At 45.1% G+C, this 144,179-nt stretch overlaps 2 protein-coding genes, 1 long non-coding RNA gene and 1 pseudogene across 4 annotated transcripts; 2 read left to right on the top strand and 2 right to left on the bottom strand.

Annotated features, from left to right (window-relative positions):
• Positions 1-19,930: 19,930 nt before the first annotated feature.
• LOC136657330 (uncharacterized) lies at positions 19,931-44,168 on the top strand. Its single transcript, XR_010794753.1, has 3 exons — positions 19,931-20,379; positions 23,207-23,253; positions 42,523-44,168. It is a non-coding gene; the product is annotated as an uncharacterized lncRNA (long non-coding RNA).
• On the top strand, positions 28,957-29,074 carry LOC136657857 (5S ribosomal RNA; annotated as a pseudogene).
• Positions 44,169-68,819: 24,651 nt separating the features above from the next.
• Positions 68,820-75,423, bottom strand: PHLDA1 (pleckstrin homology like domain family A member 1). Its single transcript, XM_066633896.1, has 2 exons — positions 74,933-75,423; positions 68,820-72,691 (listed from the first exon to the last, which is right to left on the bottom strand). The coding sequence occupies exon 1, from the start codon at positions 75,363-75,365 to the stop codon at positions 74,940-74,942; it is 426 nt and encodes a 141-aa protein (XP_066489993.1). The 5' UTR covers positions 75,366-75,423; the 3' UTR covers positions 68,820-72,691; positions 74,933-74,939.
• A 7,319-nt stretch (positions 75,424-82,742) lies between these two features.
• Positions 82,743-117,110, bottom strand: LOC136656821 (nucleosome assembly protein 1-like 1). 2 transcript variants are annotated; one of them, XM_066633155.1, is made up of 16 exons: positions 116,986-117,110; positions 116,169-116,252; positions 107,011-107,047; positions 102,889-102,977; positions 102,187-102,289; positions 92,559-92,700; positions 92,248-92,328; positions 91,670-91,795; positions 89,044-89,115; positions 87,272-87,411; positions 86,206-86,351; positions 86,092-86,111; positions 84,651-84,773; positions 83,794-83,826; positions 83,562-83,612; positions 82,743-83,442 (listed from the first exon to the last, which is right to left on the bottom strand). In XM_066633155.1, the coding sequence occupies exons 3-16, from the start codon at positions 107,025-107,027 to the stop codon at positions 83,407-83,409; spliced, it is 1,179 nt and encodes a 392-aa protein (XP_066489252.1). In that variant the 5' UTR covers positions 107,028-107,047; positions 116,169-116,252; positions 116,986-117,110; the 3' UTR covers positions 82,743-83,406. The 2 variants fall into 2 exon arrangements, with proteins under 2 accessions (XP_066489252.1, XP_066489251.1); XM_066633154.1 differs by having other exon boundaries at positions 91,670-91,798; positions 116,986-117,109.
• Positions 117,111-144,179: the final 27,069 nt, after the last annotated feature.

Genomic DNA, 144,179 nt, shown 5'->3' with positions numbered 1-144,179 from the left:
AGATCATTAACAAGGTTATTCCTTAGTTAGTATTCCTTTCAGGAGTCTGAAGCAGAAGTTTTTAATGGTTCTTTCATTTGCAGAGGTAGTATTTTTGACATTTTCCTTAACCTTGTCAGTGTTCTCTCTTGAAATACAAACTTGTATTCCTATTTAAAGAAAGTTGCAATGCAAATTCCAAAATTTCAGAAACAGAAGACCGATAAGGAGATTATTTAGAATTCAGCACTCTTCCTTCTGACGTTCTGGAGTTAATTTACCCAACGCCACAATTTCTAAACAGTTACTTATCCTATAGGGCCAATCTGCTGGCAGAACAGGTGCTCTGCAGGTGATGGACAGAGTGGATAGGGAGATGCTCTTTACACTCTCACATAACACCAGAACCAGGGGACATCCACTAAAATTGAGTGTTGGGAGAGTTAGAACAGACAAAAGAAAATATTTCTTTACTCAGCGTGTGGTTGGTCTGTGGAACTCCTTGCCACAGGATGTGGTGATGGCGACTGGCCTGGACGCCTTTAAAAAGGGATTGGACAAGTTTCTGGAGGAAAAATCCATTACGGGGTACAAGCCATGATGCGTATGTGCAACCTCCTGATTCTAGAAATGGGCTATGTCAGAATGCCAGATGCAAGGGAGGGCACCAGGATGAGGTCTCTTGTTATCTGGTGTGCTCCCTGGGGCATTTGGTGGGCCGCTGTGAGATACAGGAAGCTGGACTAGATGGGCCTAGGGCCTGATCCAGTGGGGCTGTTCTTATGTTCTTATGGGACAGGCCAACTGACCCAGATAAGTTAGCAGGGGAGGTGGAGCAGGGGAGGATGGAATGGGGCAGTCAGTGGCATAGCTAATGATCATGTAGCCTGGTGCTAAGCTCAAAATATTGCCACGGAAGTGATGTCACAACCGGAAGTGATGTCACATCTGGGTGTTTTTTTTTAAAGAAGAAAATTGGGAGGAACCCACCTCCCCCCCTCCCAGCAGCTCACCACCCACTCGCTCTGCTGCCTACCCCCAGTCAGGGGGTCAAAGAAGATTTTGTAGCTCCCCTCCATGATAAAATCAAGTTTAATTAAGTAAATAAATAAAAAAAATATTGGTTCCATGCTGTATCATCATAACATTTCATTGGCACTCAGAACAATCAGCCTCTTAGGTCAGGTTTGAGTTAAGCAAATCCACTTTTTGTTCCATAAAGGCAATTGTGTTTTCATTTTCTGGTTAATTGGCCATAACATTTGATAGAATACAGCTATTCCAATGCTGTTTGTTTCATTGCATTCTGCAATAAATTACCTTTCCAATGATATATAGCATGATTGTATTATTCATACATACTAAGATTTTCACAATTTTGGTCAATAGTGTCAAGCTCAGCTTGTTGCCCCCCTACAGCTTGATGCCCGGTGCAACTGCTACCCCTTGCACTCCCTTAGCTACGCCACTAGGGGCGGTAATGGGGGTGCAGTTGAGGGTGAATTGGGTCTGGAAAGGGGGCAGGTTTGAGAGTAGCAACAGCCACTGAATCCAAAACACCTCTCTGGACCCAATTCCATGACCCAAAATTGCTGGCACAGGTCCGAACAGACCCCTCCGAGCCTCAGAGGCTTATCCCCAGAGAAGGCCTCCGGAACTCCACCCCCACCCCCACCCCCATGCATGATGCAGCACAAGCCTTTTTGGCGCTGCTGCATTGGTGGAGGAGGAGAATCATAGGATTGGGCTGTTAACCAGTCTTTCATTTCCGTTTCAGTGGGTCTTTTCCAGAGTCTTGCTAAGGTGATTTTGTCAGCCACTGTTAAGCTAACACTGAGCAATCCTATGCATGTCTATTCAGAAGTAAGTCTCATTGTGTTCAATGGGGCTAACTCCCAGGAAACTGTATAAGACTGCAGCCTTGGAACACAATCCTAAAATTGCGCTAGGCCAGCATAAATCCCTTAAGCCGGCTCAGGAGTGTCACAGACATACCGTAAATCACGTTTGTGCCTCCTGCAGGGTCAGCCAGGTGAGTGCACCTGCCCACAGAGGCCAGATCCAGCCTCTGCGCCAAAGCGGATGGGTAAGTTTGTGCTGGTGATGGGCCACTGGTGTGGGGATTTAGGGAGGGCAGGGGTGTTCTGGGGGCATTCTGAGATAGGGGGATGTTAGGCAGTGGGCAGGCCAATGAGTGGGCCAGACCTGGGAGGGGGTGGTGCCAGGATCCAGCACTTTGGCCAGTTCCTAACCCCCCCCCTTCCTGAGCAGCTTGGCCTAATGCTGGGCTGCTTGTATCTGCAGCACCAATTTAGGTAGCACAGATCCAAGTAGCCCTGTTTAGCCTTCTGCTGCATTACTCAGGGCAAGGGGAATTAATTCCCCTTGCCCCGAGCTGCGCCACAGCTGGCCCCAGCCCTGCTCTGGATGTAGCACAGGCCTGTCAGCCTGCCTGCTCCAGGGCAGACTAGGTTTGGGCTGTTAATCAATTAGATCAATCAATAAAAACATTTTGATCAACTTAAAGGTTCATCCAAAGAAATCGGACAGTAGATTTTTTTTCTCTTTTTAAAAAGCCTATTTTTAACTCCAGTGCTCCTAAAAACTGCAGACGGCCAGCACCATCTTAATTGCTAGTCCAAGGAGACCCATTGCAGAGAGGAAGACTTACGCTGAATTTAAATCCCTGTTTGCCTCTGAAGCCTTCTGTTCCCCCCTCCCTCTGGAAAGAGTGCACCCAAATTTGGCCCAGCTGCACCAGTGGGGGAGGGGGGAGCTAGACTTTGGCTCTCAAAGTGCAGAAAGTATGGCGAGATGGGAGGAGGTTGGAGAACTTCCCCATCACTGCTTTTCGCCCTATATTCTTTTCCGACCTTGCAGTTTCAGGATAAAAAGTTTAGATGGGAGAGCATTAACTCTCGCCCTGCCCGTGCTGTGCTGTCTGTCACTCTCCACCCAGCTTCACATAGATTCAGCAGGGCACCCAAGTTGAGCTTGCCCTTGTCGCACAGCTAGTTTGACCTTGCCTCGGAATGAGCCGGAGACCGTTTTTTGGAGGAAGAGAAATGCTTTGTCTCATACATGTCAGACAGGCCATTAAAATAATGTTTCCACCCCATGAATGCAGCCGCAAAAATACAAGGTCACTTGGGTGCCAGCCTGCTTCTCCTCCCATTTTTAGCACTGCCAAATGGGAACTCGTGGAAGGGTCCTTTTCTGTGCCTTGGAAAGGCTCCATTCCCACCAAGTCTTTTCGAGCTCCATCATGTTGGAGTCGGCCTCTGCCAGCTTCCCACCGCTTTTATGTGATTGCCTACCAGGCAGTTGTCAGGGGTGTCCTTTTTGAATAAGCTGAAACTCTTGCCTGTATAAATCTAAGAGTAATTTGGTGACCTGCTAAGACTTAAGCACTCTGAATTGTGTTCTTGATTTGGAGCCATCTGCATAACAAGGCTTCCCAAGTCATTTCTCTCCCTCTTCCTTTCCCTCCTGTTGCTGGTTTTATTTGTCCTCTATTGAAAGAGGAACTATCCCCTGAACAATATGTGTCAGGCTTGAGAAGGGCCTTTTGTAACCACCAGAAGGGCAACCTGGTTTCTACTGCTTGTAGAATGAGGGTGCTGTTTCTACAACTCCTCAGGGGCTGAAGGAGAATCGCAGCCAAACTAAGAGTTCCAACAGTGGAAAAAGAATTTCACTGTCATACGTGACCATACAGCAGTGTGCCGTCGGTGGCCATATTGGAACCATTGTCACAAGCAGCAGTAGTGTCTGGCTACTAGTGTAGTGTTGTGTACTAGTGTAGTGTCTGGCTAGTAGTGTCTGGCAGGAGGTCTGGCTCAGTTGGTAGAGCTGCCCCCTTGTATGCCTGAAGATCTGAGGCTTCAGATCTGGTTCAAAACAACCAGAAGTACCAAAGAACTGACGACAGGCTGATATACTGAGGAGCAGACCCTCGGTGGCAGAGAGGAGTTGCCGTCAAGTGGAGCGTGGGAGGCGAAGGGCCAGAGAGAGGCCGGTCCAGGAAGGAATCCAGCTGGAAGGAGGAGTTCTATGAAAGACTAGAACTATTCAATTGTAAAAATCCCTACAGGGGTTTAGAACAGCCTGCCTATGCAAACCGCCTTGGATTAAAGTCTGCGGAGAAATCTGACGACCAAAGAAAGGCGGTATATAAATACCTGTATAAATATAAATAAATAGTGTTGCTTTGGGGTGTCTGTGGTAGCAGCAAGAGCACATCCTTCCGGGCCACTTGTACGTGGAAAGGCTGTGATCTGAAACCACCAGCGAACTTCACATTATAACCCCCTCGAGTTCAATTCCCCAAAATGTCAAGTTTAAATCTCTGATTGTTCTGCCTTCACATGTGGTTAGTGAGTGTAAACAGCTGTGGCCTGGCTGCCTGTTCCCTCCCATTTATGGCCAAACTGCAGAGAAACAGCGATACAACCAGAGAGGAGCATGGTTTTCCAGCGTTCACGCTTGTGATGAGTTGTAGACCATTACACATGACCACCCACTGCAGCTGACATATTATATGCTCAACTATGTGTTGAACATTTATAGCTAATTTTGCCCTCATCTGCACTGTAATTTTGTTTCATATCGTAAACATGAAATGAGCTTTATTGCTTTTCAATATGACTCTGCTTTACCGCATTTACATTAAGCCCTCCAGCATTTATGGGGATTTTTTTTTTTAAGCAACTTTATTAAATGAACTTGTTTAACGGCCGGGGAGATGCTGTTGTCATGGTAACAAGGTTATTTCCCAAAGTCGGTTCTCCGGCATCTTTGGTCTCGGCAAAGTAGCAGATTTCTCATTAAATCCCACAGTATACGGAATGTTTAAGATAATGGGCTAGCTACCTTTTGGCAGGAGCATCGCTGTGGAAAGGGGCTGGGATCGTACGCAATCGAAACCATTTCCCGTAAAAGCCTTTGGAGCTTTGGTGCAGCTCATCTCCGGTGCAGAGCAGAGAGAAAAATTACCCTAGAACCTCCGTTTGTCTTCTGGGGAAAAACTTATTTATTGAAAGTGGCTGCAGACAGACCTAAATAGATGCATTCTCTCCCTTCCCTTCCCCCCACTCTTCCTGCCATCCTTCGCCTTCTGAATCTCTTCCACTCAAGCCAGATGCTTTTGTCAGAAACTTTTTCTGCTCTGCTGATTTAACTTGCATCCCAGCCCTTGGGGTCCTGTTGATCTTCCTGCATGTCACAAACAATGTCATCAGAGCTGTTCTAGTGCCGCCAAAATTCTGGGTTTAGACTCGCCAAATGGCTGCCCAAAGCTCACCATCCCTCTGTTAACACAAAATGGCAAATTCCAGAGTGGCGACAGAGCCCAGAGAGTTTGAAGATGCAACACACTTTTAAGAGGGGAGACTGTGGAGCCAATTCACTTGAGATCCCGCCTATATACTATTTTTTTTCCCCACAGAGAGCTCTGAAACTAAGTTATGAATATGGAGAAGAAGCGCCATCCTTATTTTATTAACGGACACCCAGGAATTAACACTGAGAACATAAGAAGGTCCCTGCTGGACCAGGTCAAAGGCCCATCTAGTCCAACTTCCTGTATCTCACAATGGCCCACTAGACACTTCCGGGAGCACACAAGAGACCTGCATCCTGGTGCAACTCCCTTGCACAAGACATTCTGAGGTATCCTACTTCTTAAACCAGGATGCTACACATACCCATCAGGGCTTGTAACTTATGATGGACCTTTCTTTTAGAAATCTATCCAATCTCCCTTTAAAGGCATCTAGGCTAGATGTCATCACCACATCCTGTAGCAAGAAGTTCCACAGACTAATTACATGGAACATGGAGAGCCAGGCAGGCAAAGAACCCAAGGCTGGTCCCAAGGCTACTTTGCACAATTCATGTTGGGAAGTGATCAGAGGATGGATGTGGATGCAGGTCTCTTGTCAGACTAAAGTCTGAGTCGTACATTGGCTTTGCAAATCTGTATCTTTTCATGTGCCTTGTGACCAATTTAGACTTTATGGGGCATTTTTTTTTCCTTCCTGCGTGTACATTGGTGTCTGTAGCATTAAGTACAGTATTGTTAAATCTGATGAGGAGCTGAGTGCCTTCAGACAGTCAAGGGTATGCAACAGACACTCCCAAGAAGATGTGTAATGTCAACAGAGGAACAGTGTAAACAGAGTAAGACCCAATAAACAATGGAACAACAAATAAAGTAGAGCTAAAAGCAAAGAAAAAATGTTTCATAGTCCAACAAAAGCCCAGGAGACCTAAAATGCCTTCACCCAATGACATAAAAAATAGCAGAGTTGGTACCAGTTGAGCATCCCTGGAGAGAACATTCCACAAACTGGCATCACCAGGCCTCGAACCAGGGCCAGCCCAGAGAAGAAGCCAACAACATGGCATGACACTTCCTGTTTTATTTAAAGGGAATAGGCAAGGAAGTTGGCAGGGAAGCAGATTGCTGTCTTCTGTATTTTTTACAGAATACAGTGGCCACATTCACCACTACTACCACTACCCTACTTGGAAGTAAGGGGGGTAGGTAGTGGAGCATCAGTGGCGGAGAACAGCAGCAGCAAACCTTCTACCCCAGTGTTTCTCAAACCATGGGTCAGGATCCCCATTCATTTCAATATTTAATTTGTAATATATTAGAGTGATGCTACCGTAATATGTGACTGTACTTTTAACAGGCTGCTCTGTATATGCTTTTAACAATGATAACAAATGGGACTTACTCCTGGGTGAGTGTGGGTAGGATTGTAGCCTAAGATTTTTAAAAATTTTCCTGCAAATTTAAAAGCGAAAGCATATAGTACATCAAACCTCTGATAACTGAGTTTTTGTAATACAGCATTATCTCCAGTGCAGACCCGCTGTTTATGTTACTTTAGATTTGATTTTAACTGACAACATTGCCAATGACCTTAAGCGTGGTAACAGACCAGGTCGTGCTTATTTACAGGGATGTCCAATTGGAGGTGACTGTGGCCAACTTTGGGCCGTGAAGCAATTTATACTGCCTTTCTGGCTGCCTTACAAAAATATAATCAAGGTGCTTTACTAGCAAAGAACATACCGTTGTTTTCAAAGTGTGAGCCTGGCCATCCGTGTCTGTGAAGCTGTGCTTTGCAGGAAGACATTCACATTTCTGGCTTCTGAAGCACTCCTTGGAGATCGGAATGGCACAGGAGAATATATCAGGGATTCACATCTGGTTTATTGTAGAAAGCACCTGGGGACAGAGACTGACTTTGCAACAGGCAAACTCTTTCCCAACCTGAAGGCCCAGGCTGTGACTATGTTAGGCTAATCATGTAGCGGACTCCATGTCTCTCAAAAGCAAATGCTTTCAGACATCTCGAAATCAATCCAGGGCATGTCTGTGTTTAGAGAACAGGAAATTAAACATGATGAACTTAACTCAGAGCACCGCCTGAAGGGACATGAAGCTAAGCAGACCTCCATCTGGTCAATGCATGTATAGGAGACCACTTGGGAACCTGCTGTATGTGGACTTGAGTTCCTTAGAAGAAAGTTGGGATATATGTGTCATATATTATGTAAACTAGTGTGAAATGATTTAGTAATGGCTGAAAATATATCAAGAAACACCCTTCAATCCATTTACAACCATTTTTGTATATCACATCAGTTTACAAGTCCAATGTTTCTGGGGAGACTATCCCTTCTATTTATTTAGATTAGCCCAGTGAATTAATCACCCTTTGTTTATAGTCTAAATCCAGACTATTATTCTTTCACATTAATCTTTCCAGCTGCCCGTAAACATACTATTTATTACACTTGAAATTCTCCTTAAATAACATTCAATCATCTTTCGAGCAAATTCAGATGAGGAATGTTCCCATGGACTCTTTTACAGCATCTACTACTTTTTCACAGAGGAAAATGTATGCAGAGATAGATGGATAGCTCAGGCATGGTTAAATTTTTTTTTTTTTTCATTTATATGGTTTGTGCCATCATTGGTGGAAAAATAACCATAGTGTTTCTATTGGTCTGAAGCGTGCAGCTTTTAAGAAGTTGTTTGATAGGATCCTAATGCATTACAGAAGCCCTAACAGAACACCACCACCACCCAGCCCATTTTGGTGGGGAAAGGGATACGATTGGGCCGTTAATCATCTTCAGTGTGTACAGTGTCTTATGGGAATGTAGTTTCAACTTTGACACTGAAATAGGTGGAAAATCACCCTTTGGCAGCGGTTCCCAAACTGTTGTCTACAGTGCTTTAGGGTGTTGCAAAGTACTCAAAGGGGTGATACGGAATGTCCCTAGTGGCCAATCCAACCTGTTCTCCGAGGTGCCTCCATCTTGGATCTCGCAAATTTTTGCATGATTTGGGTGCTACCATCTTATGAGATTTTGAGGGATCCAAGATGGCAGCATCCAGCTGAGGTGGGAAGAAGAGGTTATTTGGCCACTGTGACCCTGGTAAGTTTGGGAATCACTTGTCCGTTGGAATTAACAGCCCATTCCTAACGTCTTCTGTGGTGATGTAGTGGTGCCAACTATATCTTATGGGACAGTTTCAGTCTCCGGAGGCCTCCTCAGTGTAAGGGAACATTTGTTCCCTTCCCCCAGGTAAGCCCCAGCTGGACTGTAGGGTCTACTTAGACCTGTGTGAGCTCCATAGCTTGCACAGATCTGCATGGACCCATGAAGATTGAGGCCAGAAAGGGGTTTGGATTCAGCAGATATCACTGCCACAAGCCTGTCCTCCTCCCGGTCCAGATCCGTCCTCTCCCCCACTCCCATGACCACCCTGTTACACTCACCCCTGCTTCATTTTGCCCACCTCTGCACCCTTCCACCCACCAAGCATACTTACCTGGGCCAGCAGCTCACTGCTTATGGCAGCAGCCAGCCCACACACTCCAGCTTGTTGCCTTTTGCAACAACCAGAAAGAGCCATACACTGCTGCTACACTTGGCAATAGGACTAGGCCCCAAATCTTCTCAGACCAATGAAAATTCATCACTCACCTATTAGTACATACTGTAACTAAAACAGTGCCTTTCTTTTGTAAAGCCAAACAGTTTTTAAGAGGTCAGCTTGGAGAGAGAGAGACTAAGACCTGGGTACGCTGGGGAGAGCAGGGACCCTGTCCTCCCTGATGCATTGTGATCTTCTATTCTTCCTCTTTGCTGTGCAGCAGTGGCATAGCTAGAGGGGGTGCAAAGCACTAAGTTTTGCAGGGAGCCTCACTGCAGCATGCAAGCGGCCCCCTCCCCTTCGGAACCTCCATTTTGCTCACCTCCATTTTGCCCCCAGAATGGCTCCAACGGGGAAGCAGAGGGACGGTTTGCATGCTGCAGTGAGGCTCCCTGCAAAACTTGGTGCTTTGCACCCCCTCTAGCTATGCCACCGCTGTGCAGAGTTGGCATCTATGCCTGAAACCTTACCTTCCAGAGCTCTTTTACATTGACAGAGGTGTGGCACCAACTCTTCCTCAGAAAAACCAAATCCTGGGGCAGGGGTAAGGCATGGCCACACAGGTGTCTACAGGTATGGTCCTTCCTTCCTTCCTTCTCTCTATGTTTACTGAATACAGAGGATTTTGTTAGAAGAGGACTTCAGAGGAAGAGACACCCAGAGAAGATGGCATGATATCTTTTCCCCCTATAGGTGGGAAAGCATTTGCAGAAGAAAAAAGGGTCTGCAAGAAAAGGGCTACCCTCCCTCCCCCATGACACAGTCACAATGCTAAATGTGATGTCTGTCACTGCTCTGTAAAAGAAAAAGAAAACCCTGGGGGAAGCAATCATGAAATTATGTCTCCTTTTCCATCTCTCCTCTCTTTATTGTGACAGCGTTTCTACTCAGTTGACTGTTGAGCTCCAGTGTCCAGCAATACCAATGGATAGCTCAAGTAATTCCCACTCACCGCCATAAAAGTCTTCTGAAGGTATCCCAGGGGAGAATCTGATTCCTTGTAGTTGAGATTAGCAGAACACAAAGCACCTCAATTAGAAAGAGAGCATCCAGTCAGAGAACAGGAATGTGAGATTATTTAGCGTTTATTTGCTGAGCCTTCACAATAACTGGAAGCAACAGATCATTGTTTAGACGTTCCGAGTTTTGATAAACATTATGTGTCATTAAACTAATGGGAACTAATGCATTTTGGAGACAAGAAGTCTTAGTCCATGGAGATGGGTGGATGCACACGCAACCCTTTCCAGTTTTTGAAGGCCAGACACGGCTCTCCGTTGCATTGTTCAGTTACATGCCCTTTATGAACTTTGCAGGCAAGTCACTCCCTTTGAATGCTTCCATAACCCCTGCAGCACATGGATGAATTTATTACTCTTGTGGGGTCTGCCTTATGTCGAGAGATTTGATGAGCATTTTACTTTGTATAGATCAGGCAGCTCATCTGAGAGAAGGAAAACTCTGATCCCAAATCTCCACTGCCTTGTGGCTACATCCAGTTATGGAAAAGGCTTTAGGAGGCAAAATCCAGAGCCCCTGAGGCAGTTCATGGCTGAACACAGTCACGTTCTGGCAACTCCTGCGACGCCGCTGGAACCAACCGTATTAATAATAATAATAATAATAATAATAATAATAATAATAATAATAATAATAATAATAATAATAATAATAATAAATACAGGTATTTCTATACCGCCTTTCTTGGTCCTCAGATTTCTCCTTAGACTTTATTCAAGGTGGTTTACATAGGCAGGCAAATTTAAATCCCCGTAGGGATTTTTACAATTTGAAAGAAGGTTTCTATCTTTCAAGAAACCACAACATTCAGATGTTTCTTTCTTGATCTGGTTGCACATTCTGGCCTCCATCCTCCCACGCTCAGAGCAGATGGAATAGCTCGGCTCAGCTTGTCAGCTGCTTCAAGGTCGCACGGTGCCGGTGGCCTCAAACTGGCGACCTTCAGATGTTATCTTCAGGCAAATGGAGGCTCAACCCTCTAGACCAGACCTCCTGTATTGGCTTCTGCCTTTCCATTGGACAATTTCAGCGACGTGGAGAGGGGGGGATTTGCTGCATGGGTAACAGCCTATCCTCCATATCTACTCTACCCAGGCTTTGTGCACTGGAGAGGACAATCTGTTCCGGAACCACCATTCAGAGCGCAATACCATAGTCTTCTGAGACTGAAGAATGCCAACATGAACATGAGATCAGTGGTGTAGCTAGAGGGGGTGCACAGTACTAAGTTCTGCAGGGAGCCTCACCGGAGCATCCAAGCAGCCCTTTACCTCTGTTTTGCTCCCCCTGCCCAGAATGGCTCCAAAGAGGAGGGGAAGGGGCTGCTTGGACTGCGTGGTGAGTCGCCCTGCAAAACTTAGTGCTTTGCACCTCCCCTAGCTATGCCACTAGGTCAGAATGTACACAGGTTTCTTGTTGGCATCCTTCAGTCTCGGAAGACCATGGTGTCATGCTCTGAATGGTGGTTCTGGAACAGAGTGTCCTCTCCAGTGCGTGAAGCCTGCGTAAAGTAGATATGGAGAATAGACTGTTTCCCATGCAGCAAATCCCCCCTCTCTACATTGCTGAAATGGTCCAATGGAAAGGCAGAGGCCAATACAGTTGGTTCCAGCGGTGTCGCAGGAGTTGCCAGAACGTGACTGTGTTCAGCCATGAACTGCCTCAGGGACTCCAGCTCTGGATTTTGCCTCGAGGTTGATTCCTGAAGCCTTTTCCATAACTGGATGTAGCCACAAGGCAGTGGAGGTTTGGGATCATAGTTTTCCTTCTCTCAGATGAGCTGCCTTCCCAGGCTGACGAGTCCCATCTACCCGGTGGCTGTTTAGTCGCCTCTTACGACAAGTACAGCCAAACTGAGGGCCTATACACAGGTAAGCTTGCTATAATTGCATGAACGTTAAAGAAACTCGCGGATCTATCCTCAAGTTCCAAATGTAGTTCCATGACCAGTGAGAATGTTTTTAAAAAGAAATTATTTCCTTGCTGTGATGCAGAAAATGAAATTTGACTTTTTCCCTACACCTAGGGAAGTACACGGACACGTGCACATAAGAGCAGTCATTGTAAACATACGCTGTAAACTAGTAAAGATTAATGAAGAACATAAGTACAAGGTCCCAATAAAATCAGAGAAGAATGGATCCTGTTTTGCCAAGATGCTCTGGAATACAAAACAGGCATGTCTAATGAAGATATAGCAGATAAACAAAGGTGACTCCCCGTGCAGTAATGAGATTCATAATTATGCTTAAGCAGCATTGTTTCTTGCCTAATTAATCTTCCTTAAAAACCCTATTACTAACCTGCTATATCAGCAACTTGATAATGATATTTTTTTATAAAAATGTAATGGCCATCTGGAAAGTTGTTGAGATAAACCCAGTGTCAGAACTACACCTATTCATTAGAAAGGTGCAATTACAAATTACTATATCATGGAACAGTGAACTCCGCCTTAACATTGAAGTTTCAATTCTCTTTCATTAAATGTTGTTAGAGGATTGTCACTTAACAGCACCATTCACGTTTACTCAAAATTCAATCACCCTGAGTTCAGTGGGGCTTACTCTTCCTTGAATGTGCATAGAATTGCAGCTGTGGTCATGCTAAGACAGAATCCAGGCAAGAAGGAGTTAATGCTGATCAGTGAGAGAGATGACTTTTGGATTATATACTCTGACCATCATGTGAGAAGGAGCATGTGTTCTGCATGTCTTCCACTGACCTGATATTTCATTCTCACATAGTCACGTGTGTGCGGGGAATGCAGCATCTGAGCTGCCTGTAAATATCTGATTTAAATAGTACTTTCAAATCAAGGGCACATTTAGGAATGGATGTTTGCCCCCATGTGACCATGTGGGGCTGGAACAGCACTTTGGGTAGGGAGACATGTACATGTTCCTCCTCACACAATAGCCAATGCCTGTTGTCTGAATGGGCTCACAATGATGTACTATTTTTTTTTTCACAAGTGTGAAATTTCACTGACCCCAGAATTTAGGATGAGATTCACATACCTGACTGGTTGTTTAATGCAACTGGGTTATATCATGTTGGCAACCTTCTGTCTCGAAAGACTATGGTATCGCGCTCTGAATGCTGGTTCTGGAACAGTGTCTAGTGTGGCTGAAAAGGCCGATTCGGGAGTGACAATCCCTTCCACAACGGGAGCAAGTGCAGTCTGTCCCTGGTCTGTCTCCCTGGCTGTGGGCCTTCCTTCTTTGCCTCTTTGCCTCAGACTGTTGGCCAAGTGTCTCTTCAAACTGGGAAAGGCCAAGCTGCACAGCCTGCCTCCAAGCGGGCCGCTCATAGGCCAGGGTTTCCCACTTGTTGAGGTCCACTCCTAAGGCCTTCAGATCCCTCTTGCAGATGTCCTTGTATCGCAGCTGTGGTCTACCTGTAGGGCGCTTTCCCTGCACGAGTTCTCCATAGAGGAGATCCTTTGGGATCCGGCCATCATCCATTCTCACAACATGACCGAGCCAACGCAGGCGTCTCTGTTTCAGCAGTGCATACATGCTAGGGATTCTAGCTCGTTTCAGGACTGTGTTGTTTGGAAGTTTGTCCTGCCAGGTGATGCCGAGGATGCATCGGAGGCAGCGCATGTGGGTTATACTGTAATAAGGAAATAGCTTCAAGCATAATTACAACAGCTTCTTTTACAAACATATTTTTCCCCATCTGTATTTAGGGGGCTTTAAAGGCTTTCAGCCAACCGTGATGAAATGAACCACAAAAACTTTTTACTTCATAGTATGTCCTCTTGCAAGCCCCAACACACACATATAGACAAAATAATAGTTTCTCAGCCAGGAGCGATTCTCATGTGATGCTCTCTAAGTGGTGCAGATGAAGGCCTAGATGGAATATTCAACGGTAGCCATAGTTACCATCCATTCTGTGAAGCTACAGTGAATACGATTCTCCTTCCTGAAAGCACGTACAGGAATCGCTGAGATCAAACCTCAGGCATTTTCCATTAGTGGTGATATTTTCCTTAAGTAGCAGTGCTATACAGTAATTTACGGTCTGGTCTCATCTGTACGTTGGTTCAGATGAGAAGTCTTCATCACCCAGCCCCGTGGGACAAATGATGGATGTCTCAGCCCCCTCCCTTCCTTTCTAGGACAGATTCGGACACTTTTGTGTCATCACTTTCCTCTGCATGTGCTGGAGGGGCCATGACATGCGTGTATCACGAATGAACACATCTTTTCTCCCATAAAGCAAGGCTGGGTGAAGAAATATCTTTCAAACTAACCCGGTTAAATCTGTAAATTAGAGAATTGCTTCCTGTGTTGTATATTACGAGATATTCTTAAAGCTGCAAGTTGTCTTCGGGAGCCGGGGCAGGAAAGATCTGTGTCCTTGAAGCCCTCAAACTTTAAGATAGCCTTCTTCTAGTAGCAAATTACAGATTTCACTAAGCATTAGTCACTTTCCAGTAACCGCTGCCAATCAAGGCATTGTTGATTAAGTAGTAGGACTAGAATGTCTGTGACAGCCAAATTATGCTTATCAGTTAGGCTTCCTCCCTTCCACCTGCCACCACTTCAAGGAGACTTCACCATGTTCCAACTTCCTTAAAGGAAATTAATTCCTTCTTCCTAACCAATGACACTTGGAAGGCTTTTGGGCAGGAAAATTGGTGGGAAAGTAAAGAGTTAAATAACCCCCTACCTCTGCACTGAGGTCCCAATCCAAATTGCAGACCTGAGCAGCTGTTTCTCACAAGGCATTCACCTCCATTTTGCTCCCCCCCCCACCCAGAATGCCTCCAAAGGAGAAAAGGAGGGGCCACTTGCATGCTGAGATGAGGCTCCCTGCAAAACTTTGTGCTTTGCACCCCCTCTAGCTACGCCACTGTCACCCATCCCACTGCATGGCACCATTGCACCCATGAAGCTAACCAATCCGTGTGTGTGTGTGTGTGTGTGTGTGTGTGTGTCTTTCTGTCTGTCCTTTCAGTAAACTGCAGGCAGTCTGATTACGTCTTTATTTTATAGATTTCTTTACTGATTTTGAGTAATGTCTCCAGGCAGTATCCCCATCACTTCAACTTACTGCTCCCCCCTTCCCCCCCACCCCGGTGCATGTGCTGGGCATCCAAAGTAGCAGATCCCTCCACCACAGACCGTTTTTTTCCTGCCACCCATAGCTCACCAGGCAGGAGAAAAGACAAAACAAACCACGGTAGAAGCGTTGTGATCCGTAAGCAAACCTCTGCAAAAGGTCGGAAGAACCCATTGAGGGAAGGTTCTGGTTATTCATTCTTGGGTCTGCAGTAAATGGGTTGGATTGGCCATCGGACTTCAGAGGTACGGTATTTCTCTACACTGCACACACCTGGACACAGGGTCACGATGCTCAATCAGGTCTGGTTTTCGAAAGGAGATCTGTGCTTTTCATGAGAACACTCAGAGCATCTGGGAAGCAAGCCAAGAGATGGCTCATTTTACGTCCCTGTGTGTGAAAACATAGGTCTTCAATGACTGCCTCACCCTCCCCAGCAAGATACTATTGTTTCTGTTTCGCTTTATTTGAATGGTTTGGAAGCTGGCTTGCGTAGTGTCCTAAAGACAGTTGCTCATGTCACCTCCAGGAGAAGCAGATGGTGGTTGGAGCTGCCAGCCTTAGTTTTGCTCGACATGGACGTGGCGGCCAAACAATTGCAATTGCGGCTCATGAATGGACAAGCCCACATATTCACAGGGCCAATCGGAAATCAGCCCTTATTCATAACTTTTCTCCTTCCATGGAGGGGAAACGCCCATTTCTGTCCATTTTCATTAGACAACACCAGGCGCCATCATCCCAAACTGGCAATCGTTCTCCCAGAGATAGTAATTATCTCCCGAGTCAGCAGACAAATTATATGAATAATTCAGTGTGCTACAATTTGTTTGATTTTCTGCTTCACCAGCTAATGCTTCCTTTAGCAGTGCAGCAAACGTGTCAGATCCATTTGCCATTGATATCTAAATAAATAACATAGAGCAGGCACAATGCTGAAAGTATACACTTTTAAATAGCTTCATCAACCAAAGCAGTTCGGCATTCCTCTGTTGACAAAGATCAATAGGGTTTTCTCCACTCCAAAAGAACAGTCATTCTGGGTTATACCAAGGAGGCATCATCAGTAAAGCAGATCTGATCAGTGATTATATCAGAAATCCCATGTTTTCTTTAAAATTTACCTCTATATTCGACTGATATTCTAGGGGAAAAAAAACAACCCAGATAGTATGGGCAAAGGATGTTGTCCTGTAGGCCTTGCCGAGACAAACAGCATGACTGTGAAGTGCCCATTCAAACTACAGTACATTTGATCCAGGAAAGAACAAGGTTTTCCACGAATTGATCCATCTCCATGAATCCAAGGGAGCACCATAAGAACATAAGATAAGCCTGGTTGGAACAGGCCAAAGGCCCATTTGGTCCAGCTTCCTGTATCCTGTCCTGGTGGACAGTGGTCCACCAGATGCTGCAGGGAGCACACAAGACAGCAAGGGACCTGCATCCTGGTGCCCTCCCTTGCAACTGGCATTCTAAGGTAGCCTATTCTAAGACAAAAGAAAATATTTCTTTACTCAGCGTGTGGTTGGTCTGTGGAACTCCTTGCCACAGGATGTGGTGATGGCATCTGGCCTGGATGCCTTTAAAAGGGGATCGGACAAGTTTCTGGAGGAAAAATCCATTACAGGGTACAAGCCATGATGTGTATGCGCAACCTCCTGATTTTAGAAATGGGCTATGACAGAATGCCAGATGCAAGGGAGGGCACCAGGATGAGGTCTCTTGTTATCTGGTGTGCTCCCTGGGGCATTTGGTGGGCCGCTGTGAGATACCGGAAGCTGGAATAGATGGGCCTATAGCCTGATCCAGTGGGGCTGTTCTTATGTTCTTATGTTCTTAAAACCAGGAGGTTGCACATACTCATCATGGCTTGTAACCTGTGATGGACTTTTCCTCCAGAAATCTGTCTGATCCTTTTTGAAAGGCATCTAGGTCAGACACCATCACCAAATCCAGTGGCAAGGAGTTCCACAGTCTATTAACACACTGGATAAAGAAATATTTTCTTTTGTCTGTCCCAACCACACAATCTGTTCAGTTGCAGCTTAGGCTCAGAGACCATCTCAATATCATTTCAACAGAAAATAAGTCATACAGACAAGATACACACCTGGCACACTGATAAAAGACAGAGCAAAATGTCACTACAGGGAAATTGCACCACTCCTCAGTATTCCTCAGTTACGATTATGGTCTGAAGATGTTGCTACAACTCTTTCCGGCTGCTCCAGCAAATAGTGCCTTGTTGTACATAATAAACATACATGCAATGAGAGGATAACCCAGATTATTCTATAAGCCAGTCATTTTCAATGCTTTTCTTACTGCACATTGACCTCTATGGTCTTCACTGCTTGTGATGTCACTTCCAGGAGGCTCGTCTGGGTTCTGCAGCTCTGTTTCTAGGGCAGACAACTGTAGTATCAAATTGTCTGTTCTTGCCAGTGGAGGAAGAGGGACAGTCAATCTGTTACTACAAACAGTTGCCCTTGAAACAGAGCTGCAGAACCTGGAAGAGTTTTTCAACGCCAGGGGTGTCAAACTCGTTTCATACCTAGGGCCAAACAGCATTCATGGTGCCTACTGAGGGCCAGAAGTGATGTCATTAGACAAGAAATGATGTAATTAAACAGGTCATAACCAAAAATAAGCACTTTTTCTCACTTAGGAACTCATTAGCTGCAAATGGTTGGTTGGCAACCTTCAGTCTCGAAAGACTATGGTATAAGCCTACAGCACCCGATATTCCCATCCAAGTACTAACCCATCCAAGTACTAACCAGGCCTGACCCTGCTTAGCTTCCAAGATCAGACAAGATCAGACATGTGCAGGGCAACAGAAGAGAAAATACACAAATCTTGATCATACGTCAAGATATGGGAGAGCCCAATTTTCATGTGGGCTGCCCTTACATCAGTAACACCTCAGCACTGCTCAGCAGCTGAGAGCCTGAAGGACAGATAAAGAGCTTCCGAGGGCTGCATCCAGCCCCCAGGCCTTATGTCTGACACTCCTGTTGAACGCTGTGCTCCAAAATCCTGTGGCGCACCTGCGAACCTTTCACACCTTGAAAATCGTTGCTATAAGCAACTCTGCCTCAACAGGGAACCAGACAGCCAACACTGAGCTCATGTGAGCTCATGTGGTGCGCTCACTTGACAAAGGGTTTGGGCTGATTGATGGCAAAACCAAGATCAAGCCATGAAATGCACACATGGCTTTGAGCAAGTCACTGACCCTCAGTCTTTCACAGTGTGTTACAGCAGGTGTCTTATGTAGCAAATATCTAATGCAGAAAAGTCTGTTCCTGGGTGCTATCACACTCTGGTAGAACCAGGAAATTGAGCCTAGGGTAAAACTATGAAGGGAGGTGGAATAGGTACTAGCAATTCTCAAACATTTTGGACTTTGGATCCTCCCATCGGTCACTTATAGTGTAGCATGGTTTGCCAACGCTGCCAGAACTATTCGTGCCAACTACTTGGGGGAAATAGCGGTAGATTGTAAAGGAGATTCCTAATATGATGGGTGTAGGTGCCTTTGTGCTTGATTTTGACCTAATTTTATTATTTTATCAATGTTTGTATTTAATGCATACCTGGATCCATATACTTTATCTTATCCTATTGTGATGGCTTTTAGCTAATACAATAAACAATTTTGACTTTGACTTGACTTTGGATCCCTTTACAGTCTTAAAAGGAGTCTTGGGGAGCCCCAGAGTGTTGGTGCAAACTGGGCAGGGGGCAGATGGTAGTCACTTATGTTGTTTCTGTTGAGCTCCTGAAGGGGTCCCAGGGAGCCCCAGGGCTCCTAGGAGCACACTGTGAGAAACTTTGAGAGAGTGTTGGACTATTAGGGTGACTTATAGTCCAATTCTATGTAACTCTCTCTGTGGCAAACAGTGGCACCAATGTGCTTCCACTGTATCCCATAGGGGGGTTTTGGCATGTAGAGTCCTCCTCAGGGCAAGCTCCAGCAGACCCAGCCACTCGCTGCTTACAGTGGTGGCCAAGTCATGTGCATGGACACTGTCATGGTTGTGACAGCCATAAAGGGGTTTATGCTGCTGGAACACTCATTCCAGCAGCATCACAGCCCCTTAGGATTGGGCTGTCATGCTCCAACCACCAGGAAGCTAACTGACCATAATCACTCACCTAATTTCCGCCTATCCTACCCCAAAGGGTGGTTGTGAGAAAAGAGATGTGGGGTGGAGAGAATTATATACATGCAACTTAGTGCAATAAATAAAGATAAGAACAGGCTTGGTTCTCATAGGTTTCAATGAAATTCTGTAGGACAACATCAATGGAATTGCTCATCGTAACCAGTGGCATTTTGTAGTGAACAGTAATTGAGAGCTATAGAGTTGCATTTTTGTCCAACTCTAACTTCAGATTTTCTTGAAATCAGCAGCTGGGCAGCGGCTCAAGCCACCTGCCTAATCTCTGTTTGCAAAGCTTTATCACTGGATAGCTTTGGTTTTAAGCCGCACTCCCATTCAATCCTCCATCATTTTATCTCCAGAGCCGAGAAATGTGTGTGACACAGTCCACTGCCAAAGAGGGCCTATCGAGGACCGACATGCCGCAAACCTGTATTTTGTGATGTGCTATCACCAAGGAAATGAGATCATACGTTGGACTGAGTTCCCTCTCAGGCAACGATTAGACAAACTCTGTTCCAAGAAAAACAGCTCTTTATCTGTTTTTTCCCTGGTGTTTTCTCCAACCTTCATGTCTGTTCACTCCTCTTCTATTGCGTCCTTGTGAATCACACTCCGCTTACCAAACAGCTGATGTTAGTCACATCTTAATGAGTCAGCTGATAGTACAGTTACCCCAAACAGCATATGTCTGTAGCTGAGAATGCAACAGCTCTGAAGTCAGGTCTATTTTTCCTCCGGCAGGAATTGTGTGAGAATTTCAAGTACTACATTTATTTATTTATTTATTCAGAGTTCTATACTGCCTCTCCTCCAAGAAGCTCAGGATGGTGTACGTAGTTCCTCCCCTCCCCCCTCACAACAATCCTGTGAGGTAGGCAAGGCTGAAAGAGAGTGACTGGTCCAAGGTCACCCAAGAAGATTCATGACTGAGCGGGGATTTGAACCTGGATCTTCCAGGTCTAAGTCCAGCTCCCAAACAGCTACACCATCCTGTTTTTCATCAGACAAGGTGAATATTGGCTCGCCGATGTGTGCAAGCATATCTTGTTCCTCGTGTCATTCTTTTAAAAAACTAGCGGTCTTCAACCTGTCCAGGTGTGGAAGCCACCTCAAACGCCAATTTCAACCTGCCTTCAGGAGTCCAGTAGACAAGAGGGTGAGCAGGTGAGCAGCTACAGTTCCTCTTCTGTTTCCCAACCAGTGGCTGTCAACCAGCATGTGCTTCTACCACATCATTTTGCCCCTTCTTTCCTTCCGGACCATATGCTTCCATTTTCCTCCCCTCTGCCCGGAATGGCTCCGAAGGGGAGAGGGAGGGTCCGGTTGCATACTGCAGCAAGGCTCCCTGCAAAACATAGTGCTTGGTACCCCCTCTAACTATGCCACTTGACAAATGTTCTAAGCTTCTGCTATTGTATTGTATTGGCAACCTTCAGTCTCGAAAGACTATGGTATCGCGCTCTGAAAGGTGGTTCTGGCACAGCGTCTAGTGTGGCTGAAAAGGCCAATCCGGGAGTGACAATCCCTTCCACACCGGGAGCAAGTGCAGTCTGTCCCTGGTCTGTCTCCCTGGCTATGGGCCTTCCTTCTTTGCCTCTTAGCCTCAGACTGTTGGCAAAGTGTCTCTTCAAACTGGGAAAGGCCATGCTGCACAGCCTGCCTCCAAGCGGGCCGCTCAGAGGCCAGGGTTTCCCACTTGTTGAGGTCCATCCCTAAGGCCTTCAGATCCCTCTTGCAGATGTCCTTGTATCGCAGCTGTGGTCTACCTGTAGGGCGCTTTCCTTGCACAAGTTCTCCATAGAGGAGATCCTTTGGGATCCGGCCATCATCCATTCTCACGACATGACCAAGCCAACGCAGGCGTCTCTGTTTCAGCAGTGAATACATGCTAGGGATTCCAGCACGTTCCAGGACTGTGTTGTTTGGAACTTTGTCCTGCCAGGTGATGCCGAGGATGCGTCGGAGGCAGCGCATGTGGAAAGCGCTCAGTTTCCTCTCCTGTTGTGGGCGAAGAGTCCATGACTCGCTGCAGTACAGAAGTGTACTCAGGACGCAAGCTCTGTAGACCTGGATCTTGGTATGTTCCGTCAGCTTCTTGTTGGACCAGACTCTCTTTGTGAGTCTGGAAAACGTGGTAGCTGCTTTACCGATGCGCCTGTTTAGCTCGGCATCGAGAGAATGAGTGTCGGAGATCGTTGAGCCAAGGTACACAAAGTCATGGACAACCTCCAGTTCATGCTCAGAGATTGTAATGCAGGGAGGTGAGTCCACATCCTGAACCATGACCTGTGTTTTCTTCAGGCTGATTGTCAGTCCAAAATCTTGGCAGGCCTTGCTAAAACGATCCATGAGCTGCTGGAGATCTTTGGCAGAGTGGGTAGTGACAGCTGCATCGTCGGCAAAGAGGAAGTCACGCAGACATTTCAGCTGGACCTTGGATTTTGCTCTCAGTCTGGAGAGGTTGAAGAGCTTTCCGTCTGATCTGGTCCGGAGATAGATGCCTTCTGTTGCAGTTCCAAAGGCCTGCTTCAGCAGGACAGCGAAGAAAATCCCAAACAAGGTTGGTGCAAGAACACAGCCCTGCTTCACTCCGCTTCGGATGTCAAAAGATGCTTCTGCTAAGATGCTACAGATTGTCCATTTCCTCTGTCTGCAACAAACTCCATTCTTGTGGTGCTTATTAGATCATTTCCCCCAGACTGAACACTTGGTCATTTCACTAAGGAAAGGTTCTAAAGACTTAATCTGGAATCAATTGCAACCATTTGCTTAGTAATCCTGGATATTTCTTGAAAAATCAGATGCCAAAATGAAGCAGCAACATTGCATGTCTAGCACATACTAGATATTGGTGATTAGTCTCTCCAGCACTCATTAGGCAGAGTATTTTGTACTTGGTGAATTCTAATGGCTGTGAAGTGCTATTGATGTAGTAAAAACAACCCATTTTAGCCAGCGTTGACCCATATTTGCTTCCAGCTATTTGATGGAGTCAGTAAGCCATTGTATGGTTCAAAGGAAACACAAAGACCTTATGTCTTTTCTCAGAAAAGAGGTATTAAAGTGTATTTTTATTTTTATTTATTATTAAGCGTATAGTAGAATGAGCCTTGCTGAAGGCAAATTTTTCAATTTTTTTTTTGCAAAAGTAAGTCCTACCTCACTTATGTTCTACAGCAGTCTTTCCCAGCTATGGGTCATGACCCACTGGTGGGTTGTGAGCCTCATGAGAGGTGGGTCGCGGGCTGGGTCCTCCTGCCTGCCCTTGCATCCAAATGGCTCCAAATAGGACCCATTCTGGAAGCATTGGGAAGTCCTGGAGGCTTCTTGTGGGTCTGGGTTCTAATCCATCATTATTGATAGTCTGCCTGTGCAATTAGGGTGTTGTGGGGCCTTTATAAAAAGAGCATTGCCATCAGAGGACAAATTAATGTTGTGAACATTATTTATGGTGACCCACTTAATTGAAAGACTTGTTCAAATTGCATTGGCAAGAGAGTCAATAGTACTGATAAACAAAAGCTGGGACAGGAAATATCCATGTTTGGTTTCTCTGGAAACAAAAAATAAAGAGTAAATGTAGAGCATTTTCAGAAAGAAATGCCTTCTTGGCATAGTACCGTTGTCCAGTTATAATTCTGGACAACTGGACACCACATATAAACTGGAGAGATTAATGTGCACATGTCCAGTTTAAATTCTAAAGTTTGCAAAAAGGACCATTCAAGGCAACTGAGCATCAAGGGCTATTACGAGCAGTGACACTTGGTTGCTATGGTGCAGGGTCGTCAAAAATGGCCAGAGATTTATCAAGAAGACATAAATCCAGTTTGTATCTCCATCAACATACTGTCCACGATTTGATTTAGCTAAGCAGCGGGGCTTGCTGTAAATATTTCAGCATCTTGATTCAATAAGGCCATAGACCCCAATGCCAAAACATGCATTCTTTTGAGGCTTGGATTTTGCAAGAATATGTTCTTGTTTTCAGGAATCAGGAACAGCACTTCCATCTATCATTATATGGCTTCAAATGGGGTAAGTAAAGTATCCTTAAAAAGTCTGAACAATTCCCCTGTGTATCCATCTAAGTCTGAAGGTTTAGTGTTTTCATCTCTGCTGGCTTGCATGATACTTTGGTGGTCTGCCAGCACTCGTGGTGCATTTGTGTTCCAAGCATTCTGTAAACACTAAAACCCACCCACTCTACCCACTTCCTGGCACAGTGGGGCTTGTTAGCTTATGGGGGGGGAGGGCATTTTGTCCAAACTGGTTGTACTTTTCCTACTTTAACTGCACAAGCCTCTTTCACTCAGAAGTAAATCCCCCACGTGCAATGGGACTTACTAACAGGTAAGTATGTATGGGATTGCAACCGAATAGCTCAATCCCACCGGGCATGTGCACACCCTGCACCTGTTCTTACCTTGCCGTAAAGCACCTGGAGACAGCATAGCAGTTACCAGCACTGACGCAAAGGCCCACGGTGGTCTGCACACACCGGCAAAAGGGGCAGTGTGTGCCGGAGAAGGTGAGTGCCATGCTGAGCAGCACAGAGATAGAAAAGGGTGAGGGGAGGGTGAGGAAGGGGCAAAAATGGGAGAGGGGTGGGGGATGGGTGTACTGCATCCTATTTCCCTTCGCAAGCCTGATTTGCTGACACGGGGCAACACAGACTTGCATGTAGTATTATCATTGTGCATGGAGGACCAGTTTGGATGAACCCTCTCCCCCCACCCAGTGTGGTTAAATTAAATGTTTCTGGTGTATCAGGATGTAGGTGGAAGAGGTGCGCTCAAGGTGCGCTACTATCACCTGAACCGGTCCAGAGTTTTGTCTACTGTTACTTTAAAAAAGGCCAGTTCGGATGAGACTTTAAACTCAAGCCATGGTGGGGGAGCTGTTGATGTGGGGAGAGGCTGTTCATCCAAACCAGGGATGCCCAAACCCAGGCCCTGGGGTCACTTGCGGCCCTCAAGGCCTCTCAATGCGGCCCTCAGGGAGCCCCCAATCTCCAATGAGCCTCTGGCCCTCTGGAGATTTGTTGGAGCCCGCACTGGCCCGATGCAACTGCTCTCAGCATGAGGGTGACTGTTTGGTCTCTCGCATGAGCTGTGGGACGAGGGCTCCCTCCACTGCTTGCTGTTTCACATCTGTGATGCAGCAGTGGCAGCAAAGGAAAGGCCGACATTGCTTTGTGCAAGGCCTTTTATAGACCTTGAGCTATTGCACGACCTTTAAAGCCCTATACTGGTCTGGGCCAGGTTATCTTAGAGATTGCCTATTCCCGTACAATCCGGCTCGTCCTCTCAGGTCATCAGAGAAGGCCTTTTTACAAGTGCCGCCGCCTAAGGAGGTACGTGGGGCGGCGGCAAGAAATAGGGCCTTCTCAGTAGTGGCACCAACGTTGTGGAACTCCCTTCCCCTTGACTTGAGAATGGCTCCCTCTCTTGAGACCTTTCGGCGAGGCCTGAAGACCTTGTTGTTTAACCAAGCCTTCTGACGTTATGGCCTTTTTAACATCTTTTATATATCTTTTAGTTGCTTTTTTACAGGCCCGATTCCTAAGAACTGCTGTTTTATGCTCTTTTATTCTGACTCTTCTGACTACTGTTTTTATGGGTTCTGCTAATGTGTTTTTTAATATATTTTTATCTGTTTGTGAAATTATGTTTTAATCTGTTTTATATGTTGTTAGCCGCCCTGGGTCCCTTTTTGGGAGAAGGGCGGGATAAAAATAAAGTTTTATTATTATTATTATTATTATTATTATTATTATTATTATTATTATTAAATGTAAATTAATTCTTTTTTTCCCCGGCCCCCAACACTGTCAGGGCGATGATGTGGCCCTCCTGCCAAAAACTTTGGACACCCCTGATCCAAACTGTACCTCTACACGTATTGATAAATAGATTTATCAGCGCATGCAAAGGAGTAATTCAGATTATCTGAATCTGCCCCGTGTGTGCAATTTAGGGAACTGCCCCAAATTCACCCAGATATCAGGTATTCCAGGATAAACCATGAGCATGCATGTCTTTTATGGTGTTGGACCAGTTTGGAATTCAAAGCGCTGACATAAGGGGTTAGGATTGCGCCCTTAGTTGTACAGCTGTTGGTACAATTCTTCAAAGAGGCTTTTAATTTCACCAGAAAGATTTGTGCTTTTTTTAATCTCTTATTTCTCAAATCCTATTTTGTGTCATTTTGTACGTTGGATGTTGGACTGACGTGACACGGTCGCTGCATGGATGACAGAACTGTGTCAGGGTTCCCATGGACAAGGGGAGCTATACTGGGAAGGTCTGTGCCAATGGAGTGTTGCCTGGACAGGCTGAGGACACGGCGGTCATTGCACATGTCCAAAAAGAATTGGGTTGTTCATGTAGGAATGCAATCAAATCCCAAGTACCTGCCTTGAGAGACAGAAGAGAAAGTGAACTCTTTAACATCTGAATTAGAAACTTTCCCAATGTCAATAAGATTTATGGAACTGGGAACCCGGCAGGAGCTGAAGGTATAGATTGCAATTTAGGAGACTCACCAGTTTGATTTAATTTTGGATTAACTACAACATTCAGGTGGCTTCCCAACAGAGCCTGTCTCTCTTTGAAATCCAAATATTTTGCTGAGTGTTAACTTAGGGCCCAATCCTCCGTCAGCGCCGCTGGCCCAGGGTGTGGCAAAAGTGCCTTATGTGCTAACAATGTGCCAGAAGTGCTAACAATGCACTACCAGCACTGAGGCCCGCGTCAGCTGATGCTGGGCCTCAGCGCCCAAAGATGGGCACCAAGAGCCCATCTCCTGGAGGTGAATATGGCTGCCAGTCTGTGGCAGGGTTTTTAGGGGCAGCGGAAGGAAGGGGGCAGAACTGGGTAGGGGGAAGGCGGAGGGAGGAGGGGGTGGAGGTGACAGCAGCCTTTGCTGCCATATCCTAACCCCTCTCTCATGCCAGGAAACCCAACACGGGAGCTCTGCACCTGCTTAATAGATCCATTGGGGTCGTCTGGATGTTACATGGAGTAAGGGAACTGCTGCGAGAGGCCTGGCGCTGCTTCCCTGCCCCCTAGGATACAGTGCTTTGCAATTTTGGTACTGCTGTAGCCCTGGGCACTAGGGGAAGCTTAGGATTGGGCAGTGAATAATTTGCCCAGAGAGGACAACAGATTGAAGTACCTAATATGACTATTACTTATCTGGTTGCCCCGTGCTTCCAGTTTAATAACAACAATTGGTGCTTATTATTTAAATCTCCTTTATACTGTAAAAGCCTTAAGTGCTTTGAGTGCCCGAAGACCACCTTCCTTTGTAGGTAAAATGCTTCCCCATATGATACTCAGATAATCATTTAAGCCGGCCTTGCTTTGGGTGCCCAGTGGCTTGTCAGAAGTGCTGGAACAGTGACAGCAACTACCCAGCAGATGTAGCCAGTGACTGTGGAGCTGTGGGCCTCCACCAGTAGAGGGGGTTCATTGCTTAGTCATTTAAAGCCTTGTGGGTTGCTTGCTCTCTCCTGTTGGTTCTCAGCTCTTGCTTGACTTCTTTTCCTGTTTTCTTGTTTTCTTCCAGTGTAACAATAACTGCAGTTCTTTCTCCATCTTAGTTCTTAATGTGGTTATTGTCTTTTGTCTTGTGAAAAGTCCATTTGTGCTTTACTTCTGAAAGAGAAGTAGTATATGTATCATTAAAGCTCCCATCCAAACCATATATCTGTGATGTTAGTAAGGGCTAAACTAGACATTACTTTAAATCAGTGATTTTCAACCTTTTTCATCTCTCGGCACACTGGCAAGGCACTAAAATGGTCAAGGCACACCATCAGCTTTTTGATCATTGACAAGGCACACTATGCTGTCAATGGGGGCTCATATCCCCCAATGGTCCTACTGATAAATGACCCCCTCCCAAATTCCCGCGACACACCTGGGGACCATTCACAGCACACCAGTGTGCCACGGCACAGTGGTTGAAAATGGCTGCTTTAAATCAAGCTAGCAAACTTGTTGACACAGGTCTTCATGGACCTGCACTGCAGAATCGGGTCCAGGAAGGGGGCTAGGATTTGGTAGCTGCAGCCATTGCTGAACCCACCCCCATTCTGGAACCTGATCCATTCTCCCCCACCCCCTTGCCATCCAGTTCCACTCTCCTCCTATCCTGTTACTGCCTCATTACACCATCCCACACCCCTGTTCCACCTTCTCTCCACCCCATCTCACCTCCCCCACCAACATACCTGCCTCGGTGGGTCCAGGGGATCCACTCGGGCCTTCCTGCCAGCACCGTGGCAGTACACACCTCCATGTGCTATTGGAGTGTGTTTTACAACTGCCATAAGGTGGTTAGCCCTCCTTGGCTAATTCATTCCACCAGTGGGACAGAATGCTTGTTCTGCCACTGGGGCAGCCCCATAGGACTGTGCTTCAATCTTACACACATTTACCTGGGAGTAAGTCCCAATGAACTCAGTGGGCCTTACTTCTGAGTATACAGGCATAGGATTGCACTGTTCAACTTTCCAGACATTCGCCTGGATTATTAATGAATGCCGTTGGTGCAATCTATCATTCTGTCTCCCAAGTAAATCTCCTGCAATGCTGGAAGTGAACCATCTTGCCAGGAAGGTGGTGCCAGTTTCGGTACAAAGCAAAGAAGAGCAAACACAGCTGTCTGAACATAAGGAAAACTCCCACATGAAAGGATGTGTCGTGCTTCACATCAACAGAACTTTTATATTACTTTGTATCACTGCCAAATCATCATCTATTCCTTTTCTTTTTCGCATATTCCACAAATGTGCGTAGGTCTACATTCCTGCAGTACGTAAAACCACTAGCATAAATAGGGCAGTTCAGTTATAAAAAATCAACAGCCCCAAATCCTGATTTTCCCTCTCACACAACACCAGAACCAGGGGACATCCACTAAAACTGAGTATTGCAAGAATTAGAAGGAACAAAAGAAAATATACCCAGTGTGTAATTAATCTGTGGAACTCTTTGCCACAGGGTGTAGTGCATCTGGCCTAGATGCCTTTAAAAGGGAATTGGACAGATTTCTGAAGGAAACGGCCATCCCAGGTTACAAGCCATGATGGGTATGTGCAACCTCCTCATTTTTGAAGTAGGCTACCTCACAATGCCAGATGCTTGCCTGGATGCCTTTAAGAGGGGATTGGACACATTTCTGGAGGAGAAGTTCTTTACAGGTTACAAGTCATAGTAGGTAAGTGCAAGCTCTTGGTTTTAGAGGCAGGCTACCTCTGATTGCCAGATGCAGGGGAGGGTACCAGGATGCAGGTTGCGCCTGTTGTCTTGTGTGCTCCCTGGGGCATTTGGTGGACCACTGTGAGATACAGGAAGCTGGACTAGATGGGCCTATGGCCTGATCCAGTGGGGCTGTTCTTAGGTTCAAGGGAGTGGCCACACAATGCAGATCTCTTGTTGCCTTGCCTGCTCCCTGAGGCATCTTGTGGGCCACTGTGAGATACAGGAACCTAGACTAGATGGGCCTTTGGCCTGATCCAGTGGCACTCTTGTTATGTTCTTGTGTTCAATTTCAGATAAATTGAGCAAGGGCTTAGTTACAGCATTAAAAAACTGCCTGGAGCAGTAGGGGGAGCTGTCTTCATTTTTGACTATTGTTGCCAATGAATAATGTTGTTTAAACCATTTTTGCCCAGCATTGTATATACGCAACGGGGATCAAATGCGTATACCTGTTGGCTGGGTAGAAATGGGTTAAAGCTTGTTACCCTGCACATGCCCGATCTCGTCTGATCTCGGAAGCTAAGCAGGGTCAGGCCTGGTTAGTACTTGGATGGGAGACTGCCCGGGAATACCAGGTGCTGTAGGCTTATACCATAGTCTTTCGCGACTGAAGGTTGCCAACCATTATCTATTTGGAAGCTGAAATGATTCATGGCCCTAATTGTTGGCGTAGGGTGTCACAAGCATGCAGTAAATCATATTAGCGGCACCCTGGGTTAAGCTGCCTGGGAAGTTTGGGTTGGCACTGAATCCTGGAATACCACCCAATGGAGCAGGTAAAATGCTAGCCAGGTCTGGGCACTTGTCTAGAAGTTAAACTGCAGGAACCTTCTTCCCCTACAAGCTCAATAGTTTCAAGCAAGGTTAACTTGAGTTGCATACACCCATAAGGGTCATAAAAACAAGAGGCAAATGGGATTTGTCCATGTCTTATGATGTTCTTATGCAATCACGGTTACGATGACCAGATGCTGGTCAACTTGGAATCATTGCACTGAAGTTGAAGTTGACTTCAACTTGGAATCATTGCACTGAAAATAGCACATCTCACTGGTTTCAGCACTGAGGCCAAACAAGGGTAAAAGCAAGGAATGTTTCAGTTAAAAAGTGTATGGACTGTTGCTTTTTTTTCTCCCAGTCCAATTACATTGCAATCAAAGCACCATAAAATTGAATGCTTCCGTGCTATGGGAACAGAAGTGACAAAGTAGGCGGAAAGGAAACAGACCTAGGGTTCAGGCTGCAGAAAGAAAGGGGAAGAATGGAGATGAAAATCCCAACTACACATCACAAGAGAAACATTGATTTTTCCCATATTACTGAGGTGGCTTTCTAGGGATAGCTCCTGCTTTTTGAGAATAACCCAGTCAGCAAGGCAAGAAGACTGAAAGAGATGAACACTAGTCAGAGGCATCACTACGGTTTGCGTCACCCCCCATGATGGACCTCCTCCCAAACCAGACCATACAGAACAAATCACAGTATCATATGCGCAGCCTAAATGCAGTGACATCACTAGGATTGGTATCACCCCAACCCCACATTAACATTTGTCCCCTTCCTCCACATTTGGGAGGAGGCCCAAAAATGGGGCTACCTGACTGTGTGCCAGCTATTTAGCCAGTGCCGAGTAAAACAGCTTCATGTTGGGCTGGGAGGCCCGACGTGGGGGGTCTGGATTTGGCAGAGCAGGGCTCTGCCTGTCCCACCCCCCTCCCACCCTGTTCCCTTCCTGCCACACCTTCCCCCTGTCCTCCCCCCATCCTGGAACTCCTCCCCCCGCCCCAACTCACCTTTCTGCCACCCAGATCAAAGGATGAGCTCCCAGTAGTGCATGAGAAGCCTCCAGCCGGCGCTGGCCCAGGACTTATGCTTTATGGCACATTTGCAATGCTCAGCACCAACACTGGGTTGGCGCCGACCACACAGGATCGGGCCCTTAGTAACTACATGCTACAATGTCGTTAGCCATCTTTAGCCCACCAGCGGTTTCCGTTTCCACATGGCGCTCAGAGGCAGACATCACTCCAACACAAACCCTCAAATATGCAGACAGTTTATCCTGCACAGTTTATCCTGCGAATGTATTCTGAGGAGAGTTTCACTTCTCCTGGGGTCTGGACCTAAAATTGTTTTAGGGGCAGACCATAGCACGTGATTTGGAAGCTCGACTACACTTGTGCTCCATTCACAGTGTCATTCCTGCTCCCCCAAATGTTGTTTCAGAGAGAGAGAGAGAGAATTAAAAGATCTGGCGATGGTGATAGCAATTTCTCCTTGCTGGCCATCCCTTAACTCATTGAAGGTTGCTGGCCCAACAATGAAACCTGAGTCCAGCAGTGGGGAGGTTGTTGCTTCACCTGTCCTCCACCTCCTTCACTTGTCTTGTGGTTCCTTTCCTTGGCTTGTCCCAGCCCCAGAGCAACCCCCAGGTAGCCTTCCAGAGACCTCTCATCATCATCAGCCTTTCATTATCATCAGGTTTGTGAAGGTTCAGCTGGAGTCCCCATGGTGGTGCCCGAGATAGAGGGGCAAGGCTGGAAGTGGATACAAATGTGTCTGACATTTCTCCATGGGCCAGTACCAACACCTGTTGATGCACCAGCACGGTATTAGCAGATAATGAGGTCACAGTTATTAAGAGTTAGGTGACAATTCTGCCCATCACAGATAGCAAATTCGCATATAAAGATATCTGACTGTGGACCCAATCCTATCCAACTTTCCAGCTCCAGTGTAGCCACAATGCAGCCCCATCATAAGGGAACACGTGTTCCCATACCTTAAGAAGACCCCAGTGACTGCCCCTCCATCACAGGATGCAGCCCAGACCCCACTGATACAACTGCACCAGCACTGGAAAATTCGATAGGATTGGACCCAGTACCACTTGGTCAACAAAAGTTCAAATAAGTTAAGATAGCAAAATAAATGAAAAGTTTCTTTCTCACCCCAAAGTCCTCACAATATAAAAAAAGATGCATAAGAGACACTAGCTAACAGTCACTGGGAGGGATGCTATACTGCTCTCTCCTTGCTGAATATAAGAGAACAGCCATTTAAAAGATTATTCTTAGCCCAGCTGGGAAAAGCCAGATCAGTTTTGGGGAAAACCCCTGAAAAATTGCCATGTCAGCCAAACCTTACACAAGCTCAATAAGAACTAGAATACATCCTAAATCATTTGTCACACTCGTCAGGGACTATCTACATCAAACTAGCAGGAAGCAAAACTACAGCCAAGCAAGTACAAACCAATGACTCTGTCTGAGCTCATACATCCCCTGGCTTTCAGAGTACACTGCAGATATGGCTCAGATTCAGACTGCCCAGTGGCGTACAAATGGGGACCAGGGGGCCATGGGCCCTAGGTGCCAAGCTGCGAGGGGGGGTGTGGCAAAGGCCACATCCCAATTTTTAAAACTTTGGTATTTTTGCATAATACGATCATTTTGTATATCATTTGACATGTAGCTTCATGCAGAATGCAATGAAACAAACCAGGTTGAAATATCTCTATTCTATCAAACATTATAGTCAAAAAACCAGAAAAGGAAAACACAACTGCCTCATGTAACAAAAAGTGGATTACACTGAGCCCTGAGTGCCAAATGACATTCACAAGCCACTGGAACTGCCTTTCTTTCCTGAGTGAAAAAGCCATGCTTTATTCATCATGCCGATTGTTTCCATTTACATAAAAGTGGTAGTCTGATATTTAAGAGGTCATTGACTTCTTAAATTAAAAGTACAACACCTGTGACATGCTCTACATCATGTCAAACGTAATAAAACAATTGCTCATACTGTGCGATCCCTTTTCCACTAAGCACCTCAATCTTTTCACCTCAGTGAAAACCCTCTCACGCTTCTGCTATCACAAAATGGCTACCATTTTAGGGACATAGTCATGCAAGGGGGCTCCAGGACTGTTGCCAAAGTTGCCTACACTCACCAGAGCAGGTAAAGCAGCAGCAACGGTGGGGAGGCAAAATTGCTAGAGCAGATTTGAAGTACCCATTGTGGTTTGGGAGGTTTTAAGGTTTTAACGCAGGGGTAAGGGGTTTTAAATTCCCTTTCCCCTCTGAAGCTTCCCTCCTCCCCACTGGATACTGCGTGCCTGTTTTCGGCACAGCTGCACCAGTGGGGGGGGGGAATCTATCAGTTCTCAAACTGTGGGTCCTGACCCAATTTTTGGTGGTTCGTGAAACTGAAAGGGAAGATTAGGCTATGTGCATCAAGACTATGTGCTACTTGGGGGGGAGGGGCACTGCTGTCCAATCACCATTATAGCCACACCCCTTGAGAAGGTCATAGTGAATCCCCCTTCTCACTAGCCATCATTTCAGAAATCGAACATTATATCCCACCTGGAGATCCATAACAAAACCCACTTGCTACCATTGCCATTCTTCTCCGTCCATGGGTGAAATCCTACACAGGCGCAAAGCCTGCTCAGATCTGACGGTACGAGCAAGGCCTGAGACGGTCTGCATTTTCAAAAACATCTGAAATCTGGAGTTCTGAGAACAGCATTAGTCATTGTGCCTCAGCACCGGTTTATCCCCAAATAGCTGCCGCTTCGTGAGAGCTCTGTCTAAACAGCCATCGGCGAAAGCAATTGTTTCATAACCAAATTTGTCAAGCATGTTCTGATGCTATCTCACCTACCACATCAAGCAGTCGCCCTCCTCCATTTCAGAAACGGAAAGGGCATCTTCTTTGAGGGCTTGGGGTCACCCACACTCACTGCTTGGGAAATGACAGGCGCACATCAATGGTTAAATGCGTGGGAAGGATTTCCCCGAAACTGACAATAACATTATTTGTACAAGTACGGGAAGCAAAAGATGATCATGAATGACGAAAGGCAGGAACTCACTGCATGCAAGGGATAATGTAGACTTTTTTTTTTTCTTTTTGAAAACAAAATATGATCGTGCATTTGTGTGCCATCTGCGAAAGAGTACTGGGCTTCTGTTTTTTTCAGGCATATAGATGATTCACTTTTAAAATCAAATCCTGAAGCTCTTCCCAGATTGGCAAACAGTACCCTGCAGAAAAAGCCTATAGTTTTGGAGCCTTTCCAAACCTCAGATACTGACAGCATTCAAGTCTTCCTATTTCGTTTGTTAACAGAGAATGCTCATGACACCAGATTGCAATGGAGAGGCTGATTTCAATCAAACCATGGTGGAAATAATGGAATCTGCTTCAAAACAAAATCTATTTATTTAATCTTTACATGGGCACTGTATTGAACTTTCGTTGGCCAGACCCCAGATGTTTAAAAATATTCATTCCCTCCAGCAATGTAAGCTGAAAACAAAAACACAGCCTTCTTTTGCTTTCCTTCCAGGACTTTTTGCGGCGCGCTGACATTTCAAGAGTTCTAACTTGGTATGCTTTGCTCAGTGCTGCACTAGCTATTGGTTTGCAAGTGTCTTTCTCACAGTTACTGAAACATGCCTGACCTGTAATGATTTGGAAAAACAACACACTGTTTGCCAAGAACCACACGAGCGAAGTCAACTTGTTGGTCTGCATTGGGCCACTTTATTGATTACATTTGTTCAAATAAATTCTGCAGCAGTTGCTGGTTAATAAAGCTCCTCCCCTTTTAGTATGAACAAAACTTTAGTAAAAACAATCTCAACTTTTTCAGAAGCTCATGTCAGAAACCTCTTCAAGTTGAAACATTGTTACAGCAGGAAGCAAGCGACAGCCAAAAATAGAACCTTTTCAGCTGGAGATACAACAGCAGTCAGGTGGTCCAGTGATACGGGCTAAGATGACATTTTAAAAAGGATCTTATGTATACTAAACAAGAGGTGGCCAACAAACCCTCAACCTGACACAGGAGGGTTTCAGAGACATTGGCACCAATCGTGCCTTCCCATACAGTTCTTCTCAAAGGACTGAATTAGTCCAGCAATGTAAGGAAATGCCCAGTGGATTAATCTCACTGCATCCACCTCTAGGAGCTGTCTGTCTCTATAGGGAAGTGGCAGCCCAATCCAAGGGGCCAGTTAATGGCAGCAGAAGTGTCCTTCCGCTGCTGTAAATGCAGTGGCATCGCCACAAATGTCAAGCCACTGCTAGGCAATTCAGAGCCACCAACATATAGGTTGGCAGCTCTGTGTGCCCGCCACCAAGGATCCAGGCTCCTGCCATCCCAGGGAAGTTGGTAGACAGGACAGTTTATGGGTGGGAGGGAGTTTTGGGGTGGGGGGCAGGGGTGAGAAGCAGGCTAGAGGGGGTGGTTGGTGGGAAAAGTGAGTGCCAGATCCTATCCCCCATTTTCCAACCCACTCTGCCCCCTTTATCTCCTCAGACACATAGCTGGCATTGATCCAAGGAGGCTTACAGGTGGCCAGAAAGCCTAACCAGAGGTAAGGTTTCTACTTACTTTGGTAAGAGAGGCATATGGGCTGCGGCACATGTCTCTCTTACATCAGGCACCATCTGCAATGTGTAGAGGTGTTTGTTTTTGGTGAGTAAGATAGGAATACAGCCTAAGTCTTAGTGAACACAATGGGCTTACTTCTAAGTAAGGTAAATAGCACCATTTTTAAACACCTCTAGAATGTGGATCAAACATGGAGTTCACCATCCACATCAACCATCTCTTCAAGAATTAGTTGTGGTAGATCTGTGGGGAAAATATGATAAATGCAAATGGATAGCTTTTGCTTTTCACCCTAAGCTGGCCCAATTTTCAACCAGAGTGTTGCAGCACATTGATGTGCCATGAATGGTCTGCAGATGCAACACAAGAGGGTCATATATTAATAGGGCTATTGGGGGATGTGAACCCCTGGCTGGCAGTGTGGTGTGCCTTGTCAACACTGCCTAACTCTTCAAGCCATTGTAAAGGAGTCTAGTGCAGTGGTTCCCAAACTTTTTAACACCGGTACCCACTTTTAAAAATGATTCTCTATTGGGACCCACCTAGGTTTACAAGACTTTAAAATAAGAAGATCTACTGTAGAAAGAAATAATATATTTTTTATTTACTTCCATGTAATAATAACCTGGAAAAAAAAATGCTCAGACATTTATCCTCCTATATTTACACATGCTTGCAAACTGGAGGAGCTGAGCTCTTTGCAGGGCAATTAGCAACTATCTGATTTTTGAATAGCCTCAAGGATTGAGGCATTTAGTTGTCTCATTGGAGGCTCTGCTTGGCTGCTACAAGACCCACCAAAAATCAGGTCGCAACCCACCAGTGGGTCCCGACATACACAGGTCTAGTGCTGTACTTGTGCGGGGGGTTGCTTTGTTTTAAACTTTGTAGTTGGCTGGAGCATCAGAAGGGAAGCAATTAGACTTAGACTAGGTTAACGGTCATATGGTAGTCAAAAGGGATTTTTTCTTTCCAACGTCTTGGCACGGCTGCTGTTGTGGATAATTGCTTCCCGTCTCACACCTGCACAAAACCCAGCGGTTGGCTCTGGCTGTTAGGCAAGAATGTAATTGCGGCACCTTCAATCAAAGGAGAATATTGATTTGGGCATAAATCAGAAAGCCTACCCATCCTACAGTTTTATTTACTGGAACTATACAGAGCACTATAAAAAAAAAATTAATGGAACCCAAATCCTAGATTTAAGAACACTCTGTCAGCGTGTCCTGACAAAGCCTTTTTTCCTTTGAACAAAACATAAATCAAAAGAAAACGCATGTGCACATAAATCTCTGACAGAGAGCACACTCAGCGCTACTTGCTTCCTAGAAGAGTCACTAACTGTAAAGCACTAAGTTTTGCAGGGAGCCTCACCGCAGCCTGCAAGCAGCCCCTCCTCCCCCCTTTGGAGCCATTCTGGGTGGGGGAGCAAAATGGAGGTGAATGCCTGCCAAGGTGGAGGGGCTACTTGCACACTGCAGTGAGGCTCCCTGCAAAACTTAGTGCTTTACACCCCCTCTAGCTATGCCACTGACTACTTTACCTCCCACCTGCCTGCCCTTAACTTTGCAGCTCTCAGCTATCCCACACATCTGCTTTTCTTACTAAGCATGCCCCTGCATTAATCATGCTTCTCCCAATACCAACGCAATGTGTGTGCTACTCATAGGACCAGGACCAGCCCAGACACGACACTAACCAAAGCAGTTGTCTCAGGCAGCAGATTGGGGGGGGGGGCACCCACATCCACCCACCTGCTCTGGCCCACTGTTGCTCCTCCTGCTCCCTGATTTGGAAAAGGAACATGCAATGTGGAGTAGAAGAAGTATGGGGAAGAGGAAAGTGATGGGCTACCGCATCTCCAGAGATTGCAAGAAGCAGACACTGGTGCATTAACAGGTAAGGGAGAGGCAGCATTTTACATAGCATCTCAAGCACCAGGAAGTCATGGGCCTGCACAGTACTCACCCTACCTCCCTCCCGATCCCTGTGCTGTCCTACCTGCTCCAGCATCTATCTTTGCTCAGACTCAGCCACCTGTTATCTGGTGTGCTCCCTGGGGCATTTGGTGGGCCGCTGTGAGATACAGGAAGCTGGACTAGATGGGCCTATGGCCTGATCCAGTGGGGCTGTTCTTATGTTCTTATGGACAGTAGCCAGGCAGCGCACACTGTCACTGTCACAGTTGTGGCAGCCATAAAGCTATTTTCACCCTTAGAATGCACGTTCCACTGACATAAATGGCCAATAGGATTGGGCCATTAAGATGGTTTGTGGTTAAATCATGATGCAAAATCTACAAAGTTTAGACTGCCCACTCTATTCCTTCTCCACATTGTGCAATGCACTTCATCAATGCACAAATGTGGCACAAATCGCACAAGAGAGACACTGCGGCCACTTTTTGTGTCAGTGTGAAAATTGTATTTGGTTGTGTTTTGAAATTACGTGCTCGCTTCCTGCTTTTTGCACCACAGGGGAAGCAAACAGTTGTAGGCCATCTCTCCCCCTCTCCAAATGCTAACTCTCTCTGAATAGCTTCCCCCCCCCCTTTGCATTTTCATGGCCCTGACCCCCTCTATGCATTCTGTATTCCAGGCAGCCCTGTCCTCATCACTGATTCTGAGTTAAGGCAGCCTGGTTGATGCAGATGATTTATGTCCAAATTACTGCACGTCAGTGAAATATCACGATTAAGAGGATCATTACAAAGCAGAACATTTTTAAAGTCAGGTTGCCATCGACATGACCGCAAAATTCTGTTTTCACACCCTCTTGTGTCCAGGGGAAACTGAGGGTTCATCCAAAATTAGTTTCCTGGATCCAGCATGCTCTCTTCTGATGACTGCTTCCTGTGGGATCTTTGACCTATCTCTTGACCTCCCAGCGGGAAGGCCATGTTCCCAAGTACCACCAGTGATGTGTATGCGACACCTTTAGGAATACTTCCAGCAGGGGATGCAACAATAAATTCATAATAATTACATCCTATTAGCATAATGATGACTTCAGACCACCCACCAGTTTTATGAAATGTTGGCCAGAGCAAGTACTTTAGAGTCAAATCCTGAGCTTGATGCACCAGCCTTACGCCAGTGCTGCGTGTTGCAAACATGCCGTTAAGGCACACCTGTGACATTCTGCACTGGGTCAGCGCTGGCACCAGCCCAGTGCCAGTGCACACAGAGCCCAGGGCCAACCACACACCCCTTGGGGCAAGGGAACAGCTCCCGGCAGGGAAGAAGTTTGTTGGGATTGGAGGGAGGCATTCCAGGGCAGGGGGAGGGGAGGGAGAGAGAGGATGAAACCAGCAAAGCTGTGCTCCACCGGATCCAGAATTCAGGGTCAGGCCTTCTGGGATCCTGTTCACTACTGAGTGTGGGAGCAAACAAGAAAACAGCAGCAGTCTTCACATTGCCACTGAAGAGGTAGTGAAGAATTTTGCTGCTGCGGATAAGACAGGAATAACAGTTGTTTGGAAAGGCAAATACAGTATGTGAACACATCGGTTTTCATTGGAGCACCAACTGTAGTGTGGTTATCTCTGTGCACTTCTGTGAGCATGGGACTATCTTGTTTTCTGTACTGGGCTCCTTCCAAGTTCTTCATGGAGAATGTGGCAGCTGCTTGGTTATCACCCGGCACACGAAATCAGTGGCCATGTGCCTAGCTGCCTGTGGGAAAGTTTGCAGAAATAGTGACACCCTGACAGACACAAAGTATGGAATGGCCAAGTCTGAGTTGTTTTAGGAAGCAGAATCTAAAGAGTGGAATAAGCTTGTCTTCCAGCATGAATAAGTGCGCGACTCATGAAAGATGAACAAGTCCTGCGTTATTCCTACTCAGAGAGATGTGGGTTCCCAGAACATGGTTCTGAGGGTGCCCTTGAGTTTTCACAACTTAAATGAACATCAATAGGATTCCAGATGCAAGGGAGGGCACCAGGATGCAGGGCTCTTGTTATCTGGTGTGCTCCCTGGGGCATTTGATGGGCCGCTGTGAGATACAGGAAGCTGGACTAGATGGGCCTATGGCCTGATGCAGTGGGGCTGTTCTTAACTACAATTCCCAGAAAGCCTTGCAGGTCTCTTGTTATCTGGTGTGCTCCCTGGGGCATTTGGTGGGCCGCTGTGAGATACAGGAAGCTGGACTAGGTGGGCCTATGGCCTGATCCAGTGGGGCTGTTCTTATGTTCTATGGCAAAGCAGATGGTGCTTTCTGACCATGTATAAAATGAGGGAAGATTAGGATCACACCTCAAGCACACTGCCTCCCCCCGCAACAGGCATTCAGTATAACTTCTGAAAAAGCCAACACTTACGCAAACTGTGCATTTAGTACCTGAAAAGAACAGGATCCTGATCATACATGTACTCTCTCAGAAGTTATCCTGTGCATAGGGAGCCAAGAAGACATTTTTATGAGAACTTTTATGAATACTTAGATTAGGAAAAAGAACCATCACCCTCAAAAACCACATACTCCAGTTGGCCTGTACAAATTCTTTCCTATCTTAAAAGCATATTAGAACTTACCACTAAAATGTCCTGAACTACCTATAGAAAGACCACGAGTATTCATCTTTATTCTCTGCACCAGGGGTGCGCAAACCCCAGCCCTGGGGCCACTTGCGGCCCTTGGGTTCTCTCAATGCGGCCCTCAGGGAGCCCCCAGTCTCCAATGAGCCTCTGGCCCTCCAGAGATTTGTTGGAGCACACACTGGCCCGACGCAACTGCTCTCAGCGTGAGGGTGACTGTTTGACGTCTCGCATGAGCTGTGGGATGAGGGCTCCCTCCACTGCTTGTTGTTTCATATCTGTGATGCAGTAGCGGCAGCAAAGGAAAGGCCTGCCTTGCTTTGTGCAAGGCCTTTTATAGGCCTTGAGCTATTGCAAGACCTTCATTCATTCATATGTCATCTTTAATATATTCATTTATGTAAACTTATATAAATTTATTCAAACTTTTAAATGTAAATTAATTCTTTTTTTCCTGGGCCCCCGACACACTGTCAGAGAGATGATGTGGCCCTCCTGCCAAAAGCTTTGGACACCCCTGCTCTACACTATAGTTTTAGTGGATTTCTGTCTTCCATTTAACATCCCTCCAACTTCCCTCATGAAACAGAGCCCGGTGGAAGAACTTCTGTTAAGTAAACAAATGCCTCTCTGAGTAATCCTTTTATACTTGCTGACTTGGCAGTACTTTACCTCACACTAAATGTATCTGAGCTCCTACACACTCTAAGGTTTATCTTCATCAGCCAACAGGGATGGTTATTGACGCTATTAAGATGGTCTGTTACACTCTGAAGGCTTATGCTTGACTTAAGTGATGTTACACATGCTTTCACAGAGAAGGTAGACTAGCATGTTGGCAGCCGCTCTTTAGATGGCGCAGATTCAAGTAGCCCCATTGGGGCTGCTTCTGTTTTATCCGGGAGAAGGGGAATAAATTCCGCTTGCCCCGGATTGAGCCGCAGGCAGCCCCAACTACACATTGGATACGGGGCAGGTCAGTTGGCCTGCCTGTTCCAGCACCGGTTAGGATTGGGCCGTAAGGTTTGAAATTGTTCTCTGTGCTATAAAATCACACAAACACAGCCCACCCTATTTAATCAGCTAATTCAGTTTGCTTCTCTCCAATCGTTCTTTTCTCAGAGTCACTGCTTTCTGAACCACGTGATCTGCGTGATGTGCTCTGCACCACAGGTCAGGTGTTGCCTTGGCTGTGAGTTTAATTTAGTCCCAGTCTCCGCCAGGTAGACTAGCATGTTGCCAGCTGCAAGGAGAAAGCAGTACTATCGCCCTTGGGTTACGTGGCATCCTAATATTCCATTCTTACTTTTTGCCAGGGTCTGTTGGGACAAGGCTGGATGGGCAATTGGTCGTGTCTAAAGCAAGGCACAGAATCCCCATTTCAAAATCTGAGCAACGGCTAGGCAGGAAGGCTTAATGGAGACTGGACTCAGCATGTGTAGCACAAGAACTGCCATTTCTAGAAAGGATGTTGCAAATCTTTCTTCCACATCAAAAGAGAGGTGCAGCAGATTCTATGTATAATTTACTCAGGCATAGCACTGAGCGAGTCCAGTAGGTGCTCTCAAATAAGTGTAGATAAGGTTGCTGTCCATACCTCAGAATAGTACCATCACAAAATTAAGCATACTTTCTCAGTGGTGGCTGAAAAGACAGTGTTCATATGGAGCGAGATGAGCCAAATCCCCCACATCAAAACTAACAGTGTTAATTTGCCAAGAAGTTAGTTGGGCTTGAACACAGAATTTTCACCAAGGAGCTAAAAGCAGGAACATCATTCTAATTTTATTTGTCCTATCTGATATAATACATGATTCCCAAAGATACAGTGCGCAGTTTGATGGGGGAAGAGAGAGGAGGGGCAACCAGAAGACAAAACTGGCACTGAGCCTAGTGGTTGGCAATTGCCCTTCTCCCTTGCTCTCTGTTCTACTCTTCCTTCTGGTTAGACTGGGCTTTACTGGGGGGAAAGATTGCTTTCACTGCCACCATGAAGGCTGGGGAGCCTAAACAGAAAGAGATTGCTTGGGGGGGGGGCCTTCCTCTGATGACCAAAGAGTTCCAAAATCCAAGGGGGGTGTAGTTGTGGTCCCTTTTCTTCTTGAAATTACGCAGTATGGGAATGTGACAGTCAGAGAGAAATGGCAAACCTGCTGTCTCCTGAATGAACTTGGTCCAACAGGTTAATTCATGAAAAAATAAGGGTTATTTAAAGCGCTGAAGAGTATTCGGTTTCACAGATATATTGCAAGGGAGGGGCGGATCACAAAGAATTGGCACAGGGATTAAAAAGCAAACAACACAATAAAATCAATTCGGCAGCCACTGAATCAGGTTGATCAGGCTGGGAGGCCGCATTTGGGACGTCACCTCAGGAATCAGGAGGCCTTGGACTGGGCTGCCGAACACCTCTGTTTTGCTCCCACTGCCCGGAATGCTTCCGTAGGGGGCGGAAGGGGGTGCTTGCGTGCTGTGGTGAAGCTCCCTGCAAAATCTAGTGCTTTGCACCCCCTCCAGCTACACCACTGGTTACATTATTGAAATTAAATAGCTGTAGGGCTGAACAGTGGCTTGATGGGAAAATGTGGGGAATATCTTGCATTGTTAGCCAACTGCTGTGTGTTTTCCAAGGAACAGCAAGTTCTAAGCATGGTTCAGGGTAAACCCTACTATCCCAGAGTGAACTCAGTGGGAGCAGGTGCTTTTCAGTGCAAGGCCCGCTTCAGTGCAACCTTGAATAGGGACAGGCTTATTGATTTCTGTAATAAGTGCCAGGGGATGTTTTCTCTTTGGGAAAATGCTAAAAGCAATCAACAGAGGAGCCCTGACCCGGTGAAGACTCATGAGAGATGTTGTAAGAGCTCCAGCCTGGTTGCTGATAAATGCTGCAGCAATTTGGAAGTGCCCTTGAAACGCCTCTGGCAATAAACTGCTGGCAACAATATTGAACCGGACAGATGATTTTTGTTGTGCTCAGAGTGTTTGCAGCTTGTCATCCTCAAAGAATTTGGGTAGGAAAAGGCCGTTTGCTGACTCACCCATAAAAAGGCTGTCTGTCCCTGACCTTAGGGTTTTGTTTTTTTTCCAGGCCTGAATTCATAACAGTACAAAAAGAAAAGAAGTCAGGAGACAACCATAACACGGAGAGACGTCGGGAGAATTTCTTAGGAGGGCAGGCAAAGCATAAGAGTGACTCCCATTCATTCCAATGCTGTGTGTGCAGGAGTTGATCCTAGTTAACTGTAGACCTATCTAAATGTGTCATCTTCCCGCATACCACCCCAACCTCCAAAAAAATAGTTCCTGTATTTTTACACCATTAAATTTTTCTAAATCAAAAAGGTTCCTGGGGGAGGGAGAGAGAGAGAATTCTGACAGGTGAGGGCATGCAAATCATTAAGTCACTCTGGCTCCTGTTAAAATTACTGAAATATATTTAACTTTGCTGGGGCAGCATCAGGGATTGACCAGGCTAGATACTAGCCAAGAGCCATACCCATCAAAGGGCCCACCCAGCCAGGCTGACCTGGGATACCTAGAGATACAAATCCTCACCCTTTAATTCTGCAGATAATTCCACTTTCCTGCTCCGTGGTCCTGGATCAGTTGCATAGCTAGAAAGGGTGCAAAGCACCAAGTTTTGTACGGAGCCTCACCACACAATGCGAACGACCCCTCCCCTTTGGAACCATTCCGGGCCACTAGACCAAAACAGAGGTGAGTACCTCTGTTTAGCTCTAGCGGCCTAGAATGGCTCTGAAGGGGAGAGGGAGGGGCTGTTTGCACACCACAAGGAGGCTCCCTGCAAAACTCAGTGCTTTGCACCCTCTCTAGATATGCCACTGTTTCTCAGGCTCAATTCCTGTACTGTTACAAAAAGACAGCTTCTAAGTAGCTGGAGCTCTTCCCTTCTCCTGTCATATGCAACATATACAACCTGCAGCTGTTTGAGTGACCCAGGTTGCCTGCTTAATTTCAGCACCAGTGTCCTCCAATGGAAGCGCATGGTGGTGTGAGAATGAACCACCGAATCCAGGCAGCAAACATGCCTGCTGCTGGGTGGTGTAGTGGTTTGGGAGGTGGACTTAGACCTGGATGATCCAGGTTCAAATCCCCCCTCAGCCACAAAGCTTCCTGGGTGACCTTGGGCCAGTCACTTTCTCTCAGCCTCACCTACCTCACAGGGTTGTTGTGAGGATAAGAAAGAGGGGAGGAGCAGCTGTGTAAACCGCCCTGAGCTCTTTGGAGGAAGGGCGGTATAAAAATGCGAAGAAAAATAAATAAATAAATTTTACAACCAAGATACAGGGCAGAGTTCTGACCTATTTATTTATTTAAAATAAATTTTTATACTGCTTTTTTCCAACGCTCAAAGCGGTGTATAACTATAAAATTACAACACCACAAAGTTGATAAAAACATGGAACAAAACCAATTAAAAAATTAAGCAAAACCAGATGGAAGTCGCCTTTAGAAGTGGTCTGTAACATCACTGTAGTAGAGGAAATAGACCAATGATGCACAATATTTTGCAATGTTCTGCCTTAATGGTCCACACACAGTATTACTGACCTCATTCTCAATGCAAGCAGCACACTGACATCAATAAGCGTGCTCTGTGATGAAATCCAAAAACATTACTCAATGGTTAGTAAAGAAATTACTACAGCATTGAATGTGAATCACAGTTTTAAAATCTAGACATAAATCATTACAACTATTTTGGGTTTGCTGCTTGACAGATAATATTTTAAATATGAGTGTTGAAATTACTATCAAAACTCAGGTCATTTCCTTGACTTCTTTCTTGTTCCCTTCTTATACTGTTATCCCCACCAGTCCCAAATTTCAGTTCTGCAATATTTTTCCTCAAAGCCATACCACTCAAGTATGTCTTACAGGAAGAATTGAGATCAGCATTTCCCAAACTGTGGGTTGTGACCCAATGTGCGGTAGGTCACAACCATCCATGCTCAATGCTCCACTGCCAAACCTTAATAGGAGTCCACAGAGACCATTTCCAGGTCACACTGGGCCTGTGACCCACTCTGCAGGCCCTAAAATGCCTCCCTGAGCCAGAAGTCATGAAGCAACCAGAAGTCATGGAAGCAACCCAGAAGTACCGTATTTTTTGCTCCACAAGACGCACTTTCCCCCCCAAAAAGTGTGTGGGGGGGGAAGTGTGTGCGTCTTATGGAGCGAATACTGCAAAAAAGAGTGCACGTTATGTTATGCTTCATGCCAGTTTATGCTCACATTCACCCTAAGAAGGGGGAGGATCTGCCAGTTTATGCTCAAATTCACCCTAAGAAGGGGGAGGGGGATCTTCATGCCAGGATGGATGGATGAAAATGGAATGAGAATATGGGTTGAAAAGGTGTGGTCCAAACGTCCTGGAGGACTTCTGAAAAAATGGGTGAAAACATCATGGGACTCAGTAAAGGAGGAGATCCTTGTACAGTCATTCAAAAAATGTGGCATTAGCAATGCCTTAGATGGAAGTGAAGATGGTATCTTATATGAAGACAGCGAAGAAAGTGATGTCAGTGATTGTGAGCAAATGAGCTTCATGAATTCTGACTCTAGCGATGATGAGTTCTTGGGGTTTCCAGAAAACTAGAGTACTCAAACCTTTAAGTCTCTCCATTTGTTAATGACAGTGATAATGGTTCTTAATGCCACTGTTGACTGATGTTCACTTTACATGGTTCAAATGTTATTCTGTTATAGTTTATTAAATATTTTATTACACTATTTGGTTCAGAATATTTTTTTCCTGTTTTCCTCCTCTAAAAAATAGGTGCGTCTTATGGTCAGGTGCGTCTTATGGAGCGAAAAATACGGTAAACTGGATGTCACTCCCATAAACTGGAAGTCGCTTCTGGCCACTTTCCCAAGGCACTCTGTGTCCCACATAGGCCAACAAAGTGGGTCGTGGGCCCCGGGGCAACCTGGAAGTGGCCTCTGGGAGTTCCCAGAAAAGTTCTGTGGTGGAGTATTGAGCAGCAAAATGGAGGCGAACACCTTCTAGGTTTCCTGGGAGGCCTTCTGGGCATACATGTTCGTTTTGCTCCCACTGAGGGAGGGGCTGTTTGCGCACTGCGGAGGGGCTCCCTGCAAAACTTAATGCTTTGCACCTCCTCCAGCTATGCAACTGGTCAAAGCTGGTCATCGGCCGGATCTGCCAATGTTCCTGGGCTTCTGTGGAGGGGGCAGTCTCGAAGATGTGTAGGTTTCAGACCATGAAGAGCACCATGCACGTAAGAGATGCTGAATCTGTGCCACTTTTGAAACTCCAGGAAGCAGAACCAAAACAAAGCATTGTCATTTGATACCTACTTGAGCGCCAGAAGAGTTACCCATGGGGCTTGACAAATACACCTCACAAATGTATGAAACACTTTCATATACTGTAAAATGGGTGTGTTTTCAAAGAGAAGAAATGGTGCAACCAGGCCTTGAAACTGGCAATTGCTGTTTCTTCATGGTTAGTCATGAAATGATGCCTTCGAACAGGAATGCGATACTGTTTTCAGAGCAGTCCATGACAGTTTTTCAAATCCGTGCTGTATTACAAACAAATCATGCCTGCCCTAAAGGGTGTGATTTCAGATTCATGCAAATCACTGCAATAAAATTCCTCTCCACCATCAAAACAACCAGAATGCGATTTCTCCTATGGAGAACAGAGACCATGTACCATAACAACTGTTATGAGATTGAACAAGGTTTAGGATAAAAAATGGAACTGTTATACTCCATGTTCCTTAACCCCTCACTCTGCTAATGTCATCATGCTTATACCACATACAATGGGGCCAGAATTGCATGTGCAGACTCAATGTTCCTATGTGCAATGTCATTTCAATAGAAAGAGTTAAGCCACCCATGCCTTCTTCTGCACAGATGGATCAAAGTGCACACGGCACACATAAAATCCTGCAGCTGCAGGCTACTTTGAGTGACACTTGTCTGATTAGTTCCCTGTGAGTAGGGGTGGGGTCACACATGTCCCAGTCCCACTCCTTCTCCCGGTGTGCCTCCTCCTTTTTCCTAGTCATGTCGAGAGGGTTCATCAAACTGCCTCCTGACACATATCCAGATATAACAGATACCAGTAGCATCCGGATGGAGGAGGCACTGGGATGACATCCTCCTAGATGCAATAAAGAAGAGAGAAATCATAGTGGGAGGAGAAGCAAAATATGTGTGGTCCGGTGATGGGACCATTGCATCCTGGACAACCGTGTCCTGATCAAATGCATCCCAGTATTGGACATTTGCATCACTTCTTCTTGCGTCCCAGACATTTGTGTCCCAGTATATGTATACTTCTCTTAGATGTACTTTTTAATGTTTAAAACACTAAGGTAGGGCCAGGACAAGAGGCTCAGGATCTATAGCATGCAGTTTGTCGACCAGTTTCAGTTTGCTTGTTACACAGTTATAGTAGAATGTAAATGACTAGAATGCAAAACCAGAAACAAATGTCCAAGAGTGCCAAGGACCAGGATGCAATTGTCCAGAGTGCAACTACCCTAGTACAGTGGTTCCCAAACCTTTTAGCACCAGGAACCACTTTTTTAAAAACCACTCTATCGGGGGACCCACCTAGGTTTACCAGACTTTTAAAAAAGAATCTCGATCTAGAAATATCTATCTATCTATCTATCTATCTATCTATCTATCTATCTATCTATCTATCTATCTATCTATCTATCTATCTATCTATCAATCAAACACAACAAGGAAAAAGACCATCAAATATTTATCTCCCCATATTTATTTATTTATTTATTTATTTATTTTAGAGCCAGGGTGGTGTAGTGGTTTGGGTGGTGGACTTAGACCTGGACGATCTAGGTTCAAATCCCCCCTTAGCCAGGAAGCTTCCTGGGTGACCTTGGGCCAGTCACTTGCTCTCAGCCTCACCTACCTCACAGGGTTGTTGTGAGGACAAGAAGGAGGGGAGCAGTTGTGTACACCGCCCTGAGCTCTTTGGAGGAAGGGCGGTATAAAAATGTGAAAAATAAATAAATAAATAAATAAATAAATAAATAGAAAGCGGATAGTATCTCTTTAAATTCACAGGTTGTGGGCGACCTTCCTTCCTTCTGCTAAATACAAAAGCAGAAAATATCGCTGAGTCTGTGAAACCCATAAGACCTTTTCCAGCGAAATGCCAGCATTACATCAAGACTATCCGAGCAGAATGTATAAGTTCCCATTTCGCTGCTCTAGTCTTTTAAATACCTATTTGGTAATAGAACAGTAAGGGCATGGATGTTAACACATCTTTAAAGGGTAGGTTTCTGTGCCTTTTACATAAACTGCTTAATACCCTTTTCAGCCAAGGTGTGGACAAGATACAGGATGGGAAGAGTGGAGCTGATAGCTCAGAGTGCTCAACTGATCAGTGTCCTCGAACCCATGGTGGTGATTTAAAGAATGGAAAGCGGATCAATGTGGCTGACACCCGTGATGTGCTGGAGGCAGAGGCAGCAGGATAAAAGGCACCCCAAATCCACCATTGCTCATCCTAATGCAGTGGCGTCACCCTAGCGGCGTCTAGGGTTTGCATCACCCAGTGCAGGAGGCTAGCATGTCACCCCCATGATGGACCTTCTCCCATACAGTGGGTGTAATGATGCACCATCACCCCTGCTGGGTTTTTTTTTTTTTTTTTTTTTTGGCTATTTTGATAGAATAGAGATATTTCAGTGTGGTTTGTTTCATTGCACTCTGCATGAAGTTACACATCAAATGATATATAACATGAAGATGTTATTAGAAATACCAAGATTTTAAAAATTTTGGCCACTAGTGGTGTCACACACCCCCATGCACACATCACCTGGTGAGTCCTGCACCCCCCGCACCCTCCTAGCAACACCATTGCCCTAATGCAAGCTGTATCATTTCCTTATAATGAATGGCAAATCCTCTACAGACCACTTCAGCAAAGCTGATCTGGACCAGTTCCATGTACATATTCTAAGCAGGGGAAAGGTCAGGGATTGACCAGATAGGTCACTGGTTGCAGGCCACACCCATCAGTATGTCTGCCCACTTTGGCCAACACCTGAACCTCTGTGTCTGGATAGTATACAATGTGCCATAAGGGGCCATGCAGGGATGCCACTGCAGTGCAGGGTGTCACCCCAGATCTCCCAGCATCCTGCCACCAGCCCTGATCTGAAGTATTCTCATGCCCTATACATTTCCTCACTGTTAAATGCAGTATTAAAATCAAAGGTAGTGCGCTGGGCACTGTAGTCAACCCAGCCCGGGAAACCTGTACTAATGTCTGTGCTTAAAGATACAGGTCATATTAGTGTGTCATGGATTAATTCTGAGTGCCAACAGATTAAATTTATACAAAGTGAAGCACTTTGTTTAAGAAAAATGGTATAAATAATTTTCGTTAACCTACAGCACATAGGTCTAGTTCAGGGGTGCTCAAACTTTCAACTTTAGGGATGCTAGACCTTTAACAAGTGTATAGAAGAGAGAATTTCAGCAGGTGTAGCTTATCATCTGTGGGATGACAAGTTGCACCTGCCGCAATTCTCTCTTCTATACACTTGTTAAAGGTCCAGCATCCCTAAAGTTGAAAGTTTGAGCACCCCTGGTCTAGTTTTTCTAACCTTCGTTCATACTACTGTGGATGGAACTGGCCTTTTACTCTACATGTAAGTTGCAACTATGCCTCAAGTGATCTGATAGCTATTTGTGATCTGAACACCATTTGCTCTGGTGTTCAGACTTTACCCGTGCAATTAAATCAATGGGAAAAACTAAGAAAACTCAAGTATAAATACTGTTAAAAAAAAAAAGAAAAGAAATACAAACCCATAAGGCTTCTTTTCATTTGACACCAGATCCATTAGATGGGTTTCTCTAGCTAGGGAGCTGACTGAAGCCAGCAGGGCTCTAAGACTTCTTTAGCAGGTGGGAAGGATTTGGCCAGACACAAGGAAATCCTTGTCCATTCTGCCAAAATTCCTCTGCAATTTCTATGGCCTGAGCTCATTAACTATTCTCAAGTTGTAACATAATGGGTAAGGTTAATTAGCATGTCCCAGATAGAACAGGCCAGCTGTCCACTTTCAGAAATGTGAGATCCCTTGAGAAACTGAAGGAGAAGGCCTAATTTTTCTTCTAGGAGCAAAGTATGTATTATCCTACTGAAATGCAATTCATTTCGGTATAAGAGATTCCAGTTGGTTTGCCAGCTTATAGAGTTCTTGTCTTGAGACCTAAAAACTTTCATTTTCTGTTTTATTTCATATATATATATATCCCACCCTTCCTCTCAGGAGCCCAAGTTCATGGTTCTTGTTTGACCTTTCCCTTTGAGGTAGGTCAGGCTGAGGGATGGTGACTGATCTAATTATCCAGTGAGCTTCATGACTATGTGGGGATTTGAACCTGGGCTGTCCTGGTCCTAGTCTAACCACACTAACTCTCAAAAATCATCACAAGAAAATTTTTAAAAATTGCCTATCATATTCAGACCCCCCCTTTCCCTTTATCATGGAACTCAAGTTGATGTACTTTGGGTTCTCCAGGTGGTTACCAGACATGCACATGAAGAGGAACAAACGCAGCCAGTTGGCTCATGACACATGGCAACAGGAAACTAAGCTAAGAGGAAACAGGTAACTAAACAGGGACATAGCTGTGGTGGGACTCTGTATTTTGGAGGCAGGTTCAAAAGAATAACATAGACCTAATTAATTCCACCAAAATTCTTCCATTAACTTGCTCCCAGCCATACAACACCCTTAGCCAAAACACCAGTCCTTCTGAGATGAGATGGGTCTATGCTCCTTTGTGGATAAAGGCTACAGAGCTGCACACTCAGAGGTAGGGTTAGGTTGGTTTTGCGGTTTCTAGAGCTTTCTCCAAGGAAAGGATTCTGGGCTCCCACCCTCACAGGAAAAGGACGATTAGAACACAGACGTGACGCATAGACAAGCTAAGGAGACAGATGAGTTTATAGGTGAGAGCACCATGATAGACCACCTCGTTGATGAGTTGGAAGGAGAGGATCATGTAGAAAGGGCTCTGCAGCTAAATATCACGCTTGTGTGTCTGCGGTGACAGCGTGCCTGGAACGAGAAGCAAGGCAGTAGCACTCCGAAAAGAAAGCAGCCTACCTGGAGAAACTGAGAAGGAAGAGAAGGGTATCCCCTACCCCCCACATCCTCCACTGTACTGGTTCTCAGCCAGTGCCCAACATGGCCAGACCCAGCCCCATCTCTGGTAGAGGGGCAGTGAAAGATGAACCCTCCATTGTATAGCAAGTGACCTCTGGCTTCTAAGGTACCTTCCTCTTCTATTCAACAAGGGGGGGTACCAATGGCATAGCTAGAGGGGTGCAAAGCACTAAGTTTAGTGGGGAGCCTCAACATGGTGTGCAAGCAGCCCCTCCCCTTCCCCTTCAGAGCCATTCCAGGTGGGGGAGCAAAACAGGGGCATCCACCTTGTTTTGTTCCCCCCTGCCTGGAATGACTCCAAGGGGAGGGGCTGCTTGCACGCCACGCTGAGTCTCCCTACGTTGCATCCCTCAAGCTACACCACTGTGGAGAGCAAATGTCCCTCTTCACCCCAGCATGGTGTCTTTTCCAGTGGCTGTTGCTGGTATCTCTTCAACATCTTTTTTTGAGATTGTGAGTCTAACACTCCTACAGAAGCCCTTCGTATTCCAATTTATACATGACTTCTGATGTCATTGCTGTTTCCAATGCACTGTTTCCATAGCCCTTGCCTTTCTTTCACCTCTGAAATCTTAGACACTCCATTTTTAATGTGAGACAGCTGTCTCAGCCTGCAGGGTTTCATATTATTTGGAGGGGGGAGGGAAACCCACAAAGATCTACCCAACAGGTGTTCTAGCAACACATGCATTGTTGCTTTCTCATTGCAAGGAAACACCATAACTAGCAGATAACAGAGGGAAGTTGCCAGGGAGGTCCAAAAGGCCACCTTATAGGAGGACCAGACTAGATATGGCACATGGGAGTTCTGTTCTTGGACCCCTCAAGAGTTCTTTATTTTCCAAAAAGCAAGCTTGGCGGTGGGATTTGGATCAGAGGTGGGGTAAAAATAAAATAAAAAGGGCAGGTTCCTTTTAAGATGACGTTAAAGAGAACCCCTATAAAAGCAAATAAAAAATGAGTTTATGTACATGAAAGCATAAAAATGAAAAGTACTGCCACTGTCAACGCAATCCAGACTTGCAGATAAGCTGGCACAAGTCCCTTGTGCAGGTTCCGGGTGCCGCAAATGTGCCATAAAGCAGGTTCGTTCCACTGCAGGAGTTGGGGAGGCCGGCGCAAGGACACCCACTGGCTTTCTCACACCAAATCCAGCTCTGGCAGAGAGGTGGATTTGCACCAGGCAAAGGTGGAACACTGCTGGGGATTGGGGAGGGTGGGACATGGGATTGAAGAGGGTGGACCGGTAGATAGACCGGTAGACCAGGAGGGGGGTGGGACTGTCTTCCAACACTTAGGCTGGATCCTAACCCCCTCCTGAGCAATCTGGCATTTCTCCAGGTTGCTCGGATTTGCACCAGTGATTTCACTGGTGCAGATCCGAGTAAGAACATAAGAACAGCCCCACTGGATCAGGCCAGAGGCCCATCTAGTCCAGCTTCCTGTATCTCACAGCGGCCCACCAAATGCCCCAGGGAGCACACCAGATAACAAGAGACCTGCAAGGCTTCCTGGGAATTGTAGTTAAGAACCTAAGAACAGCCCCACTGGATCAGGCCATAGGCCCATCTAGTCCAGCTTCCTGTATCTCACAGCGGCCCACCAAATGCCCCAGGGAGCACACCAGATAACAAGAGACCTGCAAGGCCTCCTGGGAATTGTAGTTAAGAACATAAGAACAGCCCCACTGGATCAGGCCATAGGCCCATCTAGTCCAGCTTCCTGTATCTCAAAGCAGCCCACCAAATGCCCCAGGGAGCACACCAGATAACAAGAGACCTGCATCCTGGTGCCCTCCCTTGCATCTGGCATTCTGACATAGCCCATTTCTAAAATTCTGAGTAGCCCCATTGAAATGTCTACCGTGCAACACAGGGTAAGGGGAAATAAATCCCCCTACTCTGAGTTGCATGAGATCCACCTCAAACCCTGTGCTGGATACAGTACAGGCCAGTCAGCCTGCCTGTTCCAGTGCAGAGTAGGATTGGGCTGTGTACTGTAATAAACTGAAACTCAGTCCAGACAAGACTGGTATGACAGCCTGTTCTTGATGTGATGGCACTCTCCTTGAACGGCCATATTTCCAATTTTGTAATACCTCTGGATCCAACTTTGGAGGACCAGGTATTGGCTATACCCAGAAGAGCGTTTGCTCAGTTTCAGGAGATCTTATACGTAGAGCTATTGGGCTCCATACCAGCCTAGTCACATACTTGAAGTATCATCATGTGCTCCAAGTGAGACTGCCATGGAAATTCACCCAAATCCTCCCCTGTTTGGCTTGCTGCCCACCCCAATCTCCCCCCCCCCACTGCTACATCCCCTGCTCTGGTGCAGCGTCTGGAGCCCCTGCAACATGCAGCCATTTCCACTGGTGATCCCACTGCATGCAACAGTGGTGCACCTTTTGTAACACAGTAAGACAACTTCAGGCAGTGGATCATGAGATCCACTGCCATAGGCCCTCCATAGATTATTACGAGCTGGAATCCCTAGCATGTATGCACTGCTGAAACAGAGACGCCTGCGTTGGCTCGGTCATGTCGTGAGAATGGATGATGGCCGGATTCCAAAGGATCTTCTCTATGGAGAACTCGTGCAAGGAAAGCGCCCTACAGGTAGACCACAGCTGCGATACAAGGACATCTGCAAGAGGGATCTGAAGGCCTTAGGAGTGGACCTCAACAAGTGGGAAACCCTGGCCTCTGAGCGGCCCGCTTGGAGGCAGGCTGTGCAGCATGGCCTTTCCCAGTTTGAAGAGTAACTTGGCCAACAGACTGAGGCTAAGAGGCTAAGAAGGAAGGCCCATAGCCAGGGAGACAGACCAGGGACAGACTGCACTTGCTCCCAGTGTGGAAGGGATTGTCACTCCCGGATTGGCCTTTTCAGCCACACTAGACACTGTTCCAGAACCACCATTCAGAGCACGATACCAGAGTCTTTCGAGACTGAAGGTTGCCAACAACAAGGTACAGGAGGCTGTACTACCTGTACTACCCAGCCTAGTACGGGAGGGTACTTCAGGAACCTAGAAGGTGAAAGGATATACTTGTTTACATTGTGTAGGCCTCAGGCCTGGGGACTTGCCTTTGTAGAAGATCCCAGCAGTGAACTGCTTCTTAATGGATGTTGGCATCCTTCAGTCTCGGAAGACTATGGTGTCACGCTGTGAATGGTGGTTCTGGAACAGAGTGTCCTCTCCAGTGTGCGAAGCCTGGTAAAGTAGGTATGGGGGATAGGCTGTTACCCATGCAGCAAATCCCCCCTCTCCACGTCGCTGAAATGGTCCAATGGAAAGGCAGAAGCCAATACGGTTGGTTCCAGCGGCGTCGCAGGAGTTGCCAGAACGTGACTGTGTTCAGCCATGAACTGCCTCAGGGACTCCGGCTCTGGATTTTGCCTCGAGGTTGACTCCTGAAGCCTTTTCCATAACTGGATGTAGCCACAAGGCAGTGGAGGTTTGGGATCAGAGTTTTCCTTCTCTCAGATGAGCTGCCTTCCCAGGCTAATGAGTCCCATCTACCAGGTGGCTGTTTAGTCGCCTCTTATGACAAGTACAGCCAAACTGAGGGCCTATTCTTATCCCCAGCCCCCAGGGGATCTTAATGCTTCTTAATGAATCACATTGTAAACCATTCTCTGGAGATGAAGGAGGAAATGATTCAGAATCATTAACCTTTACCCTTGCAGAGCAAAGCACAGCACAGAGACATATGTGAGCTTAAAGGAACTGGAGCCATAGCATTTTCCACTAGAACATATGGTTAACACAGATAACAGATCATATGGTTAGCATAAAGTACATGTTGCCTCCAGTTTGCTTAAAAATCCTGGCCCCAGTTAGAAGCACTGAGGTTTGGAAACATTTGACTTGGAAGAAGGTGACATGAGGAGGGGGTGAAGGGAGATGGAAAGAAATAGCCCAGTTTGGAAAGGGTATTGCGAAACCGTTTCATCCCAGTTTTTATAATATGAGAAATACCATAAAAAGGGCAGTTTCCTTTTATGATGATGTTAAAGTTTCAACAAGTGGGAAACCCTGGCCTCTGAGCGGCCCGCTTGGAGGCAGGCTGTGCAGCGTGGCCTTTCCCAGTTTGAAGAGACACTTGGCCAACAGACTGAGGCAAAGAGGCAAAGAAGGAAGGCCCATAGCCAGGGAGACAGACCAGGGACAGACTGCACTTGCTCCCGGTGTGGAAGGGATTGTCACTCCCGGATTGGCCTTTTCAGCCACACTAGACGCTGTGCCAGAACCACCTTTCAGAGCGCGATACCAGAGTCTTTCGAGACTGAAGGTTGCCAGCATACAAGAGAACCCCTATAAAAGCAAATAAAAAATGAGTTTATGTACATGAAAGCATAGAGATTTGGTGCTCCTATTTTACTTTTAAAAAAAGGGGGGGAAAGCAGCAGAATGCTACAGTTTGCTTTATACCATTTTATTTACATCCCCTGGAGACCTGAAAATATTGAAGGTAAACTTTGAAAAGAAGAAAAACAGGCAGATCCTTAAAATATTAGCTTCTAAATCATCCTATAGCAGTCATGCATGATGAGTGGGGTGAAGGAAGAAGCTAATACATCACCAAGCCACCTACCACCCATATAGTAGGGCCGAGAGTGGAGGACCAGGGCACTGCTACAACTCTACACCTGGTGTGACACCCCTACCACATTGCATCATTGTAAACCTATTTGATGATGAAGAGGAACTGAGCAGAGCTGGCTGCCTTCCTCACCCTCCCTTGTGCCACTGTGATTCCGTTACTCGAAACAAGGGCCAGAACTCCTTCAACCTGCAAGGTGGTACTAATACAATATTCGGGACTACACCAATGGGACAGAAGATTGGGTTCACCGAAATTTATATACGTATAATACAACGCTAAATAATCCATAGCAACATCTGCAGTGGGGCCCAGGAATTGGAGCCACCAACTCCATCAGATATGATTGACTAAAGGCAGTAGCAGAGCCAGGGGGGGGCAGAGTTGTAAGTACCGCTCTGAACTCTTCATGTAAGTTGCCTCTCCCCCTCATTCATGGGGTCATTCCAAAGAGCTAAAGCAACATGGAGGCGTCTCCTCCACATTGCTCTTGCTCCCAGACAGGGTCCAAGAGCGAGGGAGAGAGGCAGCTGACACTGCGAGTTTCAGAGCAGAACTTACAGTTCCACACCCGCTCTGGCTCCGCAACTGACTAGAGGTTTTTCTGATCATTCAGACCTGGCAATTATGATCCAAGCTTTTGAAGCCTCAAAGGCAGCTGTCTATAATGTTCTTTGTGTGGTACAGTATTTGCTTTGGAGGTATAGATAATGTCCTGTGCAGCAGAAATGCCCTAAGAAGAAATAGAGCATTAGAGCAGAAGTTCCCAAACTGTGGGTCGGGACTCACTGGTGCGTCACCATCTGAGTTTTGGCCAGTCACAGAGCAAAGCCTCCAGAGTAAAGACAGGTGAAGGCAAGATCAGATAACTAATTGCCTCAAGCCCTGAGGATATTCAAAAACCGGATAGCTGCTAATTACTCTGCAAGCAGCTCTGCTCTTGGAGTTTGCAAGACAGCTGCTGCCCTACAAAGAGCTCAGCTCTTACAGTTTGCAAGCATGTGTAAAAATAGAGAGATAAATGTGTCGATGCCCTAATAAAGAATTTTAAAAAAAGAACAACCCAGAAGATTTTGTGTTTTTTTTTATTTTTCTGAGGAGAAATGGGAAAGGAAGGAGGGCATTCATTAAAGTTCATCATCGCTGGTACATTACAAGAAATTGATCATTTTTTGTAAAGAAATAAAGATATTATTTCTATATCTCTTTTCTGGGGGGAGGGTGTCTCAGAAATCTAGGTGGGTCCCAATAGAGTGTTGTTTTAAAAAGTGGGACTTGGAGCTAAAATATTTGGGAACCACAGCATTAGAGCATTAAAATCCTGGATGCTGTGGACAAGACACTGCACTTGAGGCCAGGGTAAATGTGTGTCATAGTTTGACAGAATACACAATTTGACTACCCCGGTAATGAGTCTTGATTCGTTCATAGTCAAAGCTTGTGCTCTACCAATAAACAAAGGAAATTGAGACCGTCTAATTTCTCCTTGATTTTTACATCCAAAGTTGTGCAAGTAGCATTGATTTGAGTTTCCCAGCATCGACTCTAATCAAATCTCAGTCCTTCCTTTATCTGTCATTTTAACCTGACACCTAACTCAGCAGAGATGGATTTTCAGGGTGCCCAATAAAATCATAATCGGAAACACCTCATTAAACAGCAGGAATGTCACAGATAGTTAACAACAAACAAAGCTGTTCAATTTCATTTCCCATGTGCTTTCTCTGACCAACTACTGCAGGAAAGAAAGGGAAAGTCAAACCACCAGCACCACTAGGGTCAGTGCAAATACCTTCAAAAGCAAATCAACTCTTCTTTTTATCTAATTCTTACACAACCTGGATGTCGGGGTACAGTTAGTATCTCAGGATAGGTGATATTTACAATCGTTGCTTTGACTTAATTGCTAGCCATTAATGCTAACCAGCTTTAATCATCAGTCAGGAGATGAGAAGATAAGAAGAGCCCTGCTGGATCAGGCCAAAGGCCCATCTAGTCCAGCTTCCTGTATCTCACAGTGTCCCAGAAGCACACAAGACAACAAGAGACCTACATCCCGGTGCCCACCCTTGTATCTGGCATTTAGAGGTAGCCTACTTCTCATGGCTTGTAGCCTGTGATAGACTTTTCCTCCATAAATCTGTCTCTTTTAAATCCCCTTTTAAAGGAATCTAGGCCAGGTGTCATCACTACATCCTGTGGCAAGGAGTTCCACAGATTATTTGCTAGGTAAAGAAATATTTTCTTCCGTCTATGCTATCTCTCCCACTACTCTACACCAGAGACTGGCACTAGAGATCTACTCTAGAGGTAGGGTTTGATAAGGCTTTCCACAGGCCCCTTAAAGGAAAAACTGCATAGCAATTCTCTTACTAACGTTTGTCAGCCAGGCTCCTGGAGGTAGCAGGTTGGACAGCAGCAGATCTGATGGTCGTGACTGTGGTGACAACAGACATCTCAGACATCTGGATAATTTCAGGAGGCAGGAGGTCTGGTCTAGAGGGCTGAAAATAACAGCTGAAGGTCGCCAGTTGAGGCCACCGGCACCATGAACAGCAAGACCTTGAAGCAGCTGACAAGCCGAACCGAGTTTTTCCATCTGCTCTTTGGCCGCCCTTCAAGTGAGATATGAAGGATTGTCAGCTTGCGTGGGAGGAAACTGGAGGCCAGAATGTGATACCAGATCATAAAAGGATCCATCTGAAATGTTGTAGTTCTTGAAAGACAGAACCTTCGTCAATTGTAAAAATCCCTATAGGGATTTAGTATAGCCTGTCTGTGTAAACCACCTTGAAATAAAGTCTGCGGAGAAATCTGAAGACCATGAAAGGCGGTATATAAATATCTGTATTATTATTATTATTATTTCCATTGTGCTGAATGGTCATCTGGATATGAAGTTGCATCAACATACAAAACAGTCCAATGTGGTGCTAAACAGAAATGGCTCAGCCTTCCACAAAGTAATTTAAGCATCCACGGTATTCTTTTTTTCCTCTCTGGTTTGTTTATATTGGCCTTTTACCAGAGTCCAGTGTCATTTCTGTGCCATATGGCAGTTATATGATGAGGTCGTTTTTCCTCTGGGTTTCTGGCGTGGCAGTCAGTTTCTGTATGAATGCTTTGACATGTCAAGATCATTTATACCACATCCTTCAGAAAGTGGGTTTGACCAGAATTCCCGTGAGCTTTACATAAATCCGAGTATTTGACGGACAAATGGAAAATGCATAATCTAGTTCCTGGAATGTGTTTCCACAAGTTGTGGTGATGACCACTAGCTTGGACGAGCCTCCTGTACATACATACATGGGAGGAAATCTGACCAACAGAAATAAATGGGATTTACTTCTGAGTAGACATGCATAGAATTGTGCTGCAAGATATTTTTGTTGTTGCCCAGGACCCATCAGTGGGATGGAAAACAAAAAATGACTTGAGTCAGTTGCAAAACTGTCCAAAGTCTGTTAAATCAACAGACAGTGGAACGCTGCCCACACACAGGGTTGCCAACTGGTCAGGATTGGTCTGGAGACTCCAGGATCTGGTATCAATTGTCTATGAAAGCTATCTGGAGTTTTAAACAGGGCCTCCTTGACTTAGGGCCCAATCCTATCCTATATTCCAGCGCTGATTGAGCTAAGCCAGTGGGGCATGCACTGCATCCAAGCGGTGGGGGGCCAGTCATGGAGGTCTCCTCAAGGTAAGGGAATGTTTGTTCCCTTATCTTGGGGCTGCATTGGCACTGAAAACGTGGAGAGGACTAAGCCCTCAATGACATTACTCCAAGGTGGGGGGAAAAATGTCTAGGAATGGCTTCAACCAGAATTGGCAGTCCTACCCATAGACCTTGCCTTGCCCGTGCCTCTAGAATATCATTCATAAGCCTGACAGTGTATGACCTCCCTCCTATTCCCATTGATTCTAAAGTCTTTGCCCAACCCAGCATGGGGACAAAGCTATATTGGAACCATCAGTGGGACGTGGCTACTGGGAAGGCAAATGCAATCTTGTATTAATTAGGCAGGACGCCCCTGGTAAAAATAGGAAAATTAAAAGCTTCCTATTCGGTGGAAATCAGATTGGATTCCATCAAGTGGCCATAATCCAGCAGGAGCAGGTGTGGGAGAGGGAAACGGGGAATGAAAATCAAACCCAATGTTTCCCGGAGTCTCCAGGGCCACGTTCACTGCTATTTGGGCAAAACCCCTCTAGAAGGCAATATCCTGCAGTCTTGAAATTAATTACAGTGAACCTGTCACTCCGATTCCAGTGAGACTGCTCCAAAGGATGTGTTTTTAGGCGCGTAGCCAAGTTTTCAGCTTACATTAATTGCGGTTGGGTGAGAAAGGTCCAAAGGTCCTGTAAGCTCCAGTCTCGTGAGGCTTTTTCTGCATGAGGTTTTGACTGCACGTTAACATCCACTTGACCCAGATGGTCTGCAGAGAGAACACGCAGGCACGATTGTTTGAACAGAGTCCTGTTATCCTGGCTTCTCTTACTCCAGTTCCAGCATGCGCCTGGGTAGCATTGCAATGGGCACTTTTGTACAGGGAGCCGTGGGGCATGCGGAGGGTGTGGGCCGCACTGAGTGACACGCAGCGGGGTGACACTATTATTGACCAAAAATTTTAAAATCTTGCTATTTTTGAATAATACCAGTATGTTATTTGTCATTTGATCTGTAATTTCATGCAGAATGCAATGAAATAAACTGTGTTGAAATACCTCTATTCTATCAAAAGTTATAGCCACAAAATCGTGGGCCAATAGTGCATCACCACACCCACCGCCTGGGGAGTTGTCCCACCCACTGCATGGGAGGAGGTCCATAAAGCACACACCCCAGCCTTTGTCATTGTCACACAGAAGGGAGTCCGTTATTTTATATCTATAATTTTTAAAAATATATATAAAAGAAGGTTGACTTGAGAAAATAAAGCCTCCCTCAAGAGCCTTTTACCTATATGTCTTCATAGCAGTGATGTGCAGTGGGTAGGGAGGCAGGTGAGGCAGAGCCTCCCCACTGAAGTCCTTCAAAAAGTGCCGCCGCCATGTGAGATGCTCAAGCACTTCCAACCCATGTGCAGAGGAAAACATCCAATTCCTTGTGAATAAATGTTACATGGGGCAAGCTATCTTGTCCAAGCATTTTGTGCTAAAACTGCACTTGGATCAGACTGAGCTCCTGTGCATCTTGAAGAGGACAGTCTTCCCGTGATGGGGCTTTTGAGGTGGGTAGCACAAAGCTTACCTAAGGGTACAACGAGATTATCATTTGTTCCTTCTTCAGACAGCTCATTCAGCTCTGCTTCAGATAAGTAAAATGGGTACCAAGAACCAACCAACACTGTCACCCACAGATGGTAGTTAGAGCTCCTATTGAGAATCCTACTCCATGAAATAGAGGCAGAGGTGTTCTTAAAATGTTTTTATTTTTTTGCCGATTTCAGTGGTTTTTCTTGGTGTTTTTGTTTTGTTTTTTTACAAAAATGAGAAGTGCTGAAAGCAGTGTTTGGTGTCTCATTATCACCAAAAAAATCACACCTCTAACTACAGGTTGAAAATAAAGCTATGGCCATAACCAATGTTGGGAAACTTGAGTTAGTGACTTGGACTTGAGTCGTGAAAATGCGTGATTTTGGGTGACTTGGTGACTCATGAGTCGCGTGCGTAGAAGACTCTGAAAAAGAGTCAGGGCCCCCCTAACTCAGCACTCATCCCCACCCTCCTCCCTCTTGCCGCTTCTGTCCCTACTCTCTTGCTATCCCTACCACCTTGTTTACAGATGGATGAGGACAGCAGGGGCATGAGTAAAGGGAACTCCAAGACACTCTCTCTCTCTCTCTCTCTCTCTCTCTCTCTCCCCCCCTCCCCCTGACAGCAGTCCCGTTTTTTCCATGGCTGGGTTTTTAAAGGGGGGGGGCAACTCTACTCAAGTCCATTGAAGTAGAGGGCGACTCGGAGACTTGGAAAGTGCCCCCGTTAGGACTCTTTTCGAGTTGAGTTGCAGGGGGTGCAGTGACTCGGTAGTTCGACTCGAGTCAAGCCACACTGGGTTTTCGCAGTGTAGGAAAAACCCTGGCCATAACACAACTGAATGGAAGAGCTCTTGAGAATGACGCAAGGCAAATCCTTATCCTTCCTAAGCAATCAGGTTTACTACTCCCATTTATTTACAGCCACTTGAAACCACTGCTACTTTAAAAAAAGGAGAGGATGGGAGAAAATGACAGCTGCAAATGCAAAGTAGATTACACCTTAATGAAAACCATTCAGGAAGCACTGTTTGCAGCTGTGAAAGGCCAGAGCAATCCAGGCTCTCTTCATGCCTTTAATTGCTTTTAAGAACTGTGGAAAAGGCAACACTCCCTAAAGACAAGGAAGAAAGAACATTCTCCAAGGCCAATCACTGCAGGATTTTAATTCTTGAAAATAAAAAGAAGAAAAAAAACTGCACACGGTTATCATCCTTAGAGTAGCTGCAAGCCAGTGGCATAGGTAGAGGGGGGTACAAAGCACTAGGTTTTGCAGGGAGCCTCACAGCAGCATGCAAGCAGGCCTTCCCCTTCAGAGCCATTCCAGGTGGGGGGGAGCAAAATGGAGGCATACACCCAGGATGGCATCAAAGGGGAGGGGAAGGGCTACTTGCACACCACAGTGAGGCTCCCTGCAAAACGTAGTGCTTTGCATCCTGCGGTGAGTCTCCTTGCAAAACGTAGTGCTTTGCACCCTCTCTAGTTACACCACTGCTGCAAGTTCACCTCTTGACTTCCTGTCCACAAGCAGGATGATGAGAATACTCAGTGCATTGGGAGAACTAAGTTGAATCACGGGGATGTTGTAGGAATGACCCAAACCCAACTGTACTGAGAATTACTTTCTCGAGGTTGAACCTAAAACCTAAAGCCATGTTTGAACTCAAGGACAGCCTTGTAAATTGAGATTAAACTGCACCCCCCCCCATCACTCACCATCTGTTTCACCATGAAGTCTACAGAGATCCTTGTTTGCAGTTGTGGCACTTAACATTAGATGAGGACATCTCCAATGACAGTTAACACTGCGTCCAAGGAGACATAACTAGAATGAAGGAGATACTCTCAGCTCCTAACTAGCTGATGAGGCAAGAACAGGATGTGGGGGGACCACTAAGGGCTGGTGCACATATTACATCCGCCAAAGAGACACTGCTGAACTGACAAATGACTGACCCTCTGTTGTGTGTCTTAGCCATAAGATCAGCTCGCTCACAAGCTATCCACCCATATCCATCCATCCTGCTTTTCTGTGACAAGTTACAGCCAAAGTGGCTCCCAAAACATGAACCCAATAGTCAATAAAAAATATGCAGATGGGAAAAATTAAAAGCTACAGTTGAAAATAATAAAATGCTATAAGCAGACCAAAAGGTAGGAAATTGTTTCAAAGCTGAATACCGTCAAACGAAAGTTTAAACGATGAACAGCCCCATCCTAACCAAACTGCCCGCACTGCAAGTAGTGGCACCAAAATGGCTGATGCTGCATCCAGTGCAGGCAACAAGGCTGTTGGAGGCCTCCCCAAGTTAAGGGGACTTTCGTCCCCTTGTCCCAGGGAAAGCCCAGCAGCTGCTATGGGACTACTCAATCCTGCACCAGCAAAATTGCTGGAGCAGAAAGAGGTAGCCCCATGTTGGCAGATTGGGTCCAAGAGAGGAAAGAGCATCCAGCAGAAGCCTCTGCTGCCTTCCCCACTCCCCTCCTGGAGCTGGTCTGCCCACCAGAGTTTGTTTCTTGTACCCACCTAGCTTATCTATCATGGGACAAAGAGTAGAGCCTCTGAATCTGATCTAACATGTGCATACACTAAGGGCCCAATCCTATCCAGTTTTCCAGTACCGGTGTAGCCATGCCAATGGGGTGCGCACTGCCTCCTGCGGTGGGGAGACAGTCACAGAGGCCTCCTCAAGGTATGGGAACATTTGTTCCCTTACCTTGGGGCTGTATTGTGGCTGCACCGGTGCTGGAAAGTTGGATAGGATTGGGCCTTAAGGCAGCAGTTCTCAAACTTGTCACTTGCCAAGACACACTATCCGTTGAATGGCCTGGAATGAATCCATTGACACAGGGCACAGAAATGGCAAAGGTGCATACACACTTTTCCTTTTAAGACAGAATACCCAAGAGCAGGGGTGCCCAAACCCCGGCCCTGGGGCCACATGCGGCCCTCGAGGCCTCTCAATGCGGCCCTCAGGGAGCCCCCAGTCTCCAATGAGCCTCTGGCCCTCTGGAGATTTGTTGCAGCCCGTACTGGCCCGACCCAACTGCTCTCAGCGTGAAGGCAACTGTTTGACCTCTTTGCGTGAGCTGTGGGATGAGGGCTCCCTCCACTGCTTGCTGTTTCATGTCTGTGATGCAGTAGTGGCAGCAAAGGAAAGGCCCGCCTTGCTTTGTGCCAGGCCTCTTATAGGCCTTGAGCTGTTGCAAGACCTTCATTCATTCATATACGTTCATCTTTAATATATTCATTTATGTAAACGTATGTAAATTTATTCAAATTTTAAATATAAATTAATTCTTTCTTTCCCCGGCCCCCGAAGCAGTGTCAGAGAGATGATGTGGCCCTCCTGCCAAAAACTTTGGAGACCCCTGCCCAAGAGAATGGGTGTGTATGGGTGGGGGGGAAATAATTTTTTTTTAAAAACCTCAAATTCTTAACATCACTCATCACTTTGACATGACTGCCATTGTTGGGAACTCAGAGAAGTGAGTTGGAATTTTCACAGGAAAATCTTTTAAGCATTGCCGATCTCTGTGGAAAGCTACTCAAACAATAGCTTTGGCTTTTTTCAAGTATTTTCATAAGGAAAAGGCACACGATTTGCATTTACTGTAAATGAAAGCATACGTCTCCCCACTCTTCTGGCACATTTGAAAGGTCACGGCATCCTCAAGGGAACCTCTTTTGACATTCTTTAACTGCCATGTCTTAAGTTTGCTTTCCACTATTACGGAACAGCCCTGCAAAGAACGTCTCATAAAATCTTTTTGCAGATCATTTAAAACACTACCTTGAGTGTTTTTTTTTTAATCCCCATAACGCAATGGGGCATCTACACAACTGCTTCTCATTTGAAATGGCCCCAAAACAAAGAGAATGCACCTCACTCTATATGGGGCTGCTTCTGAAAAACCTTCCAATGCTTCAGCTGGTGTAAAATGTAGTTTCCAGGGTGCCAGGCTCTAAGATCATGTTACACCATTGCTGATACAGCTGCACTATTTACTTATTTAGTTTCTCAATAGACTCAAGGCAGCTTATACAGGCAGGCTGACCACAAATCCATTTTTCAATGAGGTTTCCACAAGCGTGGTTTCACAAGACAATCTCATAGAACCTCAGTTTCTCCATGGGCTTCCCTTCATGTTGCGGTCATCATCCTGACTGCCGGCTCTTGCACCTTCCAAGCTCTTGCAGGCAGCTGCAGCCGAGCTGCAGCCGGACTTCTCAAGGATGTTGCCCATCTTTTTGCCAGCTGATTCCTCCACGCTCTGCTTCTCTGCATAGCAGCTGCTTCGGTCTCCCATCCAAGCAATTGATCCTGCTCAGCTTTCTCAGGCAAGGTGACAGCTCAACTCCCAGACCACACCTCCTGCCTTATTGGTTACTAGCTGGTTATTTCTTTCCAATTCAAGATGATCCTTAAAGTTCTGAACAGCTCGAGACTGAAGCGTTCCAAGGGAAATCTGGCCCAAGCCTTGTAGGCACCTGGAACCGATTTTTGGAGTGCACAAGAAGTATATCATGCTAGCTTCTCCCCATCTTAGCATCTTTGTGGGACAGTGTTTCACCTGCTGCTATCCCTTATGCACCTCTGCCACCACTTCCTCCTACCCTAGCTGGTTAGCCTTGCTTTTCTGCCTCACCTTGCCACTCTTTTCAAATGGCAGAAGTGGGGGTGGGTCTTTGGGGCAGTGACAACAGTGGTTGCCTCCCTTCGTGCATCTTGGCAGGGCACCAAGCACACCTCTGCCACTGCTTCCTGTGCCCTTCTCAAGCAGCAGGAATGAGGCCAGCTGGGGCATGAGGTGGTAGCAGAAACCCCATGAGTGGCAGCAGATGAAGTGCTATGCCGCAAAAAGGGAAGGGAGTGGGGGCCACTGGCTGGTTTCATATTTTGCTGCACACTCCCTCAAATGCCACCTGGCTTCCAGGTCCTATTGGAGGGGCAGATATGTCTCAAGAAGCACCTCCCTTCCATGTGAGTCTACATTGTCCATAAGACCTTGCAGATTCCATACTTTCTGAAGTTTAGTTGACAGCCACTAATGAGAGGGCACTTGCAGTGGTGGCCCCCATTCTATGGAATTGCCTGCCCTGTGAGATGTGGCAGGTGTCATCTCTGCCAGTATTCCAGATCCAGTTGAAGGCCTACCCAATTTTACAGGCCTTTTCTGATTAGTTTTATAAAGCATTCCTGTGCTGGAACTGAAACTGTTTTTCTGCCAATTTTCCTACTGGGTGTTTTTTTTTTATTTTATTTCTGCTGCTGTTCTGTTGTCTTTAGCTTTTGGTTTTATCATGTTTTCACTTGTATCGGTTGTAAGCCACCCTGAAACATGTGAGAAGGGTGGTTTCTCACAGCATCATTAATTGGAAGGAAAGTAAGCAAAACCTGTTTGCCCCCTCTGAACCCGCCACTCTATCCCACTGCCATCAAGTGGAGTGTCCTTTTATAAAGCTGCCTCCATTAATCAGCTTCTTACCTTGGGGAAAGCGGTTTGGTTTAGTACCCAGACATCTTGCTGGTAGGGTGGAAATGCCTTCAGCAAGAAAATTTTTACTGAATCCTGTGTATTGGGTTAGAACAGTGGCATAGCTAGTGGGGGTGCAAAGCACTAAGTTTTGCAGGCGCCTGAATTTGCCCTGCAAGTGGCCCCTTCCCCTCCCCTTCAGAGTCATTCCAGGTGAATCCAGGGTGTGCTTTTACAATCCAGGGAGTGCAAAAAGGAGGAGCAGCACTAGAGGCAAGTAGGTAGATGGAGGTCAACTGCCGGAGGCAACAGCATCAGTTGGCTCTACCAGCAACATCATCATCTGCAGTTATCAGGAAAAAAACTGGCACTACTGAATGCATTACAGACCTGTTTCAGCAATTAAAATGTGTAATTTCAGAGTCACCATACAATCATTCAGGAGGCCAAGTATATAGCCCTCCCGCTGACGGACTGCTGCTCTGTGACCAAGCAATTTCCTTTGCATTTTATTCGCTGGTGTATAATAGAGGTCGGAATGTCCTGGTGTTGGCTAAATGCTTGCCAGACTTGACAGGGCAAAAAAATACCATGCTCAGACAAATATAGCCTTGTTTCAAATCATATAGAATTTGCAGTATCCCCCCCCCCATTTCTTCCAAGAAACCACACAAGCATGCTAAACTGTGACACAGTGGCTCCTGCTATTCACAAAATGCCCTATGTTTCATTGTTGTGCCAATCCCCCCTTTATCTATGGTCAAATAGGCATAACAACCCCTGCTAACAGGTTAAGAAGCACTTTTTCAAGTGGTGCTCTCTTTTATTTAGCAGGGGGAGAGTAACTGGCCCACCTCACCCCAGCAGTGTCTTTTCTAGTGGCTGTCTGCTGATGTTGCATTGTGAGCCCTTTTGGGACAGGGAGCCATTAGTTATTTGATTTATTCTGTAAACCGCTTTGTGAACTTTTTGTTGAAAAGCAGTATATAAATACTAATAATAACGAATTTGAACATGGAACTTAGATGTGGGTTGACATCCTAGCTCAGGATGTGAATCTGTCAGCGACTTGCACAAGCTCATCTATAGCCTAGCCTGTTCCGCAGAATAGGCAGTTTAGCAGCCTATTTATAGAGTAAGCTTACCTGGCCTCTGGTGAGAAAAACTTCCCCTGAGGACCAGATCTGCTACTACAGCAGTAGTCACAATAATCAAAGGTATGACTATGAGAATTGCTCTAATTCTTTCTTCTAGTCTTCAATAACTCTGGATGTTTAAGGTTAGAAGCACATTTGCAGCATAGCTTAATGGTGCACCATTATGTCACTGCCCAGGGTGTTGCCCTCCCACTGCATGGGAAGAAGCCCATCTTGGGGGTGAGATGCACCCCCTGCACCTGGTGACAAGAACCCTAGTGCCACCACTGCTGACCAGCAATAGTAGCATAGCAGAGAAGCAAGGGAAAAGGCATTTGCAAAAGGAATGAGTGTCCTCCTGGCCAATGCAGGTTTCATGTCCACATTACAAATCCAATTGAAGCAAGAGCTTATTGGTAAAAAAGAGCCTTAGAAATGAGACATACTTTCAGAAACTGAGGCAGTCAGCTGATGCAAAATAAATGTTAGTCCCAAATTGTGAATTATGCAGTTAGTAAGTGATCAGAGTATTACCAAACCTTGCTTGTCATTCAAATCCCTGGATATCAGAAAGATGCTGAACTGTATTTACCTGCATTTTGTGCGGGTTGCATAGCCATTGAGCTTTAAAGTGGCTGATTGATTGAAAGGGATGCTTCTGCTTGAGCTCGTCTCCCCCCCCCCCTAAAATTATTACAAGTTGAGCAGTATCTTCACAGTTATTGTTACAGAGACATATAATGATATCTGAGAAATGTGGCAATCAAATAGCTCTGAAAGTACTTCACAATTGGCAGAGTGGCTTCATTGCCTCAGAGTGCGATATGAGATTTGGCTCTGACTCACAGTAATGTTAGTTTCTTTGGAAATTCTGGATGCAAAATTAGGACTTAATCTTAATCCTATTAGGTACTGTACACTCTTGAACTCAGCTCAAAATCACTGGGGCTATAGTCCACAATCACTAGATTCAAATTGTGGCCATATTAATGTCATCAGGAGTACTTGGCTCGATTTGCACACTTATTAAGGTGTACTAGAATACCATATAAGGTGAAATGAGACAGATGCTTGTACTAGTGGTAAATCATTCTTCATTTGCTGGCTAGCCCCAAAGATTTTCAGTGACCTCACCAACTCATGATGAACTTTCAGATTGTTTTGATGACAAGCAGAGGCTTTCATTCAAACAGAGTCCAGATCTATTTTAAGTACTCGTACAAATAACAGATGAAATAACCAGGCCACTATCTGCATGACTTGGTTACATCAGCCCTCCTTTTAACATACCAAAATGACTATACATTTCTGCCTGCCAATTTTACATATCCAGTTTGTACTATATATTTTTACATTTTCTCTAGTAAAGAACAGACTCTACAAGCAAAGACCTGAACACAAAAACAGACACACCCCCTTCTTGAAAAGATTCCAGTTGTAATTACCATTCTTTCTGTGTCTGGCTGGCCTCTTAGGGAATGTTCATGAAATGTAGCACTGGACTGGTTACTTCGAGTTATAAGAAACTGTCTATATACACCATGACCTTAGATTGAGATAAATGAAAATGATCTTTCATTGATGTGAATGAGATTTACAGTCGTATATTAACAATTTCTAAGCTGAGAAAAATGCTTTGGGTGCACCCCATAGCCTAATATTTTCACACGACATCAACAAAAAGTGTCAATAGATACTTCTTTATTTGAAATGGAATGTATATTGAAAAATAAATCACATCTCTCAGAAATCATTTGAGACATATTTACACAGTTGCTTGATATTACTCGATTCAGCTCACAACAGGATCTGCTGGAAAGCATTTAGCGCATCACTGTAGCTCATTTGCATATATTTGCATACCATGGTCTTTAATGAGGCAACACTTTCAGAATGTAACAGAAAAAACACTGGACTGATTTTAACATTATCCATACAGTGCAGAGAGCGGCTAAGTATGAACCAGGATACTACATTTTTCCCCACCAACTATCCATGTATCATCAGTGAAAAGCTTCTTTTCGCTGGTGTGTGATATGGAAGCATGTTGGTAAGAAGAACCTATGCATCTCGCTTCATGTGTGCGCTTCTCTATAATGTAGTGAGCAAGTGACAGAAAAAACCACATACAAGGCCCCCTCTCCTTATTACTAGGTCATCAAACCCTGAATTTTCTTGGTGAGATTTGGCCCCTGCAGGCTCATCTATATAGTACCAGTCTGGGATGAAGATAGAAAATGTGATCTTTTCGGCTTAATATGTTCATACTAGGCAGATAACCAGGGACACCTTTCTCCTCAGCTGAAATTGTTATATTATTTCCGACGCAGCTCTATCAGTCCTGCATTTTCTACGTCCATGTTCCCTGATGTGAATTGGCTTCACTGCTAACAAACCTCAAACAGGATTTTCATCTGTATCCTAGGCATGTATATTTGGAAAAAAAATCCACTAGGTTCATCAATGAGACTTAGAGCCCAATCCTATCCAACTTCCTAGCACTGATGCAGCCGTGCTAATGGGGTGTGCATTGCATCTTGCAGTGGTGGGGCCAGTCAGGAAGACCTCCTCAAGGTAAGGGAACATGTGTTTCCTTGCCTTGGGGCTGCATCAGCACTGGAAAGTTGAATAGGATTGGGCCTTTACATCCCAGTAGGGATGAACCGAAAACTATCTGCCTCACATAGCCTACAGCTGACTTCTGCAGTTAACATCTAAACTGTGCTACAAATCACAATTTAGGCTGTTTAGCTAAAGATGTTTAGCAGAGATGCAGCAGCATCTAGGTCACTTCTGTAGGAAATGACTGGAAGTGGAAGTGAAAGAGGCAAAGCCAAACACTCTGAGATGAAAATTACCACGACAGGCTAGTTGGCTTTATACAAGTCAAACATTATTGGTACAAAAAAAAAAATCAATGGTGGACTGCAGTACAGTTTGTTTAGAAAGCTGCTTAGTTGGAAGATTACAAACAGTGACAGGCTTGTTCCTGATGGTCAGAGAATGAAGACTCTCATGCTACCTGGAATTTTCCTACATCTTGTCTCCAAGATGCCTGCAGGGGGTGGTGGTGGATTGGTCTTTCATCTGTGGCCTATAGGCTATGCTGCCAGGGATGCACAATAGGTGTTGCTAGCATTTCACCAGGCAACCTGGTTTCGATCTATCATAACATGATGTGACCAGACCCGACACCAAAATTCTTCACTGCCTTGTGAAAAATAAAGACTGCCGGGAAAATAATTGAATCACTGCTTTTCAAAATGTTTACAATATAATGAGGAGTTGCAACACTATTAGGCAGGCATGGGAAAAGCAGCACAAGATTCAGTATTTTGGTCCAAACCTTAGTTCCAGAACATTAACAATTTTTTTCAGAGATGGGATGGAAGAGAGAATACCTACTGCTGTTGATTTGGGTGCAGAAAGAAAAAAGGGACAACTCATGTTCTCAATGCTTCCAAATTCCACCCGTGCCTGTGGTTGACTGAGGACCCAGTCCTATCCAACTTTCCAGCACCGGTGCAGCCACAATGCAGCCCCGAAGTAAGGGAACAAATGTTCCCATACCTTGAGGTGGCCTCTAAGACTGCCTCCCCAATATAGGAAGCAGTGCATACCCCATTGGCACAGCAGCACCAACACTGGAAAATTGGATAGGATCAGGCCCTTATTTTGCAAAGACTTCATTATGATGTGGATAATACTAAATAAATCAGAAATGCTCTTGTCCTCCACCTAGCTTATACTTGAACTCAGCAAGTTGAAACCTTAAAGGCTGTTAGGAACTAGACAAGATTAGGACATACCCGGCTGCTTTCAAATTTCAAGGTGCATCATGTTGTAACTAATCTGAGGTTAATAGGGGCAGAATGAGCTCTGCATCTTGCAGAATTAGACTGGCCTGGAAGAAGAAAAAGACCACCACGAGGTATGCTTCAAAAGACAAACATACTGAAGATGAGACATGTTTTTTTCTTATCCAATTAACTATACACAAGGATCCTTATAGCTGAATGAACTAATTAAAGTTATTTTTAGATAACAAAGCTATTATTAGAAGGCCTGTTTATGCTACATTAAGCTGCAATCCTATATGCACTTACCAGAAAGTAAACCCTATTGTAAACAGCAGGACTTACTTCTGAGTAAATGTATACAGGATCCTGCTGTAAGATTGTAACAACATCAACATGAAGAGCAGCCTTCTGACCAAGAGTCCAATCCTATCCAATTTTCCAGTGCCAGTGCAGCCATGCTTGTGGGGCATGCACTGCATCCTATGGTGAGGAGGCAATCACAGAGGCCTCCTCAAGATACGGGAACATTTGTCCCCTTACCTCAGAGCTGCATTGTGGCTGCATTGGCAATGAAAAGTTGGATAGGCCTGGGCCCTAAGCTAACAAGAAACTAGGGTTGTTCCAAGGCTGGCATCTCTTGCTTATACAGGCTTTATAAAGCTTTGTGCTTTTCAAAGTAGCTGCTTCCAGAAGAAAGAATTGCAAATATAGCAGGTGCCTAAGGAAAATGTTGTGTTGAGGCTCATCAGGGAAACCCAATTATAAGAATTATGGGTAAACTGCTCAGTTAAACACTTTAAGACATGTACCAGATGGGATCGTTTTAGTGTGGAATATGAGGAGGTTTCAGAATGGCGTGAGCAGAATCAAGTAAAATTACTCTGAGAATTGTTAGGGATAGCATCCCAAAAGACAAAGAAGTGCAAACAGTTCTCAGTATGGTTCTATCTAAACCAAAACATTAAATTAATGTATTTTATAATTTACATATTCTCCTCAACAGCTGATCAAATCAAATTTCCTCAGCCCATTCATGAAACAGAACATGGATAAGTGGTATACCCAATTGTAATTACTACTGGAATACAAAACATAAGGTCCCTCAATGAATGTATAATAAAAATTAAGAATAACCTAGAAATAATCTTCCAAATCACTGTTTTCCTTAGAGGAGAGACTCTTATGCAGTCAGATTTTTGACACAAATTCTTCAACAGACTAGGATATATTTTATACATTAATTTATAATGATCTTTCACTTGTGGAGATTAAAGTCAATGTCGATATGTGAAAAACTAGTTGGAAAGTTCTCATTCTGTCAAGTCTCTTCCTTCCACCAACATTCTCTTCTCTTCAATTTCCTCTTCCCTCCAAGGGTAGCAAAATATACAGCCAATACAAATACGCTCAGCATGTGATTCCTCTCTAGATGGCCTACATTCAGAAATATCTTGCAAACAAGCCTTAAAAAACTAATAAATAAACATAAAAAATAAAATACATTAGAATGAAAATGGCAGTACAATGTGTGTCCTTTGAGACCCAGCAAGTCAAATAATCCTGGCAAAGGTTCATAAATAGTAGTCAAAACCTACAAGAGTTAAAATGCTCCCCCAAAGCAATGATGAACCGGGTCAAAAATGGAAAGTCTCCAGTGGCTGTATGGATGTTCTCTGGTGTACCTGCGCTCCTCTTGTTTGCCAAGTTTGTGATCAACAGAAACAGGGTCCACTTTGAAGTGCTTCTTCAAGTCAACCTACAACACAGTACAGAGATCTGAATACCTGAACAGTAATTCTATTAGTTTTTGCAGCCGCAGCTACAACTTGCTACCTTAAATCCAACAGTAACCGTGAAAAAGTCAAAGCCAGGGGCTTTTGCAAAGTATCCTTGCAGGATGTAGCAGTCTAAAGGACTCTTCTTGCACCAGATTTCACAAGTAGGTTCAGATGTACCTTAACCACACACACCCCAAACAGAGTCACAGTCCTAACTGTGCATTGCAAGGCGTTCTCACCTGTCCACAGGCACATGTCTGCAAGGACATAAGACATGAGTGGGATGATTGCAGATATGGCTGGCAGCATTTTTTCTGACTGCAGCAGTACTTCAGTGACTATTATCATGGGAACTGCAGATGATCATGATCACTGGTGCACATATCACAGTTGTCCATCTATCGATACAACCCTTTGGGACTGTCCATACCCATGAAAAAGTACTGTGGGAACCAGTCCACAGTCTCCTCAGCCTCTCAGATTTCTGAATGAAATAATCAACTAAGAACTGGAAATTGAGGTCATGCACACACCTGAAAAGACACACAAATTGGGTCAATTCCAGGGTGCCCAAGAGACTAACTTGTTGAGACTTGCTCTCAACTCTAAGATTCTAGTCAACCATCACTCAGCCCTCATTCAGCCCCATGAATCCATCTCACAGCATGCCACAAGCATAGAGGAGATGCTGTCTGCCTCAAAGCTCACAGAAAGCTATTAACCCAGTACATAAGGCAACTTTTTCCAAGGGAAAAAGTTGCATTTTATCAAGAGATGCTTCCCATGTTGTTCTTATGTACAGAGGAAGAGTTCTATGTAGGAAAAAGCGTGAATGCCATGCAATCATCTTTCTCCCTGTCTTGCAGACTGAATACAAGCACATGTGCAAGAATCACATGCGATGATCTCCAGTTGTGGTTCATACTCCCCCCTCAACATGCTACTACTTGCTAGAGGTGTAATTAGAAGCCCTGCAGTCTGGGACAATGATGTCATAATGACACGTGATGTCATGATGCCTCAGCACCTGGAGCCGTGATGTCATGATGTCACATGACACACTGATGCCACTTCTCAGTTCTCCATGGAGGTGGTGGTGCTGGTGGTTCCCCCCAAAGGGGAGCCTCCACACGAAAAGGAATGGAGGGGCAGGAAAGCCACCAGCACCTCTTCCTCCAGGGAGAACCCAGAAGTAACTGCATTACACATTGTGCCCCCCATAGCACCTGGGGCAGGTGCTCCTCAGTCTCCACCCTAGTTACACCTCTCCTACTTGCCATGCAGGGAAACCACCTAATGGCCCCATCCTAACCAACTTTCCTAGACGTGATTTAGCAGCAATGCAAAGGAGTAAGGAAAGAAACATTCCCTTACTTTAAGGATTTATCCATGACTGCACACTCATTACAGGATACATACCCCATTGACATGGCTGCTGCATTGGTGCTGGAAAGTTGGATAGGATTGGGTCCTAAGTTGGCTGCTGTGTATGAAAGCAGCAGGGGGATCGCTGCACTTTTGGTCAGGTTAGAAGAAACTAATGCTGATCAGTGGTGTGGCTAGAGGGGGTGCAAAGTGCTAAGTTTGGCAGGTGCCTAAATGCGCCAGGCAAGCAGCCCCTCCTCTTCTGGTCAGAAGAAACTACCACCAGCCAGTGGCATAGCTAGAGGGGGTGAAAAGTTTTGTAGGCCCCTGAATGCGCCATGCAAGTGGCCCCTCCCCTTCAGGTCAGAAGAAGCTATCACTAAGCAGTGGCACAGCTAGAGGGAGTACAAAGTTTTGCAGGCACCTGAATGTGCCGTGCAAGCGACCCCTGCCCTTTGGGTATGAAGAAACTACAGCTGGCCAGTGGCGTAGCTAGAGGGGGTGCAAAGTTTTGCAGGCGCCTGAATGCACCATGCAAGCAGCCCCTCCCCTTTGGGTTAGAAGGAACCACCACCGGCCAGCGGCATAGTTAGAAGGGGTGCAACGTGCTAAGCCTGGCAGGGGCCTGAATGAGCGGTGCAAGCGGCCCTCCCTACTGAGTTAGATGCTGGCTAGTGGCGTAGCCAGAGGGGGTGCGGAGCGCTGAGTTCTGCAGGGAGCAGCGCCGAGCAAGCGGCCCCTTCCCTTTGGAGCCATGCCGGCGGCATCCAACACTTGCACCCTGCAGAACTGAGCGCTTCGCCCCCCCCCCCGCATCCAGGGGGTGGGCGCGCGAGCCTCAAGAGCGCTGCTACCTGGCGGCTAGGCGGAGTTGGAGGCGCTGCGGAGGCGCGGCTGCGGGTGCTGCTGCTGCTGGAGGAGCTGCTGCTTCTGGCGGCTGGACTGCACGGCCAGGACGGCCTGGCGGTTCTTGTAGCGCACCAGCTGCAGGGTGATGGCGGCGTTCCAGCCCTGCTCCTGCGCGCCCCGAAAGTCGATCTCGCGGCCCTCGCTGGTGACCACCGTGAAGTAGACGTGGCGCCCCTTGCGCTCCACGCAGTCCACCGTCTTCATGCTGGCGAAGGGCAGCTCCTTGGCGCGCGGCGCGCCCGCCTCGCCCTGCTCGCGCCCGGCCGGGCTCAGCAGCAAGCCCTCCTCGGTCAGCACGCAGCGCTTCTTCTTCCACAGCTGCAGCAGGCCGTCGCTGCGCTTCTCCAGCACGCCCTCCTTCAGCGCGCCCTCCGGCATCCTCCCGCAGGGCGGCGGCCCCGGGCGCTCCAGCGCGCGAACCGCACACCCGCCGGCCGGCCAGCCAGCCACTGAGGGCGCCGCGCTCCTCCCGCCGCTTTTCAACGCCGCTTCCCGGCGAGGGGCGGGCTGCGCCTGCCCAGAGGAGGCTGCGCCGGGGAAGCCCGTGCGCCCTGCTGCGGCGCGCCTCCCTCCAAGCGCGCCGCCCACAGCCTTCCCCACCCACGGGCTGCTCTGGGGAGCACCACGGCACATGCCCCCAGCCAGCTCTCCAGAGCCACTGCAGCCCTGAGGTGAGGGACAGGCATGCCCTGGCCCTGAGGGGACCTCCAGGAAATTGCCCCCCCCACAGGATGCAGCACATGCCCCATGGGGGGGGCGGCCTCAGGGTCCAGTGGTGTGGTCGGGGCTGCCCCAGCAGTGTGGGCAGTGCCTCCCCACCTGAGTCCTTCAAAAAGCACCGGCGTCTTGGGAGGTGCCCATGCACCCACAACCCATGCACAGAGCGCTTTTCAAAGGACTCTGGTGGGGAGGCATGCCTCACCTGCACATGCTCAGGCACCTCACACAACAGCAGTGGCGCTTTGTGAAGGACTCCAGAAGGGAGGCACCGCCTCACCTGCCTGCCCGCCCACCGCACATCCCTGTGCCCCAGGCACCCCCCCCCCCCGCTGCTACCCCTGCCCAGGATGACCAATGTCATAAACACCAGAGGACCAGACAGCCAAGGGACATAGAGCATGTGACAAAAACTAAAAACACTTGTACATGGATTTCACGTGGTTAATTTAAATACTATATTTATTAAGAACTTAATATACTTATTAAGTGGAAATGGAAAAGGTGCAGAAGAGAGCAACCAAAATGATTACTGGGCTGGGGCACCTCCCTTATGAGGAAAGTCTACAGCATTTGGGCTCTTCAGTCTAGAAAAGAGGCACCTGAGGGAGGACAAGACTGAGACATACAGAATTATGCAGGGGATGGATATGGTGGATAGAAAGATGCTCTTTTCCCTCTCACATAACATCAGAACCAGGGGACATCCACAAAGGGCCTCTACCCTATTTAATGTCCCTTGTGCTGTTCACACAGCCCAGAAAACCAGACAGGAGCCTGATTCAGAAGTGGATGTAATGGAAATGGATGCTTTTTTTCACATTTTGGTTCTTCCACTGAATTTTATGTTGTTTAAAGCAGTGGTATAGCTAGAGGGGGTGCAAAGCACTAAGTTTTGCAGGCACCTGAACTCAGAGTGAAACTGCCCCCTCTTTTGGAGCCACCCTGGGCAGGGGGAGCAAAATGGAGGCATATGCAGCAAGCCAACCAGGCCAATGGGGTAAACATTGCATTCTGCAAGGGGGGCAGTCAGAGGCCTCTTCAAGGTAACGAACAAATATTGCCTTACCTCAGGACTGCATTATGGCTACATTAGTGCTGGAAAATTGGACAGGATTGGGCCCACAGTGTATGGGTTGTACCCATGTGCACCATATAGGGGCATGCCGAACATCCTCCCCTAACCAAGATGTCTGAAAGTATCTGCTTGTGAGACGTGGAAGCCACTACATGATTAGCCTAATGTAGTCCAAGCCTGCCAGTGGCATAGCTAGAATGGGTGAAAAGCAGTCACTTTTGCAGGAATCCTCACCCACAGCATGCAAGGGACCCCTCCCCTTCAGCGAAATTCCAGCATACACCTCGGTTTCGCTCCCACCAACAGAATGGCTCTGAAGGGGAGGGGTCACTTGCATGTTGTGGTGAGGCTCCCTACAAAGTGCTTTTCAAACCCCCCCCCCTTATGCAACTGCTTTAAAGAGGCATAGCTGTAGGTGCAGCATCTAATTCTGAGGCAGTCTCTTCATGCATGTTCTTAAAAGATGGAGGAACATTTAGCCACACAGATGTAGCACTTTATATAATACATTTAATGTGTACTTAAGTATGCACTCAGAAAAGGTCCCTACCACTGCTATTTGAAGCTGAATTGAAAAAATTTCCTGGCTTAGTACATTTGATACTGTAGTTCTAGGTTTGTGTGCACCCTTCCGGAGTAGCTGTATACACAAACGCAAAGCTGAACTGTGGTGCACAGCTGCCCTCTAGTGTCAGACCTAAACCTTGATGCACTGCATAGCTATATGATTGACCTATGGCTGCCCCTTGTATGGCTTCACCTTTTGGCCTCACATTGTAAAAACTAGTCACTGTTTCTGTGCCTCTGAATGCAAATGCTGTAATCACAGCATGCATCTGGCAAAGATGGTCCATCCCACAGAACAGCTCATTAGTGTTCAAGGTGCCATGAGGTAAGAGCCCCCTTGGATCAAGCCAAAGGCCCATCTTGTCCAACTTCCTATATCTCAGTGGCCCACCAGATGCCTCAGGGAGCTCACCAGACAAGAGATGCATCTTGCTGCCACTCCCCTGCATCTGGCATTCTGGGGCAGGGGTGTGCAACAGCATATTTTCAAAGTTGTGAAGTGCAGAGAGCCCTGCAGAGGGTTCCCTGCAGCTCCAGGAGGCTGGCACAGACAGAGGGTGGACAAAGAAAAGCTCCTCTGCCTCTGGTGGTGGCATACATTAAGAGGCATAGCTAGTGCTTCTCAGGCTGGTGGCCCACAACGAACAGTTTGAGAACCACTGTTCTAGGTGTTTTTGCTGCAACAGACATTGTATTTAGGGTTCAAAGGGTAATAAAGAACCCCACTGTAACACCTCAGGGTCAGTTTACCCTCCCCCCATACTGTACCTCATCAATACATCAACAACTTCAGAACAGGTGTAAAGATGTGAAGGTATCATACAGGTAAAACGATGTGGGTATCACATTTCAGAATGTTTAGGAGCTGAATGCAGTTCTGTTACAGCTAGAATCAACATGACAGGAACTATACGCTTTCCTGAACTAATGTCTCAGAAAAAGTGAAAATATTTTGCCTTTTAGGTTAGAGCAGCGTGCGCGCATGCACGCGTGCGCGCGCACACACACACACAGCAGAAGGGGCTGGTCACAGCTGCTTTGCATCTCCAACTTTGTTGCAATAGGAAGGCTGCAACCTGATCCTGAATAAGCCCCATTGACTGTTATGGGGCTTACTTCTGAGTAGACACACATAGGATTGAGTATTAAGTCCTTGCCTCCTCTGCATGCTAATTGGGCAACCAGAGAAGCTTGGAGGTCGTGGCCAGTGGAGTGAGAACGAGGGAGTCAGGAGCAGGCAAGCAGGTATGAAGCGAGTGAGTCTGCTGAGGCCACCAGCCTAAGAACTGGCTGGCTCAAAGGGTCCTGGATAGTCCCTTTTCCTTGCCAGTTTGCCTACAACTCCCCAAAGCAACCCTCCCTGCATTGCCTTTTGGGGGAAGGGCATTGGGCCCCAATCCTCTCCATACTTAACTGGGAGTAAGCCCCATTGACTATAATGGGGCTTACTTCTGAGTAGACATGCCTAGAATCGGGCTTTTGGTCACACTCTTTTTTCTTAAATACAGGAGCAGGCAATAGGCAATTGGCACTTCTCCCCACCCCACTCCCTCCCACAGGCACACTGCCCCCCAAATCTCATAATTGCAGTCAGCACCTCTTACTGCCCCTCCCTTCACTCCTCCGCACCTCCCAAAGGTTCAGAATCACTCCTTCAAGTTCTCTCTTCCCCCCACTCCAGCTGAACCCTGTAGTTGTTTCACTCCCGTCTCTTCATTGCCCCTCACAACACAGCTCTGTTACCTTTTTGCCAGCACTTTCTCACATAACACTTTAATAACATTTTTCATTCTTTTCACAATCACATATCCTTTCCTCTCCAAGCATCTTGTGAGTTTGTCATGTAATATAATTGTATTAATTATATTAACAATTAATTGTAATGTAGTGATTTAATGTAAATAAAAAACTGGTAGTGTGCCTTGACAATTTTAGTGCCTTGTTGGTGTGCCATGAGCTGAAAAAAGGTTGAAAATGGCTGGTCTAGATCAGGGGTGCCCAAACCCCTGCCCAAGGGCCACTTGTGGCCCTCAGGGGCTCTCAATCAGGCCCTTGGGCAGCCCCCGGTCTCCAATGAGCCTCTGGCCTTCCAGAGACTTGCTGGAGCCCATGTTGGCCTCTCAGCAAGAGAACAACTGTTCGACCTCTCACTTGAGCTGTGGGACAAGGGCTCCCTCCACTACTTGCTGTTTCACGTCTGTGATGCAGCAGTGGCAGCGAAGGAAAGGCTGACCTTGCTTTGTGCAAGGCCTTTTATAGGCCTTCAGCTACTGCAAGACCTTCATTCATTCATATAAGTTCCATCTCTAATATATTCATTTATGTAAATTTATTCAAATTTTAAATGGTAAATTCTTTTTTCCCAGCCCCCAACACAGTCTCAGAGATGATGTGGCCCTCCTGCCAAAATGTTTGGACACCCCTGGTCTAGAGGAATACTACTACTAAGGGCACAATTCTAACCACTTTCCAGCACTGACATAAGGGCAATGCAGCTCTGAGGTAAGGGAATAAACATTCCCTTACTTTGAGGAGGCCTCCGTGACACCCAACTGCAGGTTGCAGAACATGTCCCATTAGCACCGCTATGCCAGTGATGGAAAGCACTGACATAAGGGGTTAGAACTGTGCCCTAGCAGTATCAATTTCTAGAATTGTTTTGCAGGTCAGCCTACAATCAACATTTTGGAGGGACCAAGTGTGTGAGCCTCCATTTCCTCTTTTCATGCTTGTGAACCATTATAAACTTGCATGCTTGTGAACCATTATAAAAGAAAACCTATTTCTTATGTTTTATTGCTTTTAACTCCGAAAACTACCCTGAGCTTCCTTTTTCAGAATTGGAAAGGTGGGGTAGCAAATCTTAAATAAATAGAACAAGGAAGATGTTCAAACCCCAACTTTGAGGTATAAAAGCAAGTATTATCTCCCCGAGGTTTCTCATTTCCTCTCCTTGTCACTTCTGATAGTTGCTACTGCAGAACTAAGTGATTGGATTGTATTTTAATGCTCATACTATGTACGTAGTTATATGCTTGCATTTGCCATTTAGCAAAGGAGAAGCACAGGGAATAAATATGCTTCAGACACACATGTCAATTTCTTGCAGCACTGAAATCTAGTTTACAAATGGTTTAGAGGCCACAGCTGAACCTGGACCTATAATCTTGCTCCCCTCCCACCCCAGTAACTGGCTAAGAGTCCATGATAATAATGGGAATGTTTAAGTAAATCTACCATTTAGAGCAGTGTTTCCCAACCTGGAGGTTGCAACCTCGCCTATGCATTGGGAAACATTTCCCCCTTAAGGGTAGTGGCAACTTGGCTGCAGTTGCACTTCTGAGTTTACTCTGCTGCCACCACTGAGTAAAAAAAAGGGGCTTCAGGACTTACCTATGAGGTGGGAGCTGGAAACACTGCAAGATCCAGGTTCTCTTACTTAAGGAGCAGTGAGAACCCACAAGTGCTGTCACCATCAAGTCATTTCCCCCCCCCCCCCCCCATGGCACCACAACAACTCTACCTTCAGATAAAGGTTGGGAATCACTGATTTAGAGGACAATGAGAGGTGTAGAGGTTAAGAATATATACTGTGTGTGTGTGTGTGTGTGTATTTTTAAGTTGCCAAAGATTCTCTCCCAGGAAGCCACTGAAGGACAGAGGAGCAATCCTGTTTTCACTGCATTAAACTTGACATTGTTCAAGCTGACAAAACAGATTTGTCAGAAAATGTTTAAGGCCAAACTTACATGAAATGATAAATCTCATACATGAAATCTTAAGATAACACTAACTACAGCTACAGGCGACCCTGATGCTGCTGAGGAATATATCACAGGGTTTTACCCCTCCCCCATTTCAGTAAATAGCTTCAGAAGGAATTTTCAGTAGGAAAATAGTATGGGATGAGTGTTGACACCCTACACCAGATAAAAAACCTGAACCCAGATACAACAGTGCATTTAACACATGCAATTTTGTTGTTATAAAATGTACCTACCCAGGGAGCACAGGGTATCTTTGTGAGTTACTGCAGTTAAGACTAAGTGTTCCCCAATGCGATTACTAAAACAGGAATGCGATTACTAAAACAGGAACTAAAACAGGGAAGCAGGACATATCCATAACATATAGCTCATCCACAGCATATATTAGAATGGACAAGGCCAGTATGGAAGCTAGTTTGGAACTTGATTTCTTTGAAGTAAGGTGATCTGTGGCCCCAAATGACTGGGTTTTGTTTTTTTTAGCAGATTTGACTTTGACTAGCTTTTTTTCCTAAACTACCTTCCAGACTTTTATCCTGTACCATTTGGAGAAGCTCCAAAAGGTGGGCTCCCCCACAATAGTAAAAGGATAAAAACGGAGGCTTGAGCTGGTATCATTTTAAGAAGGGGGTCCTGGTGCTAAAAAAATTTGGGAACCAGTGTTCAAGAGGGATAAGACGAGTAAAGATGCAGTACGGAAACATCTTAATGGAAGTATGAACTAGAAAAGACAGGCGCCAGTGTAGTGGTTATCTACACAGGCGCTGGGCTTAGCCTTGGTAACATGGCAACCGGCAGGCAAACTTGCTGGTTCCCCCCCACCCAGGCACACCAGAGTGGGCCAGTTGCTGAGTCTTCGCCCAGAGCCTGTAAACAGAGGATGTTATGAAGAAGCGCTTATCTAGGAATGTGTATTGCGGTCAAGCCAGAGCCAGCAGGTTTCTTAGCAGTGCAGATTTCAGCAACTTTCAGTAGTTTCTTAGTGTCATCATGTGTTTTGAGAATGAATAAAAGTCTGAGGAAGCTAGCCGGGAGGACGGACTTCTCTCTCAATCTCATACCGTCCTACTTCCGGCTTAGTTCTCCCTGCATCAACCCTCTGAATGTCTGCTGTGTCTCTCATTGCTCTGACTTCTTGCTGCTCAAGTTCTAACTTTCAAACCCTCAGAGTGCTTCTGCTTTTAGCACTTTTCCTCAGGCACCAAGGTTCTAAACCCTGGGTGCTGCCCAAGTAGCGCTGCCTTGCAACACACCAGCAGCAAAGTGCTACAAATTTGGTGAGGTCACTTGAGCAAGCTTACTGAATCCAATGCAAGCTGTGCAAAAATGATGGCCACAGGGACATTTCAGTGCTGGGCCAAATAATCCTGACTGGCTGGGGGCCCCCTCTGAGCAAAGGTTTTCTCACAGCAATTATGCATACTGCTTTTCTATAATGGTCACAAATGGTTGAGCCTATGTAATAAGATCTGGTTGGTTAAGGCTCGAGGTGAACTGTCTGATTCATGCATCCCTCCATCCTATCTTTTGTTTTACACTGTTTGTATTTTAAATATGCCAATAAAGGTTTCTTGTCTCTTGCCTACTGCTTTTAACAATGAAAATGTGTTCACACAGGCACACAACTAATTTCTGAAAATACTAGGTTTATTCACACCCCAGTGGTCAACATTAATATGATGTCTCTAGTTTTTCTGTAGGTCACCGTCACAAAATACAAAAACCTAGAGCATAAACAAGCAGACAGTTATGAATGTTCAATGTGGTCTTGATGGAAATTGAACAGATTATATGGAAGTAGCCAAATTCAAAATGCATTCATCTCCTAATTAGTACAAGTCACTGCCATTTCTATAACAAAGTAATGAAGGCACAGCTAGTGCAAGCAGACTTAAACCCATTTAAACTACTGGGCTGAAAAATACTTTGGTTGGTTCTTCAGGAAAGGATCTTCTCTAAACAAATATTGGTCTCCATCAACAGGTCTGGTATCTTCACAGCTGCAGTCTAATAGCTACATGACAACAGACTTCACAAGAACCAAACTATATATAGCAATGAATTAACTATTCATGCTTTAGGAATTTGCTGCATTCTACATATTGGCAGAAAAATACTAGTAAAATGCTAGGTACAAGGAACCTACATTTTTAAACTGGTTCTGTCAATTTGTTTTAACAAAATGTTTACTTAATTCTACCAAGATACAAAACATAAGGCTGTAAGTAACTAATAGTTGTGTTTAGGCTATTACAGTGCAGATAATCCTCAAGGCCACATACACATTGTTTCACTGCTGCTTGCATTCTGCTGGGTTTTGATCCTTCTGTTGGAAAAGAAAAAAGGACACGTCAGTGTGAAAACAGCAGGTGTGCTATAAGAACCTGCAGATTACAGGTAATTTCTCTCAATGCAAGTATCAAAGTACACACAGCAATTACTTACTTTTGGGTCATAATCTGGATCGTTTTCTTCATCTGCTTCCTCTTCCCCTTCCTGAAATACACAAACAATACATTAAAAGTGTACTTCTACATTACAGAAAGCACAATCAAGATGCTACAGATATTCTAGTATTCATTAGCACTTTTGTTTAACCATAAAGTAAAAACAGCATTGGAACCAGTCAGACAGCAAATCTTACATTTCTGTGATTCTAACTAAGCTTACAACTTACCTCATCATCAGCCTCCTCCCCTTCTTCATCATACTGTAAGTGGAGGAAAAACATAATCAGTGTGTAACAGCATCTAGACCACAACACTGCGAATTATAGTCTTTGGAACATAGCTATTTCCACATGTTCATCTTTGTATACAGACACTATGGAACAAACCCATGGCTACACTAAAGCTGCAATTTTATTTTATAGTACTACTGCATTAGTGGCTGGCTAAGAGGGTATGGAGAACAGCCACTGATTGAGAACAGCTGAGCTTTGTAGGCTGAATCAACACTCAAAATTTCACTGACTCCATTGACTCAGCCTTCCATCCTTCTGAAGTCAATAAAATGAGTTCCCAGCTGGCTGGCAAAAAGGTAATATGACTGTGGAAAGTAATGGCAAACCACCCCGCTTACAGTTTGCCAGGAAAGTGTTGTGGAAGTGACAACACCCCAAGGATCAGTAATGACTCAGTGCTTGCATAGGGAACAGGAAGTTGTTGGTTCCATCCAAAACTGATCCCTTTCCCAGCCTGGTTCTTACCAGGTGTGTACTTAAAAATACCAGGTAATTCATTATCTCCAATCACTGTAGGTACTAATTTAAAAAAATGCACTCTGGATATGCCCCAACCTTTGTCCCTCGTATATACAAACAAAGCCCCAGTGACTAAAAAACTTGAAATTCAGTGTATGCTCAAATTCAGCACTGTATGCAAGCTGCATGGAATTCAGTGCCATCACATGTACTAAGTTATTATATGATTAGTGAGAGAAGCGTATGCAACTCTGCTGAACTGTGGCTTAAGCCCTTAGATATAAAATGCCACTATTGCAAGGAAGTTTTGAGATAGCTCAAACACTGCTCACATCATCATCGTCATCTTCAATGGCTTCTCCCGTGAAATACAATACTGATCGTGGAACTATGCGTTCTCGTAGAAAGTGACCAATTTCAAAGTCAGCTGCAAGAATGGCTTCGGTATCATCATCCTGCACAAGTATATTAATTCACAGATCTATTAGTCAGTCCTTAAGAGAATTACACTATTCTAAACACAAAACTTGGTCTAGAATTGGATTTTCCCCAATTAGTCTGTGCATTTCTTTGCAAAAATGAATTAACTGCAGTAACATTTTAGTCAATTTTCCAAATGAGTGTTGAACTCTGAAGGTTGGATACCTAGAAATAAGACCAAGTGATACCAAGCTAAAAGGTCAAAATCCTGAAAAAACAAAATGATCCCCCGCCAGAAATGCTGATGGTCACAACTTTTAGATGGATGAGATATCTACTGTCTGAGTCCATCGCAACACTTGCAATATACATTGGGAAAAGAACATAGAAACTAGGTTCTAACAGAAACTTGAGAAAAAATTTTCTGAACAAAATGTTGGTTTGAAATGCATTTGGAACAGCATAGCTTCTATTAGGAGCTATTCAAATGCATTTCAACAGCTTCTATACACGTTATTTCAATTCAGAAATCTCCAAAACACTAATAGCTTCAAATAAAAGTCATGCTCTCATAAATGAATTTCAAACTAATAGTTTGTACAAAATAATTTGCTCCATTGAAAGGCACTCTTTTCCAGCATGTTAATGTGCAGAGGGAATGGGGTGGGAATCAAACACTGCAAAAGACACAAACTATTATCATCCTCCATTTACAAGTAATGGCCACCAGCATTTTTGGTTAGTGGCTTTTTTTCTTTTTTTTTCTTTTTTTAAGGATTTTGATTTGAACTTCAAACTACAGCTTGGCAGTTGGACTCAGTTTCAGCATTCCCAAATATTTTGGAAAAAATGCCTTATGAACCGTATTTAGCCACATTTCTGAGAAACTGCACGACTCCCATTTCCTTAAACAGTAAAAACCCATGAGGACTCTTTCTGCCCTTTAGTGTCCATGACTATTCAGTAGCTTGCAGCTTTTTAAAAATCTTTGATGGCCATTTTAGCCATTATAGTAACTGTATGTATGTTGGCAGCCTTCAGTCTTGAAAGACTATGGTATCGCGCTCTGAATTTTATTTGCCATAATAGAGCATACTGCCTTAAACTACAAGTTTACACACGCAGATGAGATCTTTTAAATCTACATAATACTACCAACCAACCTATGACCAGAATACTAGCCGAATACCAATATTATTTGACCATTCATACTGGATCCAAGGGGTTAGTTGGTCAACTGTGATTTTCATTGACACAAGTGGCCCCAGCTACTGTCTATTCGCATGTGGCAAACAAGATCACACTTTCCCACTTTATACTTTTCACAAGCAAAATAAACTGCAAGGGACTTACCACATCTCCACTTTCAGGATCTGTAAGAAAAGAATTAAGATGTACCATTATAGTTTTTAAAATGCAATATGTTTTACAAAGATTTCACTGCAGTTAAAATTAAGTACCATTTACCTTCAGGAGGACTGAAAAAATTAAAGAAAGAATCGTTGGAAACTGTTTTTGTCACTGTCCGAACTGTTCCACGCCCCTTGTGTTTTTGTTTCTTTTTGATGGTTTTCAAAGTAACATTCTTCCCCCTTTTCCAATCTATTTGGCACCTATGGAAAAACTTGAGTTACTATGGAGCATGTGTTTGTACATTCATCTTAGGTAGTTACAACATTGCTAAATTTTACTGCAGTTCACCACTGAATAGTTGTTACATTTTCTCCCCACTCAAGTAGAGTTCTTGGATAAAAGGTAGCACCTTAATTAAGTGAAGCCAGTATATCTTTCCACCTCAGAAAACAGTTTAAAAACAGGTATTCTCCAAAAATTCAGATCCCATATTCTGTTCATATACGATTGGGAATATGAACAATGTAACACAGGCTTGAAGAGGTTTCCACAAGAAATTTCATGATCGGTGAAAGTGCAGCTAATCCTGAATGACACCTTCCTTCTCTAAAAACCAGTCCACTGACAGCCCTTCAGACTTTAGCTGATTTGGAGTTTATTTTCAAGCATGCCATTGGTGTGTCTCTAGCTGTACTGCAGTAGTTTATAACTTGCCTCTTATCCTGAATGTCATATTGAACTTCAAGCTGCAATTCATCATTCCTGTACCCCGCACAGAGAAGGTCTAAGTACTAGTAGATAGAAGTTTCAGGTGTGCTCAGCTAGCCTTCTGATAGGTAATAGGAATGTATAGTAATGCACTAATTAATTCCACCTTCAGGTTGACAAGTCAAGAGTTGGGCAGAACTCTCATTCCAGTAGTGATTACTGCAGAGCTGGTCAGGAGTGCAGGGGGATAGTTACCACAGCTTCCAGAAACAATGTTCAAGTCACATGAATGTTACATTCCCTGATTCAGATACTAGGCTCAAAAGAACCTGGTTCCAAAGAAATATAACTGCCCCTTTCCCTGAAATGCAAGTCAAATCTCAAACCACTTGAGAATCTCCACCTCCAAGTAAGTGTCAGAGATAATGTTGCATTATAGAAGATGGTCAATCATTAAAAAATATATACTTACCCTGTACAACCCATAATTTCTGGTCCATCAAAAGAGAAAGGGTCCGAATCATCAGGTTCAGATCTCATTCTATACGTTTTTGTCAGGAGTTCATTTGTGAAATATTCATTAGGTTCAAAGTGGAATTCTAACGTGAAAGTCTTTAAAAAAAGTCAAAAAATTAGAAACAACTGAATGATGCATTATTAATCTTAATAGAACAGATACCCAAGGTACACTCAATGAACCAGTTTTATTGTTTTGCCAATAAAGCATCCAACTGTACTGCTACATTCTTTAAATGCCCATTCTACTTCTCGCTCGGATGAATACAGTTATTTATTATATGTCACCTTCTCATCACATTTCAATAAAAACACAGATTAACATACAAAATATAAACTCTAAAATATTAATAAAAACTTATTTCTAAATTACAAATATAGTTTTTAACTTCATTTGTCACAGTCAGAAAATAAGCAAAACCTCCATTATAAGCTCTGTTTTGGCATTCTGTCACTATATGCTGGATACTTTGTTTTTCAACCGCACAATCACAATTTGGAGAAGATATTGTGCCCCACTTATAAAGGGCATCTGCCCATCTGCCATGTCCAGTGCGAGTTCAATTTAATGTTATCCATACTGCATTAGGCTGGTCAAATCCAGGTGGTTTTTTAGAAATACATGGCAGACTTTAACATTGTGGGGGACAGTTTTCTAGCAATGTTGTCACCACATCTTATGAATATTAAAGTCTACGGGTGAATACAGTGAATTACAGTTGTCTAGACCAGCAGTTTCCAACTTTTAGAAGCCTACAGACCACGAAGGCAAGAACTGGAATCATCGTAGACCACATGCAATGATGGTCCATTCTAAGCACTTGCAGGTGATCCGTGGAGAAGTGCTTGCTCAGCAAGACTCTGGAAGCTATCAAAGACAATCCCACCCCACCCGCAAGACCACTTCTCAGGGTCTCAGACCACAAACATTATTACACCTCAAAGAAAGATTTCCCACTGACCCAGACTGGATTACAGCTTTTCTTCTAACCTTTACTTGGTTTTTGCCAGAAGGCAGGTTATTTTCCGCATACATCAGTTTATTAGTCTTAGGTCTGGTTCACAAAGCATGTGCAACCATGGTTTAATCCTGGTTCCAAACATCCCATAACCTTGGGCAGGCACATTCTTGCCTTCCACATGAAGAAAGAATTTTATTTCTGAAGCTAGGGCAGGCACATTCTTGCCTTCCACATGAAGAAAGAATTTTTATTTCTGAAGCTGCCTTGAGTAAGATCCCTTTTTAGAACACTTTTAAACAGAAACTAATAAGCAACGCTCAACTAGAAAGACCAACTTATACTTCAGGCAAAGCAGAATTAGTGATATTTGGAGCAGGTTATGAAATTGTAGAGTTTGGAACATGTTAAGAATCTTGAGGTGCACACTGCTTTCAATTGATGGCCTAAATGAGAGCCCCAACAGACCAACTTCAGGATCCCTCCCTGCTGTCACATGAACTCCATAATTTTCAATGGAAGCATTTCACATATTCAGCTGCAAGTCACCAAGTTTTCAAATAATGAGGTAAAATACTACATACATGTGACAATATGAAGTACTTAGTAAACAAGTCACATGGGCCATATTATTAAATTGATGGTTATTATGAATGCAGAACAGACAACAATTTGAAGGGCCACATTTGTTAATGAAATGGAAAGATATACACAATCCTTCAGTTGTCTCAATGTTGACATAGATTGTTATAAAAAAAACAGAACCTACCATCGGCTGCCCAGCCTCTGAAAACTTCACTTTGATATCTTTCAAGTGTTTCAGAATAGGTTCATCGTGTTCCTTTAAAATAAAATTAGTTTATGTTGGCATGAAAGTATTTTATTTTAATATAGGTGAAAAACAAAAAACAAAGCAAGAAAGAAATATACCAATAATCTGGAGTGAGATTTGGAAATTCAGATTTAGCTCACCAGATGATAGCAACACACATATCTACTGTGCAACTTGAACATCTCTATTATGCAGAAATGAAAAGCAGCTTATATCTAATATCATGCCCATGTACCAGGGCTGCATAATTTCCAAATAAACTGCAAATACAGACTGCAATATTGAGTGTGGAGTTCAACTTCCTAAGACCCCAAGTTTTCATTTTACAGTACGTTTTGTCCTCATTGCTCCAGATGCAGGCTAAAAACATACCAGTGGTTCCCAAAGTGGTTGGTCACAACCCACCAAGCAATAAGAAGTGGGCCATTCCCCCTTAAGGAGAGTGGCCCAGTAATGGGTGTCCCAACAACACCACAACAGTCACAATGCTTTGGGGACTAAGGGGATTTCCCCCTTACCTGGAGTTACACCGACCTTGGGGAGGGTCTGGGAGACCCACAGCCCCATCCACTGGCCTTCCTGATACTTGACATTGCTCGGATCAGTGATCAGAGCACACTTCTGGCTTTCATGCAAAAACTGTGAAAAAGTTCCTGGAAACCAGATATCTGTGTGAAATAGCTCTACAAGAAGTAACTATAGCACTGCTGTAATGCTGGTATGTTCACAGTATTGCCATATACTAGGAGTTCAGTTCCCAGGGCTCCAAGGATAGGCCCTGTTACTTTAAAAAGGGGGGAAGAGTAGGAAGTTATACTAGAAGTTCATCCTATTCAGGAAACGGGTGGGAGTAAAATGAAGGGAAAATGTGCACAATGCAGCCATTCTTCCTCCCCACCCACCAGTACCCATGAAAAGAGCAGAGAGCCATTAGGCCAGCCCTGGTCAAGTCAGTCATATCTATGACATTGAGGGAGAAGTTGGCAAAGGGTACACAATGCCCACCTGCAGCCTCCCCCAGTGTTCTACCTCTGTGGACCAGACTCGATCCATTCTTGTCTCTTAAGAAAGTGGCTAAGAGGGGGATAAGGAGAGGTAATCTCTCCTCCTTAACACCCAGCACTGCTGCCACTGCAACCTCCTTTAAAAGTTGTAGAGGGACTGCTGGGTCTCTATGGCCATTAGAGGCAATGGCAGTGCTGGATCTCAAGGGAGAGAGTTAAAAAGTGGACAGGTGGGCAACTGGAACCCACCAGCGTGTACCCATGAATTGTGAACACCTGGGAGGCTGCGCACACTGGGTGAAACTAGGGTGGGATTCAGGCAACGGTTCAGCCTGGACTAACCATGGATTTAACTGACACCACGGGAGCAGCCACGGAGTGTTCCTGTAGCTAGAATGAGCCTTTATAGGTTTCCCAACAGACTCATAGGCAACATTTTCTGTTTCCTATGCCATTTCAATCCAAGTACTGAGCATTTAAGCAGGAGTAGATGCAGAAGGACCCTATTCATGCATAGGTAGCTACCAACCAAGGGAAGAAATCACAATGATGATGAGGCCAATGATGAAGGCACTCATCCATCTGCTCTCTGGCAACCAGCAGCAAAGAAAGTCTTTAATGCACTCTGGGTTCACATGTCATCTTAAAACCATCCACTAGCCTATGCATGCACTTTCACCCTCTTCCCCCCCACCACAAAAACAAAGAAGAGAGGCAGAGAAAAAATAATCCCTGCTTTAGAAAGAAACTGTTGGGTAATTTCACCCAGGGCAAAGAGTATTATATGGAATAGTATTACAGGAGACATGGCTGCACTTCACAAGATGCACAGTTAACTTATATAATTCATGGCCATGAGATGTGGCAGCAACCACTAACTCAGACTGCTTTAGAAAGGGAACTAGATAAATTCAGGAACAAGAGCAGCTGACAGATCTATTAGCCATGATGTGTTTTTTTTAAAAAAACAAAACCTTTATTAGGCATATAGCCATGATTGTTAACTGGAACTTCTATGATTGGAGGCAGAATACCACTAACTATGAGATGCCAGGTTCATGCCTGCTTGTAAGCTCTCAAAGGAATTAGCCACTGATCTGAGAGGGAAGAAGGCAATCTCATCAAGCCGTGTCTTTTGAAGAATCTAACTGCCATATTGTCAGTTGTCTATGGGAAGAACTGTGTGGCAGGATCAGCCCTGGTCCAGACACATTGGCTGTATGTGAATTGTTCCAAGGAGAGACTGCTTCCATAATTGGAATGTTCTGTGTTACACGGAAGTCCAGGATAGTGGCAAAGTGGAGTATAACATGCCAACAACACACTGAACTACACAGATCCTCAATCTGATCATTTGATCCAGGAAAACTCTCCTGCCCTTATAGTGCAGAAGTCTGCTTTTTAGCACTGAGTACACACTCCTGTTCATAGATAATAGGCAAATCCATTATTTCTAGAAGTATTTCAGAAATCAGATTGACTGGAATTCCACTTTAAAATGTTTCCCCAGAGATCTCAGAGGGTATGAAAAATGCATCTAATAATTCAAGTTTTTTTACCTGAACCATATCACTGAGCAAATCAACATTCTTGAATACAGTCAGCCAAAATTCAGGAATTCCTTTAGGGTCATCTTTTTCTTCATCTTTTTTCTCTTCTTCAAGCTTGGCCTTCTCTTTTATTTCCTCCTTGTTAAAATGAAGAAGTTACTCTAAAATTTGAGCATTGCATACTAATCAAGAATTTTAGTATTACAGAATCCACAAAAAAGACAATTTTAAATTCTATATTTCCAAGTTACTTTACATTCCTACGTTTAGGATGGGCATCTTACTTCTGGAAGCTACTAAAATCCCCTCTACAGGCTCAAAACACACTAAAGTATTTCAACATCTAACTAAACATTTTCTGGCTCTCATAACAGGCCAAAGAGCCATGTTACTCATTTACAAATTTATAAATTGCATGCTTTGTCATTTACTAGAGAAGGTGTCAATCCTTAACTAGGAATAAGTTCCAGTGAACTCAGTGGGGCTGAATTCTGAGTAGATGTACATAAGATTACACAGTAAGCCTATTTCAGACTATTCTAGCACAGCTACACAAGAGTTTTTTGAAACCATGTTTAGGTACTCACTGAAATTTCTTCTTCAACATCAGTTTTCCATTCACATTCTTCTTCAGTAGGTTCATAAATGGCATTGATGATTTCACTCCTCTGGAAGATTAAGTCATTGATCTTTCAGGTTATCATGCCTTTTAAGTCTCACTTGAACGATGCAACACCCATCATAAGACAACAAAACCCAGACTGCCAGGTCACATTTTCACAAATGCAAGTTGCAGATGTAATGCTCGAATAGAAATTCCATCTCATCTTCCACTTTTACAACAAACAGTATTTTAAATGAAGCTTTCAAATCTAAGATGTTTAAGTATATCGATTACCTTGTCAAACAAGGGCTGATAAAGAGCTGCATATTTTCTTTCCAGTTCATGAACTTCTTCATAGAACTTTGCTTCTATTTGTGCACATTTAACTTGGAGGTTCTTCAGTGCATTTACACGTCTCTTGACTACTTTAGGCAAGCTGGAAAAAACAAACTGCACTGTTACATCAACAATCATGTAATGTTATTCCATTAGCAAGGTTACTTAAACATAATGAATTGTGTTTTTATTTTATTTTTTTAAAGATAGAGTTTCAATTGTATGGCCACTGGCCGACAAAACACAAGTTAGTCTTAATTAAGAATTCAGAATTCACAGCAAAGTTTTCGAAGCATGCACTAGCATTCAACCCAGGGCCTAAAAATACAATGACATGTTCTTTATGCATGGAGTATATTAAGTGCACTCAATTAAGATCAACAGTTAAAATGAAAGACATGATAGGATCCTAATTTATCTGAAAAGGTGAGTTTAAAGACTGTTCTGCCAAATTCATTCCCTTAAAATTAGCCAATTTTAGGATATTTGGATGATTGGATGATTGTCAGACTGTTACATAGTTTTGCCATTCCTGGTCTTTTAAAATCTTATCACCTTAAAATAAGTCAACACAACCCTAAAGTGAAAGAAATTTCTAGTGAAAACAAACAGAACAAATTCCACTACTGGAAGAGCAGTATGCTCTATTTAGCATAGAGGAGATAAGTTTGGATGTTCAGGACACTCTAACTTATCTCCTCTATGCTAAACAGCTTTACAAAGGGAGATTAAACAAGCTATGAAAGATTGCTGCTATATAGGCTGGCCCCCATATTCACGAATCCAGTATCCACAGATTCAATTATCTGCAGATGTGGATCAGGGTGCCCCCCCCCACTTTAACTTTACCATCTATCTAAGCCATTAACTTTACCATCTATTTCTGTAGCTGCGCAGCAAGCACAAGTAAATCTTGCTTTACTTTGTTAAACTGAAGAACAGAGCATGCAGTTAACCAGCCTACACACTAGAGGGAACTAAATGAATATTAAGGCAAGTAAGTTCTCTCTGGGGACTGTGTGGGACGGGACTAGGGTCTGGCACTTTTACCTGATCCTAATCCCGATGCCCAACCTGATCAGCCTTACACAGGTTGCCCAGATTTGCAAGAGTGATTAATTGTACAAATCCAAGTAGCCCTATAGGACTGGCTGGGGCATTACTTGGGACATTACTTGGGGTAAGGAGTGCGCCTGACCAAAGATTAGCTAAACACAAAACTGTAAGCATATTTTGGTAGTAAGAACAAAGTTCACTTTTTTTTACAAAGCTCTTAATGAGAACATTTTACTCATTTGGCATTAATCAATTTCCTTATGTGGAGTTCAAGAACCATGTAGCTGCAGTAGCTCATTACCCACAGATAGTTTATTGTACTGATTTCTTCTTATCACCTCCAACATTAATTACACTTTGTACAAGAAATATGTTAAAAGTTGGTCTCAAAGCTTTCAAAGCTTCAGTTACAAATAGAAGACACTTGTGCCATGTTCTGGGTAATGCAAACACAAAAATTTTCTGATGAAAATAACTCTGAACAGAAACTTTTCCCACCAAGAATTTACAGCAGCTGTGTAAAAGCATGCATCTTATCCCAGCAGAACTGACTTTCAAGAAAGAAAACATGAAAAACAATGAAGCAGTGGTTCCCTGTGTTCTCTAGAGCTACCAGCAGCCTGGTTCCCAATAGGACACTGTTTCCCCAGTTACTGAGGCCAGGCAGAGCTAAGATATTCCGAGTATGAGAGGGAGGGATGTGCTCTGCTTGGCTGCTGGTGACTGGAAAGCAGCCAACATCTGCAATCCCCAGGAACAGCTGCAGCAGAGAATATGCTATGTATTCTAGCAGAAGAAAATTATTCCTTAGTAAATGCTGAAAAATGAAGGTGGACAAATGTAAGAAGAAACACTACTTGGGGGAACTTCACTCTTGGCAAATGGCAGTCATTAGCTATTACAGGAACCATAACAACGACTTAACCATAAGCATTACAATTAAATGGCAGCACTTGTGGAATATGAAATCATTCAGCTAGCATTAAGTAGTAGGTCAGGAAATTTGTCCATTATATTTGCACATTCTGACATGAGTATATCGTAGGTTAGTATTAAGGGGAAAAGTAATACTTAGGAGAATTACTGTGTTCAAGTCGGGGCACTTTTTTGAAAACTTCAGAGGGGACGACAAAAAGGCTGGAAACACTGCTGTACAACATTATACACTACTTAAATGCATATCATCTTTGTTCATGAGCACAGCATAACAATTTTACCAGAATATAATGCACTGAAGATTAGACTAGAAAACAAGACTTTGTTATTGCGAAGTGAAGTGCCAGCAAACTAGCCAAAAATTGTTAGAGTACACTGATTTGCCATGCATGTTTAATATTTTAAGAAGAATTGCATAAAGAGCATAAACAAAATCTGTAGTTCTTAAAGCAGTCAGTCTCATCCATGCCATGTAATCTGAAGACATAAGTCTGACACAAAATCTATACATTCACGTAGAACAACTCAGAATGACCAATGCCAAGAAATTTATTCAAGCAAAATCCACTCCACTCCTTCACCTTCCCAGAATAATAAGGTTGTGTCCTGGTAGAATGTCAGCAGTTCCGTGACAACCCTGCAAATATTTTAAATTGGTTATGTACTTCCTAATGCACATGTCTGAGCTCTCTGCTTCCCCAAACTAGCCCAAAATCCTTCCCAACCATTTAAGTGCCGCTAGCCCCCTGAGGCAAAAATAATAAAATAATCATCTAGCATGGTGCTGGGCTGTATTTCTGCTTTGGCAACTAGGCTTTAAACTGAGGATGGCCCAGTCAGGTCACACCTCCATCTGCTTGCCAAGGGGCAATGACTAGCCACACAGTTGCACAGCTAAGCAAAGTACTAGATTGATCTGATAAACTCAAGCCTCATGACAAAGCATATCAATGTATTTACTCCAGTATTTATGTATTTATGTATTTACACAGCAATTTTCAATTTTCAACTGCTGTGCCATGGAACAGGGGTGTTCAAACTTTTTAACAGGACGACCACATATCTCTGACACTGTGTTGTGGGCTGGTAAAAAAGAATTAACTTACATTTAAAATTTGAATAAGTTTACATAAATGCATATATTGGAGATTAAACATATGAATGAAGGTCTCAGGATAATTGAAGGCCTATAAAAGACCTTATGCAAAGCAAGGTCAGCCTTTCCTTTGTTGCCACTGCTGCTTCACAGACATGAAAGGCAAGCTGTGGCGGGAGCCTTTGTGCAAGAGCAGCTTCTCTCCTGTCACTTGACATACCTTCCTTGCACTGGGTGAGAGATCCATTTGTGTTAATTCTGCTGACTCATGTGCACTTAACTGTTGCAGGAGATGAGGTGACAGAAATGGAGGACTGAAACCGAAGCTCATCAATACTATTAACATTCATTGAACTTTGAACAATTTTAACAAACATTTTTAAATGTTAAAATATATTCCAAAAAAACTAATGGTGAGCCTTGACAATTTTAGCACCTTGTCAGTGAACCATGGGATGAAAAGTTTGAAAATTGCTGCTATAGAGCAAGTTACATTAAAAATTTAACGAAAGGATAAAAATGGTAAAAACAGACATAAGCAGCTGTAAGATACTGCTAGTAGGTATCTAGCTTATTGGGATAACCTGACATATGGGGGGGCGTGTTGGAAGACATGAAGGTTCTCTCTTGAAACAATGTGGCTAAGACTTTCAGGACATTCTGTGCTTAAATAGTATTGCACCAAAGCTGTTTGTTTGGTTCTTGTTCAGAAGATATAACTCTAGAACAGGGGTGCTCACACTTTTTTGGCTCGAGAGCTACTTTGAAACCCAGCAAGGCCCGGAGATCTACCAGAGTTTTTTTACAATGTTTGCGCCATCATAACATATAACATTTATGTGTACAATGTATGTTGGTGTATCTTGCATAACCGCATGAGCCAATATTGCACAACACAACATAATTAACTATAAACATTTTTTGTAATTACTTAAGTTTACTTTGATGACTTGCACTGAAGTGAATCAGCCAAGGCTGCATAGCCCGGACAGTAGCTGCTGACAGCCAGCTTCAAGCACACTTCCAAATGTTCATCAGTCATGGTGGAATGGTACTTGGACTTAAAGATCTTCATGTAGGAAAAGGCTGACTCACATAAATAAGTGGAGCCCTTCCTGCCTCAGGTGCTCTTATATCCCTGAGGGCCCTATTGCCTTCAAGTAGCTGCAGCTGTGCAGCACACTCTGCTGGATGCCCAGGCCTTACCCTTAAAGAGGCCACTGCTGACACCACAGCCTACCTCCTCACCAGATCTTCCTTGATTCCAATACAAGTGGGGAGGGGGAGCAGATCTCTAGACAGACCAGTGCAAAAACAAGGGAAAGGTGTGGGGGAGGGAATATCTCTATATAGACATCACAGCAAGACCAGTGCAAAACCCCTTGCACACAGAACCAACAGATGGAAGTGGGGGGGGGGGCAGATCTCCATACATACCAGTGCAAAAACAGGGGAAAGGTAAGTCATCCCCAGGAGAGTCAACGGGTCTCACTCCCAGGGATGTGTGGACAGGAGAGAAGCCTGCCAGCGGCTCCTCTCCAGGTCCATGCACGAGTCACCCCAGTAGAGTCAACGGGGCTCACTCCCAGGGATGCGTGGACAGGAGCTCACTCCCAGGGATGCGTCACTCCCAGGTAGCGTCACTCCCAGGACGGGGCTCACTCCCAGGGATGCTTCACTCCCAGGGCGGGGCTCACTCCCAGGAATGCATGGACGGGAGAGAAGCCTGAGATAGACTCATTTTGCCTGGCGATCGACTGGTAGATCGGGATCGACTTATTGAGCACCCCTGCTCTAGAAAATATCAATTGACACACACAAGTCACCTGCATTAAGTTTTTAAAAAAGGCATGCAAACACTAGATCAATTCAAAATTACACCAATTGTGTAGCGATGCTTCAGCTATATAAAACTTTATATACTCCACACTTTATATACTTGCAATATATACTTAAGAGTAAGTTACTGTACTTGAACCAGTGAAGAACTGGCTTTATTAGTAACAAAACACATCAATTGAGACAGCATAATGAAAGGCAAGGAAGACTTGCTGATTTTGAAAAGAGGACCTTGGTGATTAGTAGAGGTTTACTTACTTTACTAGTGAGAAAAAAGAAAGTCCACAGATCAGAAATCAACTGTGGCCAGCAACTGGAAGGTATGGGGCAAGCTATATGTTATATGCCATGCACGCAACAAGGCCTTGAACCTTCCCCAATTAAAATTCCTCTCAAAATTGCTTTGTTGAACGAAAAGTGCCTATCATAGTATCAACACATCTCTGTCTCTACGAGTACTGTCAATAGCCATATTATAAAACAAGTTCCCGTTGAAATGACAGAATGGATAATTATGCATACTTTCATGTAACATGTGGTTTGTCCCTAAGCAGGTGCATCACTGGGACATAAGACTTCCAGTCCATAGAGATTTAACATTTGAGGCATAAGCCTCTCCCCCTGCAAATGAGAACTTGCTCTGCAACAGCATTGTAGGACTGTAGCTCTGTACAGTAGGGCATGGTTTTCCACTTTAATAGTTCTCCCAATTGTGGTATTTGTCTGAAGGATATGGTATATGAAGACACCATTTATCTGCCACTTAAAAAGGAGTACACTCTAGCCAACATCAATTTTAAACAGCTAAGAACATAAGAACAGCCCCACTGGATCAGGCCATAGGCCCATCTAGTCCAGCTTCCTGTACCCCCCAGCAGCCCACCAAATGCCCCAGGGAGCACACCAGATAACAAGAGACCTGCATCCTGGTGCCCTCCCTTGCATCTGGCATTCTGACATAGCCCATTTCTAAAATCAGGAGGTTGCACATACACATCATGGCTTGTAACCCGCAATGGATTTTTCCTCCAGAAACTTGTCCAATCCCCTTTTAAAGGCATCCAGGCCAGATGCCATCACCACACCCTGCGGCAAGGAGTTCCACAGACTAACCACACGCTGAGTAAAGAAATATTTTCTTGTGTCTGTCCTAACCCTCCCAACACTCAATTTTAGTGGATGTCCCCTGGTTCTGGTGTTATGTGAGAGTGTAAAGAGCATCTCTCTATCCACTTTATCCTTCCCCTGCATAATTTTGTATATCTCAATCATGCCCCTCTCAGGCGTCTCTTTTCTAGGCTGAAGAGGCCCAAACGCCGTAGCCTTTCCTCATAAGGAAGGTGCCCCAGCCCAGTAATCATCTTAGTCACTCTCTTTTGCACCTTTTCCATTTCCACTATGTCCTTTTTGAGATGTGGCGACCAGAACTGGACGCAATACTCCAGGTGTGGCCTTACCATCAATTTATACAACAGTTATTGTAACAGTTACAAATATTAGCAGTTTTGTTCTCAATATCTTTTCTAATGATCCCAAGCATAGAATTGGCCTTCTTCACTGCTGCCGCACATTGGGTCAACACTTTCATCGACCTGTCCACCACCACCCCAAGATCTCTCTCCTGATCTGTCACAGACAGCTCAGAACCCATTAGCCTATATGTGAAGTTTTGATTTTTTGCCCCAGTGTGCATGACTTTACACTTGCTGACATTGAAATGCATCTGCCATCTTGCTGCCCATTCTGCCAGTTTGGAGAGATCCTTCTGGAGCTCCTCACAATCACTTCTGGTCTTCACCACTCGGAAAAGTTTGGTGTCGTCTGCAAACTTTGCCACCTCACTGCTCAACCCTGTCTCCAGATCATTTATGAAGAGGTTGAAAAACACCAGTCCCAGGACAGATCCTTGGGGCACACCGCTTTTCACTTTTCTCCATTGTGAAAATTGCCCATTGATACCCACTCTCTGCTTCCTGGTCTTCAACCAGTTCTTAATCCATGAGAGGACCTGTCCTCTAATTCCCTGACTGTGGAGTCTTTTCAGTAGCCTTTGGTGAGGGACCGTGTTGAACACCTTCTGAAAGTCCAGATATATAATGTCCACGGGTTCTCCCGCATCCACATGCCTGTTGACCTTTTCAAAGAATTCTAAAAGGTTCGTGAGGCAAGACTTACCCTTACAGAAGCCATGCTGATTCTCCCTCAGCAAGGCCTGTTTGTCTATGTGTTTTGAGATTCTATCTTTGATGAGGCATTCTACCATCTTACCCGGTATAAATGTTAGGCTGACCGGCCTATAGTTTCCTGGGTCCCCCCTCTTTCCCTTTTTAAAAATCGGTGTGACATTTGCTATCCTCCAATCTTCTGGCACTGTGGCCGTTTAGAGGGACAAGTTGCATATTTTAGTCAAGAGATCAGCAACTTCAATCTTCAATTGCTTAATAACTCTTGGGTGGATGCCATCAGGGCCCGGTGACTTATTGATCTTTAGCTACATTGAACAGCTAACTAGCTCAATTTTATGGAGCAACATAAAGTGCATCCCAACTGTCAAGGCTACTTAATTCTCCAACTACTTATTTACAATTGAAGCTAGAGTTATGGAAATGCTCCTTTGAAAGACCCATGTCATAATGATGGAGGCCCGTTAGCACAGCCATGAAAATGGTTACTATACTGCCTGAACTCAAGCCATGATCTATATCTTGTACTTTCACAACAACTGAACTTGCACCTCTGCTCAGGCTGGGATCAGCCTAACATGCACCTGGGCACGACTGCACGGGCATAGTATCTAATACATCTCAAAAGTAAAATACAGTGCACCCTCATTATTTGCAAGGGTTTGGTGTCAGAATCCCCCTTGGGTGAAAATTCTGCACATCCTCAAGTTCCTTACCAAAAAACAGGAAAAGTTGCAGGGCGGCCTAACCAGCCACTGTTCAAAAACATTTTTTAAAAATTTCCCTACAATTTACCAGTGAGGCGCCATTGTCTCTCTATGCCAGGGATGTCAAACATAAGACCCAGGGGCCAGTGGCCCACAGAAGCTCCAACTCACAGGCTCTCAGCTGCTGAGAAGTGCTGAGGTGTTACTGCTGAAAGGGCCCACATGAAAACTGGGCTCTCCCATCTCTTGAAATATGATAAAGATTTGCATATTTTATCTTCTGTCATTTGCAGCAAATGAGTTCCCAAGTGAGAAAAAGGGCTTAGTTTTGGTTATGACCAGTTTAATGACATCACTTCCTGCCTAATGATATCACTTTTGGCCCTCACCAGGCATCATGAAAGCTTCGACCCTCTGTATAAAACGAATTTGACACCCCTGCTCTATGCAGCAGCACTTGGGTGCTAGCAGGAGAAAGCTTTCCTCAAACTGAAAGTTTGAGTGTTTCTCAAACTGTGGGTAGGGACCCACCAGGTGGGTCACGAGCCAATTTCATTTGGGTTCCCATTCATTTCAATATTTTATTTTTAATATATCAGTCTTGATGCTACCATGGGATATGACTGCATTCAAGAAATGTTACACATCTGTACTTTTAACAGGCTACTATGTATATGCTTTTAACAATGATAGTAAATAAGACTTACTCCTGGGTAGGATTGCAGCTCAGGATTGTCAAAAATTTTCCTGCTTGATGATGTCACGTCCAGTCATTACATCATCACTTCTGGTGGGTCCTGACAGATTCTCATTCTAAGAAGTGGTTCCAGTGCTAAAAGTTTGAGGGGAGACAGTTTCCCCCACAAAGTGGGGAAACCTAACTTGGTTTTTCAACCTAACATGGACAGGGAAAAGTTGCCCAAGTTAGGTTGAACTTCTGCAGCAGAAAAAGACTCTGTGCAGCTCTGTGGTAAATCAAGAGATAAAAGAGGAGCAGCAAGGCAGAATGAGCACACACACGTTCAGAAAGTTCAAAGGGTATGCCTCAAACACAAAACCCTTGTATACATTCTGAAACATGCAATACACTCATCCTCAAGCACCAGGGACTGAGATCCATCACTAGGCATCCACGTTGTAATTTTGTGGTCTACTCCTTTTTAACATTGAACATTCCAATTTTCTCAGCACTGCGATCCACCCCATCCTCCACAGTGGGTTGTGACATGGGAATGACTTACCAGGTGGGTGGGGAGGCTCTTCTGAGTCACACTGGATTGGTGACCCACTGTACTGGCCTCTGTGGGCCAAAGAAGATCCACGGAAGCCTTGGAAAGACACATCTGCTTTTCGGAAGTAAACTGGAATTGGCTTTCCAAGACTTTGGCAGGCCATTCAGAGGCCAACAGAGTGGGGATGCCAGCCCAGCGCAACAACAACAAAGCCTCTCCATTCTCCCAGTAATTCAGCTTCCAGAGTGGCTCCAATCTGAAGCCAAACCAGAGTAAGGGCAGGTGGGAGGTTGTGACTCACTGCATGTGGGCTTACGACCCACTGTTTGAGAAACCCTGACAATATTCTGAAGCATTATTTACCTTGCTGAAGCAGATCGCTTTGCTGTGATTTAATCTCCCAAAACTCCTCCATTTTTATCCTAAGAAACATGCCTCCCAATGTAGCATTGCAAAAATGAATACTACTTGGTACATTGCAGGCAAGAAGCAAACAGTAAAAAAAGAGATGGGCAGCTAAGGGAAAGCACATTGTACCTTTCTATATATCCTGTAGGTGTTCCAACCAAACCATCAAGCCTTTCCTGAAGGGCTGCAAGGATTTGCGGATTCTGCATCATCTGTACAGTCAGCTGTCGTGCTAAATAAAGCAGAGAAGAGTTAACACATTATACAACCTGTTATGAAACTTTCAACCTCAATATTGAACATCTTAATTTTGTCACAAAAAGATATGGAAAAAGCATTACCATGCATTATTTGCCTAGAAATAAAGTACCAAAAGCAAGCTGCCTGAACAAATCTAATGTCAGTTCTATAAAATAGCATGCTAAAAGGCTAGTCAATAGAAGTTGCAAGTCACTCAAAAAGACTACTCCATATGAAGGTTATGCAAACTAGAACAGCCAAACATAAAAGGTTAAATATAACATTCTAATTATTTTAACATTTCAGGTTAGTTTCTTTTGGGAAAAGGCAGTTACACAATTTTTTAATTTAAGCAAATTTACTGAAATATTGGTTGGCAAGATTACACTGATTCTCAAGTGGACAACTTTACCTAAAGGTTTAAGTCAAATATTGTGTAGAAGATAATTTATTATTTTCCCTTTGAACGACACCTAGTGAAGGTGAATGTTACACTAGCAGGTTTTAGATTAAGCTGAGAAAAGTGCTTTTCACATTTACCTACACAGAACACAGCTTAATGGTTTCAGCCTTATCTCATTTTGCAGTTACCTTTGCTGTTTGCATCTTCTCCAGTTTCTTCTTCTTCTACTTCTTCAATATCTTCCATGTCTTGCTGGTCAAGTTCAGCCTGTTCTTTGCTATTAAAATCCAAGTAGAATGAGAAATTTAAGTATGCAAGTCTTCAGATATAATTTGGCGCCACTAGTTAAGAAAATGTTCAGAAACTAGTTTCAGAGGGGTCTTTCCCTGTTGCAGTGGTACTGCTGTAAACTTTTGTTTAGGATCTCATAACACAACCACATGTACCTGCAAACAATCAGTACAACCAGGAACAAATATGAGTACTTTTTTACTGCCTCTGCCATTATGGTACAGATTCAAAATGCACAAGGAGTTTTGGCATGGTAAGTATAATTTACTGGTTTCCCTTCTTTCCCTGTAGCCCTTTCCTTCATGATTCTGTTAACCACAAAATATCACAATTTTAGGTGGATTGGGTGAACACCTGTGCTAATGCAATACACAAAAAACAAGGACAGTTTTGCAGTTACATGTGTAAGTGAAAGGCATTTGGGAATAGCACACAGGGAGTAGTACATGTGAACATGAAGTAAATATGGCTTCCTCAAAAGCCAGCAGCCACCAGAACAATTAGGCTGGGGTGAGGACTGTTGCCATCTCAATACTTCAGCAAATGCTGCTGTGAGAAGATGAGGTAGCAGCCAGGAGCCACTCTCTCATCTGCAGCCAATAGAAGGGGAAAACTTGGATTATTTTCTTGTTGGTTTCCATTGAATGCAAACCACTTGGCAGTCTCAGTTGGAAAGAAAGCATAATTAATTAATTATGCTTTAATTAATTAATTAACTAACAGTATTTATATACCGCTTTTCAACTGAACGTTCACAAAGCGGTTTACAGAGAAAAATCAAATAACTAAATGGCTCCCTGTATACAGCTACAGTCAGCTCTCATTGTCCTCTAGGGCAGGGGTCTACAAATTTCAACCCGGGGATCAGATGCGGCCCGCGACAAGCCTCTACCTGGCCTGCAGCAAGCCTCTGGTTCCCTGAAAGCCTCTGGCCCACTCAACTAAATGTTACCAGAACTGTGCTCCAGTTGTGTCTGGAAGGTGTTCTGAGGGCCAGGGAGGCCATTCACATCCCCTCAGAATGCCTTCTAAAGGTCTAAACATCACTTCCTGGTTTTCCTGAAAAACCAGAAGTGATGTTTTTTGGCCTTCTGAAGGCCATAGGCTTTCTAGGTCTAATGTATTTATTAGAATTTTATATTGAAAATTTAGCTATTTTTTCTAGCCCTCAACACCATGCCAGATATTTGATGTGGCTCTCTGGCCTAAAAGTTTAGAGACCCCCTGCTCTACTAGGTTTCCTGGAAAACCTAGTGGATACTGAATTATTGAATACTGAATCATTGAGCCTACAAGGAAAATGGAATTTGGTTCCAGGGGATCTTTTTTACCATACACTCTATGAATCTTAATCTTAACTTTAAGATTAAAGTTGCGTGACAGAGGGCTCATCAACATTTCCAACATTTAATGCTTCCTACTCCATGCTGGCTATCCCTCAACTTGTAGAAGTTGGTTGGCCTTACAATGAGGCCTCAAGAGTTCAGCAGTAAAGAGAGGGTTGCTTCACTCATCCTCCTCTTTTTTGGCACCTTCCCTGGTGGCAAACCTGCCTCCTGCAGATAGCAAATTCACATATAAAGAGAACTGATTGTATATCAGCTATTTTCATTAGAAGATACAGCTTATCTGCACTAAATCAGGGTCACATAATGTAAATTTGTATCATATCACTTGTATCTCTGGTCTTGGGGCCACAATGTTGCTCAACTAGTTGACAAGAGAGCAACATAAGGATTCTCAGGACACTCTGAGAATGATAAAAGATATTAGAACTTTAAAGTTTGAATTTTACACTCTTGAACATACAACTTTGCCATCTAAGTTAGGCTAATCTACATTAGTATTTGTTACGCTGACTGGAAGTGGTTCTCCAAAATTTCTGATAGTGGGTTCCCTCTCCCACCCCAAGCTACCTACAAATGCCAAAAACTAACCCTGCAACTTTCCGAAAGCTAAGCATATATTCTAGTACTGAGCTATGGTCTGTCTAATCAGTAGAGGTGGAGAGAACCGTTTTTTCCACGAATTTTAGTGTTTTCCAAAGTTAGAAGCGCAGAGAGTAGTGTTTTTATTCAAAATGTACATTATAATTACAATTACTTTAAAAGTGTACTAGGTTGGTGACCAGTAGTATAGTGTCAGCAGATGCAGCCACAGTCGTTACTCATGTACCCCCCCCCCCATTAAATAAATAAAACAGGGGTTTTTGGGGGTGGGTCTTTTTTTACAAGAAATTTTAGAAAGCAGTGTTGTGTTTTTATTTCGTTATTGTTTTCTCCCACCTCTACTAATGAGTTGGGAAGAATTTGTATACAGAACTTGCAATTCACATTCTACCTGGACAGTTGCACTGAAAGCTGACTGATGCACAGGTCTTTAAATACATTTTTCCACTTACATTTTTTCAAGTGTGTACTACCTTGCCTTCAACACCAAAAGCAATTGTAACTGACGTTTTTAGGAAGAGGTAAGACAACCCTGTCTTTCCTACTTAGCATTATTGACCAAAACACTAAAAGAAGAGACAGATTCACACACAACTCTACTGACTTTAGACATGTTAAAAAATTTCAAGTCTGCACTAGAACCAACATCTGACTGATGCCCTGTTCTCACAGTGAGGACAAAATTCTGTGGTTTGCACTTTTTATGCATGTCAATGAGATAAACATATATGAAGTTGTTTTGATTTAAAATATCTTCAGAAAGACAATTTGCACACTACAAATACTGTTCCATGTCCTGATGTCAAAGTAGACCTTTAAGGCAAGTCTTTGTCTTAGTTCAGGTACTTACTGGACCAGCACTTCAACCTATATTGTGGAACAGCATACAACCTGCGCCTCCACAAGGTGAAATACAACATATGATGCTGGTGCTCCAACGAGGTCTTGCCATCCATAGGGCTTCTTCACACTGTGGGGAATGTCCATGGAATGGGGCTTCTACCCTGTTAGCCCAGCCACGACGCATCCACCAGGTGATGGAGCTTCACAAGACCCAGTTGGCAGCAGCCATGGTTTCATTGACTGGGAGAACAGCAGGGAGTGGGCAGGGGGGCTTTAAATACTGAAAAGTTGAGCAATGGCAGGGGGACAGGAGATGTGAGACGAGAACACCAAGTGCAGAAAGCGACAGGGAAGCCAGAGGAGAGAGATGCAGAAACTGGGACAAAAGGAAGTACAGAAGGGAGGAAAGGAACTTTGTGAAAGAGGGAGAAGTCGTGGAATAGGAGAGGCAGGAATAGGTGGAGGTCAGAGAAAGAGAAGAAAGTAGGGAAGGGAAGACCACCAGCAATCACAGAATCTTACCCTGAGGGCCCTGTAGAATTATTCCCTCAACCCAGGAATCAGTTCCAACCTGGGCTTTCACACTACTGTGACATTAATTGTGTAGGTTAAGGTTATCACAAGGAGTCAAGCAGGGCTTTTAAAGAGCCTCCATTTAAACCCCAAGGGACAATCTCTGACCCACTGCATGAAGCAAAAGGCAATGAGGTAAGATTATACCCTGAAGATAAATTATCAAACTCCTCCTTCCTTCACCTTGAACATACATACTGCCTTTCAATAAACCCCAAGCATCCATTTTATGCCTCTTTATCTTCTTTCTGCTTCAGTAAGCTATTCCCCAATCCTTATGTGGGACCTTATATATATGGTTACCAAATGAAAGACCCATGTCTCATATGTATCTGTTCCTTATCACATGAAGAATGTGACTTCCTGGGTCAGAGTCTGAACCAGATCTCAGATGCACCAAATATTATCCACAAACATAACTAGAATGTTGCTTTCCTTCACCCCTTTCATTAATGCAAGCCAAGATTCTAGGGATACTAATTTTGCAACCGGATAGAATACACAAAAGCCTAGTTGGAATGGAGGATGTATGGTTATGGGCAACTTCTGCCTATGGCTCTTCCTTACAAAGATTCCAGCAGCACCAGATTTCATAGCACAGTTCTTCTGAAAGGCATAGTCTTACTTCAAACAAATGTTAAAGAACATGCTTACTTGTCAATGTCTGCCATTTTTCCAGACCTCAGAAAACCTTTGGGGGAAAAAGAGAAATTATTATTTTACATTTTACATATTACATTTTACATATTTTACATTTAATTGAAGATTAAGCAATAATTATACCAAAGCTGTACCCCTTTGTAATCAAAGACAGATATGCTTTTGCTACAGGAGCAATTTTTAAACTTTATGAGATTGCCAACTTCTTCATTGTATTGCATTACAACCAATATACTGTAAAGGTTACTTAAAAAGGCTAGCAATTAAAACCATTAGTACTCCACAAACTATGTACCCCAACCAAAAGAATGGACACATAAGGTGAAGCATTGTTAACGTGCAAATTCTTCATTACAAATAATTGCCAATCAATACAATGTTCTAAGATCAATTTTTCCACTGTAGCAGTCACGCTGCAGATTGCTTGAAAGGCTTCTGCTCCACAGTGGGCACAATATAGCTGACCTCTCATGTGGATCACTCAAATCATCCTAAGAGTCTTCAACCTCCAGTTGTTTCACCAAAATCTCATATGCTTCATTTCAAAACCTCCTGTTGCACACAAGACTGTTTAGTTTAGCCCTCTGATTCAAAGTTAACATCCTATCACCACCTTTTGCAGATGCCAGGCCTGAGCTGCAGAGGGTCTCAAAAGACCTCCAGACAGAACCAGAACCCACTTCTCATTCTGAGAAACCTCCCTGACCTAAGAACACCTTCTGGATGCAACCGGAAGTTACCTGCACAAACTGGAAGAGGCATCTGGTCGTGTCCAGGAGGCCTTCTAAAGAGGCTGGGAGGTGGGCATAACTCCCAGAGGGCCAGGAATGGCCTCCAGGTGAGCAATTGTTGCACCACACCAGGATCCCCCTGTGGCTTCCTGTATTCATTGGGGGGGGGGTCCTAAAAACAAATTCACCATGAATACTGATGGCCCACTATACTGCTGTAATCACAGAAGTCGCTGCTTATAATTTCCATGTACTACCAACTGCATACTATATATTCCAGTGTTCTCATTTCTAATCTCCAAAATTATCATAGCAAAGGTAATGAAGAGTCCCCCAGCTTGGTCAGAGATTGTCACGCGGAGCTTCAAAGAGCACCAATCAGCTACAAGAGAGGGTTTCCTGCTCCTCTTCCTCCCCAAGCTGTAAAATGACTGGGGCTTTCCCTTTTGGCACTGGACGTTCATATTTAGTCATATTCTTCTCTATTACATACCTGCCTCAAAACCGTGGAGAAGTTGCAGCACAGTAAACTAGATCACAAACTGTATGTTAAATGAGAGGTAACAAAGTACTTCAGCTGAGTTTGGGGAGGAAGGAAAGCAACTTCTTAAAATCAAAGCTGTATACAGTTGGCTCTTGTTATCCATTCCCAGACCCTCTATAGAAAACAAAATCTGCAGATAATTGAATCTGCAGGCGGTGGCCATCAGAGGTCCTCTGGATGTGACCACAAGTGCCTTCTGGTCATGCCCAAGAGATGTTCCGAGGTCTCAAAAAGGCACTTTCAACTGACAGATGTAGAGCACAAAAAGATGGCACCTCAAGGATTGGCTGCAATACTAACACCACAAAAGATATAGGGAAAGAAAGCAAAGAGTGAATAGGAAGAATGGTTGTGGGAAAGGGAAAAGGAAGACAGCTATATATACTGTAAATTACAGTAGATCTTCCAGAACTACCGTTTCTTCGTCATATCCATGCTGACTTTCGGCAAAGCAGAACAAGCCACTGAATCTCTCATTGGGATTCTCTATTAGAATTCTCTATCAAGTATTTTCATCCCAGCATCAGGACAGCAACAACAGTGACATTCAAAAGACCTTCATCTGAGATTCTAAAACAGTTCTCTCTCCCTTGCCAGAATTGTTGGCACAAAGTAACAAGACATACTGACAATGCCAGGGCTTACTTTGAAGTACCAATCAGTGCCATCAGACTTCACCAAGACTGCTACCGTCATCCACAAATAAAGGCTAAACAAGATACTAAATGGGGAGAACATGGAGAAGCACTGCTATAAAAATGAGAATACAGGAGAAAACAGATGGAATACAATAAAAGCTCACAGCTGGTCCCTCAGTCACACTCTGGCTTATTCCTGGTTTCTCAGATGACATGAGAGATACGCACCAGTTAACTGAATGCTAGCATAGATGTTAGTCTTGACTCTCTAAGGTTGGCACTCTGTTTTTAAAAACACTGACATATACACCTTTATCATCTTCATGAAAAGCATTAGCACACGCAAAACTATTGTCTGGTAAGGGAAAGAAAGAGCAAGATGGTGGTTGCTTTGCAACATTACTGGCACAAGAAAGAAAAGAAAAAGTATCAACAAAGCAAGGCACCTGTGTATGTGCGAGCACATGGGTGTTTACAGAATAAGGCAAGAGAAAGAACATTTGACATCCAGCTGCATTTTTTTCCACCAAAAAAATCACAATGTATGGAAAGGAAATGTGTCTTTCACTCTTAACAAAAGGAGAAAAGAAATACCAATATAAAATATAACATTTTCATTACATAATAACAGTATATATGCCCAGAAGTAGCTTCACAGATAGGTTGAAGATAAACATACAGTCTTTTAAATTAAGTATCTGCACATCTCACTCAGTAAAAAAACTATTGCAGAAATGGCCTTTTAAATTGAACTCTCACCTGGATCATTCTGTAGACACTGTAGTCTCCAAAGCTGACCTCTTCCAAGCAAAAGTCAAACAACATGATCAGAGACTGCTATCATAACTTCAGCTCTGAACAAATGAATGGGTAATTCACATAAACATTATTAAAAACTGCCTGTTAACTCTCTAGTATCCTGGCTGGTTCCTGAAGTTGAAGTGAGATATTTTCCAACAAAGGATACCATCCCAAGCTTGACACAGCCATGCCTCTAACTGAAGCAATCAACTTCTAAAAATACCGAAACCACAGGGAAGTGTCCACTGTGAACACAATTGAAATTTTAAATACTCCCCAAACAAATTTCTCTTTACTATTTTAAGAATCAAGTATACTGTGTGCTATTTACATAACATTATAATACTCTTATTTATGAAAAAAATGTTATTCACATTATGACACAGAACTGCAAACTTCTGTATCCCAAGATATACAAGACTATTTCTACAAGTTAAGACTTCTTTTAAAATTTACTTAGGTCTACTTACTTCTTAGGTCATCGGGGGGGGGGCCCTGTTGGCCATCAAGAGTGGTTAGGGGGATGGCAGCCAGAAACAGGGGCTTCTTGGTGGTGGCACCTGTCTTATGGAACTCCCTCTCCTTTAAGCTGAGGACAGCATCCTCTTTGTTAACCTTCCAGTGAGGCCTGAAGACATTTTTATTTCGGAAAGCTTTTGAGGTCCTATGATGCTTTTATGAATCTATTTTATTGTTTGTTATTGGCATTTTTATTGCTGGCTGCTTTGTTTTATACTGTTTTTATTATTTGTTTTTTATTGTTTATACTGTTTTTATTATCTTTTATAGTTTTAACTGTATTTTAGTGTTTTTGTATTTTTATTGATTATTAGCCACCTTGGGTGTCCTTCAGTGAGAAAGCAAAGTATGTATGTATGAATGAATAAAATTAGAAGTATCCCCACCCCCGTTAGTATTATAGTCAACTAAAATGAGTATTGAAGCAAAGTCATCTACACACCTCAACAATGTCATTTGAAAATATGCATCAACCTATAACACAGTCTGTAGATCTTATCTGAAAAATCAATAGTCAATTTAAATATTGACAAACTTTATAACCATCAAGTTTGTTTTTTTAAGATTGGTGGTATATCACACAAATTGGACTTGTACGTAAAATGGAATACACTATCCAGGTTGGCCTGAGCAGTTGATGCAAGGAAGCAACAGGTGGGGGTCTCTCTCAATATTGAGAGAGAGAAGAAATACTGTGCACAACAGCCTGGGTAGTGTATTCCATTTTGCATACAAGTCCAATTTGTGCGATATACCTCCATTCTAAAAAAACTTGATGGTTGTAAAGTTTGTCAAACATTTATTCTGATCTGAAGTAGAACCATGAAAATAAGCCAAGTGTCAAGATTCTCCTTTTCCCACTTCATTGGTGGGATGGATAGAACTGTTAAACCCATGTTCTATTCTGCAGTTCCAATATTGAATCTGGCTTCCATGCAAAAACCCTGATCTGCAATATTCATTAGGAGCCATTCTACATTCACTGTAGACACAGGCTCTTTTAATCAAGAAATGAGACCTGTGCAAAAATATTAAGCAGAGGCCAAGATGAGCATACTCAAAGCAGCCCAACGGAGACCTTCATACCACCTAGTGTGCAAGAAGTCTGATTTCCTTGCACTCCACCCACAGCATATGTGCATGGAATCACACAAGCAACACACGGCCACTTTGGGAAATGGGAAGACCGTGCACACTTACCATATGTCTGTTCAGGAGCACTCTGTATTGCATCATCTACAGCTTTTGGGGGGAGGGGGAGCCTGGGGAAAGCCTTACAAAGACCTCCCCAATGATGGGCTTTCTCCATATTTTATAGGGCACATTGTCAAGCCCCAAATTTACCAGAAACCAACTCCTGCAGCAAATTGACTGGCTGCATTCCATCACTCTTAGGAGTGACAACAAGCCTCCTGAGTACAGGCAAGGAGGTTAGGGTACACGCATAGCAAGGACAGCACAGGATGGGAAGGGTCCTTGCTCTTGGAGGTGGTGAGGCAGGCGGGGCCGTTTATGGGGCCAGATGGGGCTGCCTAGGCAGTTAAAACTCCAGCCCTGGGAGCCGAGGAGGATTACCTGGCCTGAAGCCAAGGCACAGGACCCTTCAGGGATGCAACTCAGCCAGCCTAGCTAGAGGAAGACCAGGTTAGAGGAAACCCCCCCCCTGTCATTACTCAGATTCTGTGTCAACACTTGCCTGATCTGGTCCCAAGAGATTGCCCCCAGCCATACCTGCCCTAAGGATTGCATGGAGGAGGGGCAAGACACTCAACTCTCTGCCCCACCATCCTTCATATGTGTGCGCAAGCTGCTACCCCCTCCCCTCTAGGGCCCAGAAACCAGGCAGTGAACGGGTAACAGTTCACCTTCACAGTCACCAATATAGTTATAATTGATGGCATAAATGAGGATTTGTGCTAATGTGGCAACCTGTTCCCCACTGCTTCCTGGTAAGTTTTCCCCATTGGGTCCCAGTCCCTGGCTGCCTTACTAGGCAATAGCCAGGAGCACCTCAGGATGTGGCTGGTTGTGTGCATGGGCTCCTGGAACATTTTGTAGTAGGTCCATCTATGGAATACCTTGTTCCCTGCACTTTTAAGGAATGCCAACAGAAGAGAAAAGCTGAACATGGAAACGACCACGGCTAAACAAGACACAAAGGGGCCTGTGTAAGCCAGGCACATTGAAAGCCATGAACACATGCCACAGAGTGGTGGTGGTGGTCTCTTCCCCCCTACCCTTACAGAGTGTACCCACAGTAAGCTGGAACAAGTTCAAAGTATTAGAGTATGTTTCACATAATTTTATTACACCTGACTATTCTGAAGGACTGGTGATGCTTCCAATTTCATCACTACTTTTAACATAATTCTTGATGGTTCCTGAATATCAAATCCCCTTCACCACAAAAGTGGTCAGGAATTGCTGCCTAGAACTTCAATTTTGTTGAGTTCCAAAGAGTCCAGGACAGTCACCTGAAAGATATACATCAGGTGCTTGGATGCCTGGGATGCTACCACCTCTGCTGCAGTGTGCTGGGAGAAAACCCTGTTACCGTGCTCTTTACCCCTTACCATCTTCGCAAACCTGTAAAACTCTTGTTTTATTTAAAGAAAGCATGCAAACAGAGCTCCATCCCACTCACTCAAATACAGCTGCAGAGAGGTGGCAGCAGACCTGAAGTGCACCCCAAATCTGCCATCCCCTCATCCTCCTTGCCATTTGCCACTGAGGCAAGCTATGATCAGCTACATGGTGGTTATCAGGTTATATCAGGGACTGCCTACTGCCATGCCTAAGCCTGAAGATTAGGATCCAAGGCCATGCTCCCTGGGTTACCATTTTCGGAGGCTCATTTGGCTGGTACCAGACAGAACTTTTTGGGTCATGTTTATGGAATTCTTTGTTCAGAGAGATCCAGTAGGCTCCTTGTCTCACTACTTTTATTTATTTTTCACAGTTTATAGCCCCCCTTCCTTTGTGGAGCTCAAGGCAGCGTACATAGTTCCTCTCCTCTGTTCGTTCTCACAACAACCCTGTGAAGTAGGTGAGGCTGAGAGATGGTGACTGGCCCAAGGTCACTAAGGAAGCTTCATGAGCAGGAATTTGAACCTGGATCTTCCAGGCCTTAAATCCAACTCCCAAGCCACCACACCATCCTGGCTCTTTTAAACATTATTTAAATACATTTTTATTCCACAAGGCTCTTTATGATTGTTTTATCACAGACACATTGAGTTTATAACTGCTACTTTTAATGTATCTTTGATACTTGGGGTTTTATTGCATTTTTAATGTGTTGGCCACCTTAAAACTAATAAAGAGCATTATATAACAAGGGTCACTAAAACATCCCTAAACCAACTGCACATGAGCAAGTATTGGGTCAGAATTTTCAGCTTATTTACAGCCCGACTCTATGTATGTCTACTGAGAAGTAAGTCCCATAATAGTCAATAAGCTTACTCCCTGGTCAGTGTGGATAAGATTGCAGTCTTACTCATGTTGTTGTTGGCATCCTTCAGTCTCTAAAGACTATGGTGTCACGCTCTGAATGGTGGTTCTGGAACAGTGTCCTCTCCAGAGCGCAAAGCCTGGGTAAAGTAGGTATGGAGGATAGGCTGTTACCCATGCAGCAAATCCCCCCTCTCCACGTCGCTGAAATGGTCCAATGGAAAGGCAGAGGCCAATACGCTTGGTTCCAGCGCGTCGCAGGAGTTGCCAGAACGTGACTGTGTTCAGCCATGAACTGCCTCAGGGACTCCGGCTCCGGATTTTGCCTCAAGGTTGACTCCTGAAGCCTTTTCCATAACTGGATGTAGCCACAAGGCAGTGGAGGTTTGGGATCAGAGTTTTCCTTCTCTCAGATGAGCTGCCTTCCCAGGCTGACGAGTCCCATCTACCCGGTGGCTGTTTAGTCGCCTCTTACGACAAGTACAGCCAAACTGAGGGCCTATTCTTATCCCCAGCCCCCAGGGGTATACTCATGTACACAAGCTTTACTAACGAACAATTAACCACTGCTTAGAAAGAAAGAGTTTGCATATCCTTGAGGAATTAAGTCTGAAGATACAAGAAGCATCCTACACCACAGCCTTGCATGACTCCAGTTCATTTTTTAAACCACAAAGCCAAAAGCCATATCAATCTTGAATACCTTCAAGTTCAAAGACTTAAAGCATACAGAAGCAGAGTAAGACTTCAATCCTGTGCATTTCCTTAGAAGTGCTGGGTTGAAATCCATGAGAACACCACATACACACAGGACCAGTATATTAAGGAACACTGACAGCATCCAGATGCAACAGGGAATCAAGGTCCTTCCAAGCTCAAGCTCACACTCTACTCCTGCTTCCTCTTACACATAGCAAACACACACTTCTGTTCCTGGTTTAACCAGGATTGCCATGTTCAGATTATATAGCCAAGTTCTAGTTTTTCACTAACCCAAGAATGGAGGCTTCAAATCACCACATATATGGAGGGGAAAGAGGGAGAATGGATGAGACTAAGTATTTTTCTCAAGTCTTATGTGCATATTAAACTATGATTTGGGGTGCTGCAACTGAATCACCTCACTATTGATACTGCTTGCCTATATTATTGTAATAAACAATCCATTATCAAAAGTTCATCACTACCTGTCAGTTACAGAACAGGGCAAAAGCATTTTGCAGTTCTGCACGTAAATCCTTAAGTGCCTTAATATTAATTCCCATTTTTACAGGAGGGCAACAGAAGCTGAAACAGGCTTCCTTGAAGCCATCACCAAATTTGTAGCAACATAACGCAGACTTTGTGGCAATTAGATTTAAGATCACAAGTTAGCACAAATCAAAATTTAAGATTTAGTTAGGTATGCAATATGCAGCACAAGGACATCTTCAACTGTTACAACATCAATAACCCCCCCCCCCCCCAACCGCCTTCACTAAAGAATAAGAAGCTCAAGGTGAATATGGCCCTTGAAACCCAATGCTCAGAATCTGAAGCCAATTCTAAAGCTTGATTTGCTTGGCACTTGCAATTCCTAACAGCTTGCAAAACTTCAAATTTGTTGTGCCAAAATGTCTTGGACCTTCTCAGCAGTTATCTGATCACCTGCATCCTTGCTGAATGTTAAGCAATGTTTGCAGAAAGCAACTATGCACTGAAGAGTTGAATACCACACTAAGCCCTTCGACTTACCAGCATACTAGAGTCCTTAGTCTTCTGTACTGCCTTTCCAGACCCAATACAAACTATTATCTCAACCTACAATGAAGAGCCATTTGTACACATCCCCCCCCCCCCCACTAAACCACTTCTGACTCCAAACCACTGTAAGACAGTGGAATTGTTGCTGGTGGGGTTCAACATTAGGCAAGGCACAACTTATGGGCTAAAACCAGTCAAGCAGGTAAACAGTATTCCATGACACACTTAGCCTAGTCCCTGCCTCTGGCAAGTATCACCAAACATACGCTATCATTTAAAATGCAACCCACCCAAGCAGCTGTAATCTGATGTTATATGTATGGCTAAGACAATTTAAAGTTACCACAGCGACCCAATGAGCCAGAAATGGTTTGAGATTCATTCCACTCACTGAACCATCAGGAAGGTTCAGCACACTGTTTTTTCATGCTCCAAACCAGTGGTTCTCAAACTTTTTCAATTGGCTACCCCCTTGACCAGTAGCTACAGCTCCCCATTAGGGGTACAATCCCACACAATGGGTAGGCTGGCTGGTTTTTGTGAGGATTCCCCCTGGCTGGTTAGTGTGGCTCCCCAGGAACCAGGGGCTCACACTTTGGGAACCAGTGCTCTGAAGCACCATTGCCTTCTACCAGTGCTCTACCAGTGCTCTTGCTGATCTCCAGAAAGTGTATCAACACCATACAAATCAAGAGAGACAGAGACCAAGGAACTGCCTATTACCTGGTGAAGTGCTGAACTCCAGAGGGAGAAGAAGAGAAGCCCTTCCACAAGTCCTTGCCAAAACTGACTGGTGGTCCTTCTCGCCTTCCCAGATCATTGCAGGACAAGGAAGAACACGAGTGAGTGAGTAAGTGGGCGGCAGAGCTTCCCGCCACAACAGGCGCCCTCCCAGCCTTGCCCAAAGCCAGCCCCTCCCTTCAGTCCTCCGGCCAAGTCCCCCGCCTGCCTTCTGCCCCCCAACCCACCCACCAACGCCACACTGCACAGCTGTATGATCTTCATGCCCAGCAGATCCCACCGCTTTCCTGCACACCCAGCCAGGGCCCTTTACACGGAAGCAAGAGCCACCCCCTGCACGAGTGCTCAGCAGCGGTCCCCTTGCAGCCCCCGGGCTCACTCCCAGGGAAACGTGGCAAGGACGGCAGCCTCGAGCCCAGTCCCCCGGCTGTCTACTCAGAAGCAGCCCCAGTCCAGGGCTTCCTCCCAGGGAAGTGTGCGGGCTGCGGCCTCAGAGCCAACGCCGATGCGCGTCTACTCAGGAGCAAGGCCACGGTGTCCAGCGAGGCTTCCTCCCGGGAAAGCGTGGCGGGAGGGCAGCCCAGAGCCCTTGGGGGGGGCAGCCTGGAAGAGGAGGCGGCCCGGCCCCACGTGCGTGCCTGGGCCAGTCTGGGCCAGGCCCAGCCGGAGCGCGCCGCCCGCCACCAGCCCGCAGGGCCACTGAGCGCGCCGGCCCGAGGAAGCGCGGCTCCCACCCACGCCTCAGGACGGCCCCGCCCGGGGAGCCCACGGTCGCCATCGCCCCCCACCCGGGCAGTACCTCAGCGAGGCCGCCTCTGCCGTGACTCAGGAGCGCCGCGCGGCTGGCTGGCGGGGAGAAAGACCGGGGCTCCCGCCGCTCGCGCTCATATAGAACGGACGTCACCACGCAACTCCCCCTCCCCTCCGCGCGCGCCGCGTCTCCAGGCAACCGCGCGCGCGCGCCCGCCCCTCCCTCGGGAGGCGTCGAGCGAACATGCCGCCTGGTGACAGGCAACGCTCTCTTCCCCTCCGCCCCCTCCCCTCCGCGCGCGTGCGCGCTGCGTCTCCGGGCAACCGCGTGCGCGCGCCCCCTGCCTCAGGAAAAGCGTGCCGCCTGGTGACAGGCAACTGTCTCGTCCCTCCTCCCCTCCGCGTGTCTCTAGGCAACGGCGCGCGCGCGAGCCCCCCTCCCTCAGAGAGAGAGAGCGCGCGCGTGCCGCCTCGAGGCAGGGCGACGGTCTCTTGCTTCCCCTCCCCTCCGCGTATCTCTAGGCAACGACGCGCGCGCGAGCCCCCCTCAGGAAAAGAGCGCGCGCGCTGCCTAGTGGCAGGCAACGGTCTCTTTCCGCCCCGCGCGCGCTCCTTCGTGACAGGCAACAGTCTCCCCTCCTTTAACCCTCCCCTCCGCGCGCGCCGGGTCTCTCAGGCAACCGCGCGCGCCTTCCCGCCTGCCCGTGCCTGAGGAGGAGCGAGCGAGCGAGCGCGCGCCGCCTAGTGACAGGCAACAGTCTCTTCGCCTCTTCCCCTCCCCCTGTCCGCCAATCATCCCGCCGTCCGAGCGCGCCAGCCAATCCGCGACGCGGACGGGCTGACTGACAGGGCGCTCCACGGGCAGGCCACGTGCGCCCTCAGACAAACAACAGCGCGCGTGGGGGGGGGAGGGGGAGAGAGTGAGGGTGACGGTTGGCAGGCAGGCAGGCAGGCAGGGTGGGCCAGGAGCCTGAGGGCCAGACATGTCCAGCTTCCCAGCGCTGGTGCAGCCCTGCCAGCGGGAGGGGGGGGCCGCTGCCTTTTGTGGTGGGGCAGGCAGGGAGGGCCCCTCCAGCTGGCCCTGTCTCCTCTGGCCAGCTTTGTACTGTAAGCGCCTCGGGACAGAGACCTGTGCTTTGTAAGGCTCCATGCATGTCAATGGCAGTGGCAGTCGGTAGCTGAGCCAGAGGGTGGGTCGGTGCCTCCACCACCAGCACACAGCGTGACAGCCAGCCTGGCTGACCCTGTCCCCACACAGAGCCCTGCAGCGCGTCCCGGTCAAGGGGTGCGTGTGAGGCAGAGAGATGGACGCATAAGCAGCTACTGCGCTGGCGGTGCAGTCAGGATTGCAGTAAGTGCCGCAAGGCTCCGAAACTTGCCGCGTAAACTGCCCCTCCCGCTGGCTCCCAGAGCCAAAGGCGGCAAGTTTCAGAGCCGTGCGGTCCTCCTCATCAAAATATATGCCACTTTACAAAGCACAAGAGGACAGTTCTCTGCCCTGTTGCACTTACAGTCCAAAGTTCACCACAGGAGACAGGGCCAGCTTTAACTCCTATCTGCCCAGCCCACAGATGTACACATTTGGTCCCTGTTGCATATATGCAACCTTGGGCAGAAATGGCTTTAAGCTGATTGGACCAGTTGCTCCCAAATGGGCTGCACGCCTAAGGGCTGCCCCCTTACAGAGTAATCTGCTCTATAGTCTTGCATGAAATTTTGTATTTAAATTTGCTTAGATCCATTTTGAGTGCTTTTCATGCTGCTGTAGCGATATAAAGTCTGTAATGCTGTAGCGAACATTGTATATATATCTCTTAAAATTTCACAGACCTTAGGTGAGAACCCAGGGCCTTGCAAAAAATGTTTCCAATCTGGCAGCTCCTAAGGCCAGTTGTTGCCATGATGCCAAGAGCTCTCACTACTGTTAAGGTTGTTGTAAGTGTAACAGTGTTAAGTGTTGTACTGTAAGTTTGTCAGCACTCTCTCTCTCTTTCTCCTGGGTCTATCCCTGTAGCAGTGATACACTGTAACAGAGACCTCCCAGTCACAGTGATTGACAGGTCACTGCTACATTGAGAGAGATGGATGGTTGGAAAGAGCAGTTGAAAAAGGAGATGATAAAAAGGATTAGTTACCCCAGGAAGAGATTTTGGCAGATTTAGGGAAGGCAATTAGAGTGTTTGAACTTCTGTCCAATTTGATGATAACAAAAATTATATTTGTACCACTTACAGGTCTCTGGTGTCTGTCCAGTTTGTTTGTCCAGGCTCCACATTACACAGTTCTGACACAAGACATAACAGACGGAGAGGTGGAGGCAGGGGAAGAATAGGCGATGATTCCAGTTATGTTTACTTAGGCCTGTTACAACAGGGCAGGGAGATGGTCAACCCAATCCTAAAGCCAGTGGCTCCACTAGGTGCAGCAGTGCCAAATCAGCTATGGTTGCATCTAGCAGCACCACTGAGGCCTCATCAGGGAAAGGGGACTTTTGTTCCCTTCCCCCAGGAAAACCCCCAAGCCCTGCAATGGGGTTTCTCAAGTCTGATCTAGCTGTTTTGCCAGCACAGACTTGAGAGACTCCGTGTCAGACTTTCTGGCCTGACATGTAGTTCAGGACCCAGCAGAGCAGGGCTCTGCCACTCCCACCCCCCTCCCACCCCGGTTCCTCAGCCTGTCATCCCTCCTCCCCATTCCGCCCACTCCCCACCTCCCCCCCAAACCGGTTGGCACTACTGGACCACCAGGTGGCCCTCCACGCAGTACTGAGGCTCAACACCCATGACCCCTCTTCTCTGGGTGCTGTAGATGTGTCTTATGGCACACTTGTGACACCCAGCACTGGCACTGGAGCTCGGCACTGGTGCTAAGCGTGTTTAGGATTGGGCCCTAAGAGCACAAATTTATGCTTGTCAACTCAGGAGTAAGTTCCACTATCTTCAGTGGGGCTTACTCTTGGGAAAATGTGCATAGGATTGTAGTCTTATGTTACAATCCTGTGTACACACTTACCCATGAGTTAATCCCATTGAATTATGGGATTGCTCAGGGGATGCAGGGGTGGATAGAGGGATGTTCTTTTCGCTCTCACACAACACAGAACCAAGGGACATCCACTCAAACTGAGTGGTCATTTCAGATTTTTTTCCAATAATTGGGGTATCTTGAATTACACATGGACTAAATTTCACCTGTCTGGTGTAGAAGTACCTTAAACATTTTTAAACCTTTATCTGAATGCTTTTGAGTGTACCGAAAGTGCCTTCCCTTCATCCCTTGAAAAATGGCAGGCAGCCTCACCACATCTGAGATTTAGGAGGCATTACTTCCAGGTCAGAGTGGTTTGGCTTCCAGGGAGGGTTGAGCCCAACCTCATCTCTTTGGAATAATTAAGTACAAGGTTCCTTGACCTACTTCACCATACTTTAATTTGTGGTTGGACTCAGTATCAGAACAAGCTTTCAGTTTTTAGCTCTGGAGTTTATGAAGTAATGGTAATTACTAACTACTGTATAGTCTTTTGAAGTAATGATGTTGACATGATCTGTGAGCTGTGCTGAATGCCTTTCCCCTACATCCAGCCTGCACAAACTTGAGTTTGGAGGGAAGAGTGTCATGGAAAGACAGTTGTCTTCAGCATCATTTGGGCTTTTTAAAAATTGAAACATTGACTCACAACTTTCATCTCCAGCCAAAGAGAAAGGAGTTACAAGGTAGTTACAAGGAAACCGGAAGTGGGCTGCGATAGCTATTTTTAGACATTATGAAGCAGTGGCATACCCAAGGGGGCAAGAGACGCAAATACCCCAGGCGCTGCGCTAGGGAGACAGTACTGTACTCCCCCTTGGCCCCCAAAGTACACCAAGAACCTCATCGAGCGTGGCTGTGGGAGTGCTTTAGAAGTTGCTCCCCCTTCCCCTTATGGCATGTTTGACTCCACCACTTATGTTGGTACTGAGTGTTCAGGGGTATCCTGTTTCAGTTGCAGTAGCAAGTGAGGTTGATAATTGGTCCAAAGCACATCCTGGTCAGGATCCCAGACAGCTCCAAGGGGAAGCAGGGATGCAGCTGGGTGCCATAGTCCGAAGGGTTCAGCCTTGTTCCAGCAAGGAACTGTAAGTGCTACCTCTGATGGTGCAGGGGGGATGTGGGCTCCTGTTCAGGTCCCTCAAAGAAGTCCTCAGAATCCAAGGAAAGGAGCAAAGTAATGTCCTCAGGCTGGAGCAATAGTGGTGGATCTGGTTCCTGAGGCTCCCCTCATACAGAGGGTTCAAGTGGACTGAGACAAACTCAGACTTACTCCAAGCAACTTCTCCATTCTGTCTTTTTCCCTGGGAAACTCATATCTAAGGCAGCTTCAGTTCAATTCAACATGGACCTCTCCCAAGGCCATCTGTATGAAGTGCACAGATTAATACACTGCAGAAGTTCATCAATTACCACTTCAGCTCTTCATTCTGATTAAAATGAGCTCAACTAAGAGGGTTTGTGCCACTGCGCACTTTTGCAAATGTTCCGTAAGGCATGCCGGAGGGAGGGCAGGAAGCGCGTCCATGGAGCTCCGCTTCACCGGATCCAAGGTGTTTGTGTGGAGCTCGGTGCCCTACATGAATGCCTTTGCCAGCAGTAAAGTGAGTAGCCCCATTGCGGGGCTGCTTACCTTACTTACTTACGAAAGTCCCCTTCTCCCAAGGTGCTGCCTGCAGTAGCCTGATGTGCGCAGGATCCAGTGGCAGTCGTTCTTGGTGCTGCCGAGCCTGGGCGCGCCGGGCAGCTCAGGATTGGGCTGTAAATCATGCTGTGAAAAATAGCGTTTGCTTTGTGGCAGGATCAAGAGCAATATAGGTTTAGTACTGTCCAACTTACTGCAGGTGGAATCAGTAAACTGAAAATAATTCATAAAAAAAAAAAATCAGGTCAGTGCAACTAACTTCAGCGTAGTAGAGAAGCAGACAGAATTAGTTTATATGTCCAGTTGAAATGATAGCAAACCAGGGATAGAAGCATCAGCTCACAGATTGTTAGGTAACCAGTTGACGTAAGGAAAGAATGTTCAAAGAGGTTTTTAGCTGTTGACACAATGGGCTGGCACTTTTTAAATGAATGTGATTTTAATAGCATGATCCATTGGGGTCTGATTGATTTTAGGTTTCAATGTTTTAGATTGTGTTAATCTTTTACTTGTGTTTTTTTATGTTGTAAGCAACCTGGGTGCCCCCATGTGTGGTAGATGGGGGATAGAAATTATTTAAATAAATAAATATGCAAGGTATCAAAAAAGGTCCACATGTTTTAATGAACTCTAATCCTCACATACTTTAGAGAAGAAAACCTGCAACACTCAAACATCTAGGGAAGCAATTAAAGTGATGTGTGGAACAATCCCAGCATGCACATGTCCAGTGGATGTCTGCAGACCCCTGAGAGTGCAGTCCTAACTTGGAGTTGTGCTAGTGCAGGCCCCCTTTGCCACCTCCTGAGCATCACAAACATGCCATAAAGCATATCTGTGGTGACTCAGAAGCAGGCCACACCTGCACCAGGACACACACCAGCTTTCCATTTTATAATAGCAGAAGCCTCTTCCACTGTCCTAAATGACTGTGCATGACAGCCCAATCCGGAATAGTATTGGGCTGTAAGTGTATGTGGTTCACCTCTTACTCAGGTGTAATTCTCATTTGATTGTGCAGAAAGTTCACCTTTTAAAGCATACTGGATCCGTTCCTATCTTTATCCCAGCTTATCGAATGCTGCTTCTTTTTCTTGCTCTCTCTGATGTGGAAACTCTTACCATATCATGTGCTGTGGGCATGAATTATTAATTGCTATTATCAAGCAGAATCTCTTTGGGGAAAGTTGATTAATTCTGTTGCCTTTTTGCTTCATTTTTGTGACTATGAACTGTCGCATTCCAATGTATTCTTAATACTGTCATCTCAGCCTTCCAGCATTGCATCTCTTATGGGGCTGGGAGATATTTTGCTGCTATGAATCTTATTTAGATTAGCGTTATGTTCCCTTCTCCACAGAATAAAGTATATTTGCCTGACCCAGATCAACCAATGTATAATATATGCATTAAGTTAAGCAATTTCTATCCAACTTTGCACATATGCAATAGGGATCAAATGAGTACACTTGTGGTTTGGGCGAAAATGGGTTTAAAATATCCCTATGCATCTTGTGGGAAAGCCAATAACTTTAAGTCAAACTGCAGGATTGCTTTAGAAAATTCACTGTCTTTGATGCTTATTTTCTTCTAAGAAGCTACTGGTAAAATAGTGAAATGGTTTTTTATATACTGAAGGTTATTCTCACATGGAGTTTTGTATTAAGGTAGGATTTACTTTTACAGAATTGTTACGAAGACAAGATTATACCTCTGAGTGTAGTTTTCCCCCTGGTCTTTACCTTAAATAAAATATTGAATACTCTACATACTCCAACCCATTGCTTCATATAATTGGTTGGTGGGGAGAGGAAGTTTCATACTGCAATGATGTCATGTCACAAGTTGTTTACATTAGATATACTTTGGGATGGATGGACAAATGCCCCTCCTCTTGTTTCAGAATCAGCTTGGTAATTACAAGTTACATGCAAGTTAACTACATGGCATCTTAGAGAACAAGCTACGTGTGACAAAGTAGGGCTTTGTTTGCACTATCTAATGCAGTTCTTTTCAGAAGAGTAAAAATGATACCAATTGCACATAGTACACAGATGTCTCAGTCAGTGCTTTTGCACAGATGCAGTACATCTTTTGGTGGTGCTTTTACATAGGCATGATAGTGCTGGGCTAGCAAGAACTGGGTGTTTCCACATATATACATGTCAACTTTCATACAGACCCCTGCAATCTAACCTGTATGTACTTAGGGGACTTAGTGTATGCCTTCCACAAACTTAAGAGAGATCAACCCTAGAAGCTATTTTATTCATTTATTTTAAAAAGTGTATATCTCACTTTCCCTTTCAATTTTGAAGGTCTTCATGGTGACTAACAGCCCAGTCCTGAGCTACCCGGCAGACAAGGCTGCAGCAGCGCCAAAAATGGCTGCCACTGCATCCCGAGCGCAACCCGTGCGGTGATAGTAGCTCCTTGGGAGAAGGCAACTTTCATCTCCTTCCCCCAGTAAGGTCAGTAGCCCCACAATGGGGCTACTTGATTCTACAGCAACCCAAGGGTTGGTGTCGAATCAAGAGTTTCCACGTTGGGCTGGTGGCCTGACACAGAAACTCAGGATCCGGTGGAGCTGTCCCGCCTCCCACCCCACTCCCTCCCCGGCATGCCTCCTCCCCACCCTCTCCCTGCCCTCTCCCACCTCCTCCCACCCTGGAACGCCTCCTCCCCACCTTCCCACCCCCACCTAGCTCTCCACAACCCAGCAGTTGTCATGAACACAGAGTGGCGAAGCAGAGGCAGTCCACCGGTGCTAGCCCAGCACCAGCTGGTACTGAGCTAGCACTGGCATTGGACTGGTACTGAGGACCGCAGGCATGCCTTATGGCATGTTTGCAACAGTGCACAGCGGCGGTAAGCCAATGTGCTCTGTTTAGGATTGGGCCCTAAGGCAACAATCTGATATAAGCTCACCTGGGAATAAGTCCCAGGGACTTACTTCTGAGAAGACATGCACTGTAACTAAAGTTCACTTTACTCAAAGTGGCATAAGTGACAACAGTTCATCATCAACAGCAACCATGAAAGAACAAAACCTAAAGAACTCAAAAACACTTGTTGAAATAGAAATATTTTTACCTGGCAATGGAACACTGCCTCAGATATTTCCGTACACTGGATGCCACCACAGAGAAGTCTCTCTCAGACTGCTGTAAAGGACTGTAAATGCCGTCCTTTACAGGATAACAAAAAGGATAACATTCAGCCTGCTGTTATCATCCTAGGCCCACAACAAAGCAAGAGACCCAGGGCCATGACTGCACAACAGTGTAAAAATCCAGAGACACAGAGGTTTATGTTATGTGGTGGAACAGGAACTGCACCCTGTTCATCTATACTGTCCATTGCCACCTGAAGCAGTGAGATTTTTTCTCTGTGCATGTTGTGTTTGAATGAAATTGCTGCTATATTAAGCTGCAGCTTGTCCTGTTGAATCATTAGAACTTCCAACATCAACGTAGCAGACTGGGTTTTACTCAGCAGCTTTTCCAAAGTGTCAGAAATGCCGATGGAAGCATTTCTTTCTGATACTCTGGCTATCAGATGCCAGTGCTGATAGCAAATATCCAGCAGAAATCTATTTTTATAGCCCCAGAGAGAGCAAATAAGGTGGAAGCAGCCAAGCTGGTATATACCATATAGACCAAGGCTTTGTCCAACTATTTGCAAATGGCTTATCAGGTTGGTTTTTAAATCAAAACATACCTCTCCCACAAACAGATAGAAGAATGATTTGAAAATATGCTACAACCATATCCTGAAAGAGTTTACTGGGATGTAAGATCCCTGGATTTCAATGGATCTTACTTGCTCACAAGTACTTCTGCAAAGAAAGCATATAAGACCTGCTACAAAGACCAGTATGCCCATGCGACAACACAGTTGTGAGCCAATTTAGAAGAGGCAGTACATTGTGGTGGTGACTGCTGTTATCATCTGATGCAGCCTGGTGACACTGTTGACACAGAAGGGGAGGACAGGAAAGGGCAATGGGAAAAACAGGATGGGTAGCCCTTTGAATCACTTGCATAACTTCCTACAAGCTTTCTGGTCAGAGTCCACTCTGGCAGTAAACTCTGTGCACTTCATAATGTAGTACATTGGAATTATGGTTCACAATGCAGAAGTGACCTTCTGACTTCTGCCACCAGTAAGAGGACAAAGGGACACCAGGTAGTTGCATTCTTTTTTCTGTCTAAGCAAGAACACTAGCAAGAACACCTTGACTCTCTACCTCCCTTGCCTTGTGTGTCTTGTCTCTAGTTCATAAGCCTGCTGGCAAGGCCTGTGTTTCATGTTTTGGCTGCTGTGAGACACTTTGAAAAGTGTGATTAAAATATGGTAGAATAAATAAGAACAAATACACAGATTTTTTTCACAGAACACCATTGTAATTACTCCTTTCTGTGCCATTGCAATAAAACAAATCTAGAGAATCGGGGCTCTTTTAACAGGACAAACAAAAGAGAAGGTTTCTTAATATTCAGTTTACACAGTGTTTACAATGCAAATGTATCATAGAGGGATGAGCGAACCCCACCAGTTCCACTGTAGAAACTGTTTCGATTTACACACACACAGACACACACACACACACACTCTATGATATCACTGACTTGGGGAAGAAATTCTGTTTGTTTGCACTTAACAATGGAGGAAAGGTTATGTTTGCAATGAGATGCTTGATCCATTATTTAAATGAATTCCTGGTTGTGTTAGAACTTCTCCTGTAGTTTCCTGTACTCTCAGTTGAGAGCTGTAGCACCCAATCAGGAATCTGGGAATCTAATCTAGGAAAAGCAGGCATCTCTTATCTTGGAACCCTAAACAGCCCCTGCTATTCTTACCAGAGTCTTGTGAACTGTTGGGAATGAGTGCAAGTTGAAGCACTCACCCACTTAGTCCAGGATTCAAATATGTCATCCACACAGTGTTCTTAAAGAGCTGCTGGTATCCCAGATACAGACCACAGAGCTAAATGCAAGATAGGGCACTCAGTTTTTATGGTATCGTATTTAGTGTGAGAAGCAGGTTTTCTCCAGAGTGCCCTATCTTGCATTCTCAAGTAACGGGTTACAAGGACTTTGCATAGCAAAAGCCAGTAAACAACTTCAGTAAGAGCTGTATATCTATCATGCCTACCAACTGTATCAAATGATCTACAAAGATAACAAAGCATCTGTCAGGTGACCTTTTGTAAAAATACAATACAGCCTAACTATAATAGTCAAGGAAGTGGAAGTCAGATGGAAATCTTGATGTTGTTCCATAGCTGTATTAAAAAAACTCTTTTGCTTAGTCATAGGAATTATAGTATGTATACTTACATATAGCATAGCATTTGATTTGCAGTACAAAAGAGTAACGATCTCGTACTAATGTGCTATTACCCAGCTGTGATATTAATGCTTGAATTCATAGTGCAGTTGTGAAAGGTTTCCATGTTTCTCTTAGGTGCTTCAATCATTATGAGAGACATGATCTTACGATGATGACCTTACACAAAGATACAGGCAGGTTGTTTTTAAAAAGGAGTTCACTGTAGTGCAGTCCTTCTGTGGAGAGAAGAAGCAGAGCCAGGAAACATTCTCACAACCGGTTCCATATGTTGAAAAAAATGGTATGTATTAAAAAGAAACAGTAATCTGAAGAAGATCAGGAAAAAAAGTATGCTTTAACGCCTAGCATTTAATCAATTGAGACAGAGTAAATGATTAATATTGTTATGAAATTACGTGATGGGTTGTTGTCAGCCAATATTCGTAATCATAACTAACTCCTTTCTAACCTGCAGCATACTGGTTGGCACCTCAGGAAATTACTGATGCCCAAGAAAGAGCTGATTAAGACTCCAGGATACTTTGCTAGTGGGAGATTTCCCTAGAAAGGGAAGAAGGAATAAGAGCATTGTAAAATGTTGCTAAATTAGATTTAACTGAAATTCAGTTGACTCTGTTGGGTATGTGTTTTCTGCAAGCCCTTTTCCCCCATCCCAAGAGGTCTAACATAAACAGGAAGATCAGAATCAAGCAAACGTATGAATGATCCTGGCTGTGTTCGTTTTTCGGATAGGAAATAGGAAAAGTGACATAGCCAGGGTCGTTCATACATTTCTTGATTCTGTGACATGCCTTAAGCATGCTTCTAGCACAGTTCATTAAAAAAAAACACGACAAACTAGCATGTCATACAGGAGTCATTGAAATCAAATGCGTGGAGGTTGTCACCATAATGTATGGAGGCCACCATGTTCCTGCCAGTACAAATAAATGCATGGAGGCATTTATATGGTGCCATCTTTTCTAGCTCCAAGTTTGTAATTCAAATTGCTTGCAAAGTGAGCATGCTAGAATGCGACCCAAGCATACTGGAAGGAGAAAAAAGAACTGCTTTCTACAGGCAGATAATCCCTTATCCAGACATCTGAAATCCAGACTATTCTGAAATCTAGACATTTTTGTCCAAGATTAAAAAAAAAAAAACAACTTTCTGTAATGTGAACACTGGAAGGTCTTGTGATTGTTCCCACATGCAGTGCAGGTACAGGCTGTAAGTTCTGTTCTCTGCTCTGTGGTGTGACCTTCGACTCACACCTGCACAGAAATTGTTGAAAAATGTCAGATGCCAACAGACACCCATATGGGTAACAGTGAAAGGAGTAAAAGAAAGCATTTTTGATTATATTTATGCCGAAATCCACACAAATCTAAAATCCAGATGCCTTCCCATCCCAAGCAGTTCAGATAAGGGATACTAGAAGTAGTACATCCACTTTCTGATTATGGAAAGCAAGACGTCACAGGCGTTACGGGCTAGGGGCAAAAGTTTGGGTGTGCACATGCTGGCTAACAAGATAATAAGCAACTGTTATCTTGCAAAGAAGATGTAAGATGCAGGGGAGGGAAAAAAGGACAAAAGATCTTGGGGGAGGAAGTGGTTGTGCCTGGACACTGTATGATGGGGTGAGGATAAGTTCTTTGGGTTACATTGTTCAAGGATAATGATGAGCACCAATGAAGAAAAAATAGACTCTCTCTCTCGCTCTCGCTCTCTTTCTCTCTCAATAATGGTATATTTCACATTAATGATCCCACTGTAAACATAAATTGAAGTGAATCCACGGGAAACTGCTCTTTGGGGGGTATATGGTGGGGGTTGATAATAAAGAAAAACATTCTGAGCATGTGAAAAGTGCCTTTCCTTCAAGCTACACAGAGGTCTAGCGTTAGAGGGAGAGTGAGGGGGTCAGACGATTTGGGGGGGATGCTGGCCTCTTCAGTCCCCCTGGCATTGCCTGTGATTGTCTCATTTGTCCCAACCCACATTTTCAGATTCCTCCACCCCTCCCTCTGCATTATTAGTTGGGCCTCTACCCCATTTCAGTTAAAACGCTCATGAAGGAACTCTTTCTGACAGTTGTTAACATTCCTGTGCCTAGAGTGGGATTTGTAGAAATTGTTCAACAAGTGCTGCAGGTAAATCCTACAAAAGCATCACTTAATTAAGCGATTGTAGCAAGTCACATCATAAAAGAAGGCAGCTTGCTATATTTTAAGCAGATGTTACATCTTTAATGCTTAAGACCTGAACATGTAATCCCTCATTGCACAAACACTGCCTTTAGTTACTCAGATATTAAAAATTTTAGTATAAAATCCTTCATTATTCATTTGCAGAGATATTTGCTTAATTAGAAGGAGCTGATTTGGTTGCAGTAAAATTTAAAATTCAGCTGAATTAAAGATGCTTAGAATAGCCAACTAGTGCTGTATCTCTCTCTCTCTCTCTCTCTCTCTCTCACACACACACACACACACACACACACACACGTGTCCTTCAGGACTATACTAGCAGATTTAATTTATGCTGTACAGTAATCTATTATGATCTCCATTTAAAAGTGGCACAGGGAGATCAAGATTCAGATTCTGCCCGTACCATCAACTAGATATTGTGAAGAATGTTCAGCAGGTCCATCTGACACAATATGACATCAGTCTTCTCAACATTTTCCAGCCCAGGAGAGGGGATAGGAAATGGTGGAAGCCTCCGCCACCATCCCCACCCCCTCCCTGGACTGATCCACCCCCTCCCACTTGCCCCATTACACCCCTTTCCCCCGCCCTTGAGCTGGCCTGCAGAGACCTTATCTTCTCCAGCGGGCCCAGACTGTCGACTCACACCAGCAGACTGGCACATGTTTGCAACAGCGCATGTACATGTTCCACCACCACTGCCAGCACCAGATTGTGCTGTCACTCAGTGCTGACCACTGAAGCGGCTGGAAGAGGAGATGCAACATGGTGGTGGCCACGCGTTTGTCCTAATGTGTAGTTTGGGCTTCAGCAACATATGGGGCAGCCTAAGCTGATTGGATGCCTGAGGCAGTGCTGAATTCCATTGCCTGCCCCCCAGCACATTGTGTCATGCACCCCTGCAAGCCTGCCAGGACCCTGCCTTCCTCCTCGTCTGCGCCGTGTTCAGGCACTACTCATAATTGCTTAGCTGCATATTAAAAACCCTCTGGCTTTCAGTTGCCTGCCCATGAGTCTGACCATTACGCAGGCCTACAAAATTGAGGGTCAGAAAAGTTTTTCCCAAACTCTATGGTGGATTGATATGAATTTGAGGTGCCGATTCCAAAAATGGCATCCGTTTTGCCCTATCACGTCTAGTTTTGGAGATATAGTATAGCTTCATTAGTGAATGGTTCAAGCAGCTTCCTCATGAGGAATCCATGGTGTAGGCTTCCTCGTGAGGAAGTTGCTTGAACCATTCACTAAAGAGGCCATGCCGTGCCGCCAAAACTAGACGTGATAGGGCAAAACGGATGCCATTTTCGGAATCAGCACCCCAAATATACCCAGGAATTGGTGTAACATTTAAGGAGGCAAAATGTGCGTTGGCCTGTGTTATCTTTGCAAACTTACGTTTGAAAGGTAACAAAAATGCAGGGGCAGAGGAAGCATTTATAGGGGAGAATTGGGGAGGGGGAGGGGAGTTGACCTCTCTTGTACCCACCCCCCCTCCATTCTCCACTGCAGATTCTATTCAAAGCCATTTTTCTCTATGGTTTTGGAATCTGGCCAGGGAAAAATGACAACAGTGGCATCGAGGGCATTTGTGGGGTAGGGGTGGGGGATGATTGCTTTGCAGAAGCAAGTTTAAGCCCTTCCCTTTGCTTGCCACTTCTTCCCTGTGAGTTTTGCCCTGAAAAGGAACATGTCAGTTCCCTATTAACACCCTTTGAACTGCAGCTAGGATGGTTATACTTGTGTACTGGGTATTGCCATGTTTAGCACCTCGACTGGCTGCATTGCATTATTTATCCACTGAGCTGTTGCTCCTGTGCCACCATGGAGATAGCAAATAAAAGGCCCATTCAAATGCCACTGGCCTCTTGCATGCAGGTTACTGAAAACAGGGACACAGCAGTTTTCTTTCTTTGTTTAAGAGTCCTGGAGCAGTGGAAACAGGTACAAAATACTCCCACCCCATCATAAGAACATAAGAAGAGCCCCACTGGATCAGGCCACAGGCCCATCTAGTCCAGCTACCTGTATCTCACAGCAGCCCACCAAATGCCCCAGGGAGCACACCAGATAACAAGAGACCTGCAAGGCCTCCTGGGAATTGTAGTTTAAGAGCATAAGAACAGCCCCACTGGATCAGGCCATAGGCCCATCTAGTCCAGCTTCCTATATCTCACAGCGGCCCACCAAATGCCCCAGGGAGCACACCAGACAACAAGAAGACCTGCAAGGCCTCCCGGCAATTGTAGTTTAAGAACATAAGAACAGCCCCACTGGATCAGGCCATAGGCCCATCGAGTCCAGCTTCCTGTATCTCACAATGGCCCACCAAATGCCCCAGATCAGTCTTCCCCATATCCCCCATATCCCCTGCCCTCTCTCTACTCCTGTATTTTCAAGAAGTTATCAATGAAAACTCCATACACTTCTGCTTTGCTCCCCCACCCAGAATGGCTCGGAAAGGGAGCGAGAGGGGCCACTTGCGCATCACAGGGAAGCTCCCGGGCAAAGTTAGTGCTTTGCACCCCCTCTAGCTACGCTCCTGAGTGGAACATTTTGTCCTGCACATTGTATGCACAGGGAGATGCAAAGCAGCTTGTGGCCATCAGCGGTTAATTCCTGGAATTCAAAAGAAATGTTTTGAATATTGACAGACAGCATCCCTCACCAGCTTGATGGAAAATGTGCCACAAGGATCATCCGGTCCTTGGACAGGATCAGAGGACACACACTCGGTGAGGGTCTTTTCAGATGAAGAGGTCCTGTGTATGATAGGTATGCATGGGGATATTCAGAAAGTTTGAGACTTGATGTGGTAAAGAGAAAAGGAATCCAGCTCTTCTGCTGGAAACTATTCATATAGAACAGGGGTGCCCAAACCCCGGCCCTGGGGCCACATGTGGCCCTCAAGGCCTCTCAATGCGGCCCTCAGGGAGCCCCCAGTCTCCAATGAACCTCTGGCCCTCCGGAGATTTGTTGGAGCCTGCACTGGCCCGACACAGCTGCTCTCAGCATGAGGGCGACTGTTTGACCTCTCGCATGAGCTGTGGGATGAGGGCTTCCTCCACTGCTTGCTGTTTCACGCCTGTGATGCAGTAGCAGCAGCAAAGGAAAGGCCAGCCTTGCTTTGTGCAAGGCCTTTTACAGGCCTTGAGCTATTGCAAGACCTTCATTCATTCATATAAGTTGCACCTCTAGTATATTAATTTATGTAAACCTATGTAAATTTATTCAAATTTTAAATGTAAATTAATTCTTTTTTTTTCCCCAGCCCCCGACACAGTGTCAGAGAGATGATGTGGCCCTCCTGCCAAAAACTTTGGACACTCCTGATATAGAATAATAAGAGTGAAGTCTGTAGCCCCTTTGGGTCCTAGTATACATGGTGCCCTTGCCATGAGTACTATAGGGGAATGCAAAGCTCTCATTCCCTGTCATTAGGATTACTCTGTGGGGTTTTTTGAAATGGTCCTCGCAACATACAGAAAATTGCTGGGTTATTATGTGGTTCGAAAGGCCTTTCGCATCACCAGAATTATGAAGGGCTCTGCAAAATCATTATATGTTAATCTTACTTTTATCTCCTTGGAAATGCATTTGGCATGAAAGGCTGTGCCGGCTGCCCAGTTCCTCCTCCCGCTGTTAACATTAAAAGATTTTGACAGGCCCCTGTCTTGGACGCAGTTCAGCCGGCAGCATTTTTCAGCTGCCACCTCCTCTATGGGAATCTTGCAAAACATTTGCTAACCTTTTCTGGTAGAGAAAGTTGGCACTGCTCCATTGGCACCAGAGGTGCTGTGCCAGTGGTCCCCAGCAAAGAATGGGAGCAATGGAGCTCAATCCATGCTAGGTCCAGTTCCTTCCTTCCTTAAATGTCTACAAATAGGATAGCAAGTGCAGGGTTGGCCCATCCATGAGGCCAACTGAAGCAGTCTCCTCAGGCATCAGACTGGTGTGGGGGGTACCCATCTCTGTCCACCGATTTGCCTCCACCATCCCTCCTCCCTGGATTAGAAAAGGGGGACAGGGAGGAAGAGGAAATCTGTAGGGAGCTAGAACTGTGGAGAGTGGGATGAGCAGAGGTTGACATATCTCCAGGCAAGGAGGGGGATAGCATTTGACTTGCCACCTCAGGCATCAGGAGGTCTTGGGCCAGCCCTAAGCAGGTGTGAGCACACGGCAATCTTGGTGTGACTTATTTCTGACATGAACTTTTAAAAGGTGGAGCCAGTGGTGGCAGGAGTTAGAGGTGTAACTAGGGTGGAGCCTGAGGGGCACCTGCTCCGGGCACTATGCCAGAGGGTGCAATGTGCAAGGCAGTTCTGGAATCTCTGCAGGGGAGGAGGTGCTGGTAGCTTCGTGCCGCCTCCCCATTCCCAAAGGGGAGCCTCCACAGGAAAAGGAATGGTTTGTGCAAAGCTGCCAGCACCTCCTCCTCCATGGAGAACCCGGAAGTGACATCACACTGTCATTACACTGACAGGGTCTCTGGTGCCGGAGCTTCTAGTTACACCTCTGGGAGATGTGCAAAGCCTGAACAGAATCACAGGTGAGCGACAGAATGAGCGCATTCTAACCCACAGAGCATCCACGAAAAGCCGGTTATGTTCCATTCATGCCATTGCAGCTGGCATGGGAAGTGCCCGGTGTTAGTCCTTGTTGTTTTAACCTCCCATGCTGCAACTAAAGCCAACAGATTTCTGTGGAGTTCCCCTGCAGTCCTTGTTTTCGGCAGCAGGCCTTATGTAATCACGAAAATAGAATTCACCAAGGCAAAGAACAGGAGATCGCAAAGAAGAAGGTTTTCATTTGCTTGGATTCTCACGTTTAATTGAGTGGCATTTTTAGGATTTGCCACTGACTTCAAAGAGACTTGCACAGTGGCTCATTTCTGCATAGCATCTCCGTATATGCTGAAGAGTGATGAACCTATAGCATAAATGTCAGACGGGCAGGAATGACCCTGCATTGGCTGATGGCTGTGGTGTAACCAGGGGCTGAGATTTCCTGCCACCTCCCTAACGGTGACACTGATACAGTTAGAGGAGGATGGAGTGCTTGCATATTGCATAAGCGAGCCCCGTTGCACAGCAATCGCTCTGGAAATTAATGAACAGCGTGGGCGGCGCGTCATGACAACAGCTGCACAGATCACCAGGTCTTACCTCCGGCATTAGCATATCCTCAAATCTCAGAAGCCAATCATATTTTACGTACTCCCTGGTGGCGAGTTTTTAACTGAAAAGCAGCTTTTGCAAGGTGCAATTTCAAACAAAGAAGCAGCGGGAAGGGAGAGGAGTCCCCTTTTTTTACCACTCATCAGCCATTGATCAACTCCAAATCACTCCCTAACACTATTTTCTCCCCTGAGGGATTCCAGATGCATTTGCAAAGGTCATCATCACTCTTGGAACCCCACTTAGGGATACCACCCTTGGGAGGGGGGATAAGGGAGAGAAGCAGCATTTTCTCTGGTATTTGACTAACATAATAGACAAATTCTAAGAAAGAATAGAAAATTACTTAACCCAAAACCTACACTGCGCATTGGCATATATAGAAGAGGCACAAAGCACTAAATTTTGCAGGGAGCAGACAGCGTACAAGGGGCCCTCCCCCTCCCCTTTGGAGCATTTCCAGGTGGGGGGAAAGCAAAATGAAGGTGTACACCTGTGTTTTGCTCCCCTCACCTGGAACAGCTCCGAAGAGGAGGGGGAGCGGCTTGTTGCACACTGCTGTGAGGCTCTCTGCAAAACTTAATGCTTTACACCCCTTCTAGCTACACCACCGACCATGTAACAGGTGTGTTCCTTTGCCACATCAGCAAAACTCTAGCTGGAAGCAGAGCTAATCTGAACCAATGAACTGACTAGTCTAGCACACTGATGGTCCTTGAGCTGCAGTTTTCAATCACTTTGCTGCAGCACATTGGTGGGCCACAAATTGTTCACAGGTGTGTGGCGGGACTTTGGGGGAGGGTCATATAATAGTAGAGCCTTTGGGAGATATGTGCCACCAGCAGACAGTGCAGTGTGCCATGACAATTTTAGCACCTTGTCAGTGTGCCATGAGGTGGAAAAGGTTGAAAATTGCTGTCCTAGAAATAATATCTACACAGGAAAATGAAGTATATATAAAATAGGGGTGAGTGTTCAATATGGATAAAATTGCACTTGGAACCAAATCACCCTACTTTGGAGAGTCCCCTGAACAAAACAAGGGCCCCTTGAACCTTTCCCAACTGGCAGGCTGCTTTGTTTGATTTTTGTCTCCCAATTTTTTTGGTCTCCGACATTACAGGTAAGATGGGGAGAGAAGGAGGGTCAGGCAAGAGCCAATGTGATTGACAGCTCTGTGTGTATCACAAATGTAATGTGTGAATGTGCAGGGGGTCTGTTCACTCAGGAGTACTTGTGCTGAAAAGCTGATCGTTTACTGACTTCCCAATGAATGTAACTAACAAAATAGACACCTGGCAATCGATCATGCTTTTTCCTACACGTAGCTCATCTTAACAGACTTGAAACTAATGTTCATTCTATCAGTATGTACTTTGGGTACATTGTCACAGGGACTTCACTTTAGGTTGCAGTTGTGTGGGACGTTCTGTTTCTGCTCGTTAAATAGTATTATATTTGGTGTCACAGAAGGACTCAACAATGGGACAAGAATGCAGGAGATGGAGGAGATGGAGAAGAAGCAGAATTCTAAGATTATGCCAACGTTGTGAACACACCAAGAGAACTCCAGGCAATTTCCTTCCTGTCTGCAATGACCTGAAAGGCAACCAAAAGCACAGTGGGCTGAAAGCACAAGTCCAGCTTTGATAATGGAGTCAGGTTAGAACACTGGGGCAGAACTCAGAAGGCAGGACCTTCAGATACAGGTCAGACTCCGCCAAGTGTAAGAGACTCGGACGGGAGGCAGATTTAATCCTAGATCTAATCCTGGATCTCATTACAGGAGCGGAACAGAGTGAAATTGGCCACTTCAAGTGGCAGATTTGGAGGCATTTACTTGCCTGTTTGAAAATGAACTTGTAGGGCTGGTCAAAGACCTCCTGGAATCTGAAGTGATGCACCAAACGCTGCCCCCTCACCTGCTGGTGTCCATCCTTTGATCCTCTTGCCCTCTAGGCTGGAAAGGGAAGAGAGCTCTAGTTCACCACTCTCCTCTCCATTTCATTTTCTGTTCCATCCCCCTCTTCCTTTATCCAATTCAGGGAGGAGGAAGAGAAGAGGTTAGTGGGTGGACAATGGAGGTTAGTGGGTGGACAAAAGTGCGTACCCCATGGCATTCTGCTTCTGCCTGAATCAACTGTCTCAAGTGGCCTCACTGATGGGCCAGCCCTTAAATGTGTTTCATATCCTAATATTTGTGTAGAGCAGGGGTGGCCAATCCACGGCTCATGAGCCACATGCAGCTCTTTGACATATAATGTATGACTCATGGTAAATATGTTGGCTGAGCTCCTTTTTGCATCACAATTAATATAAAAGGTGAATAATTTTTTTTCCAAGTTTTAAAATTATTTACCTGGTACAAGCTGAGATTCCACTGGATTAAAACACAAGTTGAACGTTCATGGTTAGCAAATACATTTAAAAATTAAAATGCTTTTTAAATATTGCGACTCTCAAAGATCTGAAGTTTACCGTATGCGGCACTGATGTTAAGCAAATTTGGCTACCGCTGGTATAGAGAGATAAGTAAATGAAAATCTATAATTTCACATTTCCTTCTCTAAGCAGCTATAAGGGTCTACTGAATGGTAAATGAAGGAAAGGGGAGCGATTTGAACAAATGAAGGAAGTCAGAGCATAATTTGAGCAGAAATACAGAAAAGGGGGAGAGAAGGCGCTATGTGGTATTCTGCTTCAGGCAAGACACGTCATGAACTAGCACTTATAGTCATCTCAAGTCACAATGGTGATGTCTCCCTATAATAGTAGAACAGTGCGGTCAACTTTCAGTACATAACCTAGTTAAAATGATCCTCCTGTTTCCAAGGATGACGTGAATGTTCATAATACAAACTTAACACTGGTGCCACTCTTGACCAGCTATTGAAATGTTCAGAGATAATTACATCAGACTCAATACCATTCAATCTGCTGGTCCTACTTCATAAGTTCTGGGGAAACACATTTCTGAGATAACAGGTAGGCTGACATGTTCCCTGCTAAGCCTGGGTTTGCAATCTGAGAGACAAGCTGGAACCCTCCTGAGCAGTGGTTTTCAATCTTTTTCATCTCATGGCACGCTGAGAAGGCGCTAAAATTATCAAGGCGCACCATCCTTGTTTAAATTATTATTGACAAAATGGAGCACACTTTGCTGCTAGTGGGGGGCTGTTGACAAAGGCACGCCATGCTGCTGGTGAGGGGCTCACATCTCAAATGGCCCTACTAAAAAAATTATCCTCCCATCCCCGAACTCCCATGGCACACCTGCAGACGATTCGCGGCAAACCAATGTCCCCTGGCACACTGGTTGAAAACCGCTGCTCAAGAGCACAGAACATGCAGTATTTAACATCCCCAATTAACACTCCAGCAGAATGTTCAGTGACAATAACAGTTATAATTAGGTAGGGTATTCTGCTCTATATCGTGTTTCAACCAACCTGATTCCTAGTCAAATTACAAGTTTAGTCTTCAAGAGGTGTCCTCACGCGAATGAGGGCATCTTTCAGATTCCAGGAGAAATACTTAAAACTTTATTTTGATCAAAAACTGCCTTGAGGGCACCTTGCTGCAGAAAGGTGGGGTCTAAATTAAAGACACTAAACTAAGCTAAACTTCCATTTGTAGAGAGCCCTCTGCGAGATCTGGCTTGCTGAATCTCTCCCTTGTGCTAAAGGAACATACTTTATACTAGGGACATGTGACCCCAAAGCACTCACAACCCATGCGCTCTGAGCTTTTTGAAGGTCTCCAGTGGGGAGGCTCTGCCTCACCTGCCTCCCCATCCACCACATGTCCCTGCTTTATACCAGGAAATGAATCTTGTTCTGACACTGGATGGTCACCTTGAAAACAATTGCTCCATTTTTCTTCATAACAGAACCGAAAGGTGTTGCCTGTTCACACTAATCAATCTTCAGAGTTGATTTGATTCCTTAGTCAGTGCCTCTCTGATAGCAATGGTACCTTTCAGCTTTTCAAAAACATCTATTCTGTGTCAAAATGATGAGGGCCTAAAGTCCTTCAGGTGCCCAATGTCCTTCAGAACTTTATTTGGACCTCCATAAAATTTAGCAGCTGCAGAGGAGAATACCGGTGGTGCACCAGCGCTCGCCTGGCGGTAGGGCACACGAACGTGCCTTATTGCACATTTGTGACAGTGTGCACCGGTGGTAAGCTGGCACACACTGTTCAGGATTGGTACCCTGCACATGCCTGATCTTGTCTGATCTTGGAAGCTAAGCAGGGTCAGGCCTGGTTAGTACTTGGATGGGAGACCACCTGGGAATATCAGGTGCTGTAGGCTTATACCATAGTCTTTCGAGACTGAAGGTTGCCAACTAGTTACTTACTTACTACAACCCTGGGTAGCAAATGCCTTCACTATACCACTTAGAGGTGTGACTCCTTCTAAGTCAAATTTGAAGCTATTCCTGTAGAGCCAGCCTGAGCTATAAAGTAGGACACATCTGCAATCATGACTCGGCTTTTTGTTGTCAATGTGGGACTGTTGTTTTGCTTTCAACGTGATGGATGCGAAAGTAGATCAAACTTTACTGATTCATCTTCTGGAGAGCTGCAAGACTGATGGGCCAAGTTGTTTTCTGATTCTCTCTGCTGAAAACTGTTTCTGTGATTGGGGGGAAAAAATGTAGCGTTCTTATAGTTGGCACCTGCCAGACAGTCCTTGCCATAAAAACTAAAAGCTCTCTCCAAAGGGCTGCCTGCCTAAAAGCAGAAGCAAGAGAAGTGCTTTGAAGTCATTTCACCCAATTCAGCCTCTGCAACAGTATTGATCAAAAGCAAAATCCAGGGGGATTCCAGAGATCTGTTTGGAAATATCCTGTGCTTTTGTAACAACTCCTCTCTTCTCTAATCCAAAATAACTCTGGAGACAGATCATTACTGGGCACAAGAATAGTCATTTATGCATCATTTTGAATGTTCAAAGCAATTCACAGCTGTACCTAAGCAATCTTTACAACAATCTTGCAAGGTAGCACAGTAGTATTATTTCCATGTTGCAGATTTCAAGATGGATAGTGAATGGTCTCAACTGCTACTAAATGACAATAAAATGGAGAAGCACCTGGTGAGCTCCATGAGATTTCAAATAGGAAATAACCAATTGAAGGGTTTATTGTGGCTGGGAAAGACTAAAAAAGGGTCAGTAGTAAGGGGAAGTCTCCATTGCTCATTGCCAGTCCACAGTGGGGTTAGCTGGTGCCGCAATTACATTTAGGGCACAATCCCTAATGGCAGCAACTGTTACTCTGCACATGCTCAATCTTGTCTGATCTTGGAAGCTAAGCAGGGTCCGGCCTGGTTAGTATTTGGATGGGAGGCCGCCTGGGAATGCCGGGTGCTGTAGGCTTATACCATAGTCTTTCAAGACTGAAGGTTGCCAACCAACCCTAACCAGGTCTACTCAGAAGTAAGCCCTATTTTGTTCAATGGGGCTTACTCTCAGGAAAGTGTGGTTAGGATTGCAGCCTTAAAGTCCAACTGCCACAAGCCAGTCTGCAAGAGAGCAACAGGGAAAACACTGGATTATAACTGTTTAGCAGCAAAGTCACATTATGAAAGCCACAGCAGTGTCATAAAAGGTACTTTTATTGTCATAAAAGTGTCATAAAACTGTCTTGCGCTTTACGGCAGCCAGCACAGATGGACAGAGGTCCCGCATACATGGCGGTGGCTGGTGGATGCTGTGTTGGAGCAGGTAAGATGGTGGATGGAGTGGTTTAGAGAGGAACAGGGTGGGGAGCGGGCTGAACTAGGGGTTGTTTGGGGGGCAGGAGGAGAAGGATCTCTGTGGCATATGAAGAGGGCTATCCCTCTTTCCTACCTGGACCCATTCCCTTCCTCTCCTCAGACTTTCACCAGCAAAATAACTGCCATAGGTCCGAGGAGACCCATTGGTGACCAGGTCCCTACTGGGAGGTAAGTAAAAGAAGATTTTACATACCTCTCACTGGCTGTTTGATCGCCCTCCCCTCCATCATACATGTATGTACTCCATTGGCACAAGATGGTGGGGATAGGTTCGTGCTCTTAGTTATGGTTGCCACTGAAATCTAATCAGAGGTTTCAGCTCGTGTCAGCCAAGCTGCCATTACAGTTGGATTGAAGTAGCATATTTCATTGTAGTAATCAGCTGGACGCTGATTCTGATTTTAACCTATGGAATCGTCAATGGCTTGTCCACTATGTTTCTCTGAAATGGCTCCTGCACTTTAAATTCACAGTGACCCCTACAATAAGTTGAGGGTAGCTTCTCTCCCCCCACCCCCTGTCATCTCTCCTGTTTTAAATTTGAGCTTCTTGAAGCAGAGACCTGGCCTGAAGCGCTGTGGATATTGATTGTGGGTTAAGGAAAAGAGGAAAAAAAAGCGCAAACATTTTGTTTTGGTAGCTTAGCAACAACTTGAAACTTAGCTTCTGTACATGCATTTTCTTAACAATATGGAATAAAGGTATTTCAATGTTTTGATTATATGTTTCTAATTGTTACCTGCTTTGTGGTTGTGGGGATGTGTGAGCAAAAGACAGACAGACAGACAGACAGACAGACAGACAGACAGACAGACATGGTTGTAGGGCCAAATGTGACACCATGAAATTTACTCATGGATGGTTTCTTTAACCTACCTGCAGACTCAATGATGTTGAAAACTGAATGAAACTCATTGAAAACTCAATGAAATTGAAAACACACTGAAATTACCATTGTCTCATATCAAAGAGGTGTAAAGAGATGCTCTATCCCTCCTCTAATGGGATCATTATCTCAGGATGTCACACATCAAGCAGCCACCTTGCTGAAGCTGAGAAGATCTTGGTCTGGCCAGTACTTAGATGGGAGACCACCTTGAGCTCATGTATGGAAGAGAGGCAAGGTATCAATATCATCAATAAGTGAGAATAAACTTGGAGATATCCAAGCAACGTCTACCTTGTTTGGGCCAGTGGTAGCCATATTGGTGGCTTTAGGTGTGGTGGTGCAGTGTGATCGCCTTGGGCATTGCTTCAGTTGCGTAGCTAACTAAGCAGTGTGACATGTTGTCTTTGAGATTCCCCTTCCCAATGACAACTGTGAGCCATGACTGAACTGGGTGCTTAGTGACTCCTGACTCCTACCGGTTGGCAACCTTCAGTCTCGAAAGACTATGGTATAAGCCTACAGCACCCGGTATTCCCATACGGTCTCCCATCCAAGTACTAACCAGGCCTGACCCTGCTTAGCTTCCAAGATCAGACGTGATCGGGCAAGTGCAGGGTACCAGTGACTCCTACCTCGGTGCAGCAAATTGGATGAGATGGTTTTGGAGGTCCTTTCCAGGCTTACGGGTGGCACAAGGTATGCAGTCTCTGCTCAATTGTGTCTTGCCTTTGCTGCAGTCTGGAAAGAGGAATCACCTTTCCGCTGGGTCAGACAAGGGAGACAACTCCAGTTACATTGATCTTGCAGAAGAGTTTTTGTCCTCGGGAGCAACAAGGTGATAAGAAACTGAAGCTGGACATGAAGTCATAAGAATTATATTTTATATTATGTACGTTACTTGATGGCTGAACAAACAGTATGTGACAGCAGAACACTTACGATGCCTTTCAGGCTGATTAGGGTGGCCTTTGAAACAAAAAAAATAGATTACAAAAGCCTCTTTTAAGATGCTCATTGAGGATGTGTTCTTTGCAAACCGTCCCGAAGGCAGCATCAATTTCCTGAGAACTCGGAAGTTTTCACTAACGCAGCAACTCAAAGCAGTTTTCACTTTCCTCAGTATTTTACCCAATGCTTGATCTGAAATAGCACCTGTGCTTCTGAGGAAAGCAGAAGCTCAGATGTTTAACTGCACCGTTTTCAGCCAGCATTTTGCTGAAACGGGAAGCTGGGATGCTAAAAAGAGACAAAGAAGGCCCCGCGTCAGGAGCTGTGAGAGAGAACATGGCAGTCCTGGGTGCCAGTGGTGGAGTGCTTGCTTGCTCTGAACGCAGAAGGCCACAGAATTGTCTGTGTCTGGTGTTAGAGCTGGGGTGGCACCCAAGGGTGAGCTGGCCAGAGCCCATCACAGGCCAACCCCTAACCCTGCAGTACCAGTAGCAGCACTAATGTGCTATCAGGGAATGGGCAGGGAGTGGTTTGAGGGGCCAGTGCAGGGCTTTGGCCAGGATTCCCAGTGACCTGCTGCTGTCACAGAGCATTCCTGTGGCTTTTCCTTATCATCTGTAGCTAAACTTGGAGAGGTTTGTGTGCAAGGGGCAACAGGACCGAAGCCCATATTCTCCAAGTGGCAGTTCTGGGTCATGCTTGCCTACCATGCTGGGGTAGCTCAGCCCCCACTCCCCATTTGTAATGCCCATTTGGACCTACCTTTGAAAAGGGGGGCAACACCACATTAGCTAGCATGAGTCTTAAACCCAAAACTTTGACACTATTTGGGGTGGTGCCATGCTCTACCAGCTTAAATGAAGCTAGCTAGGTAGCCATAGGAAGGAAGATGTGAGGGCAAGGGCAAGGCATGACTGTATGGGCTTCCTATGAGAATATCCTGCTCATGGATCGTTTTAGCAAGGCCTGCCAAGATTTTGGACTGACGATCAGCCTGAAGAAAACTCAGGTCATGGTTCAGGATGTGGACTCACCTCCCTGCATTACAATCTCTGCGCATGAACTGGAGGTTGTCCATGACTTTGTGTACCTTGGCTCAATGATCTCCGACACTCTTTCTCTTGATACCGAGCTAAACACATCGGTAAAGCAGCTACCATGTTTTCCACACTCACAAAGAGAGTCTGGTCCAACAAGAAGCTGACGGAACATACCAAGATCCAGGTCTACAGAGCTTGCGTCTTGAGTACACTTCTGTACTGCAGCGAGTCATGGACTCTTCGCTCACAACAGGAGAGGAAACGGAACGCTTTCCACATGCGCTGCCTCCGACGCATCCTCGGCATCACCTGGCAGGACAAAGTTCCAAACAACACAGTCCTGGAATGAGCTGGAATCCCTAGCATGTATGCACTGCTGAAACAGAGACGCCTGCGTTGGCTCGGTCATGTCGTGAGAATGGGCAATGGCTGGATCCCAAAGGAGAACTCCCAAAGGCTGATCTCCCAAAGGAGATCCCAAAGGCTGGATCTCCTTTATGGAGAACTCATGCAGGGAAAGCACCCTACAGGTAGACCACAGCTGCGATACAAGGACATCTGCAAGAGGGATCTGAAGGCCTTAGGGATGGACCTCAACAGGTGGGAAACCCTGGCCTCTGAGCGGCCCGCTTGGAGGCAGGCTGTGCAGCATGGCCTTTCCCAGTTTGAAGAGACACTTTGCCAACAGTCTGAGGCTAAGAGGCAAAGAAGGAAGGCCCATAGCCAGGGAGACAGACCAGGGACAGACTGCACTTGCTCCCGGTGTGGAAGGGATTGTCACTCCCGGATTGGCCTTTTCAGCCACACTAGACGCTGTTCCAGAACCACCATTCAGAGCGCGATACCAGAGTCTTTCGAGACTGAAGGTTGCCAACAATCCTGCAGAGCTTCATAAGACCAAGGGGGAAATCATTTGGCTCCTTGAGTTTACTGACTCCTGCTGTGTGATGGCATCTGCCAGCTCAGGACATCTGCAGTGGCAGAAATGAAGGAAGGCAGAGAGCAGGCCAACAGCACCCTCCTCTGGTAGGCAACAATTGTTGCCAAGTGGAAGGCTCTTGAGTTCCTGCTATTAAATGGACAACAACAGTGAGGCACCACTCTCCATTGTAGCACTCCAAACCTCTCTCTAGCAACTCTCACTGTAACTTACTGCTGGTTGACACAGAGCAGGATGAGGAGTACA

The sequence above is a fragment of the Tiliqua scincoides genome, chromosome 7, assembly GCF_035046505.1.
Source record: "Tiliqua scincoides isolate rTilSci1 chromosome 7, rTilSci1.hap2, whole genome shotgun sequence".
Lineage (NCBI taxonomy): Eukaryota > Metazoa > Chordata > Lepidosauria > Squamata > Scincidae > Tiliqua > Tiliqua scincoides.
The sequence above is the reverse complement of the archived record's forward strand: the minus strand, read 5'-3'. Positions and strand labels throughout refer to the sequence as shown.

Coding starts and splice junctions, on each gene's coding strand:
- PHLDA1 (XM_066633896.1), bottom strand. CDS start 75,365: ATGCCGGAGGGCGCGCTGAAGGAGGGCGTGCTGGAGAAGCGCAGCGAC.
- LOC136656821 (XM_066633154.1), bottom strand. Junction 102,290..102,888: donor AGAAGATGCAAACAGCAAAG/GTAACTGCAAAA, acceptor TGCTTTATTTAG/CACGACAGCTGACTGTACAG. Junction 92,329..92,558: donor ATCAGCCCTTGTTTGACAAG/GTAATCGATATA, acceptor TTAATCTTCCAG/AGGAGTGAAATCATCAATGC.